This window comes from Ceratotherium simum, chromosome X, assembly GCF_057802395.1.
Source record: "Ceratotherium simum simum isolate JZ-2026a chromosome X, ASM5780239v1, whole genome shotgun sequence".
Classification (NCBI taxonomy): Eukaryota; Metazoa; Chordata; class Mammalia; order Perissodactyla; family Rhinocerotidae; genus Ceratotherium; species Ceratotherium simum.
The window spans coordinates 122072066-122193961 of NC_141940.1; the positions used below are offsets into that span (position 1 = coordinate 122072066).

At 45.0% G+C, this 121896-nt stretch overlaps 1 protein-coding gene across 4 annotated transcripts; it reads right to left on the bottom strand.

The window, feature by feature from the left end:
• Nucleotides 1-24270: 24270 nt before the first annotated feature.
• On the bottom strand, nt 24271-116610 carry CLCN4 (Cl-/H+ antiporter 4). Of its 4 annotated transcripts, none has more exons than XM_087426545.1 (14): nt 116455-116610; nt 114991-115266; nt 77903-78072; nt 63626-63780; nt 60930-61029; nt 56461-56648; nt 53234-53356; nt 46494-46700; nt 46290-46370; nt 44601-45146; nt 42827-43013; nt 41092-41490; nt 34591-34807; nt 24271-27673 (listed from the first exon to the last, which is right to left on the bottom strand). In XM_087426545.1, exons 4-14 carry the CDS (start codon nt 63767-63769, stop codon nt 27583-27585), a joined length of 2283 nt encoding a protein of 760 aa, XP_087282671.1. In that variant the 5' UTR covers nt 63770-63780; nt 77903-78072; nt 114991-115266; nt 116455-116610; the 3' UTR covers nt 24271-27582. The 4 variants fall into 4 exon arrangements, with proteins under 4 accessions (XP_087282671.1, XP_087282674.1, XP_087282672.1 ...); XM_087426548.1 differs by lacking the exon at nt 77903-78072 and adding an exon at nt 114391-114449; XM_087426546.1 differs by lacking the exon at nt 77903-78072 and adding an exon at nt 113982-114449.
• Nucleotides 116611-121896: the final 5286 nt, after the last annotated feature.

Genomic DNA, 121896 nt, shown 5'->3' on the forward strand with positions numbered 1-121896 from the left:
GGGGTGGAGGGTGGGGGCCTAGGGTTTCCTGAACTCACCCTTTATTGGTGAATTTAAAACATAAGAGTGGAAATTTAAAGCCTAGGAAGAGAAAAAAAAATAGCCCAAATGGTCAATTATTGAAATCAACCAGGATCTCTAAAATGAAGGAGCCTCAGTGAGGGGAGGCTGCCTGGCTCTTTATTTAGTCGTGTGGCTACCAATGTGTTTATCTGAGATAGCCCTCTTGAAGTGGATGCCTCTTTGAAATGGATGACTCCGCAATCAAAGCTGAAGTCAGGCACTTGCATTACAAAAAGAAAAGCCAACTGCCAGGGCTTACACTACAAGGTGAAAATTCGTTACCATGTTATCAGAAAATAGCTGCTGGGTATTTATCCAAAGAACTTGAAAACACCAATTTGTAAAGGTACATGCACCCATGTGTTCATTGCAGCGTTATTCACAATAGCCAAGACTTGGAAGCAACCTAAGTGCCCATCAAGGGACGAATGGATAAAGAAGCTGTGGTATATATACACAATGGAATACTACCCAGCCATAAGAAATGATGAAATCCAGCCATTTGTGACATCGTGGATGGACATTGAGGGTATAATGCAAAGTGAAATAAGTCAGAGGGAGAAGGTCAAATACCACATGATTTCCTTCATTAAGTAGTAGATAATAACAACAATAAACAAACACATAGGGACAGAGATTGGATTGGTGGTTACCAGAGGGGAAGGGGGGAGGGAGGAGGGTGAAAGGGATAATTCGGTACATGTGTGTGGTGATGGGTTGTAATTAGTATTTTGGTGGTGAACATGATGTAATCTATGCAGAAATAGAAGTACAATGATGTACACCTGAAATTTTTACAATGTTATAAACCAATGTTACTGCAATAAACAAAAAATTTAAAAAAAAAAAGAAAATAGAAAATAATCAACACTACTCTTGGAAGGATGCATCTGGAAATTCTTCACAAAGGCGGAAACCCTTTGTGGCAACCCTCAAACCCTTGAGCTTCAGCAGAGGTGTTTAGGGTACCTAAGGGGCTTCATACAGTGCACATTTCTTAGGGTAGAATAAACTGTGATTGGCTAAGAGGTTTGTATTAGTCAGGGTAGGCTACCTACTGCAGCAAACAACTCCCAGATCTCAGCGGCCTCACACTTTACAGGTTTATTTCTCATACATGTCACAGTTCAATGAAGCCCATCAGGTAGTCTCTGCTCCACACAGTCATCCAAGGACCCAGGTTCCATTGATCTAATGGCTCTAACGTCCCTGGAGGTCTGAAGTCCTCTATGAGATGAGGGAAAGAGAAAGTGTGGGGACTCACATGAAAACTGTTGATGGGCCAGGCCTGGAGATAGCGTACAACACATGCCCCATCTAACCATAAAGAATTCTGGGAAACATTGTCAAGCTCTGTGCTCTAGAAAGAAAGGAAAGATTTGGTGATTAACTAGTCAGGCTCTGTCACAAACTCTTACTAACTCATCCCTACCTTTACAAAATGTAATACCCTCTGTTATCAAAAAAATGCTTAGTTTGTATTTAGTGCTTGTTAGCTGCCATTTTAGAAGAATTGGATATAAAATACAATCCTGAAGAAATATCTGGGTAGTATCCTGTGAAGAGCTTTAGAGACCCCAAGCTCTGAAAGATATGACAGAAATTCCATTCATATCCAATCCCCTTTCCTAATGTCAACCTAAATAAAAACAATACTGAGCCAAAAAAATTAATGTAAGGAAGTCCAACAAATTTTCTGATTTTCCCCATCATTGTCAGTTTGTTATTTTTTCAAAATATCTAATCTCCTCCCCCGAGAATAGTGTGTGTGTGTAAGTGTGGGTGCATGTGTGTATTGCTAGTGTCCTAAGCCAATGCATTGCCTGCCTATGAGAAAATCAAATCTAGCCCAGTACCCAAAGAACAAATACCAGAAGATTTGGCGATGCACAATTTTCCACAGTCCCCTCCATCCCTGACCCACCAAGGACACTCCTCAACAGTACTTGGAGGCCGACTCTAACCCACCTTGTAAATAAATTAATATTCCTGAAGAGGTAGTGTTCTGCAGTTCTGTGTTGACAAACTACATAACTCCTGGGATCCTGGGTAGTCTTGAAGAGGAGACTATTTGAGCAGAAGACTTGGGTTTGTATCTGCTTGTTTGTTTTTGTTTACTCATTTAGAGTCCTAAAGGAGTCTAATCAGAAGGTTTCTCCACCTAACCTGTTCTGATACTTCAGATATTTGAGGCTGAGATCACTATACCTTTAAGATATTTGTAATCAGCTCATAGAGAAGACAGTGTGTATTTTTACAAGAATGTGGAAATAAAGTTTAGTCAGCATAGGAATGCCTATCCTACAGGAATAGAAATCTCAAAGGCTTAGCACAACATAAGTTTATTTCTCACTTACATGAAGCCCAATGCAAGTTGGCCAAAGCTCACCTCCATCTGGTGACTCAGGGATCCAAGCTCCCTCCATCTGGTGATGCTGCCATCATAATATGTGAATTCCCAGGTTGCCATAGTTGGGAAAGAGAGGGATGGAAAGGCACACCAGCTCTTCACTTCCCTGGCCCATACATGACACATGCCATTTGTACACATAGTTCATTCACTAGAAGTTGTCAGATGGGCCCCACTTCACTTGAAAGGAAGCCGGGAAATATAGGAGAACACATTGTTACCATCTTCGCCATATAAGGGAAATAAGATTACTTTCAGAAAGTTAAACAGGCAACATTCACATATCATGGATGCAATTAGGAAGTCGGGAGCATGTGTGTAAATAGGTGACTGAAGAGTCTGAGAGATATCCAGAACTCCATGAATACCTTGCTGCTCTGAAAAATCATTGGCTAATCTAGAGATTAACAGGCATGGGGCTTTTGGTCACTGGCAGTGTGTCAATTTTTCCTTTGCCTAGGAAAGAAGAGACTCCTAAACTGATATTGTTGTCAAGAAGGCAAGGTGCTGCAAGACTCTTGTTTCAACCCCAAATATAATTTAGACATGATGCAGAAGGAGAAGAGAATTGCAGACAGAAGCATAAAATTCCTGAGATAAAGCTTCCTCTTCCAAAATTATGACTTACTATCTTAAAGATGTTATGAGAGAAAAACAGGAGAAAGCCCGCCCTTCAGTGCTTCCAATGAGAAAAGTCAAAAGCAGGGGCCGGCCCGTGGCATAGCGGTTAAGTTCACGTGCTCCACTTCAGTGGCCCGGGGTTCACCGGTTCGGATCTTGGGTGTGGACCTATGCACCGCTCATCAAGCCATGCTGAGGCCGCGTCCCACATAGAGCAACTAGAAGGATGTACAACTATGACATACAACTATCTACTGGGGCTTTGGGAAGAAAAGGAAAAAAGGAGGAAGATTGGCAACAGAGGTTAGCTCAGGGCCAATCTTCCTCAAAAGAAAAAAAGAAAAGAAAAGTCAAAAGCAGAGAACACCAATTCTCATCATTTCTGCCCCAGGTAAAACAAAGTCACTGGGTCATGCTGGCCAAGCTTGACTGCTGGCATGCCTCCCTTCGTCCAGTCTTCCATCTTGGGATGGGCCTCCAGCTCTAACATTTGAAAGATAAAGAAAATCTCACCAACAGAGGGCTAAAAATCTCAATGTGGTTAATATGTGATTATTACTTGATACTGTCATGGAAAAAATAAAAGAAATTATTTTGAAAAAACTCTTCTTGTGTTTGCCTGCCTCCTGGTGTTTTGAAATGTCCATCCAAAAACTTTTAAAAACCAATAAGATAATTAGGCTATCAAGAAGAAGTTGTCTCTGAACTTGGAAAGATCCAAAATTACGCCAGCATCAACTTAGAGAGGCAAGTCTAGAAAGTGATTGGAAACTATTTCATTGTGTTATATTCTTTTTAAAGAAAGGCTAATTTTTAAAGGTGGGATGATACCGGTCTACCAGCAGACTAGAAAAATCTGTATAATGAAAGCAAAGTATGGTGGTGTTTACCCAGGAGAGAGGCGGGCACTGAATCTGACAAATAGAAATAGTCTCGTTCTTAGAGATAAATACTATTGAGAGACTTGGGTGGTTTATCAGAGTCAGCATGACCTCAATGGAGTAGCCCTTGGGACCATCCACCAGCCTCGATTCTAATTCCTTGTTATCCACCCAGTCTTCTCATTTCTAAGCCAACTCCCCAGATGTCTGGACACCAGGACAGAAGGCTTCAGGGTGGCTGGCACAAATACTGCACAAAGTTAGTGCTTGCATTTGTGTTCTTCATTATCCCTCAGTCTCTTAGGTGATTGGCTAGTTTGAGTCAATTCCCAAGAGCCCAATATCTCTGATGACATTGATAAAATAGATTTTCTGTTCTTGAAAACCCAGAACATGGTGACCCCCTGCCTTGCCTAAACTGTCAGCCCACTACCTCATCTCATCCATCTCATCTCTTTAACTGCACCAGTGAAGACTGCTGCCCTGGATGCACCACATTCTCTCATGGCCACAGGGCCTCAGTACAACTTTTGTATAAGTTAAAGTCATTTGCTTTTGTTGTAGGTTATGATTTAACAGGAATAGACATAAAAAGGGCTCAATTCTTTAACCTACAAAGTAGCAATCATATAACCCTTTGCTTGTTAAATTTATCCAGCTACAAACATGATTGTAATAGTGTTTGCCTTAAATTTGCCCCTTAGGACCATGGGAAAAGTTTTATGACATAGCCCATGACGCGTGCTGGAGTTCCGTGATGAAAGTACCACAGAAAACCATTATTATTTGTATTCATATAAAATCTCAGTGATTAGAAGTCAGATTGGTGAATTAGACCTTCTATTTTGTTCCCTTGAATGCAGGGCATGAGAAGTCACCATGGGAATGCATTCTGATTCTTGTACGCTCAGAAAAATAAGGATTTTGTTCATTTTGTTTGCCTGCCAGAGAAAGTAACAGCAATTTCAGCTCAGTTTCTTCATACCATATGACTTTTGGAATTTATGCCTTTTAATTGGCTGGCTTCTGGAAGATGGCCATTTATAGACCCATAATTTTACGTACCACCTTCCCATAAAATTCACTCCCAGTTTGTAAACCCAAGGTCAATGATGGGAAAACTAGGCGTTTGGAGACACATTAGACATAGTAGTCCCAGAGAAACGATAACACTCAAGTCTAGGTTGATAATATGTTTCTTACTCTTTCTTGGGCCTTGGATTTCCAGGTTAGCAAGGCGAATGCTGACCCCCAAACAAAGAAGCTCCGTAACATTCCCTAATGGGCCTGTTGGCAGAAGGCAACTCATATGGAAGGTACTCTGGAATTCATGTGACCCTACATCAGGTTCTGCCCCGGGTCAATGCCTCCATGAGGATAAGTGGCCCTGGCTGCCTATGGGCTTGCCCTGAAGAGTGTGGGTTAGCTTGCTGTCTCCCTATTTCTCTCCCTGGGCTTGATGTAGCCCACTGTCTCATGAAAGTGCACTCCAGGCCCTGCAGTTGGTAGAACATCAAAAGCTAAAGCCATAGATTTCAAATCCAGGTCTGCCTTTTATTTCTAGGGCCAGTTTCAGTGTGGTGCATGGGCCACCTTGGGAAGTGGTTCCAAGGAGGAGCATCAACGGAGCAGTGATTGGAAGCCCTTTATTGCGCCCACTCAAAGCTTGGGATTCTCTCCTTCCTCCTCCCTCCCTTCATATTTCAAGGTCTCTTACCCCCTGAGTGAACGGCACTTATTTCCTCATCTGCCCATGTGCCAGTTGAGCGCTCCAGGAAGCAGGCATTGAGATGGAGTTAGGAGTGCAAAAGGTATATTGGAGAGTAACACTTGAGGAGAAAAAAGGGAGGAAGAAGGATTGGGCAGAAGAACAGTCAGACTTTGATGCTGACCTGACAATTTCTCCATCAACCCAACAGGGAGCTCCAGAGCAAAACTTGCCCTTAAAGGAGTCCTGCATTGGGAAGAAATGGCTAATCTTTGAAGCATTGCCTTCTTCAGTCCTTGGCCAGGGACTGCCCTATGAAGAGCATGACCTTGGCTGTAAAGCTGAGGCAGTTGGCCAAACACACTCCCCACAGCTCAGCAGCAAGCTTTTTCTTGAAGCTTGAAGGAGGATCTGAGCAGCGCATCTCCATGTCTGCCACAGCCAGCCACCTTTCCAATGGGAAATAGCCCCACTCCCAACTCCATGTAATTCTAACAAGGCAAGGAGTGGAGACCCTTTGCTTTCTTGGTCACAGAGTTGAGCACATGCCCCAAGGAAGGACAATCAGAATCAGTTTTAAACATTAGGCATATGGTGGTGAGGGACTCTCTCTTTCTCTGCAGTGATGAACTCTAAGGACCATATAAGCTTGTTGCTTCTTGGGGGCATCTTGTCACCATGTGGATAAGCCTATCTGAGGATCAGGCAGATGCAAACACAATCAAGAGATGGAACAAGAGACAAGAAGATAGAGACACACTGATAGTGGATAAGACATCTCTATGAGCCACTTGAAATCTTCTCGGCCTCTGCCCTTACTCCATCCACTGCTACCAAGATCAGGTCCATGCAGGCTTTGACCAGCCTCACGCAGGTGTAACCTGACAGTATTTGCCACCCTAGGACATCTCTGAGGCTGCAACGAGTTCACTTTCTACCCGGAGGCTTCTCTCTTGTGGGACACCTATGGAACCTGCTCAGCACTCACATGTGCAACCCATAAATGTGGAAGGAGTCAACACCCATGGCCACACTGGATGAATGGGGGACAGAGCCGATGAATGCACGCTTCTTCCTTTTGTTTCCAAGATCGACAGTCCTGAGATGCACTCTATGAGTCTCTCCTGAGGATCCCACAGTATCGAGCTCCAGTTTCCCATAATGCCAGGCAACTCATTAATGCATCTTTCACTTAGTTCTCTCACATTCTCTTTCCAATGCTGCTCCCAAATAAACTGCCGGCACACAAGCCTTTGTCTCAGGTTCTTTTATGGGGAACCCAGTCTACGACTGAGTAGACCCAGTCTACCCAGTCTATTTAAACACCTAGACCCAGCTGTTCCTGAATCTACTCCCTTGGATTTCCGAATTCCTTGTAACTCCAATATAGTTACAAAGTTTCTTTTTCCTTTTACTTTCTTTGTCATGTGTGTGTGAGTATGTGTGTGTGTGTTTAAGCTAGTTTGAGTTGAGTCTTTGTGATTCGCAACCCAAAAACACTCACTCCCACAACCCCATTTTCCTCTTCTAAGTTGCTCGTTACCCCCATCACATCATCACCACTTCCACCTTCCCAACACCTCTCCACCCTCCCAGTCAGCTCCAGGAAGATGAAGTGTCATCAGTGACTCCTCCCCATCCATCTCCTCCCAATACAACCAGATGCCAAATCTTGCAACCTTTCAGTGTTTTGAATATAAATGGTGTCTCTTATAGACAGCTCATTGAGTTTGAAGTGCCTGGAGGACCTCCAGCCACATCCAAATGGGAAGTTAGAGAAGCCAATCTGGAGTTTCGGCGATAGGTCAAGGCCAGAAATTGGGGAGAGATGGTCAAAACCGAGAGAGGCTGGATGAGGTCACTCAAAGGGCTTATACAGATGACAGGCCAAGGCTGGAGCCCTGCAACCCCGTGTTTAGGGGTTGCAGGAAGACATTGCTCATTGTTACTCTTCCTAACACTCCAGGCATGTTACACAGGTCCAGAAGAAATCTCAGCAGCAAGATGTCAGGTGCTGCAGAAGGTAAAGAAGGATCCAGGAGGCAGCAGAACCCTCATTGAGTGCCCCCTCCTCACATATGGACTCCATCTGTCTGGGTATCAGTACAGATCTGGATGAGGGGGTGAAAGTGAGCCATTTTAGCATCTTCAGACATCTCTGAGTGTCAAGCCTCCCTCCAAAATAGTTGCCTTGTCAGCACCCTTCAAACCACTAAAGACTATCAACTGAGGCAGGAGCATGGTTTCGGAGGTCAACCAATTTCTGCCCTCTTTTCTAGGCTCAAATCTCTCATTTGCTATCTTCGATTTCCCATTTGTCCCTTAAAAATCTCTCAGTTTCTGGTGGTTGTTGAACACTTCCACGGTAGAGCGGCAAGCCTGAAATTTACTTAGTTCTGAATTTATGCACAATGAAGGACTCAGGAAAGGTCCCCAGGCTTTGCAGTCATGCTCAAGCTGCATCAGGAGGGATTTAAAAGGGGACAGGAAACAGTTGACGTTCCACAAACCTTAGAGAGGATTGGTAAGTGCGCATCGGAAGGAGGATACAGTATGAGGTTAGCTGAATAAAATGGGAGGTGACAGCTGATTTTTGAGACGGCATCTTAACGAAGTTTCTAAGTGAGGAAAGAATACTTGCTGACAGACAGCGGTCGCTACTGTGATAGCAGACAATTTTCTGGGGCTCTGACTAGGAAAGCATTTTGTCTTAACCAATGCGTCCATATTGCAAATGCCAGATGGTTAGCGCATGCAGCACATGGTCGACAATGACATTTGAAACTTCGGATATTGGAGTCCTCTGCTCTTTTATTCTTTCCAAACCTACTGCTTCTAATATTTACCTTTGAGGATTATATAGTAAAAGACAAGATAAATTCATTGGTCACCATTCCTAAAACATTAGTTTGCCAAAACTAAACTGTATATCACAAGAATAAATAGAATCTGATCCCTAGAGCCTGCATTTTTGCAGGATTATGTACTCCGATAAGATGATTGGGGATGTAGAAGGAGTGGAGAAGCTAGACTTCAAAATGCAAAAGGCAAAGACATTTCGTTCACCTCCCTGATTCTGGGTGTCTCCTTGGCCCGAACACTCACTTGCGAAGAGAAGCTTTGCAGCCCCCACTTTTCTGAGCCTCCATGTATTATCTACAAAAACCCATGAAATGGCTTAGCACAGGAGTGTCAGATGCTTCTTACTGCATTCAACGTCATGATTTTGCAAATGAGGTATGCAGTTTGTCAAGCCAAAAAGGACTAATCGAGTATCTGCCATCTGGTCAATGCAGGGACTGGCAAACTATGGCCCGCAGGCCAAATCCAGCCCCCCACCTGTGTTTGTGCAGCCCACAGACATCGCTGGAGCAGGCTGGCGCTGTGAACCAGGAGACCAGCCAGGGCATCACTCTTCACCTCTATTTCTCCCTCTGTGCGTAGAACCCGCCTCTGGGGCCAGTGGCTGCTGCTCAGGGCCCATAGTGGTTGCCACCTATACATTGGGACCTCTGCTATTGGCAACTGCTGGGCCCTGAGTAGCCCGGAACCCTCCAGCCAGCTGCCCAAGTTGAGATGGCTCGGCTCTTCAGGAGGAGAGAGGAGTGTGCTGGGACCTGGGGGTCACTAAGGCAGGGTGAAACTGATCAGGGTGGCCTGCCTCTCCCTACCACCACCCACCTCTCAACACTCCTACCCCACCCCTGCCCTACCCAGTGCCAGGCCCCAACCCTAGGGCCAGTCACTCTTCTTCTGGAGAAGGTCTCCAGCAGATGACAACAGGGCACAAAGTTGCCCACCGCCCAAGACCAGCCACCCCAGGCAAATGGGGCAGGGGGGTGACAGGACTTCTCTCTCTTGTTATATCAGAACCCACATAATATCCTCAATTTTGCCTCTTGGCTTGCAAAGTCTAAAATATTTACTATCTAGCCCTTCACAGAAAAAATGTTGACCCCTGGTGTAAATTCTCATAAAACACTTTCTCCAAGAGATTAATGATGAAGGTGAAGAGGGGGCTGGAGGAGGGGGAAGCCTCAAGAACTTTTGCTGGGAATTCAGAAGTCCTTAATACGCATTTAAAAAGAGATGCAAACTGTATCTTCACATACCGAATCCACACGCTTCTGAAAGTTGCATTAATTTCTTGCCTTTTGTGTCCTTTGCACATCAGCCTTAGTTATATTGGGTATTTGAATGCCATCTACTGGGCACGAATGGCCTCCACTCATTGGAAAGATCATTCACACTCCAGAGCCGGGCAGTGACAGCTGCGCTGGGTCACACTGCACATGACAGCCAGCTCAAGGACTTGAAGTACACTGAAAGGCATTCTCTGCCGCAATCAAATTTCTTACTCATGGCAGAGCAGTTTCTCAACCTTTTTGTGGTGGGGGCTGTGCTGTGCATTGCAGGATGTTTCTCAGCATCCCCGGACTCTACTCTTGTAGTGGGGTGAATTGTGTTCCCCCTTAAAAAATATGCCCAAGTCCTAACCCCAGGTACCTGTGAATGTGACCTTATTAGGAAATACTATCTTTTTTTGTTAATGAAGAAGATCAGCCCTGAGCTAACATCCATGCTAATCCTCCTCTTTTTGCTGAGGAAGACTGGCTCTGAGCTAACATCTATTGCCAATCCTCCTCCTTTTTTTTTGCTTTTTCTCCCCAAAGCCCCAGTAGACAGCTGTATGTCATAGTTGCACATCCTTCTAGTTGCTGTATGTGGGACGCCACCTCAGCATGGCCAGACAAGCGGTGCGTCGGTGCGCACCCGGGATCTGAACCCAGGCCACCAGTAGCAGTGCACGCGCACTTAACCACTAAGCCATGGGGCCGGCCCCCCAGAAATAGTATCTTTGCAGATGGAATTAAGTTAAGGGTCTTGAGATGAGATCATCCTGGATTTAGGGTAGGCCTTAAATCCAGTGACAAGTGTCCTTACAAGAGAAGGAAAGGGAGGTTTGAGGCATAGAGGGGAAACCCATGTGAAGTGGAAGGCAGAGATTGAAGTGATGCAGCCACAAGCCGTGAAATGCCAAGGATTGCTGGAAGCCACCAGAAGCTAGGAGAGAAGCAAGGAATGGATTGTCCCTCAGAGTCTCCAGAAGGAACCAACCCTGCCAACATCTTTCAGACTTATGAACTCCAGAACTGTTGGAGAAAATTTTTCTGTTGTTTTAAGCCACCCAGTTTGTGGTATTTTGGTACAGCAGCATCAGGAAACTAATACAACCCACTAGATGCCAGTAGCACCGTCCCCGAGTTGTGACAATCAAAAATGTTTCCAGATATTGCCAAATGTCCCCAGAGGAGCAAAATCGTCCCCGGTTGAGAACCACTGTGTTAGCATTACACCTTCTAAAATCTAAAGGGAAGGACTCTTCCAATCTAAAAGGAAGGAATTCCTGAGTCCATAAATGCTGCCCAGCCACCCTACAAATTGAACAGCAGGTTAAGACTGTTGACACACTAGGCAAAAGGGGACAGCAACTGAATCGAGGGAGTTGAAATGCAGAAATAACCAGTACCTTTCTTTTTTGTTGATTAGACATTCTCTCTGAATCACCATTGGGCACAAGTGGGAAACTTTTTAAATCCATTTTGATCACGAAACATTAAGAGAACTATCATCTTCACTTCTTTGTGAGGTGAGAGGTGAAGTCCAGCATCCTGGAAACAGAAAGGAGCCCAGCACCTGTCACACACCCAGGGAGTCTCTCCCTTCACAACAGCGTGTTTCCAGGAGAAAGCGCAACAGTCCACAAAGGGGCTGTTTTCGTGAACAGGGGCTCCTGACTCTTGGCCTCTTCCACTACCGGTTAAAGCGAGATGCGACTTCAGCTCTATTTCTGGGAACAAACTTGGGCCACTTCCAAAAAGAGAGTGACAGTATCATTACTGGTTAGTAGTGTGGGCTCGAGAATCAGGCTGCCAGGTTTCAGAGTAGAGCTCTGCCATGCACTAGCTGAGTCCCCAGATCTACCTCCCCAGCCCTCAAGGTCCTCATCTGTACAATGGGGGCAGCCATGGTGTACTCAGCCCCGAGTGAGTATTCAAAAACATCATGAACTGAAAAAGTACTCAGCCTGGAGTTTGACTGGCATAGTAAAGTGTTCAGGAAATCTTTGCTATTATTTTCCAGAATGGATCACATTCTTGAATAAGCCAACCAATTTGGTGAGAACATAAAAGCTATTGGCACATGGAAGGCACTACCAGAAGCACGGAGTTACGAAACCTTAGGATTCCAAGTGGCCAAAAACAGAGAGTGCTCAGACAGAGAATTTTCAATTATCTGGATGAGGGATTATCCACAAATAGGGTGGGGAATCAAAAGTAGTAGTTAATGCAGAAATAACTAGACACAATCAGCGGCCACCATCAACAGCAGATCTCCCTCGGCAATGGCGTGTGAGGTCAGGGTCTCTGCTCTGAAAAGCCACCAGCAGACCTCAGAGAGATGCCAACCCGACCTCGATTTGGTGACAGTTAATCCACAAAGCTGATTCCTGAAACTAACTGAAAATAGACTGCTAAACATCACAACTATGTTGGATCCCAAAAATGCAATTCAAAAATACATAATTAAAAAAATTTGAATATGTGAGTGTATTGTTTTCCTCTTGCTGCTGTAATAAATTACCACAAACTTAGTGACTTAACACAAATTTATTATCTTACCATGCTAGAGGACAGAAGTCTGAATGGGTCTTACAGGCTAAAGTCAAGGTGTCAGCAGAGCTGCATTCCTTCTGGGGCCTCTAGGAGAGAATCTATTCTTATCTTTTCCGGCTTCTAAAGGCCGCCCACATTCTTTGGCTCATGACCCTGCATAACTCCAATCTGCTTCCATCATCCCATCTCCTTCTCTGACTCTGACACTCCTGCCTCCTTCTGATAAGAACCCTTATAATTATATTGGGCCCACCCAGATAATCCAGGATCATCTCCACGTGTCAAGATCCCTAACTGAATCATACCTGCAAAGTCCCTTTTTCCATGTAGGGTAACATATTCATAGGTTCTGGGGGTTAGGATGTGGACATCTTTAGGGGGGCAATTTTTGTGTCTACCACAGTGCGGACATTCTGATGAAACATATATCTAATCCAAGATGATCGTAATCATGAATGCATACAGAGATCAAGGTGCATATATGATCAGAGTCATGGTCAAGGGCAGCCAAGACCATACATGTGAAGTCCAGATTGAGAGGTCAGAATAAAGGAGTCAGCTCACCTCTGGCAAAGCAGGGAAGTCTTGGTGGAATAAAGAATCAGGGGCCGGGGGCTGGCCCCGTGGCGTAGCAGTCAAGTGCGCGTTCTCCCCTGCTGGTGGCCCGGGGTTCGCCGGTTCGGAACCCAGGCGCGCACCGACGCACCGCTTGTCAGGCCATGCTGTGGCGGTGTCCCATATACAGTGGAGGAAGATCAGCATGGATGTTAGCTCAAGGCCAGTCTTCCTCAGTGAAAAGAGGAGGATTGGCACGGATGTTAGCTCAGGGCTGATCTTCCTCACAAAAAAAAAAAAAAGAATCAGGGGCCAGTTAGTGAAAGAACAGAGATAGTCTGGCTGTCAGGACAGGTTATGGGCATCCTAGATGTAGGGTGCTACATTGACCAATGGCTGAAGAGAGCTAATAGATAAACACCCAAGCCTCTTGTCCCTTTTGGGGGTGATAGCTCTGGGATGCGTGCTCTACACTGTCCCCCCGTGTCTCCAGTCGCCCACAGCAGCAACTTGCTGGATGATACACCCTTTGGTGGCTGCCTTGCCACTCTCTGCCTCCCTTCTTCCCTGATCCCTTACGCTGTTTCCCAGCATCACCTTGCAAATAAATGACTTGCACTTGAATTTTTGTCTCAGGTCTGCTGTGGGGGAATCCAGAGCCCCCTCTGTACCCGCCACAGCCTCCCTCACAGGAGCACAAAAAGAATAAAACGCTTTCCCCAGGGCCTGTCATCACGGAGTGCTCGGGCGCGAGGGCAGAATCACCGTGCCTAGGACGACGCCCACTTGCCAGGTGGACAAGTGACATCCGGGCAAGGCGGGGGGGTAAAAAGAAGTTGAAGACCTGAAATTTCTAAAGGAACCCAAGACACAAAAATGTATCCCTGGCCCCAAATATCCCTCTTTTAGAAGGACAAAGATTAGGCTGTTCTTCCCTGTTTGCCATATGCCCCGTCCAACCCTAGGTGTTAGCGTTCATCCTTTTATAATGTCTCTTCTTTTAATTTATTCAAGCCTGATCTTGATTCATAGCCACCAACACTTTCTGAGTCATACAAATATACAATGCACTGGTTTATGAGGCTTTGGCATAAGACAAAGAGGAAAAAGATATATTCCCGGTCAGTGGTGTGCTGGTAAATGTTCTCCAATGGGGCAAAGAAAGAACCTGGTTTGCAGTATCTGCCGATTTCTATGGTGCAAATATTCCCACCATGGCTGATTTCGAGCTAGGAATGTGACAACAAGCTGGCAAAACTCCTGCAACTTGAACCATCGGTCTTGTGAGTTGGTACAAGTTGGCTTCATCACACCACTGCCCACCTTTCTAGGAATCCATAATGATAATAAATTCGTAGTCTGGGTGGACTATCTGACTTATCAAATTGACCCAAAGTGGAAAATGACTCAATATCACAGAGCTTTGTTTCTTACTCACGTGACAGTAGTGGGCAGGTAAACAGAGAGCTGGGAAGTCCTGCCCCGCAGTCATTCAGAGGCTTCTAAGGTCACCCTGGGTCATCTCCATTCCAGCCTGGCAGAGCAGAAGACTGCAGAGGATTGCACATGGGAAGTTTTTGTTTGTTTGTTTTTGGTTTTTTATTTGAAAAATTTTTTTTTTTATTGGTGTCATAATAGTTTATAACATTGCGAGATTCCAGTTGTACATTATTTGTCAGTCACCACATAAATGCACCCCTTCACCCTTGTGCCCGCCCCCCAACTCCCTTCACACATGGGAAGTTTTTAATGGGCCTCACTTCTGCTCATATTCCATTGGCTAGAACTAGTACATGGCCACACCTAACTGCAAGGAATGCTGGGAAATGTAGTCTGGCTGTACGCCCAGGAAGAAAAGGAGAACACACAGATTTGGTGAGCATCTGCTATCTCTGCCGCCGTCACATTTTGAGCATTGATGTTGTGTCAGGTACTGTGCTCAACAAGTTTATATGGATAGATGAATTAACATCTCTGATAGATGAGAACTGAAACTTAGAGGGGTTAAGTGATTTGCCCAAGGTTACACAGCTAGGAGGTAGCAGAGCCTGGACCCAAAATCATGTCCATCCTATGCCAAAATTAAAGGTCTTCAATAGATAATTTTCACCAGGCTTCACCTCTATAAATATAGTGGCCGAGGATAATACGATCCTAAGTCAGATACCAGCTAACGCAATTCTCTGGCAAGACACAGTTCTCAACTGGCCCTCTCAGACACTGGCTTTTGTCTTACTGGTGACCCCTAAGTAAGAGTGGATTCTTCCAGGTGGCACTTTTGTGGCCATTCCAGGATGCAAAAGCAGACATCCGCCAACACAGTTCTGCATCGGCAGCTGCGAAGTAGGGTCCAAGAGGTTTGTTAATAATATGAAGTACTCAAGTATGCATAGTATTTTTACTTTTTATAAAATATAAGTTAGTATGTTTATTCCTCCAATAACATTCCCCAACATCTTGCCTCAGCCTCCTTGAATCCCCAAGAAAGGAGTCAAGTTGCAAACTGTCCTGGGATTTTCCCACAAACCCAGAGTTTCTCTGTGGGAGTGTTTGCACTGGTGAACTTCAGCCATCTTGGATGTCACAGCTGAAAACAACTTTTTGAACCACTTCTCTAAAAATTACGGTCCTCATTCTATATTTTTATTCCCCTTCAGACGTGACTATTAGATGCACCTTTTGATATTTTTCTATTAAGTAAACAGAATCACTTAAAGTTCTTATATTTAAAAGAGAAAGAGAATCTATTAACCAAATCCAGAAATACTGAAATTTAATCTCATTTCTATTCTCTCTCAACATTGAGCACCAAAAGAACTTTCCAGTCAGTGGGGCATTTTTCGCTTTGATGTGACATGTTCAGTAAAGTCATGGGCATGGATTTCCTGAGCCGTTAGTCTCCACGGCATTGAGAGGCTGCCACACTTCTTTGCAGGTCCAGTTTGATCAAAGATACACTAGGGCATGTAGAGTCTTCAGACTCCACTTTCATATTCATTCTTTGGAAGTTCAGGATCTCTCAACTGAGCAGCCCTTCTCAGGCCATGAAACACCAAGCCGATTACCATTTTCTTTTGACACGGAGTGTTTTATGTGACATTTTACACAACGGCAGATGGGTCTCTTTTGGGGAAACGCTCTATGTCTCCAGAAAACTCTGCCAGGATTATTCTAAAAGGTCACAACTAGAGAAGAGGTTTTCAGCACTTATCCATTCTTCAAAAATATGTGATGATTATCATCAATTTATAAGATACTAGAATGGACACTGAAGAAAGATAATGGAGACATAGCTCCTTGACCTTGAGAAACTCATAGATTTGACCAAGAAAGCCAATCCCAGTTTTTTCACCTTCACGATTCCCACTTTAGGAGTCAATACTCTATGTTAGCCCTGGGCTGAAGAAATAAAAGAGAACCACAAGTTGCCGCATCTGCTTCCGGAGACTGTGCTTTGGAACTTAAAGTTAAGCTACTACGTAAAGCGAGGCCTGCTCTTAACTCTTAGAGTCGAACTTGAATGTCAAAGTGCAGACTTGAAACCATCATGAGCTCACACAGTCCCACCCATCCTGGAAGCAGCATGTGCTTTGCAGTTAGTCTCCAGGTCCAGTAATTGCAAAAACAAAACCCGAATCAGATGATGTGGTTTCAGCCAACAACAGCCCCTTCTCCGAGTCTGTAATGGTTGTTTATACTTTCCCATGTCAGTCTGCAGGAGTCCCCCTCTCTGCTTTTCTTCTCCCATTGGCAGCTGGTGCCGTGAACGTTTGGTTGAAACAAACATTCTTTCCTGGGGTATGCCCGTCTGTCCCCTCGCTCCGGGCGACCAGTGCACAGCCTTGAATTATGTATGTCTTGGTGCGGTTTTCAGATTGGGAATGGCAATGCTTTGGAGGGGGAGGCTCTGAAAGGGACTGAGGATGAGGCTGGATTCTTTCACCCCCGTGCCACACTGAGGTGTCCCTTCCCCTTGACGATCCTTGACTGACGATGCCTCTCTGTGTTTCATCTCGGGGACAATTTGGAGCTCACGTTACAATATGACTTCTGGGGCCTTTGAAGTCCCAGCTGCGGGGGCAGAAGCACTGTGGTGATTAGGGGGCCAGCCCTCTCTGGGGAGGGGGATGGCTGCACAGTTGAATACGAAACGCAATTAAAAAGGAGCACCTGGGCTGAAATAGAAGCAAAGAATGTGACTTTGGCTCCAAGCAGAAGGGGGCTCATTTAATCACACAAGAATGTTCATCTCTACAGAGTGCTTGATTCAGAAAAACCCAAAACTTCAAAAAACAAAAGCGAAACGAAACCAAAAAACCCCTCCGACTTGCCAGCAAAGCAAAGGAATGCATGACTTCTTGCTAACATCTTCAGGGCTGCCCACGGTAAAATTAAGTTAGCAGAGGCTCATCTCAGGACGCTGGTGAAATCTTTTATTCTTTTTGCTGCCCTGGTGTCTTCATACTTCCCCAGACGCCCATGGATTCTTGCGTTTTCCATCCTTTCTCACACTCACTCTGCCCCTCTACCCCCAGGGCTAATTTCCCAGAGGCAGTGCCTGTTCCAGGTGTGTGTATGTGTGTGCATGTGCACGCGTGTGTGTACGTGTGTGTTCTGGTTTTAGCACCTTATCTCCATCAAAACTTTCCCATCACCTTGGACCAGTGGTTCTCAATCTTGAGCTGCATCTGAATCAGTTGGAAGGCTTGTTAAAACACAGATGGCTGGGCTCTGTCCCCCAACTTTCCGATTCACTAGGTCCAGGGTGGGGCAAAGGATTGGCATTTCTTATTTTTTTTTTTTTCTTTTTTCCCCCAAAGCCCCAGTAGATAGTTGTGTGTCATAGCTGCACATCCTTCTAGTTGCTGTATGTGTGACGCGGCCTCAGCATGGCCCGAGAAGTGGTAGCGCCGGTGCGCACCCGGGATCCAAACCCGGGCCGCCAGCAACGGAGCGCGCGCACTTAACCGCTAAGCCACAGGGCCGGCCCAGGATTGGCATTTCTAACAAATTGCTGGCTGATCCTGATGCTGCTGCTCCAGGGACCACACTTCAAGAACCACTGGGTTAGACCAACCAGTTGGACTCAGAGACTAATCTGAGCTGAGGTGAACTGTCATGTAGGAAAAAGTTCCTGGACTTAAAGTCACCAAGAGGAGCCACGTTTGAGATCTAGGCAGACACCAACTAGCTATACCAACTGGGGCAAGTCCCTGGAGCCCAGGGCTTCTCAATCTTGACAACACTTTAGAATCACACGGCAACTCTTTGTAAGTTGATGTCAGGCCCCACCCCGGATCAACTGAATACGAATCTCAGGGCATCGGTATGTTGTAAAAGCTCTACAGGCGATTCTCCTGTGCTTTAACCTCTCTGAGCCTCAGATTCACCTTCTGAACAACGGGTATAATAATTTTCACCTCGTGGGACCACTGAGAGGAATCAACATAAATAAATATTAAAACCCCTTCGTAAATGACAAAGTGCTAGTCAAATGTTAGGTGTTACTTTCCCTTGCAGAAAACATTTAAATTTTAACAGAGGTCACCAATACCTCTGCTATTGTCTAAGTCGGGACAGATATTTTTGGCACAAGTTAAGCTGTTGGAGAAACTTGGAGGATAGAAGTTTTTTAACACGTTCATGTTATTCCACCAACACACACAGTCACTCTGCTTCTGTTTTAAAAGCATCTCTTCGGGACCGGCCCCTAGGTGGCGTAGCAGTTAAGTGCGCGTGCTCCGCTCCTGGCGGCCCAGGTTTGGATCCCGGGAGCGCACAGGCGCACCGCCCGTCAGGCCATCTGTGGTGGCGTCCCACATAAGGTGGAGGAAGATCAGCGCGGATGTTAGCTCAGGGCCAGTCTTCCTCAGCAAAGAAAAAAGAAGAGGATTGGCATGGATGTTAGCTCAGGGCTGACCTCCCTCACACAAAAAATAAAAGCATCCCTTCATATTTTCCACCCGGTTTAAGGAAGAAAGTTAAATTACCCTTAGTGGCTATCCAGTGGTTTGGCGACCCTAATTTACTCTAAGCCAGGAGTCAGCAAACTTTTTCTGTAAAGATCCAAAAAGTAAATATTTTAAGCTTTGCAGGCTATGCAGTCTCTGCTGCAACTGCTGAACTCTGCCGTTGTCTCTTGAAAGCAGCCAGAGGCAATTCGGAAACAAATGGGCATGGCTGTGTGCCAATAAAACTTTATTTACAAACACAGGTGGCAGGCTGGATTTGGCCCACTCTGCTGTAGTTTGCCAGCCATTCCTCTAAGCTCTCAATACATACACAAAAATGATCAAAGTTGACTCAAGCAAGCAGCTGGGAATCTTCCCAATGGAGTGTACCAAGCAGAGAGGCATTTTCTATTCATGCTCGTGTGTATGGACTGGACGTGGGAGACGGCTGAGGAAGGAGCACACTGGCAGATCACACAGCCAGCTGAAAGGGAAGTCATTCACTTCGAAATCGCCAGTTGGTGGGAGATATACACCCAAGGAAGGTGACTGTAGTCTTCCGGGGTGCACCATTAGGTTCTCAGAAAGAAAGAGGCAATGTCCCCCCTCCCTTACTTAAATCGTGGCTTTCTGCTTAAAAGTGGGGGACACTCTTCCCTAGCCACCAGGACACACCAAAGCCTGTCTCCAGGCCTTGGACTCCCCACCCCATCTTTGTCTAACACTAGGGATTTTCATCTAGCTTTATGAAACACTCACCAAAACTACCCCAAAGCATGGTCCCTTTGTCCGTGCTTTGTAAATCCCAGGGCTCCCTTCTGTACAATTGGAGTGGGAGAGGGATTTGCCCCTCACACATACACACACTTGGCCATGTCAGGAGACATTTTTGGTTGTCAAAACCAGGGAGATGGGAGCTACTGACATAGAGTGGGTGGAGAGCAGGGATGCTGCTCAACATCCTACAGCGCAGAGGACAGCCCCTCCACAAGGAACGATCCAGCCCAAATGCTGCCAGTGCTGAGGTGGAGCAACCCCGCGACAGAGCATGACACGGGAAAGTTGGGGGCTGAGAAATAGGACGGAGAGACCTCAGGCCAAGTATCTCTCCACCTTGTTTCTCTGGACAGGCTCCTTCGGTGACCCAATCACTGCAGCCATCACTCCCTGCTTCCTCCGGAAGTGAGAGAATCTTGGAGAACTCTGGATCTGAGAGCTGGAAGTAAGCTCAGGAGATCATCTCCTTCAGACCCGGCACCTAAGGTAGCGCATCTCAAACTTTACGCCGCACGTACATCCCCTGGGGATCTTGTTAAAATGCAGATCTGACTCAGCAGCCCTGGGCGGGGATTGGAATTCTGCATTTCTAATCAGCTCTGGTGATGCAGACCCTGCTAGTCCCTAGACACCATTCTGGTTATCAAGCACAAGGAAAGGTCCCTGCTTCACAGATGACGTGCCTGAAGTCCACTAACGGTGATGCACTTCTCCCAGGTCACTCAGCTAGAAATTCTGAAAAGAAATCAAAAAAGAGACTTCTGGACCCTCACACTCCTGTCCCGATGGCAGCACTTCCCATGGGACTGGTCTTTGGAACCCCAGTCCCATGAGGTGGAACTTTCCAATGTATTTAATCACAGAATCTACTCTCTTCCTCGGGCACCTAGCAGCATCCGGCAGAAACACGTATCCTTGAAGCACTGGAAGCGCATCCCCACCGCAGGCAGACCTGCTAGTTCTCCCCCGCTCTTTAACAGCTAGTTGAGCCTCCTGCCCCATGGAGCAACTCAGCACCTGGCAAGCCCCCGGAGAAAGTTCCTCGTTGACCATGTAAACCATCCACAGCCATTCTTGGAAATACTCTGGTCTTTCTGGGGGCAGACTGAAGTTTGAGAAATGCCGGAAAAGGAAACCTGTTCATCAAAAGGAAGCTAGCTCCAATTTCCACTTCAGTTAGTATCAGCTGGAAACAGGTGGAAGCCCTGCGAGTGAGTGTGTGTGAAATGGACATGGAGCCCCATAGAAGGAAGGAATGTTCTACTACCAGCAAGCGTCCTCTGGACTCAACCTGTCAGGGAGCCTGTGGGACAAGAATTTATGTATGTGTTTTCAATTTCTCTGACAGAATCTGTTTGGATTGAGGACGGCTGTTTCATCTTTGAAATATGTGTTCCATAACAAACGCTGGAATCACATAGAAATTGCTCCCTTCATTCTGTGAGCCAAACTCTGACTAAAGGGGTTTAGAAATCCCCACAAGGTGCTCTCCGCTTATTGCTCATTCGCAAAGAAAAAACCATTTCTTTAATGAAATGCAATGTTGAGGAACTGCCAAAAATAGACGCTCCCTATCTGCCTTCACATATGGTAGCTTCTTTCTAGCCAATTAACTCCCAATGAACTGGGGAAGCGATGCAACAACAGGCACGCCAGACTCCCCCGTGCTCACTGGAGTACATTGTCTCCAGAGAACATGGAAGTTTCTGGTCCTGTCTCAACTCATGAAAGCCCAGGAAGAAGCCTGCCTGACCCAGACATTTATTTGCAAGGCCATTCTGGTTAGCTCTAGCTAAGCTCCCAGAATTAAAGCTGATGGTTAGTCCCCTTTCGGACAAATCCTGTTCATTCACTCTCCCCTCTGGTTTTTAGCTACATCATGTTGAAGGGAAATATCCAAGGCCCTCAAAAGCTGGTCTTTCATGAGTTTTACTAACAAGACTTATTTCTACATTAACATCATGCCAGAGAGATTTTCCTCTGTCTGGAAGTGGAGCGGGTATTGGGTTTTACATTGTCTGAAAATAAGCAAGTAACATACAGTCTTGTGTTTCATGAACTCTTGCTCCAAATTTTAAGCTAATCAATAGTTCAGAATCCAGGTGTATTGATACTTTTCTGCTCTGCAAGCCGATACAAAGCTACAGAGAAATGGAATTTCCTACCAAGTAGTTTCTTTTCTAATCATTTTCCCATGAATTTGGAGTCACAGAGAACTTTTTTTGACATCCCTTAAGAGATCTGAGTTTTTGTTTGTTTTGTTTCATTTTGGTTTTTTAGAAAAATGACTGCAGAAGAGCTACAAAAAAAGGCAATTGGTTAGCCCAATCTGTGTTTACTTTTAGGGGTCTTATAATTAAAGTGTAATACGTCCTTTAACAACACAAAATTAAAGTAATTTCCAAATACAGCTACTGGGAGGGCTTCATAACATGAGAAAATGATCATATGTACCATTTGCACGGTCTATTCCATGCTAAATGCTCTACAGTGATTATCTCGTTTAATTCTCACAGCCATGCCACTAGTTATGAGCAACAGCTCACTCTACAGAGATGGGGAAACCCAGGCTCAGAGAGGTTCAATCCCTTTGACAATGTCACACAGCCAAGAGACAATGGAGCTGGAACTCAAGCGCACTCCTATCAGTGTTGAAGTCAACGTGACTCCCTGAAAACTCAATATTGAAATTCTGTTAGACTCTTGGTTCTGTTTGCTCTTAGGATACCATTAGACCACAGAAGTTTCCAGGCATGGCTTTAACACCACTGATATGCCAATGGCTTGTCTGATATGCCAGTGGTTGTCTCTAACCCTAACAATTCCCCTGAACCCTTGACTTGAATGTCCAAGAGATCTCTCCAATGTAGCACTTCCAAAGCAGAGCTCTTCAGCTCATCCAGCCCATCTCAGTAAATGGCAACTTAGTTGTACCATTTTATATCCACTCCACCAGCAAATCTGTTGGCTATACCTTAGAAGTATATGCAGAATTCAAGAACTTCTCTGGGGCAAGCCTCCATCATAACTCACCTATTTGCAATAGCCTCCTAGGCAGATTCTTGGCTCCTAGTCTTGCTGTACAACAGCCAGAATGGTTTGTGTATAACGCAAATCAAATCATGTCATTGCCCTGAACTCCACGTCTTTATCTGGCCTATGGTCTGGCCCTACAAGGCCCTGAAGCAGCTGCTTGTGTCTACGCTCTCCCCAAAGGAAAAACAAAACCAGCTTCCAATACCTCCACTCCCTCCCCAAGCACCACACGTCCTGCAGCCACTCACCCCGGAGCAGGCTAGGCCTGTTCCACCTCAGGACATTTGCACTTGTTGTCCCATCTACTGAAGATGATCTTCCCCAAGCTGGCCCCGGAGGCTGGCTTCTTCTCCTAATCAGAGAGGACTCCTCTCACTGCCTCTTCTAGGTCAAAGGTATGTGGCATTCTCTGTGCATTTTTTTTTTCAAATTTTCTGTAAAGTTGAAAATTTCAAAATAAAAAAACTGGTGGGGAAGGACGTGATTCAAACCATTGTGGCTCCCAAATAGATAAAAAAATTTTCCGTTGAAAGAAAGAATAAATCTTAGACCACTGCCGAAGCTGTCCTCCCCAGCATCTATGAACAGGGCAGACATACAGATGGCCTGGGGACAGTGGTCCTACCCTATCCTTGGATATTTATAGCCCCAGTCTGAATTCTTATTTAACTATCGTGCACCAGGCTAAGAAGGGATTTTAAAGCTGTCCAAACTGACGTCACACTCTTGCATGACAATCGTAAGAACGGGTCTTTAACTTTACCAGATACTTCAGCAGTCACCAGAATTGGGTTTCTGGAGGTTCCATTGGATAGAAACAGGCTGTGAAATCAGTATCTCTTCCATTTACAACATGCTTCTTGAGGACTCGGCGCATGTTTTATTTTTAAAAACAGAGTTCAAAAATTTAATTTTTAATAAGGTGCCAACATTTACACAGCATGTTACAATAAAAAAAAAAAAAACAACCCCACATTGCTATGTGGTCGTTCCAACACCAAATGCAAACAAATCTCCTAACAGTCGCACGTAGGCTCATTCCCAGTGTACCTAGGACAGCAAATCAATAGTTATTACCACACCAGTGAAGATGGAGTCTGCTTCATGTTCCCCAAGTTAGATCGCAGGCTCCCCATCATGTACGTCGTTGCCAAGCTTAGAAGCTGAGTCTGATAAAACGATGCCCACGCGAAATTTAAATGTAGGCGCAATATTCCAATTATGTAATTCAATATCCCTCCTCCTTGGGTTTCTCATCTTTTCCAGCTCGGCATCTGATAATGAATACTCAGCAGAATCTGCACATGTTGATAATTGAAAGTAACCAGTTCTCACCTAAGTGAAACAAACTGCTCAAAATCTTTCAGTTTCTGAGACTTATTAGGGCCAAAAATCTATCTATTGACATGTCGTCTCCTTTGTCAGGTCTTTGGGAAGTACTGAATACAAAAATTTGAGATTACCTGGTTCTAAGTAACAGCAGACACTGACTATTGATTTGCTTCTAGCACATTCACCTTTCCCTAAAAGCCACCTGCACATCTGCATTCCCAGGGGAGGCTCTCAAAAACACTTGCAAGAAATTCACATGTCACTTTCAGGATACTCTTTATTTGGTGTCCATCCTTCTACAACACATTTCCTCAGTAATTGAGGGGGGGGAGCAAGAAACAGGTTGATACAGTTTGTCACAGAACTCTTTTTCCATTAGGTATCTATGTTTATTTACATCAAAAACTGATTCAGAAAGAATCCAGAAAGTGCTACAAATGTCTAAAGCCTGGAAAAGAAAACACATTATTCTGAGAAACGTTTATTTGACCTCCACATCCCCGTTCTCCTCATCTTGCTCATCAGCGCACCAGGCAAAGTGGATGAAGTTCTCCATCTGGACACAGCAAATACTTCCAAGAATCCCTACGCATGTACTTTTACGAGAAGGCGTGACAAAGCCCGGCAGCACGTTCCCCAGCGAGTCTGTCTGAGGCCCCGGGCCGGTGGGCGAGTGGACTGCAATGGCTGAGTTAGGGCTCCGAGGGAGGAAGGCAACTGACTCTGGCAGTCCCCACTGCAAACTCCCCCATCTTTGCCCTTAACCTGCCTGTCTGATGCTGGCCTTCTGTTGAGGAGAGCCTGAACCCCATGACAAATTAGAGCTTCAACTTGTGAAGGAAAACAAGGTTAGGTTATTTAAGTCAAGTAACACTCCCAACTGTTTCCCGTGATGTCACAGACATCTCTACGCTAAGCATTGGGGAGAAGGACACAACTCCCCTTGGTGACCTTGGCCCAGAGTAAACTGTCACCTCATCCCTCCACAGCCTCAGCTGGAGGCGGAGACAATTCTGTGGTTTCAGTGACCTTTGGCTGTCCGCTCACTGTTTGTGTTCCCTTCTGAAGCTCCTTGTTTCAGCTAAAAGGGCGTCCTGGATTATATAAATCCAGGGTATGACTAATACTCTTTTGGGAGGCCTCGTAGGAGTAAGATGGGAACTACATGAAGCAATCTTGAAGACTTTTTAGAATTTAAAGTCCAGGAGAATCCAGCTTAACTTGCACATGTTCCATGGAAACCCCAATAACAATAATATTAGGATCTGTTACTCAATACTTACGCGCTGCAAATGAGAACAAACTTCATTCTATTATAGGATCAAATATTACATTCTTTCCCATTGACTGCTATTTCCACACTGCGGTGGCTTCTTTGATATTATTTTGGAGGGGGCCAATTACAGAAACAAATTCTCCATAGTTTGTCAGCATGATCTGACAAACTTTTTTAACCCAGAGAATACTTCAGTATATTTTCTTACATCAACTAGAAGTTTCATAGAAACCCGCTTGTAGCTAGGTTTTTATCCAAAGTGAACATTTTTCTTAGGGCTAAGAAATGACAGGTTCTGATTAGGAGTTCTATATCAAATCTGAGAGAAGGACTGAGGGGCTATAAGCTTAGAAGAGAATGTTCAGAGGGGTTTGGCAAGAGAGAGAGAGTAAAGAAGATAGGAAGGACAATGACAGAGACACAGTGATGGCATCCAATACAGCAGACAATATTCCCTTCCCAAAGACCAATTCCCCTTCCTCATTAAGAGAATCTAAATTTCGCTCAGAGTAATATGCATAGCTAAAAATCTTCCTTTCCAGGCTCACGTGCAGCGGGGGGGGGCGGAGAAGGGGTGCCATGTGACCGAATTCTAGCCAATGGACGTAAGCTGAGCATCTCTGGGAAAGCTTTGCTGTCCTGATGTAGATACTGCTCCTTGTCACTTGCCTCTTCCTCCCTCTTTTTGCTTAGAAGGCAGACATGATACCTAGCAGTTCAGTAACCATCTTGTGACTATGAGGCAATAAGCCAAAGGACAAAGGGCAAGGATGGTGGGAAAAACACCAGAAGAGTGCGGATCCTTGAGGACAGTCCTGAGTGCCTGCCCCCGGGTTTCTTATTCACCTCTTCACTGTGTCGAGTTTTCTATTATTTGCAGCCAAATGCACACCTGATACATCAATATCCAACAATGAGATTGAAAAGGATGAGGACAACTCAGTGGAAAGGGAAGAACAAAGACTAAAGTGAAGGGCAAGGGGGATGAATCTTTCAGAGATCATACAGCGGACCTGAAAAACACAGCTGAATTCCTTCCCGCGGAAAAACCAGAAGTCCTGACTAAAAGAATAAATGTAACATTAAGTCCAACACAAAGATGCCCAATGCTCAAATTGGCTGTCTACGATTTAACTCTGTCCTTCTGTGCTTTGATTGCTAGTATGAAAGTGCATGCTCATACATTAAAGCTGGACGCTTTGCACCCTACAGAGAAGAGAATGGAAGAGATTTAGAATCAATTTCGTATTTCTCTTGCAATCCATTTGGAGGAGTTCCCACTGAGAACTCGTACACCTCACCCTTCTGGCAGCAGTATTTAATAAGATCTGAGCAGGAAAATAAGTAGTAACACTGAGTAGCCTGTGTTGACTCTTGCATACGCTATTTGGAAATTAAAGCACATTTACAGCAAGCTGGCAGCATACAGAATATGGCCCATGGAAAGTGCTGGACTGATCAATATTTAAGAATGCACAGGCAACAGCAATAAATAAGTAAAGCAAATGCAATGGGGATGCAAATCAATGATTGAGTGTGTATACCCTCAAAATAAGGATGAATCCCTTTTATGGGAGGAAATATAGTGCAGCACTAAACGCTCCAATAGTTCGTCGTGCAGTCCCAAGATGCTGGTCTTGCATAGAGAAATGATTTCTTCATACTCATCATAGCAGGAGACCCTGATGTTGGCTCAGAGACTGACAATAAGCAAAATAACAGGCTGAGAACAGGAGCAAGAAATGGGATGGTCACGAGTGAACCCACCGACATACTTGCAGCTTTCACTATGCTCATATTTAATTTCTTTTTCTTTTCCAACGAAGTAAGTGCAAATATCTTTAGTCTGATTCAGTAACATAGCAGCAAAACTTCAGGAACCAATAAATAAGGACGCTGACATACCAACACCCCTTTGCCTTTGGGACTCAAAGCTTCACAGGCATCAGCCTCAAGCAGAAGGGGCAAACGTTTCTTGACTCAGCCTGTGTGTTCCATGTCCTTGTACAAACCACATGGTTTACCCCCACCCCCATTCCCCCATAGCAGTTAGTAAACTCATTAAGAAACACAGCTTGAAACTCATAAGGGGTTAAAGCTATAAAATACCTACTCATTGATATATTTTTTTTAAAAAAAAAAAAGGTTTCATTCTTCTTCCCTTCCTTTCAAACAAAGCTTTTGTTTCCGCTGCCCTCAGTGCATGATCGTTCATTAGGATAACATATCATTTGTTTATTTCTTTTAAAATGACACAGTTGTTGTGTTTTTCTCAAAATAATTGCCACCTCGTTTCTAATTAAACATGATGGATTCAGGGTCCTGGTTTGCCATCTGGGCCATATGTCTCAGAACATCCTTTTTCGTGATGATGCCAAGAAGTCTCCTGGAAAAGAAACAAAATGGAGAAAGGAGGTCAACCGTGCAATACCGACCCATGCTTGTCCCTAAAGCCCAGTGCTTTCTCCACCTGGGCACACAGAGACATTTCCCAGCCTCCCCTGCGGTTGGGTGGGGCAACTGAGTGAGCTCTGGCTGGTGGCGTGTGGGTGGAGGTGACAGATGCCCCTCTCAGGTCACCTGCATTTCCTCACACTCTCTCATCTGCCAGCCAGAGGCAGGGTAGCCAGTGACGGACTCCAAGGTCACAGAGGACTGACGTAGAGGCCACCAGATTCAAAGACCTGGGTCCTTGAATGACTGTGTGGTGCAGAGCCTACGCCTGCTGCCACACACACACTGGAAGTGACAGGGGAGAAAAATCAACCTTCATTGTGTTAGGCCACTGAGACTGCAAGCTTGTTTATTATGGCAGTAAACCTACGATGACTAATACACTCTCCTAAATCTCAAGACTGTAATCAATTAAGAAAGGGCTTATGAAAGCCATTGTCAAAACTCGACCACACCACACAAATTCCAAGTATAAGGTATCTTAAGTATAACAATTGATTCTATTTTAAATCTACCTTAATGGAAGGGTAAAGTTTGACATTTATCTTTGACCATACATGTAAATTACCTCCTCTTCCAAAATTCCATTGCATTCAACTTACAAAACCACCACCACTTATCAGGGTCCCTTATATAGGGCCACCTAGACAATACACTGCACAACTCCAGGGAGCACTGTTCACAAACACTGCAATGTAAACAGTGCCCCCGGGATTATGCAAGTGTAAACACTTGCACAACCAGCTACGGCAGCCGCTGCCTCACTCTTGATTTTATTAAATATTTAAATGACCACCGGCTGGAACAAATCATTTCCCTTAGGCAGAGTGAAAGATTTGAAAGAAGGGGATGTACACAACTTCTTTGGAGAAAAGAAGTTCCATTGCCAAATTAGTTTGCAAAATGCTGCTCACCGTATCTCCATCATACCCAACAAGAGGGGAATGGAGAAGTAAAGAACTGTGGCAGTCTCACACCAGAATACTGGATTGCTATCAAAATGGCAGCTTTCTACTCTGTATCTATGTGAAATGATGATATACCAAAAAATCAGAAAACACAATTGTAATACAGTGTCATTTATTTTAATTAAAGCCAAATTAGTCAAACTCATCTCTTACTAATAGAAAGTGAATATGAAGAGGGAATGCAAGTATTCAGAGCAGTATTCAAATCAGTTATACCTGGTGAAATGGACACTGGCTAGTGAAACTATCAGGCCAGAATTCTGACTTCCCTGCCCCTGACCACACTGGACCTTACACAATCTTGGAAAGGTAATTGTTTCTTGTGCTAGTTTCCCCATTTATCACACTGGGGGAGACAGCAGGCACTACTTCTTCCCCTCCATCTCATCGGAACATCTCAGGAGAGAGGAAAATCGCAAAAGGGGCCTTTAAAATCATGCTAAACAAAAAGAATAATGACGATATGGATGACAAAACACTGAAAGAAAGAGTCATGACTCCATCATGATAATCAAAAAAAAATGGGGAAAAATGTAGAAAGCAGGATAGAATTAGAAAATCAACATGCAACTCCTAATATAATAATCAGTTTAGTCAATAATTATCAATGGATTCCAAAACCACTGGGTAAACGGTTGCTGGAAAACAGAAAATCCACATGATCTCAAAGGATCCCTCCACAGATTACGCACAAAGAGAAAAATGTCCCTTTACAATGGAGGCCTCTGGCCATCACCACCTCATCCAAGTGATGGAGCTTATCACCAATAAGGATGGAAAAGCTGACATGATGACATCGTCTATGTTGGAATGTTGCCAAAAACTACTTAAACCAAATCAGACCATGAGGAAGCAATCAAGCATTCAGAATGTGAGACTACTGGTCTGAACTCTTCAAAAAAAAATCTGTCATAACTAACAAACAAAAAAAGGCAAGGAGCTGTTCTAGACAAAAGACTAAAGAGGCAAAACAACCAAACTCAATGTGTAAACCCTGAAGGAACTCTGGATTGAAATTTGATATGAACTGGATATTGAATGATACATTGAGTTGTTAATTTTGTGTAATTACGGTTTAGGGGTTATGTAAAAGAACGTCCTTACTCTTAGAAGATGTATGCTTCATTCATAATTGCCAAAAACTGTAAGAAACCAAGATGCCCTTCAGTAGGTGAACGGATAAACTATGGTGCATCCGGACAATTCAGCACTAAGGAAATGAGCCATCAAGCCAGGAAAAGACATAGAGGAACCTGAAATGCATATTACTAAGTGAAAGAAGCCAATCTGAGAAGGCTATTTTCCGTGTGATGCCAACTCTATGACATTCTGGACAAGGCAAAACCATGGAGACAATAGACAGCTCGGTGGTTGCCAGAGATCAGAGAGGAGGGAGGGATGAATAGGCAGAGCACAGAGGATTCTTAGGGAAGTGAAACTATTCTGCAGGATACTGTAATGGTGGACACATGTCCTTCTCTATTTGTCAAAACCCATAGGATGTACAACACCAAGGGTGAACCCTAATGTAAACTAGGGACCTTAGTGAATAATAATACATTGATATTGGTTCATCAATGGCAACAAATATAACACACAAAGGCAAGATGTTAACAATAAGGGAAACTGTGAGGGGACAAGAGAGGGTAGATGGGAACTCTCTGTACTTTCTGCTCAATTTTGCTGTAAACCTAAAACTGCTCTAAAAAATAAAGTCTATTCATTAAAGAAAACAAAACCCTTTGGGGGACGGGGGGAGTGGTTGCCTGAAGGGAGAGGGGTGGTGGTGAAGAAGGATAAAGCCAGGAATTGTTTTTTGTTCTACGTGTTTAGAGCTACTTGACTTTAACCATGTTCATATATTACTTTAAATACATTTCTAAAATTTATCAAAATGCAATAAAACGAAGATGCCCCATAAAACAAGATGCTATTATAGTAAATTTGCCAAGCTGAGTCTGAGTCCTGACTTAGTCAGCTCGGGCTGCCGTAACAAAGCCCCACAGACTGGGTGGCTTATCAACAAACATCAGTCCGTTCTCAGAGTTCTGGAGACTGGTGGACCAAGATCAAGGTGCTGGCAGGGTTAGTTTCTCCAGAGGCCACTCTCTTGGTTTGCAGGCAGCCACCTCTTTACTGTGTCCTCACAGGGCCTTTTTCTCTGTGCAAGCTGCCCCGGTGTCTCTTCCTCTTCTTATAAGGACACCAGTCCTATCAGATTAGGGCCCACCCTTATGACCTCATTTAACTTTAATTATCTCCTTAAAGACCCTATCCCCAAATACAGTCACATTGGGGGTTAGGGCTTCAACATGTGAATTTGTAGGGGACACAATTCAGTCCATAACAGTCCTTCAACTCCCTTTAAAATCAAAAAGGAATGGTTATAAGGCAAGCAGCTTATACCTATAATGTGCCACTAAGAAAGCTGTGCTCACTAGAGAAAAGGAGCAGGTGTGAGCAGTTCAGGCCACAAAGGTGTGTTTGTACGCGCTGGGAAGCAGCTCCGATGCTGGCGATCGCCAACTAGTGGACAGTCCCCCAAATTAAACCGCTCTTTTGTCCTCTTGGACATTTATTTTCTACTTGAAAGCCTCAATCAGGACATTACCCTCTAGAACACCTGGATGACACCACTTAAATCGGATTATGCCCACGTTCCTTAGTAGATGACAAGCTCCTCGGCTTTTCCAGTTTTTAAAACACTTTTTGAGCCTTCTCCAGTTCTCAAATAGATGATCAGTAAGATGTTGATTAAGCCAATGTTGCTTTCAAAAAACTATGACTTGTTAGTGTTTGCAAAGTCATGAGAACTCTACTATAACACACACACACACACACACACACACACACCCCACCCCCATATCTCCAAGCCTGGTTTTTGTTTCCTTATCTTCACCCTGGAGACAGTATCAAAAGATCAGGCATTTGCCTAAAACAGTCTTGACAACCTCCTCTTAAAGCCGTATAACTACAATGTCTGAAAGTCAAGCTGGTCACAATGGTTCTGGGGAAATATGAATTCAGCAGCTGCCTTGAGTTTGGGCATAAATTGTGCCCTGCCTGCAACAATAATTACTGCAAAAGAAGAAAGCTGCACATCCACCCAGGAGGAGGCCACATCAAATCCAGCAGGGTTCCTCAGTGGCGTGAAACGTCCTCTGTGATTTAAAGCAAGCATTTGAGCTTCCAGCCCCTTGGGGTAGCAGGTATCATTCTGGTGAATGATAAACGGCTGATCTATGACCACGAACATAATTCAGATTAGAGCAACTGGGCTCTTCTGAGAAGACCACCCCGTCCAAGCCCCTGTGGCCCACCTAGCAGGGCTTGGGGAAAGCTGTCACCATCTCCCCTGCTCACTTTTCCTTTCCAGAGCCTCTACGGGACAAATCCCACCCAAATTCGCTTTTAGCCACTGGAGGCTTCCTAGACTCCAGCATTATGGGGACAATGACTTCTCTGGTTCCTGGTCTGGTTTCACGATTACCTTGGACCCCAGGCCCTGAGAAATCCTGCAGACGATGCAGGTCAACAGGACGAGCTGGGGCTCTCAGCCCCGGGCAGGGAAGGCACATGGCGACCGACGGAATACATCAAACACGCAAGCTGACTTGAGACGTGCCTGCTCTGGCTGAAAGCCTGAGGAGATGAAAGGCCCTCAGACAAGGATCCCTTGCCAGCACTAACGTATCAGCATCTGTGTTTGTTTAAAATATGTAGAGCGAGAGAGAGAGTGCGATTTTGTTTTCTCCCAGAACATTCGGAGCCAATTTCGGCACCCAGATCTTCACAGGAAAACCTCATGGGGCTCCGTGAGGTGTGAGCGGGCATTAAGGGCAGAATTTCCTGCCAGAACTGGAAATTCCAATGATAACTGACATTGGATTATTGTTTTAAAGGAAAAGAGAAACTGCTATCCACTTGAGACGACATGGCGATCACAGTGGTATTTATGTCGAGTGCTGGAAATTCAAGTACCTAAATGGGCTTCAGCGTTTTGCAAAGCCGAGTCCCCCGACCAGCAGCAGCACCTGGGAGATGGTTAGAAATGTACATTCTCAGGCCCCTCCCAGACCTGAGGGCTCAGGAACTGCGGTAGGGTCCGCCCTCCAGGTATAACCCAGAGGTTTAATCCTCTGGGGGATTCTGACGCACACTCAAGTTTGAGAACCACCAAGTTCCTTTAAAAATCACCGGCAGAAATGATCTCTAGGCCTCAAACATTTATTTGTTCCTTATTCATTGCCCCTCCCATGTGCACGACACCTCCCTAGCTGCAGTCAGAGCTAAGGAGGACACTTGTCCTATCAGCTAGTTCTCTGAGTCAATATGCGAATTCAGCCCCTTGCAAGAGCCCTGTTCCAGTGTTATCAGGACAGTAGGGACAAAGCCGAGTGATTAAGGATTGCCCACTTGGCTATTCACGGGCATCCAGTCCAGGGTCGGCTCAGGGGCAGCGCTAGTGATACTGTGGGCCGGATGATTCTTTGTTGCAATGGGGGCCGTCCTGTGCATTGTAGGGTGTTGAACAGCATCCCTGGCCTCTACCCACTAGATGCCTACTAGTAGCACTCCCTCCCTCCAGTTGTGACACCCAAAATCTCTGGGGGGCAAAACCACCCTGGTCAAGAACTACTAGGCTAAACTGGAGTGCGCTGGCTCTGGAAACGTAAACTATGTTAGAGAGTTAAGCCCCTGGATTCTCTAAAGGCCTAAACTATATTTAGGGTACCATAACCCATACCCCACCTCCTACCCCCAGCCTATAAAGGAATAAACTGGGCAGACAAACCTAGGTTCCAGGCTACCCTGACTGAGCCAATCTCTCCCTCCACCCAAGATTCTGAGGCTGTAGAATTTGGGGGGCACCTCTGAGCCCCAAGAATGGCCCTCCGAACACTGCACGTCTCACACCATCGTGAACCTTTGCTCTTTGGAGGGCTGGTTTCCTGGTTTGTGATAACACAAAGCAAAAGTAATACTGCTGTGGCAGAGACAATGCCATGGGGCCACCAAATCTCTCAGCTCTTCGATAATGTTTGTTTTGAAAACGTCAAGTTATTTCGAACAGATTGATATACTAGGAAACAATCTGAGCATAATGTGAACTTCACATTTGCTTACGGGTGATTTCATCCACGAGAAACCCCAGGTGAATGCAGAAAGCTGCACGCAGCTGAATCAGGGGCACATGCATATACCCAAAATGCTCGCAAGCTGCAGCCCTTACGACACCCACTGCCACAAGCCAACTTCAGGGCTTTTTCAAGATGAAGTGACATATTTATTGTCAAATTGATATATTTCTTAACCACTGAACATGTATAAAATGGTACAATCGTTTTTATTAGATTCCTATCTCTTGTTTTAATGTGTCACTGATGAAGTTTTTGAGTGTTGTGTGCCTAACCCTGTTTTTCTTATAAGCCCTGTGATTTTCTTTGCTCATTTTTGCATAGCGTTGTGATTTTGAAGAATGCATATGTCACGTTATAGCAGAGCAGGCTGCACGCTCTCCCTGAGCCAAGTACCACCTGGGTGGCAGAAAAGCAGCCCGAAGCACTTCTCCTTTGGCTCCTCCCCTTTTGACTCAAACTTCAGCCCTCGGGCCAGACAGCAGCCCCACCTGGAAGCAGCTCCACTTTCTCAGGCTGCACTGGCCGCTCCTGCGCTCAGTTCCCAAAGCTCCCGGTCATTTCCTTCTCAGGTCATTTCCTTCTCAGTGCGCTCGCCACAGCTTCTGACACCCCCCTACCAAGTACTGGTCCACCCCAGCCGACCGCGAGTCCCCGAAGGACTGAGACTGTGTCTCGTTCATCTTGTTCTCCCAGAGTCTGGTCACAGTACACATCCCATCAACGCCTGTGCAGCCACTCACCCACTCCGCGTCACCAGGCACTGCCGCAGCCCCAGTTTCCGGAAGATGTCCACCACCGTCTCCATGGGGGTGTGGTCCGTGACCGTGAAAGGGCTGAGGTTTAGGACGCGCCGCAGCTTCAGGGGGTGTGGGCTGTTGGCCGGCAGCTCAGGGGGCTCCTCCGTGAAGTACATGATGGAATTGCTCACGATGCCCTCCTGCCTCTGTCTGGCGTTCTCTAGGATAAGGGAGCAGGAACAATAAGCCACACAAAAATCCCTTGCTTAGCAACTCCCACGACCCCATACCCTCAGGAACACACATCTTCCCTTCACCCGCATCCTAGCATCCCACAGAAAAGGGGTTCAGAGGGCAAACTCCACATTCCTAATGAGGGGCTTCAACCAAACATCTGTGAAACTGGCATCTCTCTTAAGCTAATGCCGTGCACGAGTCCCCCTGCTGTGACCCGATCCTTCATTGCCAAAGTCTTGAGAGGCGGGCCTGAGCAGATGGCTCCTTGGGGGAAACGCACTGCTTCCCCTTGGATTGCAGGGCACCCAGAGGCCCAGAGCCTTCCGCCCTTCCTTTCCTAACACGCCTTTAGCTCCTCATCGGCTGACGTATGACACGACAAGAAACTTCACTTAGCTGCCCAATGACCTTAACACACTGTTTTCTTTGTTTTTGTTTTTGTTTTTTTTTTTACAAACTTATAACAGGCCCAAATGGCATTACGAATCCTGAAAGGACCCAATAGGGTCATCCCAGGCTCACAGCCCAGAAATGAAGCTCAATCCCAAATAAGACCCTTGGGACGAAAGAAATAACCTAGAAAAGCCACATCCCCCACCCCTTGGCTCTCCTCTCTTAAAACTGGGCCATTTTGTAGATTTCTCAAAGAAAGATAGTAAAACTGTTATGGTAACAATTAGTCTATTTCTATCTGTAGGCAAGGCCATGTGAAAGAAAGCTGAAGAAAAGAAGGCTAACAGGAACTCATTAGAAATAGAGCTTTATGCAGGACTAGAAACCCAGGCTATTTTAAGTCACACATGAAATAAATCCATCGGTCTCAAGATATTTCTCCAAGGCGATTTTCCTTCTGTTGGAATTTTAATCTTTCTTTTGGTTCATGGGAAAAGGTTAGGAAAAATGTACAGCGAGGCTTGCCTTAAAACGGATCCTGGTTTCTATAATACATTTCTTGCCTTCTCAAAGACTACTATTCACCTATATTGTTCTTTGAAAAATAAAATTCTAACTGCCTGCTCTGAGGCCATTTACTGCAATAGAGTACTCTAATGGAAAACCGGGCGCATTCGGGGTCGGGCTGAGTTTGAAAAAAGGCCTCTGTTTAAAAGAGGAGCAGAGGGCCTGCTGGGCAAATGTCTGCATATTATGTGGGTCAGGTTAAACCTAGTTACATCAAAAGGGATATGATTCAACCACAAATACCAGATGACAATGATGCACGTTTTCAAATGTAGACGCTACACGATACACACTGCACGCTTCTCTCCTAAACCAAGATGGTTCCATCACGAAGCACTAAGGCGGGGAGGCAACGGTCAACACATACTTATCTGCTCATTTTCATAGACCAATGGATTCTCCAGAAGTCCGATGTAACAGGAATCCCATCTATTTCGACAATCAAGTTGAATGTCAGGATTGGATTAAGCCACAAACCTCAATCAAGAACTGATCACATGGATTTGCTGAACCCCTCATAAAACTAAATACAACTTAGTAAACCGTCAATCAACTTGTTGAAATAAACAACAAGCTTATACTGCCTCCGAATCTACTGACTGGGTTAGAAGGCCTGATTCTAACAACAGCTAGTTCAGTGACTTCTTGCTCACCAGTGAATCCCCAGTACCTGGACAATGCCTAGTATGCGGTAGACTCAAAGCAGATATTTGCCACACGCCTGCATGAATCAATCAATCACAGTGAATGAATGGGAGAGTAGGTGTACTAAATGTCAGCGTATCTGGTTCTGCCTGCCATGTAGAACAGAGCCCACTTCACGCAGGAGGCATTAGGAAGGAGAGCCCATGAGCTATTCACTGCCGAACAAGAATTGAAAGCATCAGCTGGGGTCCGAGCCGCAGATCTGAGCTGTGCTCCTCGCAACTCCAAGAGTGGCAACTGCTGCTCTCGCCAGAAGGGCTCTGCTAGGCCACTCTGGAACTCCACTATAAAGACTTATCTTAAAGCTTCGAACTTTGGGGGTGGAGGTGCTATGTACAGGCCAAAAGCCGGTGAATGGAAGAAGAACCAGCAAGAAGGCTCTTTGCATTTCTCTACTAGGGTGAACCATCTGCTCCGAGTTTGGACAAGAAATCATCAGTCACCAAAATGCCTGCAATAAACTATACCATGTAAGTAGCAACCGGCTACTGTCATGCCTGTACTCCCAGCTCCTAGGAGAGTCCCGGCACATGGTGGATGCACCAGAAATATTTGCTGTATGAAAGGATAACCAACTCCTCACCAGGGGATGATCCAGTGCTACGAGAGTATAGACCCCCAGACCCCAGGGACTCGTGGGAGCCTGTGTTAGAAAAGAAACCAAAAAAAAAAAAAAGCTCAATGTTTACATGTGTAAAAGACCTAGAAGACAAGAATGAAATGCACCAAATATTAACCATGGCCTTCAATCATATTGAGAATGTGAGTGCCTTTTTTATTTTCTCTTTTGCTTCTGATTTCCCCAATATTCTATGAGTATGTATTACTTTTACTTTAAAAAATAAACTTTGTTTTTAAATGCTTTAAAGATCAAGTAGTTAAACTGGTTTTAAAACTGTCTTTAATGGAGGAGGCTTGTTGTATATTCTACCAGAACTGGTATCAGTGGCTGCAGCTTCTGAAAAATGATGCACATTTTATGGGTACCTGCTAAGGTTATTCAACTTGACATTCCACTATCTAACAGCAATACGATCATAACGCCAGGTGCAGAGAGCCTAATTAAGAAAGTGTTGGTAAAGTGAATTTCACAAACTATGATAGGCCAAGAAATTTAAAAGACCAGAAATAATCACAAATCTAGTAAGCTATCACAATGGCTTTAGAGCAATGGTTCTCAATTGGGAGCAATTTTGCCCGCACCCTCACCGGACATTTGGCAATATCTGAAGACATTTTTGGTTGTCATAACTGGGGGATGGGGTTGCTACTGGCACCTAGTAGGTAGAGAGCAGGCATGCTTCCAAACATCCTACAGGGCACAGGACAGCCCCCCTCAACAAAGAATGATCCAACTCCAATGTCAATAGTATTAAGGTTGAGAAAGTCTACTTTAGAGTAATTATGTTTTTACAGAGGTAATACTCTATCATCCGGTTCCTTAAAAATGCTTCCATAGGGCCGGCCCTGTGGCTTGGCGGTTGAGTGCGCCCGCTCCGCTGCTGGCGGCCCGGGTTCAGATCCCGGGCGCGCACCACTTCTCCGGCCATGCTGAGGCAACGTCCCACGTGCAGCAACTGGAAGGATGTGCAGCTATGACATACAACTATCTACTGGGGCTTTGGGGGGAAAATAAATAAATAAATAAAATCTTAAAAAAAAAATGCTTCCATAAAACAGATGTAATTAACAAGAAAGGTTAAAATGGAAAATTGGAAGCAACTATAGTGGTGGTTAGTACAGAGATGATGTGATAAAAAAAGTAAAAAATATTTAGAAGAAAAAGCAGATTATTTTATGACAAGTTATAGTTTACTAAGGCATGGAGAAGTCCCTCTATATGTGTTTTAATGCCCAGCAGAAAGAAGCAGATGACACCACTGTTCTCCATGGCCTAGCAATAATTAACAGCCCTCCCAGGAAGAAACCGCTTTATCCCTAAATAGCCCGTCCAACAGATCTGACACTTCTTGTTCAGTCCTGGACGTAGATCCTTTTCTGCAAGTAAGCATCTTCCACATGCTGGAGAATCATCATTAAATCCACCAGACGAAAAAAGGAGAGTTCCCTTAACTCTTGCCCATGACGCTAACTTTCCATCCCTTTAATCATCTTTGCGGCTTCCCACTGAGTCTCTCTGAACCCGTCCTCACCTAATTGCAGAACTCAAGACTAGAAGAGCCTGAGCCCTGCTGAGCACAGAAAGAGCCTCATATTTGCAAATAGCACCAAGAGGGAAAGTTCCATTTACCAGGAATTTGAACAAGGGTCACAAATGGCCCCATGTGTTAGTATGTGATGGTGAAGAAGGCCACGTTTCCTAGGTGGTTATAACGAATCACTAACAAAAACAACAGCTATGGTTTGGCATTCCAGAGATGGATTGAAAATAACAAAACATTTATAGCTTCACGTGAGCAGTTGCTACAATTTTAAATATGATGTATAAGAAAAATCCTTATTTGCCTCATTACCATTCTTTTCTTATGCAAACTATCTATCTATAATCTTTGTTCCTAATTCCCCTGAAGGCTGAACTGGCATGGGATGGTTACTAGCTCAATGCTAATGTCATATTTCTACATTCACGAAAGGGCATATGACTCCGCAAATACAGGTCATGAATTTCTCCACCAGAGTACAGGGACTCTTCCATTTCCACAGGTCAGGAAAACAGCTTTTCTGATTGCTCAGAGCAAAACACTCTTTGTCTTTCCACAAACCATGTAAATAGCAGCTTCTATACTATTATCGGTCTGATTGAAAGCATATAGGTATTATTTACACGGCGTGTTGCCTCTTCAGACTTCCAAACATAGCTTCTAGGAGAGCGCTCGCTGGCAAGCTTACATTTCTTCTCTAACCGGTTGATGACAATTACTGCTTCCCACTTGATTACAGTAATGGGTTTCAGCAAAATTAGTAAGCTGCCTCTTAGCAGGTGTGCCTGGAGCGACACAATAGGTAATGGGTTCCGTGACATTTATTACTTTAGTTTTTAAATTTCAACCTTTGCTTAAAAGATTTTAGGGATTGAATAAAGTTTTTAAAGGCTGCTGATTAAATGATTTTAAAACAAACCCAACCCTACTTATACAGCTTTAAAAAAATCTCATAATTTATAAGGCAATATTTATGCCTAAAGGCACCTACCTGTTAAGCGACAAGACCTATAACAAAGAGAAGCATCACTGAGCACTGAGGTACAAATGTGCTATTGTGTCTAAAACACAAAATCAATTGTTGTTTGGGGGAGGGAAATATGTTTGAGCAACAGGCTAAAATTAGAGGATATAGCTTATCTAAACTTATTTTTATAAAGCCTTTGATGAAAATACTTCAAAGATATTTTAAAAGCTATTTAATATCGCGAAGAGGTTTTAGAAATTCAAGGGGAGAGCGTTAGAAAGAGCTAACGGAGGCCAGGGACAAGCAAAGGACTGTCTGGTGAAGGTGTGCTCCCAGTGGGGCATTCTGCAATCATACCCGGGCCGAGTCCAACTGGCAAACTGCATACTCGGGAAGAAGGCACATATAGGAAAATCGTCAAGTACACACAGGAGCCGTGTCATGGCCCCGCCTACCGTGAGATGCTGGGATGGTGTGCAGATCACAAGAGCAGGGTGCTGAGCGGGATGGCATGCGTGTTTGCCATGCATGTGGATGCGCTCTGCTGGTCCCTGCCCCAGCTGCATCAGGAGGTCTACTGGGACTCCACCCAGAGGAAGCCCTCTGAGGCTCACTGCTCCTCCTTGCCTGGGCCTCCAACGACTCACACCCAGACCCTTGCCTTTGGGATCCTACCTCCTGCTCCCCTTCCAATGCAGTCCTCCCTAAGCTGACGGGGCCTGCAGGCTTGCTTCTGTGAGCTGCTTGTCTTTGGGACAGCCCACCTGGGCATCATCCCCTCTCTCCTCTCCCAACTCAACAGCCTGCCCCTCGGCCCAGCTGATTTCAGTTAGCACATGAAGGGGAGAAGCATCACACGGGACTGACCTGACATCTGCTCGTTAACCCACGTGGGCCTCTAACTGGTGGAATGGAAGATAATGTCATAAAGGGAAGTGAAAGGCTTCTGCGGAACCCAGGGAGGCATCTGAGGCAGAGAATTCACAGCCTAAGACGGTAAGCCTGCCTGACAGTCTGTCGCTGAGACTGCTCAGCCCAGGCCAGTCCAGGCCCTCCCATCTCTTCCTTCTCAGCTTCACTCAACAACTCCCTAAAAGGCAGCAGCGGCAGCAGCTTGCCTCCTAGTGGAAGTGGGGCCCAGGTGGCTGCGTGCAAACTGGCGGTCATTTTCCAGCCAAGAATGCCTCTCCCAAGACATTGCTCCTCACAGTCTGACTTGGGGACCAGCAGCATCAGCATTAATGGGGAGCTTGGGAGAAATGCAGAGTCTTGGGTCCCCCAGACCTACTGAATCACAATCTGCATTTTAACTAGATCCTCAGGTGACATGAATACACATTAATAAGTGTGAGAGCCCCTGGCTTAATGCCCTCCGACCTTTGCACATTCTCTCTAACGTCTTTGAGAATTTGGGGGGTACAAAGGCTGCCATGCGTCTCTAAGTAAAACGTGAGCTTCCCTCTCTTTACTTACTTATTGCTAGAATCAGTTCCCTCCTCTGGGCAAACCCAATGAGGCGCTCGGAGTCCCTGGAGACCACCACGGGGAAGCCGTTGTAGTCGGTCTCCTTGATGAGCGTCTCCACGTCCTCGACGGTCATGCTGTCCTGGGTGAGCACGGACAGCGGTGGCTCTCCCCGCCGCGGCCGCATGACGTCAGTGGCCAGTGTGCGGTGGGTGAACTCATCCTTCACGTCCAGAAATGGGTACCCGTTTAAGTGGATGTGGGCCTCGTAGATGCCTTCCTTCCCAAAGGCATCAGCCACCCACTTGCTGGTCACAGCTGCTGCCATCAGGGGCACAATGTACTCCAGACCACCAGTTAATTCAAACATGATGACCACCAATGACACCGTCATCCTGGTAACTCCACCTGCCACCAAAGAGAGGAATGAAATTCCAAAACTCAACTCCAGACTCTCAAGAGGGCATGAACTGTGGAAATTGACAATCTGGCTATAAATTCTCCTGACACCTGTTCTAAGGAGACAGTCCTACCTGCTGCCCATGCTCGGACCTCTGGGACAGGGACCAGGCTCTGTTCAACGCAGCCTTGCCTCAGGGAGCCATAAGTCACATCTGACTGGGGGGCTCTTCCCCAGCAAGGGACAATTGGGCTGTCTATTCACCCAGACCACACGCCCTGCTTTTTGGGGAGTGGATCCGATGTGGACTATGCAGGTTTCTGACTCAGCAAGTAAGGCTGTCTTCCAGAACCCCATAAGCTGGAAAACCGTAGAGATTCTTAGGGGCTACAGACAGGAGAGGGCCCACCCTTGCATCTCTTGATGTTCAAAGGGAGGATCCATACCAACTCCTAATCTTCCAATGAGCCAGGGTTTCTCAACCTCAGCACCAGGAACATTTGGGGCTGGATCATTCGTTGCTGTGGGGGCTGTTCTGTGCACTACAGGATGTTCAGCAGCATTCCTGGCTCCCACCCACGAGATGCTAGTAGCACCCCCGAGGTGTGACTTCCTAAGATGTCTCCTTCATTGCCCAGTGTCCCAGTTAAAAACCACTGTTCTAGATGGTACAACTGCAAGATGGTGGAGACTCCATCAGCCCAGGTTCCTGAATGACTGAGTGGAGAAAAGCCCTCTGCTAACTCACATTATACACACACACAGTTGATTCTCATTATCCACGGTAGTTATGATCTATAAAGTCGCCACAAACACTGAATTAGGAAATACTGAATCACTGCCCTAGGACAAATAAAAGGTTAGGTTTCTGCAAGCCTCTGGTCACAACATTTTTGTCAACCAATCATTGCGAAAGCTTATTTTATGTGTGTTTCTGTTTAAAGACACTGTATTTCATATAATATATATATAGTTGATTCATTAACATTGAACTCACAGCCAACAGTACTATAACTCATGTCTGAGAATGACTGTGAAAATGCCACGAGTATCACTTTAGGGGTTACAAACAAATTTTAGCAAGCAGGCAAATTCCCAAACATGGAATCCATGAATAATGAGGATGGACTGCACATCATGAGCAAGATATATAAGCCTTGGTGTGGTAAGCCACTGAGCATTAGGGGTTTACTTGTTACAGCAGCATGACCTTGCCTATCCTGAGAATGCAAACGCTCGAGTCCATGCCTTCCTTCTTGCCAGTCCCTAAACTGGATCGGCCTTTGTGGTCGGTCTCTCTCACCTTTTCTTGCACCCCCCACCCCCCATCATCTGTGGCCGTACCTAGGCAGGCTGCAGCTCCCACCATTGCATAAAGTCCCGGGGTAACACAGTCTGCTCCAGGTCTGCACCAGTTCCTGAAGATGATCCAGTCATGGTGATGGTAAGCCAGCTGCTCCACGCCAATTCCCACCATCCTACCCGCCATCGCTCCCACAGCCATGCTGGGGATGAAGAGGCCCGATGGGATCTCCAGGAAGCACAGAGGGAAAAGAAGTGTGAGGGAAGGAGTCTGAATTCCCACTTCCCCACCCCCAGTAAACACAGGCCCCCCTCGACAAGCCTGCATTTTGCTTCAGTCTTCAAAGGAGGTGCCATGCTTCAAAACAGGTCAGCTGGGAAAGGGCGGGACAAGTGATTTCACCTGCTTAGTCAGTCATATCTACTGTGACTTGGAGAGAATGCAATTTTACACTTTCATTTCCTCTCCTTCAAAAGCTGGCCTGGTTTGCCTGCTACGGATTAAAAAATGATAAGCCCCACTGCAAATAACATTCAAAGTGAGCATCTGTCACTTGAGATACTCACCACTCTCCCTCTGCCCCTGTGCGTCATTCAGATTAGCTTTTAAAATTAAATGTCAAGCCACGGCATGAAAATGGAAAAGAAGGGCCTGCAACTGTTCACAGGTAAAATAAAGAAGCTGAAAGCATCAGGGCAGCTGCCCTGCATCTTCCAAACAGCTTTTCACGTGCTTGCTGCCCCTTGAATCACGGTGGCCAAACACCTGTCAGAGAGAGCTGGGGCAGTTCCCTGTTCCTAACAAAGTACATTTTCCGAAAAGCATTCTGGATATTTTCGAGCCAGGCTAGAGGCAGCAAAGAAATGACTGTGTAAACTAAAACATCTTGGTAATAGTGTATTTTATATTTTGCTGTGTGGAAATACATCTTAACATATCTAGTGATCAGACGTGTGCTACAGAACACGCCTGACTCTCCGTGTTCATGGAGATCGCACGTGACCGAGATCCTGAGGGGGAGCTGCACTGATGCCCACCCCAGACTGTCATCAATCTGGGGATGGAAGTGGATCTTTAACCAAATTGCAGGTAAGTTTGGACCCTCGAATGTGATTTCTAGAGTTTGGGACATCCCTGAGGAAATGGTTCCTCTCTGAGCTGCCCCTTGTCCCACACTCATTTAATCCCCTGTAACTTCAAAGTAGACTTCTCCCAGCAGGCACAGAAGATGCTGCTAGAGCCTTCCTCAGACACGACAACAAATTCCTCTGCTAGGAGATGATGAATCAGAGACAGTCAGCTGTTACATAAAATCCACCCAACCTTGTTCTTAAGGCAAAAATTCGGGTTTGTGTTTGACCACTATACACTCAAGTGTAAACTCTATACACTGTTTCTTAGACTTTTTAAAGAGAAACAAATCATAGAAATACCACACAGAAAGCAATAGTAACGAACACAACGGGGGTTCAGGAGGGTTCACAATGTTCTGCTTCTGGTCCTGGGTGCTGGTTACATAAACGTGTGTGTTTTGTGAAAGTTCACCAAGCTGTACATGCCTCTATATGAATGATATACTCTGAGCCTTAGCTTCTTCACTTGTAAAATGGGATGAAAATCTCTATTTCATAGGCTTATTGTTTATCAAAAGCATAGTTTCTTGTTGATTAAAAGAATGTCAAATGCTCGGCATAAGAGAACATTGAATAAAGGCCAGGTCTCCTTTTCCTCCCATCGTAATTTTTTTTTGGTAAGTAGGGTGCCATCCTCAGAAGGACATGGGTTGCCCCCACATCCTCCTTCCCCTCCACTTACCTTCATGCCAAAGGTAAATATGGTAATGACGATTTTGAAGATCAGCGCCAGGGCCAGCTGCCACATGGCGGTGTAAACCCCGAACCCGGCCGGCCGGTCCGGGATGTCGTCCACAGGCCGCGTCATGTTGGGGTCGTTGACGTAGTCACAGAGCTGGGAGGACTCGAGGGCCCCGCAGTCATTGAACAGCTCAGAAATGAGCTCGCTCGTGCTCCGGCGCGTGTAGGGATTGGGGTAGGCGATGATGGCGGTGATGGCGGTCACCACGATGACCTCCAGCACCGGGTACTTGCCCAGCTTGGTGGTTTTGCGCCTCCTGCACCAGGCGATGTTGCAGCGGATGAAGAGGGTTCCCCACAAGCCCCCAAAGACCCCAAGCAGGATGAAGGGGAAGAGTTCGGCCATGTACCAGGGCGTGTGATATTCCACGTAAAAGAGAACAAGGCGGCTGTTCCCAAAGGGATTGATGGAGCGCAGTGTGAAGGCCGCCACCAGGGCCGCGAAAAAGGACCTCCACAAGGTCTTCAAGGGAAAGTAGTAACTGACCTGGGACGAACAAGTAGGAAATTAGTGACTGGCCAAAGAAACAGCTGCCCAGGGCCCTGACCCCACTGACCAGCAGCCACCCACGGATGCTTGGAGTGCAAGTCGCACCCAGACCAAAGATGGGCGGCACTCACCTCCTCAGTCTAGGCTTAGGTATGACAAAAATGCACCAACAAAGATACTTAAATGACTCTGGGTCTAAAGGTGCAGTGGAGACTAGTCAAGGTGTATTAGAACTATTTTTTTAAGAGAAATGAAAATATTTAATGATAATTCTGTTTACGGCATAGAGATCTCCTAAAAGCAAATAAACCTCTGGATTTGATTTGACAGACAACAGAACAGATCAAGGGTTGGAAAATCCTGGCCCAGCAAATGTATTTATATGGCACGTGAGTTAAGAATGGTTAAAAAAGCGTATTTTGTGACGTGAAATATTCAAAAGAAGAACAATTTGTGACATGTGAAAATTATAAAAAATTCAAACTTTAGCGTCCATAAGGAAAGTTCTATTGGAATGCAGCCATGCCCATTCACGTGTGCGTTGTCTGTGGGGGCTGTCCCACTACGACAGCAGAGTAGAGTAGTTGCGACAGAGGCCAAGAGACCCACAAAGCCTAAAATGTTTACTATCTGGCCCTCTACCGAAAACGTCTGCCAACCCCTGGAATGGATCCACTGGGGTTGCCAAAAACAAAAATGCTTAATTAAATTGGTTATGAGAAAGAGAGAGAAGACTGTAAACCTTTAAAAAAGTATTACAGTGGCAATTTGTGAAACAATACAGTCACGCACCCATGTCAACGACAGACTGCATATACGGCAGTGGTCCCACTAAGATTAGTGCCATATAGCCTAGGTGTGTAGTAGGCTACACCATCCAGGTTTGTGTAAGTGCACGCTATGATGTTCGCACAACAATGAGATCGCCTAACGACGCATCTCTCAGAATGCATGACTGTACTTGAAAACAGATATTTGCCAGCGAAAATTGTGGCTCCTTAATGAGCTGCAGGACTCTTGCTCAATACTCCATTGAGTCTAATCCTCAAAGGGCTGGAGACGGAGGCGCACTGCTGTGCTAACCATCCACATACTCCTCAGCCCTCCAAACCACGCATTCCCTCAGCTGCCCTTTCTCACCTCTTCTAGACTGAAGAGCACGCCCCCGATTGGAGCACCAAAGGCAACAGAGACTCCGGCAGCAGCTGCAGCCGAAAGCACCTGCAAGGCAGAGAGTCCTATGTAAGCCCCCGGGCCCTTCGTGACAACAAGCGTGTGCAGGTGAGACTGGAGAGAGGCTTCCAGAAGAGACCTGAACTGCAGATGGAAGCTCAGCCTGCTCACCTCACGCCTCTTGCCCTCGTTCTTGCTGTACTTGGAGAAGAGGCTGCTGAAGAAGTTGCCACAGCAACAAGCCACGTGCACCAGCGGCCCTTCTTTCCCAAGGCTCAGGCCCGAGGACACTACCAGCACCAGGGTGACAGTCTTGATCAGCAGGGTCCACTTCCCCAAGTAGCCCCTGATGATAAAGCCGCTCAAAATGGTCTTTATCTGAAACAGAGGACGGAGAACAAGGGGGAGTGAGCTGCTTCAACACCACGGCGAGGAAAATCACTAATGCCTCTGAGGGGCACTGTTCAAGCTGAGATTCACTAAATCCTATGGAAGAGAGGTGACTTCAGTTTTTGATTTAGCCATAACCTTACGTTAACAGAATGTATATTAACATCTAATTTTATATTAATGGAAACCTGAAACAATTCAAGGCACAGTAAATCTGAAGACTTCCTACAATAATAAGAGATCATAATGAGGACTGAATAAGTAATTAGCAGGGGCTCATTTAATTTACGGCATTTTATCCTGTTCACGTTACCCTCTGTTGTGTTGAAGAGAGACTTGTACCTATTGATTTGAACTATTAATTTCTGACTACTGAAAGATGTCCAAGATAAAGAGATGGAAAGCTGGCTACCTATGTGACAAAGCAAATAAAACAAAACGTCAACTGAACTTCAGGTCGGAGTCAGCAAACTGCGGCCCGCGGGCCAAACCCAGCAAACTGCCCATTTTCGCGTGATCCACAAGCTAAGAATGCTTTTCACATTTTTAAATGCAATATGTAAACAAGACTACTAGCCTTTTAGTGAGAATAGTTGCTCACTTTTGCCTCCTGGTTTACAAAGCCTAAAATACTGACTCTCTGCCCTTTACTAGAAAAGTTTGCCAACCTCTGCTGCAGACCATGGGTACATGGTTTACTGTCAAATTCTTTCAACTTTTCTGTATGTTTGAAAATATTCTTAATACGATGTTAGAAAAAGAAGATGCTCAACATTCTAGTAACACACCTCTGGGGGATATAAAAATGTTGGAATCCATGACAACCCCTTCCCTTCCCTGAAATTCTGCCCTCTTGTACTGAAAAGGACTTTGACTACAGGTAGAGTTGTCTTGCTCCTTTTATTTCAGATCTGCCACATTTTGTAGATGCTAAATAATGGCTTTCTTCTTAAAGGTGCACATGAGTTTGCCTAACACTTTTGGAATTCAACTGGGTGCCAATCTCAGTGATTAACTTCATATACTGGAGTCCTCTTCCCCCAAAACAATATTGTTTTGGATACAGAAACATCACCAATGGGTAAATAACTTTTTACCTTCAACCTCTCCCACAATTGGCTGAAATGGAGTGAATGTTTACTGCTGAGCTAGCAATTTACAAGTCTTTAATCATAGATTAGTTAGAGATACCAAATGAGTCAGCCAATGAAATTCGTGGTCAATTTCTGTTTTCCCATTGTACAATACATAATGGGACAATGTAAACTCTTGTCAGTGAAGGGACATTTACATAACTTCAAGGTGCCTCCTAGCAGGTGTTGCTCTGCCAAGAAATCCACTTGTCAAATAGCTATTAGTCCTTCTCAACCTTGGCGCTCATTGGAATCACCTAGGAATCAGAAACCAGTGAGGACCGGCTCTCCCCCGAGATTTGATGTGATTGGTCTGAGGTGTATCCTGGGCACAAGGATTTTTACAGCCTCCCGAGATGATTCTAAAATGCAGCCCAGGAAGAGAACGACTGCTCCATTCCTGAGAAGAGCAGTACAAGTATTCCTAATTTCTCAGTATTTAAGGGACGGTCCTGAAACACTCTTCAGCAACATGTCACCTTTGGTGACTTGGGGTGCGCTGTAAAGTGAGCAAATCCTCAAAATTTTAAAGGATTGTGAATGGACCATTTTCATCTCAGGAATTATTGATAGAGATCTGTTTCCTAATTTAAGGAAAAAGATCAAGAGCGAGTCAGCGTGAGGGCATGCATTTCCAAAGAAGTCAATGAGCTCCTTCCTATAGAATACAAGCGAGGTCTTCTAGCTATATAATCAGATGGTATTCCTTGAACTAGCCTTTAACTAATGGCAGACAAACTAGCAGTGGTTAAACCGGTCTTTAGCTCGTGGTAGTTGGCCTATTTGAGCCCGTGCTCTGGGGAGCTCAGGTGCCTTTATTTAAGGGATGTTTTACTATGCCTGCCACAATCCTGCCCTTTTGTGTTGCTTCAAATAAAATTATCTATAATTTTTGTCAGTTAGTTAATGTACATTTTGACCCTAGGGTACAGTTTAAGAGCGAAATACCATTTAGAAAATTACAAGCATTTAAATTACCCGAGCCTTTGCCAGCCATGACATGTGGTGAATTGAACAATGTAATAGGTATTTTGTAATTCTCTAAAATGATTTTATAAAATTGTCATGATCAAATTAGGGACTAAAGAAAGCAAATTCATTCCCAGTAGATACCAAAATCCAATCACTTGCTTTAATTTGAATTAACAGAGACTGAATCAAGCAGAGCTTGAACAAGCTGTATTATAGCCAATTTGTGATTTGGTGGCAGTAACTTTAAAACCTTTCTGGTAAATAAGTGTTTTTGAGAGTGTTCACGTTTTGTAACAAACTGAAACATCAACTCAAAGTAGGTTCTCTATAGTCAACAGTGGTTCTACTAAGGAAGCAAAGAGAAGTAGAAAGAGGGACATCCTTGCCCAGTTCTCTCTAAATTCCCAAGTCCAAGAACTAGTGTTCGCTTTTCAATGGGCTCTATTGAGCTTAGACAAGAGCATTTATTACACAGAAAAAATGTTCTCTAAATTTTCATTTAAAAAAGATGTTTCCAAAGGAATTTTCATTCTAAGTAACCAAAATGTTTCAGAAGCAAATGCTAGGGAGGATGAGCAATTTTTAAAATGTGCAGAAGTACACTGCATTCAAAGTTGTTCTGACACCACACACCATAGAACAGCTTACAGCAGATCACTTCAAACCATGAGAAGTTTGTTTTCTAAAGAGCTCAGTTAGTATCTTTGCTAAAATGAAGAAGGGCCTCGTATCTCAATTTGAGTGAAGTCAGTTTGCAAGTTCGTTTGGTTTTGACTGGGAGGAGGTTTCTTTTTATCCATGAACTATTAATTTACGTTGACTTTTTACTCTGCCCCTTTCCTCCAAAACTGGGGCAGGTACTGCACTCTTAGGTTAGGAATTTTAAGCTCTACTATAATAATAGTGAAAATTTTGCTACTACTGAGTCATAATAACCAAAACTTCATTATAAAACCTCCATTGGGCTCCTGATACTTTAAAAGATGATTGTGAACTCTTTCATAAATAGAGAAATGAATCTGTCACTATATATGGTTAAAACATAGTAATAGAGCGAGCCCTGATGGCCTAGTGGTTAAAGTTCCACACTCTCTGCTTCGGCAGCCTGGGTTCGCTTCCTGGTCACAGAACCGCACCACCCATCTGTCAGTTGCCATGCTGTGGCAGCAGCTCACATAGAAGAACTAGAAGGACTCACAACAAGGACATACAACCATGCCTGAGGCTTTGGGGAGAAGAAAAAAAAATTCTTAAAAGCAGTTCGTTCCCGGGCACGCACCGACGCACCGCTTCTCCGGCCATGCTGAGGCCACATCCCACATACAGCAACTAGAAGGATGTGTAGCTATGACATACAACTATCTACTGGGGCTTTGGGGGAAAAAAATAAATAAATTTAAAAAAATTTTTTAAAAAAAAGCACATTAAGGGGGCCGGCCCCATGGCTTGGCAGTTGAGTGCGTGCACTCCGCTACTGGCGGCCCAGGTTCAGATCCCGGGTGTGCACCGACGCACCGCTTGTCCAGCCATGCTGAGGTGGCATCCCACATACAGCAACCAGAAGGATGTGCAACTATGACATACAACTATCTACTGGGGCTTTCGGGAGAAAAAGGGGAAAAAAAAAAAAAAAGCATATTAATAACACGAGCACCCACGTACCCACTCCAAGCTTAAGGTAGAGGAGTGGGTGCCTTTGAAAGCCCTGTGTTTGCTTCCTCACTGGGACCTTCCTCCTCCCTTGTCCCAATCATTTCCCTGCCTTTCTTTATAGTTTTAGCACATACGTGTATCACTAAACTGTATGCAGTTTCATTTTAGCTGTTTATGGACTTTATATAAATAGAATCATACTTTATATATTCTTCTGCAACTAACTTCTTTCACTTGATATTGCTTTTTTGAGTTTTATCCACATCAACGTGTTCCTTGCATTTTTGTCACAAAGGAAACTTAATGCTCGACTCAGTATCTTAATCATTGTGAGTTCAGCTGTCACAACTAAAGATGCCCGCTTTGGATGAATGCCAAGTCCAGCCAATCCTTCACAGACAGAGCTCATATTGGAGCTCTGTCTACAAGATCGCAAGCTGAGCCACGCATCTCTGGTTCTTGGAAGGGGAAGATGGGATTGCCCATCACACCTTTTATTGCTGCTTTAAATTTTCTACCAATGCCCCACCGGCCATCTCCTTATTTTGAAAAGGTAGCTTGAGTCAAAAAACGCCTACTGTTGGGCAGTGGGATTGTAACTGTGATGCCAACAATGATGTTTTCTTTTTATTGTCCAGGGTGCCTTAGGTCTTAGATAGCAAATAAAATACAGTCAGTTCTGCCATAATGCTTGTTTTGAAAACACAAATTTGTTCCAGTGCAATTCATGCATTACGGAAGAACTTGAGTATAACACAAATTTCACGTCTATTTATGCACAATTTCATCTGGGAGAAACGTGGGGTGAAGGCAGACAACTATACCAGCTGAACTGAGCCATGCAGGGAGACACAAAACACACAGAGGCAGGTGCCTCCAACATCTACCAGTTCACACGTGCACTAGGGAGTGTTTATTTCTTAACCATTTGATGTGTGTAAAAGTGTGCTACTATTTTTATTAGGTTCCCATCTTTTTTATATGTGTCACCGATGAAGTTTTGTTTTTTGTGTGTTTTTTTGAGGAAGATTGGCCCTGAGCTAACATCTGTTGCCAAACTTCCTCTTTTTCTTTTTTTTCTGCCCAAAGCCCCAGTACATAGTTGTATATCCTAGTTGTAGGTCCTTCTAGGTCTTCTATGTGGGACACTGCCTCAGCATGGCTTGATGCGTGGTGAGTTAAGTCTGCACCCAGGATCTGCACTGGCGAACCCCAGGCCGCCAAAGTGGAACGTGCAAACTTAACTGCTATGCCACCAGGCTGGCCCCCACCGATGAAGTTTTTGAGTGTTCTGCCACTAACCCCATTTTCCCCACAAGCTTTGTGGTTTTCATTGTGCGATTTTGTAGCGCACTGTGAGTTTTAGGAATGCATATGCTGCATTATAGCAGAATGTGCTGTACTGAGGAACTAGGATGGTACTGCAGCTCGTTTTTCAGGTTCCCGCAGCAATATGTTAATATAAACCATCAAAAATTCAGCATGACATATTAAGTCTTTTTTCTATCTTTCCTGAAACAAGACAATGTTGAGCTTTTCTTTCGACAATCTTTGAATGACTTCAGCCCTTTCTATGAACTGCCTGGACCAGCAGCAGCGCTGGCGGGCACCCGCCAAGAATGTGGGTGCAGGAGAGCAGGGACCAATGTGGGTCCATTGCCATAATTGATTACATCTTTAAACTCACTCTGTCGGGCCGGCCCCGTGGCTTAGCGGTTAAGTGCGCGTGCTCCGCTGCTGGCGGCCTGGGTTCGGATCCCGGGCGCGCACCGACGCACCGCTTGTCCAGCCAGGCTGAGGCCACGTCCCACATACAGCAACTAGAAGGATGTGCAGCTATGACATACAACTGTCTACTGGGGCTTTGGGGGAAAAATAAATAAATAAATAAAAATAAACTCACTGTCTCCACTGCCTATGGGTGTTGCTGAAGCAGGAACTTGAAGGAGAACTGAACTGCACTGATAGTGATAATATGAAAACTTTTAAAATTATTTCTGGCTAAAATTTTCACTGTCTGGGCTTTTCAGGAATTAGCTCAATTATCATTATTCTACCAAGTAGATGGTCCTAGGTTTGAAGTTTAGTCCCAGGCATTCCTCTTGATCGACGAGGTCACTTCCTGCATACTTTGGTTACACGAAAGTGCTGAAAAATATTTATAAGAACTCTAAACTCACCAGGGTGCATTCACAGAGCATGTACTGAATGTGGAATTCAGTTTTTTAAAGATTGCTATTACCGTGTCACCAGAAAATCAAAATGTGGCAAAGGAGTTTACTCATGAGGGAGTTTACTCAGCAGTCAACTTTCTGAGCAAATAACCTCCACTATTGTCTTTTTTCATGTTACATCATAGATGCACTTACGAGTTACTCAAGTGCCACATTTATGTGTATGGTTAATGGACTTGGATTCCACAGGCTTTAAGAGTTATGCCTGGTTTGCAAAGACAAGAATTTAATCCTCTGAGAAGCAATAGAGCATAAATCCTGAATACAGAGCATAAATCCTGAAGTCGGACAGCCAGGTTCAACTCCCAGCTTACCAGCTTAGTGACCTTGGGCAAGTTACTTAACCTCTCTGTGCTTCAGTTTCCTCAACTATCAAATAAAGAATAACAGTACCTACCTCATAGGCTCATTCTAAGGACTAAATGAGTTAACAGACGTCAAATGCATGGAACTGTGCTTGGCACATAAATGCTACATAAGTATTTGCTATGCGCTTCATTGGCACAAAAGAAATTCGGCCACCACTCACCTCTGGTATACCAGAGCCGCAGGCGTATGGCGCAAATACGCGCACCAGGGAGACCGCCAAAAATGCAAACAGCAACGCCCACAGGATGTACATTAGGTAATTCAGAATGTAGGCACTGGCACCCTAAACAACACACAAGACAAGAAAGAACACGTAAGCCATCACAGACCCGAGCGACGCAGCCACCCACCCCTCCACTGTGAGAGCGGAAGCTTTGATGGGATGGGCTGCTTCTCTCCCTGTCCTGTGTCAACAAAAAGGCCAGCGCTGGTTTAACCAGCTGTTGCTATTGCTACAGTCAGTACACACAAACCCAGCACCGGGTGTTTCTCCAGGAGCTGTTCACACACATCTTCTACCAGGTGAAGTCTCAGCAGTCATGGAAACTGTGAATGATACTTGGTTTTAATCACCACTTGCACTAGAGTTAATGAAAGATGTGATGCAGAAAATTCTGTCTTCGAGACCCTGGAAGGTTTCTTTCGTCTTGTCTACAGTGGATCGGCCTCTCCTAGCTTTCATTAAGGCCACGTCCATGCCACAGCTGGCAGCAGCACCGCCAATGAATAATGCGGGAACTAGATTTGAGAATTACTGCTACTCAAATGTGGTCCCCGGACCAGCAGCTGCAGCAGCATCACCTGGGCGGGTGCTAGAAATGCAGAGTCTCAGGCCCCACCCAGAGCTGCTGCATCAGACGCTCCAGAGGGGGCCCAGCAAAATGTGTTTCAACAAGCACTCCAGAGGATTCCAATGCAAACTAACATTTGAGAGGCCCTTTTAGAGGGGGAAAAACTTGATCATCTCCCTTAGAATAATTCACTGAGCCATTTATTCCAAATTATCTGATGTGTGGAGAAGGGTTTCTGAACCAAACACATAGTCTGGGGTCTTTGATGCTGAGGACCTGGTCTGATGGGTGGAGAGCACATTTCTCTAGGCCCGCACATTTCTCTAGGCCTCAGCTTCGTGCCACCATCTGGAGTACTCAACTGAAGGGGGGAAGGAAAGCGAGGTCACCTACAAGTCAGGCCAAGGACACGGCCATATGTGTGCCTATTAAATGCAAAAACACGTTCCAGGAGACTGCTCTAGCCTTTACAGTCACATATATTCACACCCTATGTGGTGAGAAATCGGACTGAGGAATACATTTCACCCACTTAAAAATGTACTTTTTTGAGACTAAAAATAACTTCTCACTCTTGCTAACAGTAATTCTTTGAATCAAAGTATAAATCTTAGAAACGGTTGAAAAGCCATATTTGGGGCCATATTTCCCAAAAAAAAAACATATCACAAGTAGGAAAAAAAATAAAATATGGCGCCCAGCCAATTTTGCCTGCCTACTCCCATCAACCCAAGTAGAGAATTTATTTTTGGAAGTAATGGAGAGCGCTGAGAACGTGTGAGATTTCAAGATCCCTGTCTACTTCTGAGATTTTGAGGAATTAATTTTCAATTCCACCGAGAAAGAGGTTTAGCAAGATGGCAAAGTACATTCCAAATGTCTTCAGCTGTGGTAAGTCAATCGGGCAAAAAAAAAAGTGGGGGCCAAAGGAGATGTATAAATAGATTACATCTATCTTCCAAGAATAGTTCTAATTTGAACAGTCCTCACATTACCCCTAATGTGAATCTTGGCAACCTAGCTCCCCCTCACCTGGGGTTCTGATCTGTCAATGACCCATAGTTGTGGTAACCACTGAACTTGGTTAGAACTTAACTCTTTTCCTGTACTAAGATTTTTATACAGATCTGAAGCTCTAAGCGCCATGAAGACAAGCGCCCCAGTCTGTGGTTCACCACTACACCGCCTGCCTGGGACAGTCTCATCACAGAAGACCCAGAAACATCCTCTACAATGCACTCATAAGATGCAGTGGAAGATGATAACTTAAATCACAATGAGATACCACTTCACACCCGCTAGGATGGCTATAATCAAAAACAGACAATAACAAGTGTTGATGAGGCTGTGGACAAACTGGAATCCTCATACGCTCCTGGCGGGAATGGAAAATCGTGCAATCACTTTGGAAAACAGTCTGGCAGCTCCTCAAACAGTTAAACATAGAATTACCATATGACCCAGCAACTGTCCTACTAGGTATCTATGCAAGAAAATGAAAACATATGTCTACACAAAAACCTGTACACAAATGTTCAAAACAAAATCATTCATCATAGCGCAAAAGTGGAAGCAACCCATATCCGTCAACTGATGAATGGATAAATAAAATGTAGTCTACCCACACAATGGAAAATTACTCAGCCATGAAAAGGAATGAAGTACTGATTCATGCTGCAACATGAATGAATTTGAAAAACAGAAGGCTAAGTGAAAGAAGTCAGACACAAAAGTCCACATATTGTATAATTCCACTTAGATGAAATGTCCAGAATAGGCAAATCTGTAGAGACAGAAAGTAAATTAGGGCCGGCTCCGTGGCTTGGCGGTTAAGTGCGTGCGCTCTGATGCTGGCGGCCCGGGTTCGGATCCCGGGCACGCCCCAAGGCACCCCTTCTCCGTCCAACGCGAGGCCAGGTCCCACGTACAGCAGCTAGAAGGATGTGAACCTACGACATACAACTATCTACTGGGGCTTTGGGGGGAAAAACATGAATAAATAAAATCTTTAAAAAAAAAAAAAAAAAAGAAAGTAAATTAGTGGTTACTTAGGGCTGGTGGGTTAGGGGGAATGGGGAGTGACTACTAATGGATACAAGGTTTCTTTTGGGGTGATGAAGATGCGCTAAACTTAGACTGTGGTGATGGTTGCACAACTCTGTGAATGTTCTAAAAACCATTGCATTGTACACTTTAAATGGGCAAACTATATGGAATGTGAATTATATCTCACTAAAGCTATTATTTAAAAAAAAAAAAAATTACATCTTTTTGCCTTAATTAGAAGGTATAAAAATCAACCCTACTTCTTCAGCATGATCAACAAACCACTCTTGGTAAGAAAAATAAAGCCAACCATAAGACTTTTAAAAATATATACATATATTATGCACATGAGACAGTGGGGAAGGGTTTTCCAACTGAAGTTTGAACATTAGAGCTAGAAAAAGCTAAGTTGTACTAGTACTAAATCACAGACGATTAACAGAACAGACACTTGAAGGTGAAACCAGACATTCACAGAATGCCCAGCAGTGTTCCAAAGCGCCTACAGAGTGGCGAGCGTTCCCAGACAGGACCCTGCCCAGAAACCCACCTCTGACTGATTCACCAGCAGCTCGGACCATTTCTGCCACAGAGGACACTTGTCCCTGTCCTCAAAAGTAGTCTCGTTGGAAGTCCAGCAGCACTGCTCGTGGCTGTACCAGAAGGCAGACAGGCAGACCCCCTCCTTCAAGTCGGTCATCCAGTCGACAGCGAGATCGATGACCCCAGCCAAGGTGCCTGGAAGAAGCAGCAAGAGCCATGTAGAGGAATCGCCCTGTGATGATGCAATGGGAACATGACATGGGGCCAACGTGGGAGCACATCGGCCAGGAAGGCCACGCGCCAGAGTGCTGAGGGCTGCCACTCACATAGAAAGCTTCTTTCATTAATCGTGAAGTCCCCTTAGCATTTATGGTGTGGGCAAGGCAGTGCCCGGCCCAGTGAGATACAAAGGCCAAGGATCTATGGCCCTCGGGTGGGTGAACGCAGGCAGGAGAGAGACATGCAGGTCTTCACTCATCACAAGCCACTGGGGCCAAGCAGCTTTCAGAATCACGCCTTCCAAACTTTAGAAATGCAGTCCATCCACCCTATAAATGACCTAATGCCTTCAGCGGCTTCTAGGGCAGGATGCTGGCATCACATCCATTCATATTTCTCAAGGAACCACGACAATTCAGACAAAATGGAGGTATAACAACGACAACAGCCTCATCATTTAACTAAGGTTTTGCCACCAAATGGGAACCAAACTTGGAAAATCTCACTTATTAGAACTTTCTGGATTTGTTAAATCATGGATAAGGGATTGTGGATCTCTACAATAACTACTTTAAAGGCCGATAGAAGTGGGATAAAATAGTGTGCAGTAGGCTACAAAAGGCTACCTTGAGTCTCTTTCTAGATTAACCTATTCCAGTCTTTTATGAAGGCACGGAATACTTTCAGGCTACTGAATTTTTCAAACTTTTACTGGATCCCTATTACAATATCAATTCCCCACCTGCATCAACACCAAAGGCATCCACATACCTGCAACAGGGCTCACCCCTCCCTGCTCTTCTCCTGTTACATCAGAGGTTGCCCATTCCTCTTGGGAGAACACCTGAATCCTCAACAGGTCGCAGACTCAAACAGCTGGCCCCTCGCATCTCTCCAGCCTCATCTCTTTCCATCACTAACCCCTACACCCTGATATCATGATTAGCTATATACACATATACACATACATATGTGCATATACGTGTGTATATATATACACACACACTCCCACTAGTCTATAAGCGGGGGAAAAAGATTTTGTTGTCTGGTTTGCATGCCACAGTGGGGGTCAGGCCAGATGTCCAGACCCTGTGTCCACTCTAAGTGGGCAAGGGCCATCTGCCTTTGTCCATTGGTGTATCTGTGTCGTACCTAGTTGGAACTCTATATCCATGTTGAATGAATGAGTACAATAAATGAACGAAAAATCAGAAAACTCAGGCCCATCCACTCACGCAAGAGATAATTATTGAACACCCACTTACTATGTGCCAGTTACTATTCCGTGCCCTGGGGTTACGGCAGTGAACAAAGCAGACTCAGGTCCCTGCCTTTGTGGAATTACACCTCATGGGGGAGAAAGACACTAGACAAAATAAATAAGTAAATTGCAGGCTCCATTAAAAGGTGATAAGTGCTAGAGAGAAAAATATAGCACGTTACAATAGTGCCGCCATGTCGGAAAATAGTCTGGCAGTTCCTCAACAAGGTAAACATGGAGTTAGCATCTACCCAAATAATTCTACTCCTAGGTGTAGACCCAAGAGAAATGAAAACATTATGTCCACACAAAGACTTGCACACGAACGTTCACAACAGCACTATTCACAACAGCCAAAAAGTGGAAACAACCCATATGCCCATCAATTGCTGAATGGAGAAACAAAATGTAGTCTAGCCACGCAATGGAAAAGTATTTGGCAACACAAAGGAATGGAGTATTGACACACACTACAGCATGGATGAACCGTGAAAACAGTATGCTGAGTAAAAGAAGCCAGTCACAAAAGCCTACATATTGTATGATTCCATTTATATGGAATGTCCAGAAGAGACAAACATAGAGGGAAAGAAGGTAGATTAGTGGTTGGCTGGGGCTGAGAGGAGGCTGGGGACACTGGGGCTGGATAGCTAAAAGGTACGGAGGTTCTTTGCAGGCTGATGAAAATGTTCTAAAATTGATCGTGGTGATGGTTGCACAATTCTGTGAATATACTAAAAATCACTGAATTGTACACTTTGGGTGAATTGTATGGTGTGTGAATTATATCTCAATAAAGCTGTCACAAACATACACATGTACACACACACACACACACACATACAGTGGGCGAGGGGGATGAGGCTCAGAGGGGGAGAGATGTACTTTTAGAAAAGGTGGTCAGGCAATGCCCGAAGCACAAGATGACATTTGAACAAAGACCTAAAGAAGGGGAGGGAGGGGTCCTGCAGATATCCAGGGGTGAGACCTAATGATCACCCCAAATTCCACCACTATTCATTCATGTGCAATCACATTATCCCACACCCACTCTTCCTGGCTGAGTCTGCTTCTGACGGCGCTGGGAATCTCAGCTTCGTTCTGTGGAACAACAGCGACACCCAGTGGAGCCTTCCGATCAATGCCCTGCAGAGCAGACCCTGCTTGGGCTTCTCTATCTAGGGAGTCAGAATATAACGTCCGGGGCACCACTGAGGAGATGACAGGCCAGACAGTGAGACTCCTGAGTCCTCTCCACCATTAGACCAGCTGGGGAACGGGAAAGTGAATGGGGCACAGTCTGCTGGCTTTCCCTTCCAGGTACATCCAGGTCAAAAGAATACTTGAGCCTCCTTCACTGTCAGTATCATCCCATTCTTGCCTTCCTCCTATATTCATTTGCTGATGTGTCCATGGCACCGCCCTTCCCCAGTGGTTCTCACCCTGGGCTGCACATTGGAATCACAGGTGGGGGGTGCCGGGAGGAAGTGAGGGGGCTTTTACCCAATGCTAGGGCGTCATCTCCAGGGATACTATTTAATTGAAGCCCAGGCAGCAATATTTTTTTTAATCCCCCAGGTGATTCTTCCTGAAAGAACTGATGGAAATCAGGTTGATAGTGAAACCAAGTGGTCAATATCAGATTTGTTAAAGAGAGCCCAATGGGCTCTTAGATTAATCAACACACCTGTGCTGCACTGTTTACTCCGGCATGATACCAGAACATCTATTCCAGATTTCTTCATTTTCTCTATTTATTTCACCTTCCTAGGAGCCAAGAATAATGATACAGTGTACAGTTGTATAAATCTATTCTAAATAAAGACATCAAAATTCACAGCCAACTCCTACCCTGCCCACTTTCAAAGATCTTCATAGAAGCAGTCAAACAAACTGGAGGAAAAACACCGTATATCCATGAAATCTATACTCCTCCAACGTTACCGCCCTTATCTACTGGAAACGCCACTGGGAGAGGAAGGAGAGAAAGGGAGAAGTACACGGACAGCTGCTGTGACTAGGACTCTTCCTTACGGTCTCCTCTTGGCTCTTTGTGACATGCCAGAGCAGACGGAGCCCCTCCCCTGCAAACAAGCCCCTCCTATAATCGTATATGGACTAAATGAAAGAGTGCCCGGAAATCACAAAATCTGTATCTATGCCCTGTTATTACAGTCATTCTCTGATCAATCCTATAACCATAACTTTTATGTTATTATAGCTAGGGGATTTTTATTAAAGGAATCTCTTTAGCATGCTCAAATTTTTTATCCTTAGACATTAACCTTTGCAGACTCCTAAAACGAAATAAGTTTCAGGAAACAATTTCCAAAGAGAGCTGCTGTATTTGATATTAAAAGGGCAGGTTTCCCCTCCAGATAGTCACCCATTCACTCTGGAAACATCTACTGCTTGCAGGCATCGTGTTGGAATTATGAAAATGAAGGACGCAGAGTCCCTGAGGGTCAGGACAATGCAGGGGCTGGAGGTATCTCCCCTGGGCCTACCTCAGATCGCGCGGGTGTCTCACACTATTTTGAGTGTCTTAGGATGTTTACAATTCATTCCAGGGCCTGCCAGTATTAGTAAAGGCCACTCTCACATGGTGTTTTATTATTAGAGATCAAAAGTTTCCCATACGTTCTTGACTTCTATATTATATAACCCAGTACTACAGAATATAAAATGTGTGCTTTCGGTAAAATGCAGTATAGCACGAAACCTTTGTGCTGTGTGGACAGGGCCAACCAGCTCTGTAATTATAGCTCTCTGATGGGTGCACTTGGGCCATGCCATGGGGTCTTGCCTTATGGGGGATAGATTTTATGTTAAATGTAGGGTCATGTATTTTGCTCTTAGATATTTCAAGGAATCAATCCTCTGCGTGGGGTAAAAGAGAAGCATGCCATTTTCAGACTATCACCCCAAACAGTCAGCGCTCTGGGTTCCAGCCCCTCAAGCTTTGCCCCGGGAGGACTGCATGGCCTTCCACGTACCCGCCAGCAGGCCGATGAGCAGCATCACCACCCATCCCGACCAGGCATCCAGCAGGCTCTTGATGAACTCCCATATGGACTCCTTGCTTTTGCTGGTTATCTAGAAACAAGAAGACACAGTAGTTGATCTAGATCCATTTTCCAATTCCTGCTTCCTTCTCTGAAACTGTTTCCTCTGGAAAGAAGGTGATTGAGAAAACTAATGTAATTAAGCACTAAATTCCCACTCACATTACCTTCAGTTACCCACCGCAATGACAACATGGGCTTTCCAGTTCAGAGAGCTCTAAAGATGCCACAGCAGTCTCCAAATAATTATAATCCACAAAAATTCACTTAATTAAAAAAACTTGAGCCAGCCCTGATGGCCTAGTGGTTAAGTTCAGCACACTCCACTTCAGTGGCCTGGGTTCGGTTCCCAGGCACAGAACCACACCACTCGTCTGTCAGTAGCCATGCTGTGGCGGCAGCTCACATAGAAGAACTAGAAGGATTTACAACTAAAATATACAAGTATGTATGGGGGCTTTGGGGAGGGAAAAAAAGAGAGAGAAAAAGATTTACTAAGTGTGATTTGATCTTTGATTATTCCAAAGCCATTCTGAAAGGAGACAGATTTGGTGTCACTATTTTGAATAAGAATTACTATTTGAACTTACATTGTAAGGTCTGTTCACAAAAGAACCTCTTCAACAAAGACTTCATTTCCTGCTGTTGTTTTCGAGGGTAAATGTTAACAGGAAGAACTCTGAATTAGCCAGCATGGACCATGTTTTCCAGGCAGATGGAGATGTCTACACACATTGTAAGAATGCCCCTCCACCTCCCCGTGTTAACTGAAGCCTACATTCCTCTGAGATCGTCATTCCCCTCCTAACCCTTTACAGCAGGACTGACGAACATTTTCTGTCAAGGGACAGAAAGTAAATATCTTCGGCTCTGCAGGTCAGATGGTCTCTGTCGCAACTACTCACCTCTGCCGCTGTAGCACAAAAGGAGCCATAAAGAAGGTGTGTGTGAATGGGCGTGGCTGTGTGCCAATAAAACTTGACTTACAAGAACAGGTGCCAAGCCAAGGGCTATGGTTCACCCACCTCTGCTCCAGAGTGAATGCTGCCCCATCTCCCACATTCCTCCATGTTGGAGCCAAGGGGCTGGTCATCTTCTTGACTCTACCTCACTCCCTACACATCTCTCTTCCTCCTTTCTCTGCCAGCTACATGAAATGACGTGACACAGTCGCACTCTCAATGTCACTCCTCATCCTACTCTGAAGCTGCTCTCCCTGAGGCCACCAACAGTCCCCCACCCTGTTGGTTTGACTCCTACTTTACCCCTCCATGGAGGGGGACCTGGTTAGCAGCCCCGTCCTCGCCACTCTCTCCTCCTTTCACTTGTGGCCACTCTTTGCTGGTTCCCCTCTTTTACCTCCACCTGCTTCATCTGAATGTCCGTCACTGGCTCCCCATCTACCTCCCACTGTACCTAGCAAATCTTGGCATTGCCCAGGGTCCTGCCTGCCTCCTTACTTCTCCCTCTATATACCCAGGCCACCTTGGCCACTTCTAAAGCTTCAGCACCCACTCGCATGCCAAGGATCCCTCATTCTCCACCGCAGCCCTGACCTCGCCCAAGAACTGTGCAGAGTTCTCTCCACCTGCCAACCACCCCGGCTACAGGCTGGACCAACAGCTCAAACTCAAAGCGGCTGAAACAGAACTCATCACAGGACATCATCCCCTTCTGACCACAGCCAGGGCGTCATCCTTGACTCCAGTCCCCTCCTGACCTCAATCCCCCCTCCAATCCTCTCAGTGGCTTGTGTGAATACCTCTTGACCTGAGCCTCTCTCCATCTGCACTTCACTGCCTTTTGTCAGACCTTCTTCCTCCTTCTCCTGCACTAATTTCCAAGCTTCCTGTTTCTCACTCTGCAATGCATCTTTCTTGTATTCTGAAGCCATCAAGGTGAAATCCAAACTCCTCTTCATGGCCTACTTGGTCATTCCCAATATGGCCCCGTTCCCATGGTGCCAGACTCATCTCTATTCCTCCCCTTCATGAATCCTCCACCAGACCTCAGAGCTCCTTGAACTGTACAAATGTGCCATGTTAGTTCATGCCTCTGTGACTTAAAAAAGGGCCATTCCTGACTTTAGAATCCTTTCCCCTTTCTCTGCCTAGCAAACTTAGTCATCTTTCAAGACCCAAGTGAAATGTGACCCTCTCTAAAACACCTTTCCCTAACCATCCCTCCTAAGTGACCCCATAGTTGTAGCTTATTAAAATATGTATTAATTGCCAACTAGACGCCAGGCACTGTAATATGTGCTTTCATACGCACATAACCTCATTTATTCTTCAGGTATAATTACCTCCATCCTTACAGATGAGAAGACAGGGTCCAGAAATGGCACCCCAAAAAGTCACTCAGCCTGAAGGTGTCAAGGGCAGGATGTACCCGATTTGTCTGGTTCCAGAGTCCCCTCATTACCTTCCACACCACACCTCTGCAGGACACAGCCTCCCACTCAAAGCACCTAGTATTATAATTATCTGTCCATATCTCTGCCTCTCCCACCGGCCCTTCTCCTTAGAGCCTAGCCCAGTACACGACACGGGAACCTAAGCCCTAGCTCCAGAACAGTCCAGTGAAAGCACAGCCTAACCACTTTAGGTAGCCATGTCACCACCTACCTTTCTGTGTCTGTCGGTGTCCCGTGACTTTTCCCTCAGCCAGTCGATGGTGTGGAAGTCCTCATACGTCCCCACATCAGGGAACGGCTCATCGAGGAAATCCATCAGGTTTCCGGAGCCACTCATCGCTCCTGCATTGACCATGCTAGTTACACCTGCAGAGGAAATAACTGCGGTTACAACATAAGTAGGATATCTGACAGACACGGCAGAATGATCCACGTGCACTATTTTCCTCTATAAGAAAGAATTATTTCTGCATAGGTATCTCTCTGCTGTCATGAAACATATATATAGCATGTTTTAGTCAGTTCGGGCTGCTATGCCAAAAATACCATAGACTGGGTGGCTTATCAACAACAGAAATTTATTTCTTACTGTTCTGGAGACTAGATCCAAGCTTAAGGTGCCAGCAGATTCAACGTCTGGTGAGGGCCCGCTTCCTGGTTCATAGACGGCCATCTTATCACTGTGTCCTGACATGGTAGAAGGGGCAAGAGAGCTCTCTGGGGTCTCTTTTGTAAAGGACCTAATTCCATTCATGAGGGCTCAGCCCTCACGACCTAACCACCTCCCAAAGGCCCTCTTCCTAATACCCTCACATTGCAGATTAGGTTTCAACATATGAATTTTGGGGAGACACAAACATTTAGTCCATAGCACAGTCAATTCTTGTTATTCACAGTAGTTATGTTCTATAAAGTCACCATGAACACCAAATTAGTGAATACTGAAGCACTGTCCCTAAGAGAAATATAAGGTTAGGCTCCTGTGAGCCTCTGGTCACATTTTCATCAACTGATCAATACATAACCTTGTGTTATGTGTGTTTCTGCTTAAAGACACCTTATTGAATATATATTGTTGATTCACTAACATTGAACTCATGGCCAATAGCACTGTAACTCATGCCTGAAGGAAGCTTATCTAACACACGTATTTTCTCCATAAGGCACATTGCAGCCTTCTTGTGCTTAGCAACAGCAGAGGCCCTCCAGCACTGCATTTCAGGGCCATTGTAAACAGCAAAATTACCAATAAAGCAGCACAACAATGTGAAAAATGTGGTACTAAACAGACTGTGAACAGGACACTTGCTTACAGTCTGAGAGCTGAAACAAGATGGTGGAGTGTTGCCTCAGCTAGGAACGTGCATTTATGGTGACTCAAACTTTTGCCACTCTGCACATGCACATGTCTGTGAATGACTGGGAAAGTGCCACGTGTATTGATTTGGGGGTTACAAATATATTTTAGAAAGTGGGCAAATTCACAAATACAGAACCGCAAATAATGAGGATGAAGTATGTACATGTCTAAAAAACCTCAAGTTCTGCAAAAGCAAGGTGTCAAATGGGAGGGCTGGAGGGGCAAAGAGGGTTGAGGCATACCACTCAAAATCAAATCATTGCAACCAAACCTATAATTGGTTCTCCTGGGAGATAAAGTAGACCACGCAGGCAGGCAGCCTGTGTGGCTGTCACTGCGGATATTCAATAAGTACAGCAACAGCAGAGTAAAAACGCTGGCAAGACTTTCACTACCTGGTGTGAGCCAAGCCAATATGCAGAGGGCAGTGGCTCTCTACACCAGGGGGGCCACCATAGAGATGGACAAGGAGGCAGGACAACCTGCCACATGGGCCATGCTATGATCTGAATGTTTGTGTCTCCCCAAAATCCATGTTGAAATCCTAACCCCCAATGTGATGGCATTAGGAAGTGGGGCCTTGGGGAGGTGATTAGGTCGTGAGGGTAGAGTCCCCATGAGCAGGATCAGTGCCATTATAAGAGGAGATCCCACAGAGGTCCCTTGCCCCTTCCCCTGTGTTAGGACACAGCAACAAGAAGTCTGCGACTGGGAAGAGGGTCCTCACTCGATCATGCTGGCCCCCTGATTTTGGATGACCAGCCTCCAGAACTGTGAGAAATAAATATCTCGTTTACAAGCCATCCAGTCTGTGATATTTTGTGATAGCAGCCCAAACAGACTAATACAAGCTACAAGCCATGCCAGGCTGGCAGCACACTCCCCTGGGCAAGGAGCTCTGGGTGCAGGCACTCACTTTTAATTTTTCTTAAAATGCAGTCAAAAGGGCTCCTGCTCCCAGGGCAGTAGCACAGTTGAGGGTTTCTTCCTTTCCCGCCTAACATAACAATTCCACTCCCATTATCCTGGTTCCCCTTGTCTTGAAAACAATCGCAAAGAAACCAAGACATCTTCCATGTCATACCACCATCAGAGCCTGATTTACAGATCACAGAGGAGCTGATTTGAGATGTTGAAAATGTTCTGCAGCAGGACCGCTGCTCACCGCCAGTTAGCAGAAAAAATAATATACTCGTACAACGACAAGAGGTTGGAATATGCACTAAATAAAAATTACTTAGGCAGAGAGCATGGAAATTTGAATTGCAGGATGAGGACCACAAAAGTGCTGGAATAGATGGTTAAAGAGGTGAAGGGTAGTTATAAAAATATGTGAGAGCAGGCTTCTCTCACTGCTTTACGTATTTTTATATCTGGAGGACCCAACCAAGACCTGATGAAAGTGCATTTTAATCAAATTGAAAAGTCACTATGGGCAAAATGATTACCTTACAAGCAATAAAGTGGCCACAGTGGTTGATTTACTGACCATCTGCGCAACTCAGCTGCTTTAAAACTTTAAAACTTTGAGGTTTAAGCCATGCCAAGCTGAAAGCTATACACACTGATGAGTACCCAGGGAAGAATCATGTTGCATAAGTCAGTAGCAACCAATAATAAAAGGGAAGGAGTAAAATTGGAAAGCAAAGATTTCGTTCTCATTTCTACAAAAACAAGATGGTAATAGCCTTTTATTATATGTGGTAAAGAAAATCTTTGATGCGGGCCGGCCCCGTGGCTTAGCGGTTAAGTGCACGCCCTCCGCTGCTGGCGGCCCAGGTTCAGATCCAGGGCGCCCACCGACGCACCGCTTCTCCGGCCATGCTGAGGCCGCGTCCCACACACAGCAACTAGAAGGATGTGCAGCTATGACATACAACTATCTGCTGGGGCTTTGGGGGAAAAATAAATAAATAAAATTAAAAAAAAAAAAACAAGAATCTTTGATGGGAAAAATAAGACAGCAGGCTGTTGACCCACACTGTGGAGCCCTCATGAGAAAAACTGAGCCAGCAGATACAATTGAGGAGACTTGGACATTCTATTAAAAAGGAGTTCATGTTACCTAAAATTCAACCAAATCCCGAGTCAAGTAACAACTCTGGGTAATAATAGTTGAAACAAAAAGTCACTCTGGAGAACAATTACATCTTTAAACTTTGATGGAGCATGTCATGGTCATGACAATTAAACACATAATTGGTAAAGGAAAATAAGTACGATCTAATCTGTAGATCTAATCAGGGGCTTACTTGGGGGCCCAGAAGGAGATGGTGACATCATTTCTGAGGTTGAGATTAAGAGAGGAGGGAGGAGTGACATCAGCATCATGGTGGAGTGAGTTGTTCCCTTTGTCTCTCCCCTCTAGGTTACAACTAAACAGACATCCATTAACCAACAGAGGATTCCCTACACAGCACAACAGGTCACCTGAGAGATCCACGCAGCTACACATCTGAAGGTGGGTGGACTGGACCCCCAGGAAGCAGTGGAACTAAGGAGTGGCCCCTCCCGCTCCCTAGCGGCAGCGATCCAGGTCATGGATCCTCACACAGCACCCAGCAGAAGTGTGAGTGGAGGTGGGCACAGGGTGGCCCGTGCATGAACACTTGCAGAGTGGCGACAGCCCCACCCTCGTGAGCACAACCCACCAAGAGATGGCAGCCCAGCCTACACAAAGGAACCTCACCAAGCAACTGTGGTCAGGTACACGCAAATGCAGAGCGGCCCAAACAGCACAACTATGAGAAGATGGGGCGGGAACAGAAAAAACAGCCCCTGCCCCACCACCCCAGTGATGGCAGGTGGAATCTGCAACCAGAAGCAATAGGAACCATAGCAGAACTGGTGACCCAGCCCCCAGTGGTGGCAACCTTAACACCAGCTCCACCAGCAGTGGGGGCTATATACAAGTCCCCGGGTGCCCAGGTCCCCACCAGTGACACTGACACCCGTGAACCCAGCACCCCTGACAGCAATGCAGCCAGCACCCCAAGACAACCCAGGAACAGCAGCACAGCTGCTGCACAGGACAGCAACATCTGAGCCTATGGAGAGCCAATGGAGGAACACAAGACCCAAGTGACCAGAACCAAAGTAACCAAAGCTGTACCCAAATAAGAAAAGAGGATTACTGAGCCAGCCCTGATGGCCTAGTGGTTAAAGTTCGGTGCTCTCACCACTTCGGTGGCCCAGGTTCATTCCCCAGTCACAGAACCACACCACCCATCTGTCAGTTGCCATGCTGTGGCAGCAGCTCACACAGAAGAACTAGAAGGACATACAACTAGGATATACAACCATGCACTGGGACATTGGGGAGAAAAAAACAAGAAAAGGTAATTACTAGCACAAATGAGCCACCATAAGATCAAATCATCAAACACCATGAACTACAGTAACACTGCAGAACAAAAGGAAAATGACATCTCTCCAGAAATCAAACCTGAAGTCACAGAAGATTACAATCTAAACGACAGAGAAATCAAAATAGTTGTCATAAACTCAACAAGTTACAAGAAAACTCAGAAAGACAGTTCAATGAGCTCAGGAATAAAATTAATGAACAGAAGGAATACTTCACCAAAGAGACTGAAGCTCTAAAAAAAAAAAAAAAAAACCAGGGCCGGCCAGGTGGCACAAGCAGTTAAGTGTGCGCGCTCGCTGCGGCGGCCTGGGGTTCAGTGGTTTGGATCCCGGGCGCGCACTGACACACCACTTGTCAAGCCATGCTGTGGCAGCGTCCCATATAAAGTGGAGGAAGATGGACATGGACGTTAGCCCAGGGCCAGTCTTCCTGAGCAAAAAGGGGAGGATTGGCAGATGTTAGCTCAGGGCTGATCTTCCTCACACACACAAAAAAAAAAAACAGAAATTCTGGATATGCAGGACACAATTAATGAGATAAAAAAATAACTTAGCATAAAAAATAGGGCAGACATTATGGAGGAGAGAATTCGTGCCTCGAAGATAGAAACCTAGAAACACTTCAGGTGGAGGACGAGAGAGAACTAACATGTTTAAAAAATGAAGAAATTCTTTGAGAAATATCTGACTCAATTAGGAAAAGTAACATAAGGATTGTAAGTATCCCAGAGGGAGAAGTGAGGGAGAAAGGAGCAGAGAGCTTGTTAAAAGAAATAATTCAAAGAACTTCCCAAACCTGGGAAAGGAACTGCACATGCAAGTATACAAAGCCAATAGAACTCCTAATTACATCTATGCCAAAAGATCATCTCCAAGGCATATAAGATTAAAACTGTCAAAAGTCAATTAAGGGCTGGCCCCGTGGCTTAGCGGTTAAGTGCGCACGCTCCGCTGCTGGCGGCCCGGGGTTCGGATCCCGGGCGCGCACCGACGCACCGCTTCTCCAGCCATGCTGAGGCCACGTCCCACATACAGCAACTAGAAGGATGTGCGTCTATGACATACAACTATCTACTGGGGCTTTGGGGGAAAAATAAATAAATAAATAATTTTTAAAAAGTCAATGACATGGGCCGGCCCCATGGCTTAGCGGTTAAGTGTGTGCGCTCTGCTGCTGGTGGCCCGGGTTCGATCCCGGGCGTGCACCGACACACTGCTTCTCTGGCCATGCTGAGGCCGTGTCCCACATACAGCAACTAGAAGGAATGTGCAGCTATGACATACAACTATCTACTGGGGCTATGGGGGGAAAAATAAAATAAATAAAAATTAAAAAAAAAAAAAAAAGTCAATGACAAAGAAAAAATATTCAGGGCAGGAAGAGAGAAGAAAATAAACTACAAAGGAAGCCCCATCAGGCTTTCAACAGATTTTTAAGCAGAAACCTTACAGGCTAGGAGAGAATGGAATGATATATTCAAAATACTGAAAGACAAAAACTATCAGCCAAGAATACTCTATCCCAGCAAAATTATCCATCAGATATGACAGAGAAATAAAAGCTTTCCCAGATAAACAAAAGCTGAGAGAGTTCATCACCACTAGACCTGCCTTACAAGAGATGATGAAGGGAGCCCTCCCACCTGAAACAAAAAGGCAAAGGTTTACAAAGCTTTGCTCAAGGAGACAAATAGACAAAATCAGAAAATTGGAGCTCTCTATCAGAACAGGTTAGCAAACACAATCATAACATAAAAGATAAAGGAAAAGAAAGCATCAAAAATAACTATAAACACTTCAATTTAGTCACAAACTGACAACACAAAAAAGAATAATTTGTGGGGCTGGCCCAGTGGCACAGGGGTTAAATTTGCGTGCTCCACTTCAGCGGCCTGTGGTTTGCAGGTTCAGATCCCGGGCACAGACCTACGCACCACTTATCAAGCCATATTGTGGCAGGTGTCCCACATATAAAGTAGAGGGAGATGGGCATGGATGTTAGCTCAGGGCTAATCTTCCTCACCAAAAAAAAAAAAGAAAGAAAGAAAGAAAAGAAAGAATAATTCGTGACAACAAAAACATAGAAGGGGAAGAGGAAAGGGAGGGAACCTGCTTAGGCTAATGGAGATAAGAGGCTATCAGAAAACGGACTATCTCATTTATGAGATCTTTTATACAAGCCTCACAGTAACCACAAACAAAAAATCAGAGCAGAGTCACAAATCATAAATAAAGAGAAAATTGAGAAAACCACCAAACTGAAATGGCAGTCAGAAATACAAGGGAAAAGAAACAATGGAAACATAGAACAACTGGAAAACGAGATAAAATGGCAGTATTAAGTCCTCATATATCAATAATCACTCTAAATGCAAATGGATTGAATTCACCAATCAAAAGACACAGAGTGGCTGAATGGATTAAAAAACAACACCCACTCACCAAGAAAAAAAGAGAGAAGGCACAAATAAGTAAACTCAGAAATGAAAGAGGAGAAATTACAACAGACACCTCAGAAATACAAAAGATTATAAGAGAATACTATGAAAAGCTATATGCCAACCAATTCGACAATCTGGAAGAAATGGATAAATTCTTAGAATCATACAACCTTCCAAAACTGGATCAAGAAAAAGTAGAGAATTTGAATAGACCAATTACCAGTAAGGAGATCGAAACAGTAATCAAAAACCTCCCCAAAAATAAAAGTGCAGGACCAGATGGCTTCCCTGGTGAATTCTACCACGCATTCAAAGAAGACTTAATACCTATCCTTCTCAAACTCTTCCAAACAATTGAGGAGGGGGGGAAGCTCCCTAACTCATTCTACAAAGCCGACATTACCCTGATACCAAAACCAGACAAGGACAACACAAAAAAAGAAAATTACAGGCCAATATCACTGATGAACATCGATGCAAAAATCCTCAACAAAATACTAGCAAATCGCATACAATAATACGTTAGAAAGATTATACACCATGATCAAGTGGGATTTATTCCAGGTATGCAGGGATGGTTCAACATTCGCAAATCAATCAACGTAATACACCACATTAATAAAATGAAGGATAAAAATCACGTGATCATCTCAATAGATGCAGAGAAAGCATTTGACAAGATACAGCATCCATTTATGATAAAAACTCTGAATAAAATGGGTATAGAAGGAAAGTACCTCAACATAATAAAGGCCATATATGACAAACCCACAGCTAATATCCTCCTCCATGGTGAAAAACTGAAAGCTATCCCTCTAAGAACAGGAACCAGACAAGGATGTCCACTGTCACCACTCCTATTTAACATAGTACTGGAAGTCCTGGCCAGAGCAATCAGGCAAGAGAAAGAAATAAAAGGGATCCAAATTGGAAAGGAAGAAGTGAAACTGTCACTATTTGCAGATGACATGATTTTATATATAGAAAACCCTAAAGAATCCACCAGAAAACTTTTAGAAGTAATAAACGAATATGGTAAAGTTGCAGGATACAAAATCAACATACAAAAATCAGTTGCCTTTCTATACACTAACAACGAAGTAGCAGAAAGAGAAATTAAGAATACAATCCCATTTACAATTGCAAAAAAAAGAATAAAATACCTAGGAATAAACTTAACCAAAGAGGTGAAAGATCTGTACACCGAAAACTATAAAACACTGCTGAAAGAAATTGAAGAAGACACAAAGAAATAGAAAGATATTCCGTGCTCTTGGATTGGAAGAATTAACATAGTTAAGATGTCCATACTTCCTAAAGCAATCTATAGATTCAGTGCAATCCCCATCAAAGTTCCAACAACATTTTTCACAGAAATAGAACAAAGAATCCTAAAATTTATATGGGACAACAAAAGACCCCAAATAGCTAAAGGAATCCTGAGAAAAAAGAACAAAGCTGGAGGTATCACACTCCCTGATTTCAAAATATACTACAAAGCTATAGTAACCAAAACAGCATGGTACTGGCACAAAAACAGACACACAGATCAATGGAATAGAATTGAAAGCCCAGAAATAAACCCACACATCTATGGACAGCTATCTTTGACAAAGGAGCCAAGAACATACAATGGAGAAAAGAAAGTCTCTTCAACAAACGGTGTTGGGAAAACTGGATAGCCATATGCAAAAAAATGAAAGTAGACCCTTACCTTACACCATACACAAAAATTAACTCCAAATGGATTAAAGACTTGAATGTAAGACCTGAAACTATGAAACTTCTAGAAGAAAACATAGGCAGTACGCTCTTCGACATCAGTCTTAGCAACATATTTTCAAGCACCATGTCTGACCGGGCAAGAGAAACAATAGAAAAAATAAACAAATGGGACTACATCAAAATGAAAAGCTTCTGCACAGCAAAGGAAACCATCAACAAAACGAAAAGACAACCTAACAATTGGGAAAAGATATTTGCAAACCATACATCTGATAAGGGCTTAATCTCCAAAATATATAAAGAACTCATGCATCTCAACAACAAAAAAACTAACAACCCAATTAAAAAATGGGCAAAAGACCTGAACAGACATTTCTCCAAAGAAGATATACAGATGGCCAACAGACACATGAAAAGATGTTCAACATCATTAACTATCAGGGAAATGCAAATCAAAACTACAATGAGATATCACCTCACGCCCGTCAGAATGGCTATAATTAACAAGACAGGAAACAACATGTGTTGGAGAGGATGTGGAGAGAAGGGAACTCTCATACACTGCTGGTGGGAGTGCAAACTGGTGCAGCCACTATGGAAAACAGTATGGAGATTCCTCAAAAAATCAAGCATAGAACTACCATATGATCCAGCTATTCCACTGCTGGGTATTTATCCAAAGAACTTGAAAACACCAATGCGTAAAGATACATGCACCCCCGTGTTCATTGCAGCGTTATTCACAATAGCCAAGACTTGGAAGCAACCTAAGTGCCCATCAAGGGACGAATGGATAAAGAAGATGTGGTATATATACACAATGGAATACTACTCAGCCATAAGAAACGATGAAATCCAGCCATTTGTAACAACATGGATGGACATTGAGGGTATTATGCAAAGTGAAATAAGTCAGAGGGAGAAGGTCAAATACCGTATGATTTCCCTCATTAAGTAGTACATAATAACAACAATAAACAAACACACAGAGACAGAGATTGGATTGGTGGTTACCAGAGGGGAAGGAGGGAGGGAGGAGGGCGAAAGGGATAATTCCGCACATGCGTGTGGTGATGGGTTGTAATTAGTATTTGGGTGGTGAACATGATGTAATCTATGCAGAAATAGAAGTATAATGATGTACACCTGAAATTTATACAATGTTATAAACCAATGTTACTGCAATAAACAAAAAATTAAAAAAAAAAAAAAAAACACACTCAACAATATGCTGCCTCCAGGAAACACATCTCAGCTCTAAAGACAAACAGGCTCAGAGTGAAGGGATGGAAGATGATACTCCAAGCAAATGGCAAGCAAAAGAAAGCAGGTGTAGCCATACTTATATCAGACAAAGGGGTCTTCGAGATAAAAAAGATAATGAGAGGGCCGGCCCCGTGGCTTAGCAGTTAAGTGCGCGAGCTCTGCTGCTGGCGGCCCAGGTTCGGATCCTGGGCACGCACCGACGCACCGCTTCTCCGGCCATGCTGAGGCCGCGTCCCACACACAGCAACTAGAAGGATGTGCAACTATGACATACAACTATCTACTGGGGCTTTGGGGGAAAAATAAATAAATAAAATTATTAAAAAAAAAAAAGATAATGAGAGACAAAGATGGGCATTATATAACGACAAAAGGGACACTCCACCAAGAAGACATAACACTTATTAACATATATGCACCTAACACGGGAGCACCAAAGTATATAAAGCAACTATTAAGAGAACTAAAGGGAGAAACTGACAGCAACACAACAATAGTCGGGGACCTTAACACCCCACTTATGTCAATGGACAGACCATCCCAACAGAAAGTCAACAAAGAAAGAGTGGCCTTGTGGCCAGCCCAGTGGCATAGCAATTAAGTTCCTGCATTCCCTTCCACGGCCCGGGATTCATCGGTTCAGATCCTGGGCGCGGACCTACTCATCACCCATCAAGCCATGCTGAGGTGGCGTCCCACACAGAAGAACTACAACTCTACAACTATGATATACAACTATGTACTGGGGCTTTGGGGAGAAAAAAGAAAAAGAGGAAGATTGGCAACAGATGTTAGCGCAGGGCCAATCTTCCTCAAAAAAAAAGAGAGAGAAAGAAACAGTGGCCTTAAATGCAACACAGGACTAGATGAACTTAATAGATATATATAGAACATTCCATGCATAATACACATTCTTCTCAAGGGCACATGGAACATTCTCAAAGATAAACCATATGCTGGGAAACAAGGCAAGCCTCAATAAATTTAAGATTGAAATTGTATCAAGCATCTTTTCATCCACAATGCTATGAAACTAGAAATCAGCTACAGGAAAAAAGCTGGGAAAGCCAGAAATATGTGGAGACTAAACAACACGCTACTGAACAACCACTGGATCAATGGAGAAATCAAAAAACACCTAGAGACAAATGAAAATTAAAACACAACATATCAACTCCTATGGGAGTGGTACTAAGGTGAAAATTCATAGCACTATAGGCCTACCTGAACAAACAAGAAAAATCTCAAATAAGTTACCTTAAACTACACCTAACAGAACTAGAAAAAGAAGAACACAGTCCAAAGTCAGTAGAAGGAGGAAAATAATAAAAATCAGAGCAGAAATAAATGAAATAGAAACCAAAAAAATAGAAAAGATCAATGAAACTAAGAGCTGGTTCTTTGAGAAGATAAACAAAATTGACAAACTCTTAGCCAGACTCAATAAGAAAAAAAACACAGAAAACTCAAATAAAATGAGAAATGAAAGAGGAGAAATTACAATGAATACCACAGAAATACAAAGGATTAGAAGAGAATAATATGAAAACCTATATGCCAACAAATTGGATAACCTAGAAGAAATGGATAAATTCTTAGAATCATACAACCTCCCAAAACTGAAACAAGAAAAAATAAAGACTCTGAATAGACCAATCACAAGTAAAGAAATTAGAACAGTAATCAAAAACCTCCCAAAATACAAAAGACAAGGACCCAATGGCTTCTTTGGTGAATTCTACCAAACATTCAAAGATTTAATACCTATTCTTCTCAAACTCTTCCAAAAAATTGAAGGGGACAGGATGCTTCCTAACTCATTCTATGAGGCCAACATTACCTTGATACCAAAACCAGACAAGAACAACACAAAAAACAAAAATTTCAGGACAATATTGCTGATGAACATAGATGCAAAAATCCTCAAAAAAATTAACAAATGGAATACAACAATACATAAAAAGTATCATACACCATGATCAAGTGGGATTTATTCCAGGGATGCAGAGATGGTTGAACATCCACAAATCAATCAATGTGATACACCACATTAACAAAATGAGGAATAAAAATCACATGATCATCTCAATAGATGCAGAGAATTCATTTGACAGGATTCAACATCCATTTATGATAAAAACTCTCAATAAAATGGATATAGAAGGAAAGTACTTCAACATAATAAAGGCCATATATGACAAACCCACAGCCAACATCATACTCAATGGTGAAAAACTGAAAGCCATCCCTCTGAGAATAGGAACAAGACAAGCATGCCCACTCTCACCACTCCTATTCAACATAGTACTGGAGATTTTGGCCAGAGCAATTAGGCAAGAAAAAGAAATAAAAGGGATCCAAATTGGAAAGGAAGAAGTAAAACTTTCACTGTTTGCAGATGACATGATTCTATATATAGAAAACCCTAAAAAAATCCACCAGAAAACTATTAACAATAATCAACAACCAGAGGAAAGTTGCTGGGTACAAAATCAACTTACAAAAATCAGTTGCATTTCTATATACTAATAACAAACTAGCAGAAAGAGAACTCAAGAATACAATCCCATTTACAATCGCAACAAAAAGAATAAAATATCTAGGAGTAAATTTAACCAAAGAGGTAAAAGACCTATACAATGAAAACTATAAGACATTACTGAAAGAAATCCAAGAAGATATAAAGAAATGGAAAGATATTCCATGCTCACGGTTTAGAAGAATAAACATAGTTAAAATGTCCATACTACCGGGGCCAGCCCCGTGGCGTAGCAGTTAAGTGCGTGTACCCCGCTGCTGGCGGCCTGGGTTCGGATCCTGGGTGCACACCGAGGCAACGCTTGTCAGGCCATGCTGTGGCTGCGTCCCATATAAAGTGGAGGAAGATGGGCACAGATGTTAGCCCAGGGCCAGTCTTCCTCAGCAACAAAAAAGAGGAGGGTTGGCATGGATGTTAGCTCAGGGCTGATCTTCCTCACAAAAAAAATAAATTAAATAAAATACAACCCATTTAAAAAAAAAAAAGACGTGGTATATATAGATATACAATTGAATACTACTCAGCCATAAAAAAAAGACAAAATCGTGCCATTTGCGACACCATGGATGGACCGTGAGGGTTTTATGCTAAGGGAAATAAGTCAGACAGAGAAAGACAAACACTGCATGGTTTCATTCATATGTAGAAGATAAACAAACACATAGACAAAGAGAACAGATTAGTGGCTACCAGAGGGGAAGGGGTGGGGGAAGGGCAAGCAGGGTAAAAGGGCACATGTATGGTGACAGATAAAAACTAGACCTATTGGTGGTGAGCACAAAGCAGTCTATACAGAAACCGATACATAGTAACGTACACCTGAAATTTACATAATATTATAAGCCAATATAAACTCAATAAAATCATTTTTAAAAAAAGAAAAGAAAAACAGGAGGGCCAGAAGTGTAAGAAGGGGGCATCCAGGTCAGAAAAATGGAAGAATTCTTTTTTTTTTTTTTTTTTTAAGATTTTATTTATTTTATTTTCCCCCCAAAGCCCCAGTAGATAGTTGTATGTCATAGCTGCACATCCTTCCAGTTGCTGTATGTGGGACGCGGCCCCAGCATGGCCGGAGAAGCGGTGGGCGCCGGGGATCCGAACCCGGGCTGCCAGCAGCGGAGCGCGTGCACTTAACCGCTAAGCCATGGGGCCGGCCCGAAGAATTCTATCTGGAATCCACTTGGGAGTTGTGGATGGATAAGGAATAAGAATCCAGCCAAACACAGGAGCAACAAGGAGTGAACTCCAAGGACTTGCTAACTGAGAAATAAACTTAACCTGTGTAATTTCAATATGGTACTAGGAACAACCCCAAACGGATGCAAATAGCCATTTGCACCTTAGAGAGGGGCCCTTGCTCCTCTCACCTGTTTTTATTTCTTCTCTCCAGTAAGAGTATTTCTTCTGGCAGATCACACCTCTGCTTATGGCCTCAAGGCCACAGTTTCAAGGACAGCATCCTAAAACCTGAATCTGAGATTCCTACTTCGTCTAAATCGTCTACCTCAGGGCTCAGCAAACTGGAGCTTGTGGGCCAAATTTGGCCTGCTGCCTGGTTTTGTAAAGAAAGTTTTAGTGAAACACAGCCATGTCCATTCATTTACATATTGTCTATGACTGCTTTCACATGACAACAGCAGGTGAGTAGTTACGACAAAAACCATATGGTCCACAAAGCCTAAAATGTTCACTATTTGGCCATTTACAGAAAACATTTGCTGACTCCTGATCTATGCAGTGAACTGATTGTAAAAATGGCCCATATTCTCTACCCCTCCCTGTATCTACCACCTTTTCAATGGGACTTTGCAGCTCCTCTTCATTAAGAGGTGGAGTCTGTTTCTCTACCCCTTGACTCTGGGCTGGCCTCGTGACATGCAGTGGAAGTGACAGCAAGCATGTACTGAGTCTAGACCCCAAGAGGTGATGCAGCCTCTGCTTTTTTTCTTGGACCTCTGTCTCTGCCACAAGAAGAAGCCTAGGTTAGAGCGCTGGAAGATGAGAGACCACATGCAGTCAAGTTAGGTCATCTCAGCTGAGGCCATCCTAGATCGTCTAGGCCCAGCCAAGCACAGATTCATGAGTGAGCCCAGCCAAGATCAGCCGAGTCTGGCCCAATCAAACCAGCCAGCTAACCTGCAGACTGAGAAAAATAAATGGTTATTGTTTTAAGCCACAATAAACAATTGGGTTTCTTGAAGGGGTTGTCATGCAGCAGCATCATAACAATGTTTAACAGGTACAATTTACTTGGGCTCTGAGAGAGAGAAGAAATGTGGTTAAAAAAAAAATAACATGAGATCTACCCTCTTAACAAATTTTTAACTGTACAGTACATTATTGTTAACTATAAGCAGAATGTTGTACAGCAGATTTCTAGATATTTTTTTATCTTACACAATTGAAACTTCATACACACTGAACTGCCAACTCCCCATTTCCCCATCATCCCAGGCCCTGGCAACCATCATTCATTCTACTTTCTGCTTCTATGAATTTGACTACTTCAGATACCTCATATAAGTGGAATTATGCAGTATTTGTCTTTCTGTGATGGGCTTATTTCACTAAGCATAATGTCCTCAAGGTCCATCCACATTACGGCAAATGATAGGATTTCCATCATTTTTGAAGGCCATTGCACACATATTCACATTTTCTCTGTCCATTCATCCGTTGATGGACACTTAAGTTGCTTCCGCATCTTAGTTATTGTGAATAATGCTGCAATGAACATGGGAGTGCAAATATCTCTTCAAGATCCTGCTTTCAATTCTTTTGGATAAATACCCAGAAGTGCGATTGCTGGAGCATATGGTAGTTCTATTTTTAACTTTTTGAGATATCTCCATACTGTTTTCCACAGTGGCTGCACCACTTTACATTCTCACCAACAGTGCACAAAGGTTCCAATTCCTCCACATCTTCACCAACACTTGTTCTTTTTCGTTTTTTTGATAATGGCCATCCTAACAGGTGTGAGGTGAAATCTCACTGTGGTTTTTTTTTTTTAAAGATTTTATTTATTTATTTTTTTCCCCCCAAAGCCCCAGTAGATAGTTGTATGTCATAGCTGCACATCCTTCTAGTTGCTGTATGTGGGACGCGGCCCCAGCATGGCCGGAGAAGCAGTGTGCGCCTGGGATCTGAACCCAGGCCGCCAGCAGCGGAGCGCGCGCACTTAACCGCTAAGCCACAGGGCCGGCCCACACTGTGGTTTTGATTTGCATTTCCCTGATGGTTAGTGATGTTGAGCATCATTTCATATACGTGTTGGCCATTTGCATGTCTTCTTCAGAGAAATGTCTATTCAAGTCCTTTGCCTGTTTTTATATTGAATTATTTGTTTTTCTCCTATTGAGTTGTAGAAGTTCCTTATACATTATGGATATTAACCCCTTATCAGATACGTGGTTTGCAAATATTTTCTCCCATTTTGTAGATTGCTTTTTCACTCTGTTGATTGTTTCCTGTGCTGTGCAGAAGCTTTTTAATTTGAGGTAGTCCCATTTGTCTATTTTTGCTTTTGTTGCCTGTGCTTTTGGTATTATATCCAAGAAATCATTACCAAGACCAATGTCATAACGTTTTTCCCCTCTGTTTTCTTCTAGGAGTTTTAAGTTTCAGGTCTTACATTTAAATCTTTAATCCATTTTCAGCTGATTTTTGTGTATGGTGTAAGATAGGGGTCCAATTTCATTCTTTTGCATGTGGACATATAGTTTTCCCAACACCACTTGTTGAAGAGACTATCCTTTCCCCATTGTGTACTCTTGGTGCCCTTGCCAAAGACCAGTTGACCATATATGCAGAAGTTTATTTCTGGGCTCTCTATTCTGTTCCATTGGTCTATATGTCTGTCTTCATGACAGTACCGTACTATTTTGATTACTGTAGCTTTATAATGTTTTGAAATCAGAAACTGTGAGGCCTCCAGCTTTGTTCTTCCAAGATTGCTTTGGCTATTTGGGGTCCTTTGTGGTTCCATATGACTTTTAGGATTTTTTTTGTTTCTGTAAAAAATGACATTGGGATTTTTATAGGAATTGCAATGAATCTGTAGATTGCTTTGGATAGTATAGACATTTTAATAATATAAAGTCTTCCAATCCATGAACACAGAATGTCTTCCCATTTATTTGTGTCTAATTTCTTTCAGCAATGTTTTGTAGCTTTCAGTGTACAAATCTTTCGTCTCCTTGGTTAAGTTTATTCCTAAGTATTTTATTCTTTTCAATGCTATTGTAAATGGGATCGTCTTAATTTCATTTTTGAATTGTTATTAATATATAGAAACACAACTGATTTCTGTATATTGATTTTGTATTCTGCAACTTGACTGAATTTGTTCACGAGTTCTAACAGGTTTTTCTGTGGAGTGTTTAGGGCTTTCTATATATAAGATTATGTCATCTGTGAACAGAAATAATTTTACTTCTTCCTTTCTAATATGGATGCCTTTATTTCTTTTTCTTGCCTGATTGCTCTGGCTAGGACTTCCAGTACTATGTTCAATAGAAGTGGCAAGAGTGGGCATCCTTGCCTTGTTCCTGATATAAGAGGAAAAGCTCTCAGTTTTTCACCATACAGTATGAGGATAGCTGTGGCCTTTTCATATACAGTCATGTACCACATAACACCATTTTGGTCAAAGATGGACCGCATATATCACGGTGGTCCCATAAGATTAGTATCATATAGCCTAGGTACGTAGTAGGCTATACCATCTAGGTTTGTGTAGGTACACTCAATGATGTTTGCATGATGAGATCACCTAATGACGCATTTCTAGGTTTCATATATGTCTGTTAGGTCCATTTGGACTATACCATTGTTCAAGTCCTCTGTTTCCTTACTGATATTCTGTCTAGATGTCCTATCCATTATTGAAAGTGAGGTACTGAAATCTCCTACTATTATTGTGTGGCTGTCTATTTCTCCCTTCAGTTCTGTCAATGTTTGCTTCATATATTTAGGTGCTCTGATGTTGAGTGCATAAATATTTATAATTGTTATATCTTCCTGGTGAATTGACCCTTTTATGATTATATAATGTCCTTGTCTCTTTTTACAGTTTTTGACTTAAAGTCTATTTTGTCTGATAGAAGTATGGCCACTCTTTTGGTTGTCATTTGCATGGAATATCTCTTTCCATCCTTTCACTTTCAGCCTATGTTTGTCTTTAAGTCTAAAGTGAGTCTCTAATAGACAGCATAGAGTTGGATCTTGTTTTTTTAATCCATTCAGCCACTCTACGTCTATTGACTGGGGAGTTTAATCCATTTACATTTAAAGTAATAACTGATAGGGAAGGTCTTACTATTGTCATTTTGTTAATTGTTTTCTGTCTGTCTTGTGGCTCTTTTGTCTCTTTTTTCCCTTCTTGCTGCCTTCCTTTGTGTTTCAATGATTTTTTTCTTTTTGTAGTGACATGTTGATTCCTTTTCTTTTTTTTTTTTTTTTTTTTTTTAAAGATTTTATTTATTTTATTTTTCCCCCCAAAGCCCCAGTGGATAGTTGTATGTCGTAGCTGCACATCCTTCTAGTTGCTGTATGTGGGACTCGGCCTCAGGATGAACGGAGAAGTGGTGCCTCGATGCGCACCCGGGATCCGAACCCGGGCCACCAGCATCGCAGCGCGCGCACTTAACCACCAAGCCACAGGGCCGGCCCTTGATTCCTTTTCATTTTCTTCTGTGTATCTTCTATAATATTTTCTTGTGGTTACCATGGGGCTTACATAAAACATAGTTATAAAAATTTATTTTAAGCTGATAACAACTTAACTTCAATCACATACAAAACTCTACACTTTTGCCTCTCCCCACACATACATTTTATATTACTGATGTCACAAATTACAGACCTACCTCAGAGATGTTGTGGGTTCAGTTCCAGACCACTGCAATAAAGCTAACATCGCAATAAAGTGAGTCACATGAGTTTTTTGGTTTCTCAGTGCATATAAAAGTTATATTTACACTATAGTCTATTAAGAGTGCAAGAGCATTATTTCTTTAAAAATTTACATACTTTAATTAAAAAACACTTTATTGCTAAAATTCTAACCATCACCTGAGCCTTCAGTGAGTCAATCTTTTTGCTGGTGGAGGGTCTTATAAAAAACGCAGTACCTGCGAAGCACAATAAAACAAAGTGCAATAAAATAAGATACTCTTGTACATCTTTTTATACTGTGTATCCATCAACATATTTTTATAGGTATAGTTATTTTTTATACTTTAACTTCTATACCAGAATTAAGTGATTTATACACCACTATGACAATATAACAGTATTCCGTATTTGTCTATATAGTTATCTTTACCAGGGAGCTTTAGACCTTCATATGTTTTCATGCTGCTATTTAGCATCCTTTCATTTCAACTCAAAGGACTCCCTTTAGCATTTCCTATAATGCAGGTCTAGTGGTGATGAACTCCCTCAGCTTTTGTTTATCTGGGAGTCTCTATCTCTCCTCCATTTTTTAAGGACAGTTTTGTCAGATATAGTATTCTTGGTTAGTAGCTTTTTTTCTTTCAGCGCTTTGAATATATCATCTCACTCCCTGCCTGCCTGCAAGGTTTCTGCTGAGAAACCTGCAGATAGTCTTATGGGGGATCCCTTGTATGAGATAAGTCCATTTCTCTTACTGCTTTAAAAATTCTCTCTTTATCTTTGACTTTTGACAGTTTGATTATAATGTAATTCAGTGTGGACTTCCTTGGGTTCATCTTTTGTAGAATCTGTTGGGCTTCTTGAATCTTGATGTCCATATTCCTCCCCCGATTTGGGAAGTTTTCTGTCATTTCTTTAACTAAGCTTTCTTTCTTTCTCTTCTTCTTCTTCTTGTAGACTCCCATATGCATATATTAGTTCACTTGATGGAGTCTCCTAAGTCCCTTAGGCTTTCTTCACTCTTTTTCATTCTTTCTTCTTTTTCTCCCTCTGACCGGATAATTTCCAATGACCTGCCTTCGAGTTCACTGATTCTTTCTTCTGTTTCATCAAGTCTCCTGTTGAACACCCCTAGTGAAGTTTTCTGTTCAGTTATTGTATTCTTCAGCTCCAAAATTTCTGTCCAAAATTTCTGTTTATTTCTTTTCTACATTTTCTATCTCTGTTGAAATGCTCATTTTGTTCATGGACTGTTTTCCTGAGCTCGTTGTGCTTCTTTATGACAGTTACTTTGAATTCTTTGTCAGGTAAATTATATACCTCTGTTTCTTTGGGGTTGGTTTCTAGAGATTTCTTTGTTTGGGTCATGTTTGTCTGCCTCATGTTTGTCTGTCTCTTTGTGTTCTTTGAACTTTTGAGTTGGTATCTGTACATTTTAAAAAATAGCCACCTCTTCTAATCTTTACGAACTAGTTTCCTACAGGGAAAGACCTTCACCAATCAGCCCAGCTAAAGAGTCAGGGGGCCTCTAGGGCCAGCCCCATGGCTTAGCGGTTAAGTGCGCGTGCTCCGCTACTGATGGCCCAGGATTGCATCCTAGGCGCGCACCGATGCACCGCTTCTCCAGCCATGCTGAGGCCGCGTCCCACATACAGCAACTAGAAGGATGTGCAACTATGACATACAACTATCTACTGAGGCTTTGGGGAAAATAAAAGGAGGAGGATTGGCAATAGATGTTAGCTCAGAGCTGGTCTTCCTCAGCAAAAAGAGGATTAGCATGGATGTTAGCTCAGGGCTGATCTTCCTCACAAAAAAAAAAAAAGAGTCTGGGGGCTTCTCAAACCTTTTCTATGGATGCATTTTCTCTGGACTTGTGCATGTAGTCCTAATTAGAGGAATTTGCCAGTTTATTTTTTCAAAAGCTTCTAATCTCTTGCTCCCTCTGGTGTTTGTCTGTGGCTCTGCAAGTTCCCTGGTTCTATAGCAGCAAGCCATCCCACTCTCCTGGGTTCTCAGTGGCAACCAGGCAGCTCCTGTCAGTACGCCAAGTCAGGCCAGAGAGATATCAGTCCCTCAGGCAGCTTTCCACAAAGCCAGAGAGCTGCATGCAAACTCTACTACTTATTTCTCTCTCTTGCTCCAAGTGACAAACGAGGCAAAACAGAAACCAGTCCCTCAGGCTGCTCTCAGAAAAGCTGGGACATTGGAGGCATGCTTCACTCCTCTTCCTCCTGAGTGAGAAGTCTCAAGTTGAGTGGCTTCTCCCAATCACACAAATCCATGCCAGCTGCCGCAAGCCACCCACCACTTTCCACTGTTCTCAGCTGCCCTCAGGCCTCCAACCCATGCTGGTTCATCAGCGCTCTAAGTGGAGAGTGAAGCAAGCCCTCAGGTAGGGCTCTGACAGGTTGGACATTGGAGATACCTTCTACTCTCTTTCCCCCAAAGGAGAAGTTGCAGGCAAGGGATTTCCCTCTCAGTGCTGAGCTGCGCCATCTTGGGGGAGGGTCTGACATGGGTAAAGTGAAATTGCTCTTCTTACCTGTTTCATTGCAGCTGTTCTTGGCTTTATGCTCACCTAGGGTAGTCCAACTTCTTAACTGGAATCTAGAATTCTCATAAAGGTATTTTGATCTGATCATTGTTATTGGTGTTTCTGTGGGGGAACAAGGGCTAGGACTTTCTATTTTACCATTTTGCTGAAGTCACTCTGCCCCAAAGCATTATCAGAACTCCTAATTACATTGTGGCAGAAACATCTTCCCACTCCACCGTGACACCGTGCAGTCATCAACAATGACTTACTCATATTTGCATCCCCATCACTGTGTCAGGCACGCATCTAGTCAATATTCACTAAAGTGTTTTGAGTTCATTTAAACGTGTGCCTATCTCTGAACCACTGGAGCAACAAAGGCAAGGCCCCATTACAGAATTTTTATAGGCTCCATCTATGCACCTATCAAAAATGTCTAAGTCCCAATTTTGTCATAAACAGGATAAACAGACTCAAAAAAAATGTGTGAGTAGACAAGATAGCCTAGAAAAAAAGAGTACAAAGAGAATGAGTTTGTCAGTGTGACTCCTGCACAACTCAGGGGAATCCAGACCAGTCTCCTCTGCAGGGACATCCTCAGGATGATTTGGGGAACATCAGACTCTCAGAACAGGATGGTAGGAGCCACCAAGATCACCCCCAAGAAGTCCCCAGTTCTGTGACTACGGCCTCCAGGAGCACTCCAGGTACAAAAAGCACAAATGGCAGCTTTCCTGAAAATTCTAGCCCATGCCTTATTTTGAGTTAATAAATCAGCATTCAAGTTTACATCAAAGTATTTTAACAGTTTTTCATTGGTCCATCCCCTTAAATCTGATTGGTTCTGCTTCCCAGGAAAAACTAGACTTCTGAGCTAAGATCTAGGCCACGTGCAAGAATAAGAGCCCCAACTTATGCCCTGCCATGGGGTTCTGTCCAGGCCTTAAGTTCTCTGTGCCTCAATTTGCTCATCTGTAAAATGGGGATAGTAATAGTACATATTCCTCATAGACTCGTGAAGATTAAGCAAGTTAATATAGGAAAAACATTCAGAATAAGTACTATGTAACTATTCTTTTAACACCAGAATTCTGTGTTGTCTCTCTCACAAGGTTGCAGTCAGACAGGGGCTGGGGCTAGAATCATATGAAGGTTTGTTCACTCACACGTCTGGTGCCGAGGCTGGGAAATTCAAAAGCTGGGGACTAGAAGAACAGCTGGGGCTAGAATCATCTGAAGGCTTGTTCACTCACACGTCTGGTGCCGAGGCTGGGAAATTCAAAAGCTGGGGACTAGAAGAACAGCTGGGGCTCCCTGGGCATCTCTCTCTCCACTGGCATCTCCATGTGGTCTCTCCAGCCTGGTGGCTTTAGTGTGGGAGGACTTCTTACCTGGGGCCCTGGGCTCCGAGGCAAGAATGTCAGAGAGAGAGACAGGCAGAAATACATGTTATGGGTCACCTTGCATGACCTAGCCTCAGAAGTCATGCAGTGTCACTTTTGCCACATTCTTCTCATTGTGGCGGTCACAAAAGCCTGCCCAGGTTCAAAGGGAGGGAAGTAGACTCCATTGCTTGATGAGGAAATGGCAAGGTTCTAGAAGAGCATCCAAAAATCAGAAATATTGTTGTTGCTATTTTTAAAAAATACAACCTACCACTCAACTTATAAAAAACCTTGGAAAATACAGAAAAGTATCGAGAAGAAAATAATGATTTCCTGCCATCATGTTCTAGATAGAGAATCACTGCAAAATGTTGGTATATTTTCTTCACAGATATATTTTAAAACAAGTTGGGGGCCGGCCCCGTGGCTTAGCGGTTGGGTGCACGCACTCCGCTGCTGGCGGCGCGGGTTCGGATCCCGGGCGCGCACCGACGCACCACTTCTCCAGCCATGCTGAGGCCGAGTCCCACATACAGCAACTAGAAGGATCTGCAGCTATGACATACAACTATCTACTGGGGCTTTGCGGGGGAAAATAAATAAATAAAAGTTTAAAAAAATAAAATAAAACAAGTTGGAAGTATGATACAACTGGCTCTTTCATATTGTGCTTTTTTCCTCTCTATTTTGAACACTTACCATAAGAGAGGCCGCACTGCATAGTGGGTAATAACACAGGCTCTGGGCCTGCCCCAGTGGCCTAGTGGTTAAATTCGGCGCACTCCGCTTCGGCGGCCCAGGTTTGGTTTCCAGGCGCAGACCTACACCACTCGTCTGTCAGTGGCCATGCTGTGGCAGTGGCTCATATAAAATAAAAGAGGAAGATTGGCAACAGATGTTAGCTCAGGGCAAATCTTCCTCAGCAAAAACAAAACAAACAAAAAAAAACAGACTCTGGAACAGCACTGCCTCAGTCCAAATCTCAGCTCTGCCACTTACTGGCTGTGTGACCTTAGGCAAATTGCTTAACCTTACTGTGCCTCAGTCTCCCCATCTATAAAGTGGGGATCTAACAGCATCTACCTCAGAGTGTTGTTACAAAGACTGAAAAGAGCTGACATTTGTTTTTTTTTTTTTTTTCAAGATTTTATTTATTTATTTTTCCCCCCAAAGCCCCAGTAGATAGTTGTGTGTCATAGCTGCACATCCTTCTAGTTGCTGTATGTGGGACGCGGCCTCAGCATGGCCGGAGAAGCAGCGCGTCGGTGCGAGCCCGGGATCCGAACCCGGGTCGCCAGCAGTGGAGCGCGCTCACTTAACCACCAAGCCACGGGGCCGGCCCAAGAGCTGACATTTGTAAAGTACTTCGTACCTGGCACACGGTTGTTAGTGCTTCATAAATGCATGTTAAAATAAAAATCCATAAGTGTTTCATGAAACCACATTTTCCTCACTGCCCTGCATGTTCCCTCGTCCCTAAGGTTTATCTAATCACTCCTCTAATGTCTGTAGCTGACAGGAGGGACCCAGTGGACTCCAGTCTCCCAATCTCAGGGAGATTAAGGAGGCCAAATTGAGCTTTTGGGGGACCCTCTGCTGACTTCTGCTTACCAAGAACTAGTGAGGCCATTAAAACATGAATCCATGCCTGGCATCTCAAATATCTTTCCCTGAAAACTCCTCAAACTGTTTACGTTTATTAGAGACTATTTTCTTCCAAATGAAATACATCCATTCAGAATGGAAAGACCACTAAACGAGAAGTGTGTGTGAATCCCGTCTGGCTGTGTGACCTCAGCTGACCCTCGCTGACCCTCACCACCTTCCTCTGAAAACCCAGAGTCCTGGGATAGACGTTTCTCAGTTGCTTTCCACTCCGAGTGCATGACACAGAGACTGAAACTTAGTACCAGCCCCTTTCACCCGCACAGGGATAAGCAAACATTTTTTAATCAATCAAAACTATTTGTCTCTGCCAGATACTGGTTAAGCCTGTGGGACTTTCCAGAAATTTCAGAGCTATCTTCACTGCCAACTGTTTATATCAATCATTACAGAGCAAAAAAGCATAAAAAACGTACTCTTCACTGTTGGCGAAATTAAAACTTTCAGATAATCTGTGTGATAATCTTACACTCTCAAAAGCTATAGTGATATCTGTAACCATTATTGCCCTTAACACTTAGAAGTGGGGACCAAAATGTGTAACCCAGAAGACATCACTAAATATTTATAAAAAGCAAGGTACAGGTAAGCCATGGGATCCTGGAGTAACCAGCAGGAAGCCGGCAGTCCACGCCTATCGATGGAAATGCGCCCCAGCAGCTGCTACAAAGATTCTAATTTCTCTCCAATCAGACCAAAGGAAAATAGAGATCAGGGAAACAGGATTAAGTTGGGCAAAATCACAGGGAAAGTCCAGGAAAGGAGTTATCTATAATCTTCCAGTTTGTCTTATTTTTTGTGGAATTGCAGTTTCAGTAAACAGAAGTATCAAATCTAACGTACCCATTTTAGCTACATTCTAGAAACTGCTCTGTGCCATTCAACTGGCCTGGATCTGGGGGATGGGTGTGGATTACCTGGTGGAAAAGTCGGGCCTTCCCCCCATCAACCTTCAATTTACCTGCACTTGGAAGAGCAGCACGAAAGAGCAGGCAAGGTAGCTGTCGCCTTGGGACCTTCTCCTTCTGACTTGTATAGACACACAGGGGGCTGTAGCAGCAATCTTTTTAAGCATTTTTTTTAGATATAATTCACACACCATAAAATTCACCTTCTTCCGTTGGGTTTAACATATTCACACAATTGTGCGACCATCACCACCATCCAATTCCACTATATTTTCATCCCCCTCAAAGTAACCCCATACCCACAGTAATCACTCTCCTCCCCCAGCCCCCAGTGACCACTAATCTACTTTCCGTCTCTGTGGGTTTGCCTCTTCTGGATATTTCATATAAATGGAATTACACAATACGTGGCCTTTGCATCTGGCTTCTTTCATTTATGTTTTCAAGGTTCATCCATGTTGTAGCATCAGTTCTTCACTCCTTTTTATTGCTGACTAATATTCCACTGTGTGGATAGACCACATTTTGTTTATCCATTCTTCAGCTGATGGACCTTTGGGTTGCTTCCACTTTTTGGCTATTGTGAATAATGCTGCTGGGACCATTCGTGTTCAGGTCTTCATGTAGACATATATTTTCAGTTCTCTTGGGTATATACCTAGTAGGGGAATTGCTAAGTAATATGGTAACTCTATGTTTAACCTTTTGAGGAGCTGCCACAATGAAATCACTTTTCTTAAGTAAGCTTTTTATTACAGTAAACATCTATCCATAAAAATACAAAAATCATAAGTGTACACCTCCACAAATTTTCGCAAAGGGAACTCACCCACATAATCAGCACCCAGATCAAGGAACAGAATATGACCAGCCCCCAGAAGCCTCCTTGTGGCCCCTCCCAGGCCCTACCCCACCCCTAAAGGTAACCACTATCCTGACTCACACCACAGATTAATTTTGTTTGTTTTTAAACTTTATATAAATGGAATCTTTTGTTTCCAGCTTCTTTTGTTCTACATTATGTTGTAAGATCTATCCACATTGTTGAGTATAATTATCATTTGTTCCTTCTCTTTGCTCTATAACAGCAAACTTCTTCTATTAAGGGCTGGATAGCAAATATTTGAAACTTTGTGGGCCATGTAGCCTCTGTTGGGACTACTCAACACTGCCATTGTCACGTAAAAGCAGCCAGAGACAATATACAAATTAATGACTAGGGCTGTGTTTCAATAAAACTTAATTTATGGACACTGAAATTTGAACTTCATATAATCTTCATGTATCACAAAATATTCTTCTTCTTTCAGTTTTTTTTCAATCATTAAAAAATGTAAAAACCATTCTTAGCAGGCGGTGAACTGGACTTGGCCCACAGGGTGATGGCCTTTTCCCACTCCTGTCCTACAGTATTCGACTGCGGACTAAACCCCAATGTATGTATCTACTCCACTGTGGACGGACAGTGGGTGGTTCCCACCGGGAGCCATTACACAGCGTGCTGCCATCACTTTTCACACCCACCCTTAAGACTCTGTTGTTGAGGACCTGCCACCTGTCCTCTCCTCTCTCAGCCCAGCAGCAGCCAGGTGCCATCAGAGCCTGACAATTCTTCTGCCAGTATTCCTCTCCCAAATCAGGCCGTGGCGTCTTATTTGCCAACTTGCTCTATTAGCTAATCTCCAGACGACTTGGGCAGATGGAACGAAAAGTCATAACTCAGATTAAAAGATTAAAAGTCTCCATTAAGCAAGGAAGGCTGGTCACCACATAAGTCCCAGCAGATTCCTCTGGCAGCGTGGGCATGGCAGAAACTGCTAGCAGAATCTCCTCCCGCTCTCATGAGCCTTTCCCACAGGCTGTCCTCGCCACCGTTCTCCTTCCCGTCCCCCTGTAGTAACTTAACTGACATTCAGGGTTAGCAAATGTTTCCTGTAAAGGGTCAGATAGGAAATATTTTCAGCTTTTCAGGCCATACAGTCCCTGTTGCAATTACTCCACTCGGCCACTGTGGCATAAGAAGCCCTAGATGATGCGTAAATGAAGGCATGTGGCTGTGTGCCCAGAACATTTTATTTACAAAAACAGGCAGTGGGCTGGGGGCTGCAGTTTGCCAGCCCCTGCTTTACATCACAAGTATTTATTGGGCATCTGCTACCTGCCAGGCCCCTGTCCAAGGTACCAGAGCTACCAGCGGGCCTACAACCCTCACCTACCAAGAGAAGCCAGCAAAGAAAGCATAGTGATCCACTGGGAGAAATACAAAGATAAGTAGGCAATCGTCCCTCATAGGATTATGAAAGGGAAGGATAAGACCCCAGAAATGCAAGTAAAGGACCTCACTAGCAATGTTTCAACCTGGAAGCTTTGGGAGAATTAAAGGTAGTTCCTAACATACACACACACACACACACACACACACACACACACACTGAGGTTTCTATTATATTCTATAATCGAAAAAGTTTCTCCAACTAATTAGCTATCCCAGTGCTTCAAAATTCTAGATGCCCTTGACTCATGAATAAAAATATGGTCATACCACAGCTCTAACAAGGCCATCAGAGCTAGAGGTTACCTGTATTCACAAGACACCATAAAAGGCAAAGGATACAAGGAGGAGAGGATCCGAGAACATCGAGTTCAGAGTCAGACCTTGGTTAGATGACAGCTAAAAAAAATATCCAAAAAAACTTCATTTCTTACAGATTTTCCAGAAGCTCCAACAACGAATCACAAACAGCCTTTGCGAAGCCCCTTTTCTTGCAACCCACGTGGATCACACAAGGCTCTGAGCTCAGGGGCTGATGTCTGCTGGACACCAGCTCCTTGGTGCTGGGCGCTGCTCTAAAGGCCACCAGGCTGCGTGTCCCTGGTCTCAGAGGGAGTGTCACTGTACCACATGGCCACCAGATGGTGCTGTGCAGGCAGCCCTTCCGCCTGGGGCATCCCAGAGTCCACTGGGGAAGCTCCTGCGGGTCCAGGCAACACGGGCGGGGACTGCCTCCTCCTTTCTCCATCTGCTCCAACATGTAACCCCCACCTCCACCCAAAGAGAATGAAGGACAACTCCCCCACCTGCCTAGCCTCCCCTGCCGTCCTTCCCTCCGCCTCCTTAGGCCCTAACTCCTACCTCAGGTCACGGGAACCTCCTACCTCCACAGTTGGCCCTGAGTAACTCAAGGGTAATGCCCTCTCTGACGTGTGGCCAGTCACCTTCGGTGGCTTCTCTTCTCCTACTCACCCTCTGACTCAAGGGCTTCCCAAAATGTGCTTGCAATGGGTAAGTTCTAAACACAGCATGTTCCCCAAAAGAATTGGGACACATCAGAATACACACTGTGTGATGCCATTTACATGAGATTATATAAATGATTTTATACGTCAAGTGGCGACATAGATGTTTCTTTTACAATCTATTAAGCCACACATTTAGGTGTTATGCACTTTTTGACATGTTTGTTATATTTTACGATTTTAAGAAGTGTTTAAAAACGTGGCCTGCCCATCAGTAAATGCAGATTCTCAGGCACGGTTTTCATCTGTGCTTTTTGCCCCGGGGGAATCCATTCCTTCTGGTGTCAGTACTGTCTTTTTTCTTTGGAGCACAAGCCCTTTCCCACTCTCCACGATCCTTGAGGCTCAGGTAGAGGGAACCATGCTAGAAAGAAAACCTCTGGTTAGATGGGAAGCGACTTCAGGGCTGCCTAAAAACGCTCGCTTTCTTTCGAGGCACAAAAGTATTTTGAGAAGACCAGGATGTTCTAAAACAGCCCTCGGACAGCAATGTGGAGGGTGGCCTGGAGGGGGAAGAGAGGGAAGGCGGGGACAGGGAAGCACTGAGGCTGAAAGCAGGGCGGGGGACGGTTAGGCAGCCCTGGGCTCTGCAGTCAGAGGCTGCGCGTCACCAGCCCGGCTGAGCTGCAGTCTGCTGTCCTGTGAAATGGGCTAACAGGCCGGCACTCTTATGGGGCCCCGGGGACTGGTGCCAGCACCTGGAACCGCGCCCAGCTCTTGGTTGCCACTCATCAGGTACTTGCTAAATGAGCTTGGGACTGGATGAAAGCTCAGCAGAGCATTTAGCTCCATAGCAGGGTGCAAGAGTGGGCCGCAGTAGCCACTTCTGCCTCTCCCCAGGACTGGCCCCTCCCCCTTCACTTGGCAACAAAGCTGGCCCCTGGCTCCTAGTGTGGGCACGTAAAAGATGCTAGCCAACAGCCGGGCACAGTGCCTGGCTGTGGGGGTGAGCATGGGACCCACACAGGCCATGTATGGACAACAGGAAAAAGGAAGCCTCTTTCCGGTGGGGGCTAGCCTGGGAACCACTACCTCTACCAAATGTCTACAGCAGGGAGGAATGAGGCTGGGTGGCAGAGACCAAAGATAAACAGACCAGGGGCTCCCAACAGAGGCGATTCTGCCCTCAGGGGACATTAGGCAACGTTTGGAGACATCTGTCACACGTGACAGGGGTGCTCCTGCATCTAGTGGGTGGAGACCAGGGTTTGCTGCTCAACATCCTACAGTGCCCAGCACAGCCCCACCACAAAGGATTATGCAGCCCCAAATATCACTAGTGCTGAGGTGGAAAAATTCTGCCTTAATCCAAAAATGGATCAAATGAGCCTTTCGGGCACTTCCCTGTGGGGGATATATTTGGCAACCCCAGAGCCAACTGGTAACCTTTGAACTGTGCAGATCTGCAGGTCATTTGTCCCCAACACGGCCTTCCACTACTGGCAAGCTTTGCTCTGGAGCACCAATGCTCATGAGGGCCAACTGTGTTTGTCCCCAAGGGGACACTTGGCAATGCCTGGAGACATTCTGGGTGGTCATAATTGGGCGGGGAGGGGGTACCACTGGCATCAAGTGGGTAGAGGTCAGCGATGCTGGTAAACATCCTAAATACGCAGGATGGCCCCACAGCAACGAATGACCCTGCCCCAAACGTCAACAGTGACAGGCTGAGAAACTGCAAACAAACAAGCAAGACGTGCGGAAAGAACCTTCCAGCTCCTGAGGCCCCGGTTCCCCAGATTCCACCAATTCCCGGGCTTCTTCCCCAGCTCTGTCACCTAGACCAGTGCTTCTCACACTTTCGTGTGCACCTGGATCACTGGGCATCTTGCTAAAATGCGGCTTCCAATTCAGCAGGTCTGGGGCGGGGCCTGAGACTCTGCATTTCTCACAAGCTCCCGGTGAGGCTGACGCTGCCGGCCTGCGGACCACACTTTGAATAAAGAAAAGGGACCGGGCTGAAGTCAGAAACGTGGGGAGATGGGCAGGAGCAGGAGACAGAACCACAGTGCTGGGAGATGAAGAAGTCTGTCTGGGATGGAGGCAGAGCGGCGGAAGGGCGCGGTGCCTCGGGGGCAGGGGAAGAACTTCAGGGGGGCGCAGTTGGCAGGGCCTAGGCTGGTCCCAGCCCTGGCTGCGTGGCAGAATCACCTTTGTGAAAGCCCCCCACCCAGGCCCCAGCCCGGAATAATTAAATCAGCGGCTAGGGGCGCAGGCACCAGCATTTTTTAATGCTCCCCAGGTGCTTCCAACGTGCAGCCTCGGGTGAGGCCCTGACTCAGGCTTCATGAGCCCCAAGATCCTCTGGGGGTCTTACTAAAACGCAGATTCCGATCCTAGAGCTAGGGCAGGGCCGAGACTCTGCATTTCTAACGAGCTCCCAGGTGATGCTGGTGCTGCCGCTCCGAGGGCCACCACACAAGGCTCTGGGAAGATGGGTCTGTGGTCAGAAGCATGATCTTGGAGACAGATGCCTGAGAGGAGGGCGGGCAGGCAGACCCCCCCGGCAGCTAAGGGGAAGAGGGCAGTCCTGTAGTTCCTGGCTTTGAAGACTGTCACCTCAACACAAGGCCTGCGTTACGAAGATGATCACGATGACCGTGTACTTCCACTCCTTCCTGATCCACCCTTTCCCCCAGTCCCTCCTCCCAGGGCAGCCAGGCCAGCTCATCCACTCAGTTCTCCGACAGGGGAGGAAATCAGGAGCTTAAAGTGAATGAGAATGCCCCAGGCTGCCTTATACAGACCCTGGATCTCCGTGCGCACAACACCACAACACACTTAAGGAACGCAATTCAATACCAATTCAGAGCTAGCTTCGAATTACACAACAGAGCACAGTTCTCTTCATTTATTTGCTCATGTGGGTAGGTGAAAAAGATTTTTTTGCCATAAATGTTTGAGGCTATAGCAAACATTTGTTTATCTGCCCATTACCGCTGCTCCGAATTCAAAGATTAAAAGAGGAAGTTTAGGGGGCCGGCCAGGTGGCGCAGCGGTTAACTGCGCATGCTCCGCTTCAGCGGCCTGGAGTTTGCAGGTTTGGATCCTGGTCGCACACTGACGCACCGCTTGTCAAGCCATGCTGTGGTGGCATCCCATATAAAGTGGAGGAAGATGGGCACAAATGTTAGCCCAGGGCCGATCTTCCTCAGCAAAAAAGAGGATTGGCAGATGTTAGCACAGGGCTGATCTTCCTCACAAAAAATAAAAATAAAATAAAATAAAATAAAAGAGAAAGTTTAAAATATAACAAACGTACCGGGATTTTCTGCCCTCACAATGCTCACTCTCTCTCTCTCTCTCATACACATACACACACACACACACACACACACACATCATGTATACTTTCCCATCCAGCCAATGGGCAGACATGAGAAGGAGGTATTAACCAGTGACTAAGCATGTGTTTCGTACCTGTGCAGAAAGACTGACCACCACAGGCCTGAGACTGCTCTCAGCTCACTGTGGGAGGAATTAAGCACATCCTGTGTGACTCCACTGGGAGAGGACTCTGGAAGCTTGTGCATGTTTTTTCCCGCCTTCACCCCTGTGCCTCTTCCCTTTGCTGACTCTGCTCTGTATCTGTCCACTGTAATGAATCATAGTCATGAGTACCAGTGTATGCTGCGTCCCATGAGCCCTCCCAGTGAACCCGGAAGTGATCCTGGGAACCTGTAACACAGCAAGCATCATTTCCTAGAGTTTCCAAAACGTGGCTTTAAGCTCCAGTTGCCCATTGGGTGAGCTGCGTTAAAGCCCAGCCTCTAACGGCTGCCCCCCTTTCCCAGTCACACCTCCCACTCCCCCCCTAGAAGTCCCTGCACCTCCCAAAAAACTCCTTGCACTGGAATCATCATCTCAGGGTCCACTTCTGAGAGAATCCAAATAAAGGTGGTATCCCGGGGCATTCTGTATTTCTTCTGCCAGTGATGCCTTGGCCTATGGAAAACCCATGAGTGATTTTTATGGCCCTGTACAAATGGGCAAAATCTTCAGGATCTAGGGCTAGGCAAAGAGTTAGAAATGACACCAAAAGCATGATCCATAGAAGAAAAAAAATGGATAAGTTGTACTAATGGGCAAAAGTAAAACTTCCCATACATGTAAGAATTCAGGAAAACTCTGATACACTTTACTGACTGCAATGGATGAAGAGCTCACCAACTAAAGCATCCAAACTGTGCTGAGACCTCTGGCAATTCCGGGACGACTGAGCACCAAAATGGCCTGTCGTCCCCTCCTCAGCGGAACACTGGTGGCCGATCATTGCCTAGACCAGTGACCCACAAATTCCAGCGTGCAGCCACATTACCAGGAGGGCTGGGTCCAAGTCCCACGCCCAGACTTTCAGCTTCAGCAGTTCCGGGGTGGGGCCCGAGAATCTGCATTTCTAACAAGTTCCCAGGGAGGCTGACGCTGCTGGTCCAGGATTGTACTGTGAGAACCACTGGCCCATTATAACCTTTTGTTCCCCTCCTATTCTCCACTCTACTTCATTCCCTGCATCCTTTCTGTTGTGTTTTAATTACTAATATTTTTAATATCAATCTGATTTATGAAGTGCATTTTGTTGCAATAATTATTTACAAGCTTGCTTCTTCCTGTATTTGATGGTGAGCTCCTTGAGGGCAGAGGCCTGTGTTACTCACCCTTACCTACTACCTGGACCTTTAAGGAAGTGTCTGCTGAGCCCTGCTACATAGTAATATCCACTAAACCTAAAACGCTTAGCCAACCGCATATGCTGTCTCTATAAAGAGCGTTATTAATGCCACGCCCATGTAGAGACATAAAACTCTATGAAGCAGTCAGCTGAACGCTCTGGACGTCACTGCACAGACACGCTCAAGAACACGCAAGAGTTGGGCCGGCCCCGTGGCTTAGCGGTTAAGTGCGTGCGCTCCGCTGCCGGCGGCCCGGGTTCGGATCCCGGGTGCGCACCGAGGCACCACTCCTCCAGCCATGCTGAGGCCGCGTCCCACATACAGCAACTAGAAGGATGTGCAGCTATGACAGACAACTATGTACTGGGGCTTTGGGGGAAAAATAAATAAAATAAAAATCTTTAGAACACGCAAGAGAAAGATATTCTATCTGTGCACATACCTAGGACAAAGAGAACGCGTAAACCAAACTGAAGTCATTCGACATGTACAACACGAGTGGTTTTGAAACACTGACTACGTCATCTCACACATGCACCATCTTCCACAGTTTCACAGTTTGTAGCAATGCAAGTCTGAAGGGCATGACTACTAGGTTTGTAGGGGGTTTGTTAACTGCTCAATTCATCTTGATTCTTCCCTTATTACTTTTCACCCATGAAAAACGTTGGGCTGACAGAGAGAGAGCGAGCTCCGCCTCGGTGCAGCAGGCGCGCATCCTGGCTGATATCCGACCACAGGCGTCTGACGCAGGATCACTGGGGCCCCAGGGAGTGGACTTGGAACCCGTCACAGCGGCTAAAAGCACCACAGGCCAACAGTTCCTCCAGCGGCCCCACGAGGCAAACCCTCCTTTGCCATTCTGCTCCAACTGGAAGAAGGGAGAGCTCGACAGGGAAACTGGTTTAAAACTCCCTTTAAACTCTCTCAAGAAATTCCTCTGAAATAAATTTTGATTAGCTGACCAGAACATTTACTATAGGAAATCCTGTTCTACAGAAAGATTTAAACTATTCAACTACAACCCCACAGACACAAGAGGCTCAACAAACCCCAAGCACCAAAAAAAAGAAAAGAAAAGAAAACTGCACCAAAGCATATCATAATGAAATTGTTAAAAGCAGTGAAAAGGAGGATATCTTAAAAGCAGCAGGAGAAAAAAGACACATAGGGACAGAGAAAACTATTCAACTCTGCACAGCCATGAGCTCTACAGACAAATGGGGCAATGTACCACTACATACGCTGACAAGGAGGAAGCTGCAAACCTAACGTCATGTGAAAGCCAGACACAAAGGAATCCAGGAGTCCATTAATGTAAAGTTCCATGCGAGCAAAACAAATCTGTGGGAGCGGACAACCTTGGGCTGGTGAGTCACATGGGGGTGGCTTCTGGCGGCTGGTCATGGTCCATTTCTTGCTCTGGGCACTGGTTACCCAGGTGTGCTCACTTGGTGAAAATTCATCAAGCTGTACACTTATGGGCTGGCCCCGTGGCTTGGTGGTTAAGCGTGCGCGCTCCGATGCTGGTGGCCCGGGTTCGGATCCCGGGCGCGCACCGAGGCACCACTTCTCCGTCCATCCTGACGCCGAGTCCCACATACAGCAACTAGAGGGATGTGCAGCTATGACATACAACTATCTACTGGGGCTTTGGGGGGAAAAAATAAATAAATAAAATCTTAAAAAAAAAAAAAAAGCTGTACACTTATGATTTACGTACTTTTCTGCACATATATTTCAATAAAAGGTTTACTAAAAGCAATCCAAAAAAGCAAGCAGCTAGAATGAAATTTCACTACCTCACTTTACAAAAGTTAGATTTTTAGTTGGTATACTGCAACACTTCTCTGAGTGCCCGTGAAACACTTTCTTTCTCTTTTAAAATACCTATTGCATCATCTCTTACAAAAATGATCTTGCACCGAAATAACTCAGGTCAAAAGTCTGACTCCTCTGATAATGCAAAGGCACTGGGGTTGGCAAACCCACCGTGCAGTGGGCAGAGGACACGGGCTGCACGCTGCATTACAGGTTCCACTGTGTGGGAGGAAAGGGGGAGATGCTCCCACGGAAAGTTACATCCCATGTTTGCAAATGCTGGGTGCTGGAAGGGACAGCCGGACATCCAAACCCCACTGGCATCTGAGGGTTACTGTACTGGAGTCTCTAGACTCTGAGGATGGACACGGGGATATACATTCTCATGAAATCTAGGCAGGTGCCCATTTACTTAAAATCAATACACTCAAAATCATCACCAATATGCCCTAACTTATAATCAATACACCAAACCTTGCACGAAGCTCCTCTCCTCCCCAACCCAAGACAGAGAACATCATGGACAAATGGAGCAATCAGAGAAAAGCAGAGCTTCAGAAGGGGCAAGAGGGAGGCAGCCAAGCCTGGGGAACTGACCCAAGGAGAGGCCAGCACTAGGCCTCCCCTCCCAGAAAACTTTGGGCTCTTACCAGCTGTATCAGCTATCCAATACCATGTAACATATTACCCCAGAACTCAGCATCTTAAAACAATAAACACATACAATCTTATGCACTTTCTATGGGTCGGGAATTCAGGAGCAGTGTGGTTAGGTCTTTCTGGCTTGAGGTCTCTCAGAAGGTTGTGGTCAAGCTGTCGGCCGTGGCTGAGGTTATCTGAAGGTTTGACGGGGGCAGGAGGACCCACTTCCATGTTGGCTCCCAGATATGTTGGCAAGCTTGTGCTGGCTATTGGCAGGAGGCCTCAGTTCTGCTCCATCTTGGCATCTCCACAGGGCTGCTTGAGTATCCTCAGCACAGGGGAGGTGGCTTCCTCCAGAGCAGGTGACCCAAGGGAGCTAGGTGGAAGCAGTAGTCTCCTACCACCTAGCCTTGGAAGTCACAGACCGTCACTTCCACTGTATCCTCTTGGTGGCACAGATCAGCCCTGAGTAATTCAGGGTGGGAGGGGACTGCACATGGGCATGAACACCAGGAGGCAGGGTCACCCGGGCCCAGCTTGGAGGCCGGCTCCCATACCAGTCAAGGCTTTTCACCTTACCTTTCCACCTTGCCTGAAACCCCACCAATTTCAAGTTCATTTGAGATAACGGAGTCTCACTTTTTAAAATGCAGACATCTTTAGGATGGTGAGGGGCCATGCTTCATTCACCCCTTCCAGCTAATCCTCCAGACACCAAGCTGGGCTCACCAGAGGGGAGAAGATGGAGAGGCACCGATGGTGACAGGAGCCCCCTGGCGGCCACCTGGTGAAGAGCCGAGGGCCGCAGGACCAACGAGAGTCTCAAAGAGAGGGAAGCTCAGAGCCAAAGGACGAGAAGAAAGAGAGGAGAAATAAATTCTGCCTGTTTCAGAATTTGGCCTGGAGCAGGGAGAGCCAAGGGAGGGTCACTTCCTCCCCTCCTCCCCCTTCCTCCTTGGCCCACCTCCCAGCACCAGCACTCTCTGTGCTCATTCGGCTGCAGTCTGGCTTCCCCAGGACTGGGCAGCCGGTGTGGGGCCATGAGCCTCCCTCCGTGGCATGGTTCCTACAGCCTCAGGGCCACACAGCTATTTGTCCCATTTTGGAACACAGCCTGCGTGTCGGAAAGGGGATGAGGCCAACTGCATGTGGCCTCGGGTGACACAATGGACTCAGTGTTCTCACATCCCCACCCCAGGGGACAGGGAGAGGGGGCATGAGGTCTCTGTATTCCTGGGGCCAAGGATTCAAAATCTCCCCAGAGACTCCTTCTCACAGTACCAACAGTAACAACAACTCTGTACAGGGCTCCCAGCGTGCCGGGTGCTGGCCTAAGCACTTCATATGGATTCATTCAGCAGGGCTCCTGACACCCTCAGGAGTAAATACTGTCACCCTCAGGCCCACGTGACAGATAAGCAGACCGAGGCAGAGGAGAGGTCAGGTCACGGGCCCAAGTCTCACAGACAGTGAGTGGGGAGCTGGATTCGAGCCCAGGCCCCAAGGGCCCTTCCTCCACAACAGCCTAGCAGGCCTCGCTCCTATCAGGACCCGAGAGCCACCTGCCTCCACGGAGAGGCCCTGCTGGGCACGCTTCTCCTAAACTGTGTGGAAAGAGCTGAAGCAAAGGCCCGCTGGGTTACCCTCTGACCTCCCCTGCAAACGCTGCTGTGAGCTCACCAGGGCGGCCACACCAAAGAACCACAGACTGGATGGCTCACGTAACAGAAATGTATCGTCTCACAGTTCTGGAGGCCAGAAGTCTGAGATCAAGGTGACAGCAGCATTGGTTCCTTCTGGAGGCTATGAGGGAAGGAACTCTCTCCTTAGCTTGTAAATGGCCGTCTTCTCACTATGTTTCTTCACACCATCTTCTCTCTGTGCCTGTCCGTGTAGAAACCTCCTCTTCCTATAAGGATACCAGTCATACTGGATTAGGGACCACCCTAATGGCCTCATTTTAATTGGGTTACCTCTGTAAAGACCCTGTCTCCAAATAAGGTCACATTCTGAGGTATTGGCGGTTAGGACTTCAACATGTGAATTTTGAGGGACACAATTCAGTCCATAACAGCTGCTGAAAACAATGCTGGAGGGAAATAGCACTCTGTCCCTCCCTCTCCTGGGACCTCTTCAGACTGACCTTCCATTGACCATTTTCCTCCACAACAATCTATTTTCTGCTTATGTGGGGAATACCCACCTCAGAGATAAAAAAAATTTCAACAGACACTCACGACCAGCAACTTTGTGAAGGTTAAGTGCAAGGGAGTCATCAAATCCGGCCTGGAGGTGTTCCACCCGTGTCCTCAGAATAAGGCCACAGGCGAACACCGCCACGGGGTGGCTTAACCATTTTCTAGCTGGGTTACCAGGCGAAGGCTGAAATGACAGTTACTTCATATGTTTTAGGCAAAGGGGTGCTGGTGGAAGGCATGACGAAGCTAAGAGGAAAAATGACTCGTCTGTAGCGTGCGGTCAGCCCTCCTATCTACTAACCACAAAGCCCTTCTAACCCGCCCAGCACCTCCAAGGGTTACAGTGGAAAAGAAAAATAAGTTTCACATTGAGCCAATTAAACCCAGAAGGGAAACTAAGAAGCAAGAGGCAGGTAAGCACAGTCAGCCCTCAGAGAGACGTGGTAAAAAGTGCTGGGCAAGCACAAGGGAAGCAGTGTCAGCCACGAGAAATGAGTCAGCAGGGCCCCGGCCACCAGGGCAGGGAGCAGACTTCCGAGGGGATAAGCAGAAAGCAGCGTCTGTGTGCTATTCTCCTTCCAGCCAAAGCCCACACCCACCCCGGGCATCCGAGCTGCTGCTGACGGGAGCGAGCCCAACACTGTCCTCGGAGGGCCAAGGGCCTGCCCCTAGTCCTCCAGGACTTGCCCCTGTGTGACTTCAGGAGGGGTTACAGTCACCTCCGACAGGGAAGGCTCTGGTCTCAAACTGCCGTCAGTTCAACCCAGGGCCAGGTCCCTGCTCTGAGGCACTGCACAAACACCCATACAACAGCCAGCAAGTGCTCGGTGAGCACAAGTGCAGAGGGAACTGTGTCTGGAAGGAAGGAAACACAGCAGAGGGATGGGGGCTATGCCTGGCCCGGGCAGGGAGAGCTCGGGTCAGGTGACAAGGGAAGGCCACTTGGAGAAGGTGACAATGGACAGTGAATGACCTGCCTGGCCAGCATGTGGTGTGGGGGCCCAGCCCTCCAGACAGAGAACAGCCAATTCACAGACCCAGTGACAGGGACAAGTATACTGGGCTCGAGGGGCAGCAAGAGAGCTGTGCATGGGCAGGACTGTGACCCCAAGAATTACAGCCACCAAACAGTGGCCCAAGGACTCAGGTGACTTCATCCACAGCAGGAGAGCTTTTCTAGTATCATATGCTGAACGCACGTGCCATCTCCTTTGCTGTCCCTGCGAACCACCGCCCATCAAGGGTAATGCTGTCCCTGCCCCAGGCACAACAGGCGACGCAGGCGGCCTCCACGGCCTCCATCTTGAAGCGCTGTAATTACACATTCACAGTGTGACCCCACCGCCCGTGCTCTTCTGATAGCCAGCCCACCCCGGAGCCTGCACAACATGCTGCAAAAGTAGTCAGAGGCATGGTGCTAACTTAGAGCTCACCTGGTCCCCCAGGTCACTGCTCACCTGGCCACAGGCCCAGCCACCTCACCAGCCGCCCTGCTTTCTCCCTTACCCACCTCTGACTCTTCTTACAGCTGCCAATGTCATCCTTTCAAACACAAGTCCCTACATGTCACTCCACCGCCCAAAAGTATCCAGTGGCTTTCCATCACACGTAGAACAATCCAGGGCTGGTGCCGCTCCTGCCAAGTTCCCGTGTGGTCTGCCCCCGCTACCCCTCTGGGCACCTTTCCCACCACGTCTTCTCTGGGTTGCTCTTCTCTGGACACACAGAGCTCCGTGCTGTTCCTTAAATACAGCCGGCTCTGCCTCACCTCGGGATCTTTGCACTGGCTGTTGCCTCAGCCCTGAACACTCAGCCACCTCGATGTTCACACAGCTCTCCCTCACTTCATTCGGGTCTCCGCTCACATGTTAGCCCTCAGAGCGGCCTTCGTGACCAGTGTTCTAACTAGCATTCTGAATCCATCACCGTCCATCCTCCGCCTCCCCTTATAAAATAGAGTGATTTTCTCTTTCCTCAACTCGAATGTCAGTTCCACAGAGCATGAACCTTGTCCATTTGGTTCCACAGTGTACCCCATTGCCTAGACTAGTAGGTCTCAACCAGGGGCAATTTTGCCCACGAGGGGACATTTGGCAATGTCTGGAGTTGGCTGTCACAACCGGGGGGCAGGGCAGTGGTTGCTACTGGCATCTAGTGGATGGAGGCCACGGATGCTGCTAAACAACCTACAGTGCACAGAACAGTCCCCACCACAGAGAATCATCCAGGCCAAATGTCCCTAGTGTCAAGGTTGAGAAACCCTGGCCTAGACACAGAGAGACATAGCAGGGACCCAACAAATATCTGCTGAACAAAGAAGTAAATGAGGGAGTGAATGAATGAACGAATACTGAGGCTCATGTCTCATGCAAATGCCTTTGCAGGTCTCGTGATATTGACAGTCTTTTCTCAGGATGCTAATATATCACTGATCTTTTCATTCACCAAGTATTTACCAAGCACCTCCTCGGCCGAGGGCTCCGTGCTGTGTTCACAGTAGTGATAGGGCCAAGCAGAGCCTGGAGTGGAAAAAAGAACATTCTGTATAAGGCTTCGAGGGACCCAGATGGCTCCCCAGCTCTGTCACTATCGGTCACATGACCTTGGGCAAGTCACACTTGACTTCTCTGGACATCTGTTCCTCATACAGAAGACAGGAGGGTTGCTGTGATTCTGAAGCTCACTTCCAATATCTAAATTCTATGCATTTAATTAATCCCAGAGGATCTGTTCCTCTTTAGCATTTTTACATTCATATAATACCATTATCATTGACTACAAAAGCCTGTGTAAGCCACATGTCCCTCAATAGGGGACTGCTTAGGTAAATGACCACACCGTCCACAGCGGAACACTGTGAGTGTGCTTATAAGAGCAGTCAGAGAAATGGGGCGTATCCAGTGCTCCCACTTTTTCTCTAAAAGTGCTATTCACAAGAAAATGGAATGAATGAATTACTGCTAAATGAAACAACGTGGATGAATCTCAAAATCACGCTGAGTGAAAGAAGCCAGATATAAAAGTGTATGTATGGTAGGATTCCATGTACGTCAAGTTCAAGAACGGGCAAAAGTAAACTGTGCTGACAGAAATCAGAGTGGGGGTTGCCTCTGGCCAGAGGGTTAGGCTAAGGGGAGGCAAGATGGGGCCCTCTGGGGGTACCGGGAATGTTCTCTGCCAAAAATGGCTGAATTAAGATCCACGGGGCCGGCCCTGTGGCTTGGTGGTTAAGTGCGCGCGCTGCGATGCTGGTGGCCCGGGTTCGGATCCCGGGTGCGCATCGAGGCACCACTTCTCCGTTCATCCTGAGGCCGAGTCCCACATACAGCAACTAGAAGGATGTGCAGCTACGACATACAACTATCCACTGGGGCTTTGGGGGGAAAAATAAAATCTTTAAAAAAAAAAAAAAAAAAAAAAAGATCCACGCATTTTGCTCCACATAAATTACATCCCAATAAAGCAAAAAAAAAAAACTGCTATATACATTCTATAGATGGGTATATGTGCACAGATATTTTCGGATAAAGTTATTAGTGGTTGCCTTTGGAAGGGGATTAGGGGACTGGGGATGGGAAGAAGACTTTGTTTTCTTTGCATAACCTTGACACTGCATGAAATTCTCACTATGTGCACATAATATGAAAAACAAGTCACTCAAAAAATACTTACCATGATTTATAAAGGAAACCCAGCCCTGCCCTTCGGAAGGAGAGTTTATCTCCGGCTGTCCACTGAAAATATGGTTAAGCAAAGCTTTGCTAACAAGGCCTTCTCCACAGCCAGCACGCCAGGGTCGTGCTGGGACTGTCCCCACACACCCGCCCCCATCAGTGGTGGGAGGACAGATGAGCCAACACCACTAACTATTCGCCTCAGTCTGGTTCAGGAGGTGGAGGGGTGGAGGGCAGGGGGGTGAGCTGGGAACCTCTGGGGCAGCTGGCCTCAGGCCCACGCAATCAGGGGCACCTGGAGCTGGGTTAAAAATGCTCCTGCTGGGCCTCACCCCAGACCTACTCAATTGGAATCCCCCACACGTCTAAGAGCCTACATTTCTTTTCTTTTTTCTTAACTTTTTATTACGAACATTTTCAAATACACAGAACATTATCCAGAAGAGTCCAATGAAAAACACCAATCAGATTCAACCACGTTCCTATTTGGTCATATTGCCTCATCTCTTTCTTTCTTCATTTAATTGAACCATTTAAAACTAAATTATTGATCTAGAGCACTGGTTCTCAAACTGCGATCTGGGAACAACTTGGAGTCCCCCAGACCCTTTAGGGAGGCCCATGCTGTTAAAAAATTTTTATAATAATCTTAAATTGTTATTTGCCTTTTTCCATTCTCATTCTCTTGTGAATGTACAGTAGAACTTTCCAGAGGCTACATGACATGTGATACTGCAACACGTTGAATGTAGAAGCAGGTATGAGAATTAAATTCATCTGTCTTCTATTCAGCCTCACATTAAAGAAATCTCCAAAAATGATTTAAAAAAATTAAAAAGTAACATTGCTATCATGACACTTCATCCCTAAATACTTCAGCATGCATCTCCAAAGAAGAAGACTCTTCCATATACACACACGTGGGCCGGCCCCGTGGCTTAGCGGTTAAGTGCGCGCGCTCCGCTACTGGCGGCCCAGGTTGGGATCCCGGGCGCGCACCGACGCACCGCTTCTCCAGCCATGCTGAGGCGGCATCCCACATACAGCAACTAGAAGGATGTACAACTATAACGTACAACTATCTGCTGGGGCTTTGGGGAAAAAAAGGAGGATTGGCAATAGATGTTAGCTCAGAGCCAGTCTTCCTCAGCAAAAAGAGGAAGATTAGCACGGATGTTAGCTCAGGGCTGATCTTCCTCACAAAAAAATAAATAAATAAAATAAAAAATAAAAAGTAAAAAACATATACACACGTGTTAGCTATCTCCTGCTGGGTAACAAATTATCCCAAAACATGGCAGCAAGAAACAAATGTCTTATCTCACTGTCTCTATGTCAGGAATCCTGGAGTGGCTTCACTGGGTGCCCACCACACCACAAGATTATCACATGCAATAAAATGTACAGTAGTTTCCTCATATCATCTAATAGCCAGTCACATAAAAAAAACCCAGGTGTCCGCAAATGCCTATTAGAGATGTTTGTTCAGGCCAGGATCCAACCAAGGGTTACAAGTCACATTTGGTTATTGTCATGGACTGAATGTGTCCCCCCTAAGTTCATATGTTGAAATGTGAACCCACAATGTGATGGTATTAGGAGGTGGGGCCATTGGGAGGTGATCAGATCATGCGTGGAGCCCCCATGAGGGGACTAGTGCCCTTATAAAAGAGGCCCCACAGAGCTAACTCGCTCTCTTCCTGCCACGTGAGGACACAGGAGAAAGGCAGCCGTCTGCAGCCCAGAAGAGGGCCCTCACCAGAACCCCACCAGACTGGCACCCTGACCTTGGACTTCCAGTCCCCCGAACCGTGAGAAATAATGTCTGTTGTTGATAAGCCACCCAGCCTCTGGTACTCCGTCAGAGCAGCAGAGCTGACCAGGACAGTTATTCAGTCTCTCATGTCTCAGTTGATGGAGAATCCTCCTTTTTTATTTTTTTCACAATTTTGACTTGTTGCAGAGACAGGGCCAGATGGTCCACAAAGGGTGACAAGTCATTCTGAGCACATGGGGGTGAGGGGCCTGGTCTGGGGCACAGGCAAATTGTAGAATTGTCACCAACTAGGTGCCCTGAGAAACTCAAGGCTGGGTTTGGAAGTGATGGTGCTCAGGGCAAGCTGCCCCAGGAAGCACCACTCTGGTATGCGGATTATTTCGAGCTGAAGACAATAAGGACTCAGAGAGCTCAGGAAAAATATTTGAGTTTCCCCTCCCAAACTGCCTAAAAAATTTAAAACCAAAAAATCTGTTTTAGGAAGGGGTTATTATCATGACTGCTATAAAAGATAATTTAGGATAGAGGTTACAATAGAAAAGGCACCAACAAGCCCATCTTATCGGGAGTTCTGTCTCTCTGGCCACATTCTTTGGATGGCCCTGCGAGGAGTTGTCAGACAATCATTTACAAGGGAAGTCTCCATTTGTAAAGGTATCTCCCTCTCTGTATTGAGAAAAAGGGGGGGTGAGCTCATTTCTAGTAACTTATCAATGTGGAAGATGAGGCCTTGGGGCTGTATAATAAACCTTACTCTTGTTTACTGTGCTTTAGTGGTAATCTCCTGTAACTGACTCCCCCCACCCCCAAATCCTCCTTTGTCGTTGGCTGAACATGGTATTTAAGACGAGAATTTCTGCTATTGTGTTGAGAAACGCAGTGTCCCTGCTTTCTCCCATGTATACATGTTATTAAACTTGGTATTATTTTCTCCTGCTAACCTGTCTTGTTGATTATTTGGCCAGCCAGAAGAACCTTAAGGGAAAGGGCAGAGGGAGATTCTCCCTCTTCCCCCGACAGAAGCATTTAACTGTTTTTCCAAGTTATTTTTTCCCTTTTGTGTGTTAAGGAGATGCAACCAACAACCACCCTGAAAGTGACCAAGCCTCACCACAGGAGCTACGCCCATGACCTTTGCCTCATTTTTATTGCTAAGATCTCTCCAGGAGGAGCTTAGGCCTCATTAGCATAAACTGCAGTGTATGTAGAAACATGTTTTCCAACTGAGCCTGCGCAGGCAGGCGAATACCCACTTCTCCCTTTTGAATATTCATTCCCCATGCGAAATAAAGGTCCCTGCTTCCTTTTGTTCAGGGACGCCATGACTTTGGAAATGATTCCTCATGGCCTCCTATTTGCTACAAATACACTTTACTTTGTGAGACAACTTTCACTGGTGTAGAGTCTTATTTAACTCACCAGGAGGTGAGCACACTTGGTTTGGTAACAGAATGGGACCTGTTAAGGAGCAAGGCCGGCAATGCACCGGGACCCCTGAGGAGCAAGGCCGGCCGTGCACCGGAACCCGCAAGTGCACAAAGGCGGCTACTGGCCCGGCGTTCTGCACAGCGGCTCTGTCTCCCTGAAGACCAACCTCCCCGGAAGACCAATTATTATGAGGCCTGGAAGAGTCAGAGAGAGAGAGCTGATGGCAAAGGAAGGGAGGGAGGCACATTGCGGGCAGAGACCCAAATTTTTCTGGCCATTCTAAGCCCCCCCACTCGCCCACCTGCAAACACACGAAACATGGCCCGCACCTTGCAATGCCACACTGCCACCACTGCTTTCTGTCTCTCGGGAGTTTTCCAGCTCGCAGACCCTCTTACATCCATCTGATCCCCCCAAAAAAGCCAAGGAAGCAGGCCCAGCAAGTACAGTTGTTCCCATTTTATAGACCGGGTGGCCGCTCCGGGAGGGGGAAGTGATGCAGCCAGAGCCGCCCTCCCTTCGACACAAGTCCTGTTCCGAGGCTGAAAGCATGTGCCCACCACCGCCCTGAGGGGTGTTGCCAGCGGCATTCTGAGGGCAGTTTGCGTCGGTCTCCTCCTAGCTGCGAAGACATCAACCCCACCTTCTCCCACAGTCGGCGCCAGCACCATTCGTGATCTCAGCTCCGCCTTCAACACCCCCACGGGTACTGTGACTCCCACTTTCGCAGGGAAGGAAAGGGACACTCGGCTGTCAGGTCCGCCCCAGGTTCCGAGTCAACGTGGATATGTCGTCCTCCAGGTCTGCTGAGCCCCACGTCCCAGCAGGTTTCAGCACACACTGATCTAGTACTTGGGGTGTTTTCTTTCCCTAACACTCTCCTTTCTGCCAAGCTCGCTTCCCAGCTACAAGTGGCATACAAACAGGCCTCCCATTTGGATAGAAGCTATTTCTGGAACCACACAGCATAAAAAAAAGCCTTCACATTGTATTTTCCAACACACAGCATGCGACGTTATGAAAGGGAATCAGCTCTCTGACCAAGAGCTCAGCATCAGACAAATCACAGGACAGCGAATTCTAGAATACTGGAGCCAGAATGTTTAGAGATCATCTGAATCAGTGGTTCTCAACCGGGGGCAACGGAGCACCCCCAGGGGACACGTGGCAATGTCTGGAGACATTTTTGATTGTCACAACTTGGGAGGAGGAGTGCTACTGGCATCTAATGGGTAGAGGCCAGGGATGCTGCTAAGCATCCTACAGTGCACAGGACAGCCCTACACATCACATTTACCCAGCCTCAAATGCCAATAGTGCCGAGGTTGAGAAACCCTGATCTAAATTCCCTGTACTCTGAGGACAAGAAGACTGAGACCCAAAGAGACAAAGTGACTTGTCCAAGGTCACCCAGTCGCAAAGCCAGAAGTGGAATCCAGGTCTCTACTACATCCATCTGTCATCTGCTCTGCTCTGTCTGGCGTTAGGCTAGGGGAGAAAGGAGGGTGGCAAGCTGAGGTTTTTAGTCCTTGTAGTCAACCTGAACAAAACAAAGAAAACTGCAAAATAGATTACTGAAATACTGCAGCAACACATCAGGGCGTCCAAACTCTGAAAGAAATGCCTCTCACAAAATTACACCTTACACAAAAATTCACTCAAAATGGATTAAAGACTCAAACGTAAGACCTGAAACCATAAAACTCCTAGAAGAAAACACATGCGCTAAGCTCCTTGACATAAGTCTTGGTGATGATTTTTTGATTCTGACACCAAAAGCAAAAATAAAGAAGTGGGACCACATCATATTAAAGAGCTTCTGCACAGCAAAGGTAAGCATCAATAAAATGAAAAGGCGACCTACTGAATGGGAGAAAATATTTGCAAATCATATCTCTCTCAGATAAGGGGCTAATATCCAAAATATATAAAGAACTCATACAACTCAATAGCAAAAAAACAAACAATCTGATTAAAAAACGAGCAGAAGATCTGAATAGACATTTTTCCAAAGAAGACATATAGACGGCAAACAGGCACATGACAAGCACAGTGAGCTATCATCTCACACCTCTTAGAATAGCTATTATCAAAAAGGTGAGATAACAAGTGCTGGTGAGGATGTGGAGAAAAGGGAACTCTTGTGCACTGTTGGTGGGAATGTAAATTGGTGCAGCCACTATGGAAAACAGTATGGAGGTTCCTCAAAAAATTAAAAATAGAACTACCATATGATCCAGCAATTCCACTTCTGGGTATTTATCCGAACAAAACAAAAACACTAACTCAAAAAGATATTTGCACCCCCATGTTCATTGCAGCATTATTTACAATAGCCAAGACACGGAAACAACCTAAGTATCCATCAATGGATGAATGGATAAAGAAAATGCAGTGTGTATATATATTTTTTTATTTTATTTATTTTTTTTTGTGTGAGGAAGATCAGCCCTAACATCTGCCAATCCTCCTCTTTTTTTGCTGAGGAAGACCGGCCCTGGGCTAACATCGTGCCCATCTTCCTCCACTTTATATGGGACACCGCCCCAGCATGGCCTGACAAGCGGTGCATTGGTGCACACCCGGGATCCGAACCAGCGAACCCCAGGCCGCCACAGTGGAACGCGCGCACTTAACCACTTGCGCCACCAGGCCGGCCCCTGCAGTGTGTATATAGACAACGGAATATTATTCAACCATAAAAAAAGAATGAAACCTTGCCATTTGTGACAACATGGATGGACCTCAAGGGCATTATGCTAAGTGAAATAAGTCAGACAAAGAAAGACAAATACCATATGATCCCTCCTATATTATATGTGTGATCTAAAAATAAAAAAAAAAGCTCATAGATACAGAGAAAGATTGGTGGTTGCCAAAGGCAGGGGGTGAGGGGTGGGAAAAATGAAATTTTTTTTTTTTTTTTTTTTTTTTGTGAGGAGATCAGCCCTGTGCTAACATCCGCCAATCCTCCTCTTTTTTTGCTGAGGAAGACGGCCCTGGGCTAACATCTGTGCCCATCTTCCTCCACTTTATATGGGACGCCGCCACAGCATGGCTTGCCAAGCAGTGCGTCGGTGCGCACCCGGGATCCGAACCAGCGAACCCTGGGCTGCCGCAGCGGAGCGCGCGCACTTAACCGCTTGCGCCACCGGGCCGGCCCCAAATGAAATTTTTTAAAAAAAAGGAAACTTCAGACATGGTTGGATCCAGGGGCTTGAAAATAATTGATAAAAAATGAAAATCAGTTACTAACTAGGCAATGAAAATTGCTAGCTGTCTCCTCCTTGGTAGTGATTTCAGCTTGAAACCACATGCTGCCAAATCCAGCTCATCCCTGACCCTCCACCCATGAGAACCGTGGAGGCGCCACAGAGGGTTTGACCTCCTCTGGCATGAGCAAGGTGGCTCCTGCCAGGCCGTCGAGACTTGTTCAATAACTAAAGATTGGCTAATGTACTAAACAGTTACTCAATATGTCCAATACCATGCCCAGTGCTGGAGATTACAGGAATGAATGAGACAGACTCTAATCCCTGCCTTCATGGAGTTCATGTTCTAGCAGAGGAAACAGACCTGAAACTCAATAAATCAGTAAATTATAAAAAAATAAATTTAAAAAAATGAGAGAGAGGCCAGCCCAGTAGCACAGCAGTTAAGTGCACGCCCTCCGCTTCGGCAGCCCGGAGTTCACAGGTTCGGATCCCGGGCGCGCACCGACGCACTGCATGTCAAACCATGCTGTGGTGGCATCCCATAGAAAGTAGAGGAAGATGAGGCCGGGCCCGTGGCTTAGCGGTTAAGTGCTCGCGCTCCGCTGCTGGCGGCCCAGGTTCGGATCCTGGGCGCGCACTGACACACTGCTTCTCCAGCCACGCTGACGCTGCGTCCCACATACAGCAACTAGAAGGATGTGCAACTATGACATACAACTATCTACTGGGGCTTTGGGGGAAAATAAATAAATAAATAAAATTATAAAAAAAAAAAAAGAAAGTAGAGGAAGATGGGCACGGATGTTAGCCCAGGGCCCAGTCTTCCTCGGCAAAAAAGGGGAGGATTGGCGACAGATGTTAGCTCAGGGCTGATCGTCCTCACAAAATAAATAAATAAATAAATACGAGATACCATTACTACCCACTAGAATGGCTAAAATTTAAAAAAAACAAAACTGATAATACCAAGGTGCTGGCAGGGAATAATTTACATACAATAAGACTCATTCACTTAAAAAAATAAACACAATAGATACCACTACATACCTACTAGCATGGCTAAAATATTTTAAAATATGTAACACCAAAGTGCTGGCAAGGATGCTGAGCAACTGAAATTCTATACATTGCTGGTAGAAATGCAACATGGTACATGCACCCTGGAAAATAGCTTGGTATTTTCTTATAAAGTTAAACATACATTAAAAACAAACAAGGCTACAGTAGTAAAGACACAGATGATGGATACAGAGATACAGAGACATAGATGTGGAGATATAGATACAGATATAGATATAGGTATAGACATAGACATGGATATGGATATAGATACAGACATGGATATAGGCATAGACATGGATATGGATGTAGATATAGACAAGGAGATATAGATACGGATACAGAGATAGATATAGGCATGGATATATAGATATAGACATGGATGAATACAGACATAGACATGGATATGGAGATACAGATATAGACATGGATACAGACATAGACATGGATATGGATATAGATATAGACATGGAAATAAAGACATAGACATAAACATGGATATAGATATAGACATGGAAATAAAGATATAGACATGGATATAGACACAGACATGGGTATGGATATAGGTATATACATGGATACAAACATAGACATGGATATGGATATAGATATAGATGTGGAAATAAAGATACAGACATGGATATAGACATGGAGATAAAGATATAGACATGGATATAGACAAAGACATGTATGGATATAGATATAGACATGGAGATATAGATATAGACATGGATATAGACACAGACATGGATATGGATATAGATATAGACATGGAAATATAGATATAGACATGGATATAGACATAGACATGGATATGGATATAGGTATAGACATGGAAATAAAGATATAGACATAGGCTGGCCCAGCGGCATAGTTGTTAAGTTTGCGTGCTCCACTTCCGCAGCCCGGGGTTTGTGGGTTCGGATTCTGGGTGCAGACCTACACACCGCTCATCAAGCCATGCTGTGGTGGCGTCCCACATATAAAATGGAGGAAGGTGGGCACAGATGTTAGCTCAGGGCCAATCTTCCTCAGCAAAAAGGGGAAGATTAGCAACAGATGTTAGCTCAGGGCTAATCTTCCTCACACAAACAAAAAAAGATATAGACGTGGCTATAGACAAGGAGATACAGAAATAGACATGTAGACATAGACATGGATATGGATATAGATATAATTTTGACATTTGGCTTTCTAGGCTGAAGTATATGCAAGACTATGTCCCAATATCTTGCCAGTTCATTTTCTAACATAGCTTTAATTTCTCAGAAACATTATTTTGATTTTAGCACACGATTAGTGTTGCTGACTTCACCCCTATCCCCATCCACATTTTTCTTTAAACAGGGCTCACATCCTGTCTCTTTTTCCCCCTGATGTCTTCTGGGTGGATCTTACAAAGTTCTAAGTTGGAAGAGAGTTCTCTGTGGTTTTTCTAGCTTTGCCTTACTCCGAAATAAATGATCACAGCAAATCGATTGAAAATGAGTTAGAAAATAAAGCAGAGGGAGGCAGTATAATCCCCTTCTTAGAGCCAAAGAAGCTATTTGGTCTGCCTGAGACCATAGTAAGCCCACTGTAAAAAAAAAGAAGAAGAAGAAAAAGAAAAAAAAAGAAAGAAATCCTTCTTTATCAACTAAAATAGCATTGCTTTACAGATCCTCCAACAGTTGCCAGTGGGTCCAATTACTCACCATGTGAGTTCCAATACAGTTTACTGACACCAAGGCTTCCCGAAGGGTCATGTTTTACAAGAAAAAATGCCACATTCTCCTCCTAAGGGTGCCCACACACACACCTCTTGGCCTCCGGTTGTATTTGAACCAGAGAAAGTAACGTAATCACAGGTCAGAACTCTCAAAAGAGTCCATTAAAATCCCACCCCCTATCCTGCCAGAACCGAAAAGTCACCTGACCCCCTCCATCTGCCGCTGAGTCATCAAGCCCCTTCTTTGAGCAAGGGAATTATTCAGCAAGGGAATCAAAAAGAACCCTGGAAATTCTTGGGTTTTGGTGTTCGTCTCCACCCTCACCCTCGTCTAAAGACCATTTTGTTCTTAACAGATGTAGCTGATTCCCTCTTTCTTTCACCCGCATGGTTACCTTCGGAGGCTGCCTTTGATTTTATTGGATACTGTTATTTTTACATCTCTTTAAAACACCTGCAAGAAACAAAATACATTTCTGACATATCCCCTTTAAATGCTAGAAGCTTGCAAAATAATACAAAACGATTTAGATTGCACATCTAGCTCTTAAATCGCTAACCAAAGAGTTTCCATTCCATCAGAGCAAAGCAGCTTCTGCTTTGAAAGAAATCAGGCTAAACACTGAGGTCAAACCCCTGTAAGAATTAGTAAATGTGTCATTATTTAAGAAGCACAATGACAGGTGGAAAACATTTGATAGTTATCTTTGACAAGCCCCTCTCTCTCTTTATAATGCATGTATCGTGATCATCTGTCCAGATTTCTTCCCTCCTGAACAAGATGATCCGGTCTTTCTGTCTGGCCCCTGCCCACTTTCCCAGGATGGGCATGCCAAGACCCAAGTCACGCGTGGGCCTGCAACAGCCCTCCCCCGCCTGGCACCTGCAGCAGCTGCAGCAGCCAGAGACCCCACTTTCGCTTTCCGGGGTGCCGACCGGCAGGAGGCCCGCGGGCCGGGGCTCCGCCTGCAGAGTCGGTGCCGCACGCCCCTTACCTGCAGTGCCGCATGGCGCAGCCCGGCCGCCCACCTGCACAGCATCCTAGAGCATCCTTTCTTCAGCGCGACGGCTGCGAGCGCGGTGACGTCACCAGGAGGCAGGCCCCACGCCGGCACGTGACACCCTCGGGGCGAGACGGGGGGGGGGGGGGTAGGGGCGCGGGGTCTCGGGAGAAGACCTGGAAGTCCCTGGAGGTGAGGAGCGAGTGGCGGGGAAGCCTCGCTCCGGCCTGCCGTCTGGGCGATTTGCTTGCTGCGCGCAGCTTGCCTGGCCTTTCACGAAGTATGGGAAACAAACAGCGCACAGAAGGAGAAATCCAAATGATTACAGGCTCCAAGCATGTAATAGGATTTCAAAAGAGCTAGCAATAAGGGGATTAGTAATGAAAGGAAACAATTTAGTGTTTTATTTTAAAAAGTCTTTATCAAATGCAATGGAGAAATAAACATTTTGTGCAAATCAAAATGACGGTTTAAATTTTGAGTGCATGGACATACTTTGCATAGAGATTCAGTGTTTCAAATCATATAGCAAATATATCAAATACTTTAATTTGAAGCATATTCATTATGGATTATTATACTAATTGCACTGATGAATAATGCTTTTATTTACTCTCAGTAGCTGCACTCCAATATTAATTTGTATTTGCCAAAGAAAAAAATAGTGATACCACGTATTTATACTACTTACTCGAATATTTGATTATTTAAAATAAAGCACTATTGCATGAGCATGGCTGTACTTGGGTCTGTGTTTTGTTAAATCTTCTGGCAAGGAATTTGAACTCTCAGACATGAAAGAGTTAATTCACAATAACTCATTATTTTATGTTTTCTAATTTTTATGACATTCTGCAGAAGTGAGTCATCTTACTATTACAGAAAATATGTAGGATATCAACATTTCTCATTCACAACGGAAACAGCGTTGCCTAGAAAGCCTTAGAAAATTCCAACTGTGATCATGCCGTAAATTTGAAATGGCATATTTCAAACTTTAGCAGTGAACACATCAACTTTTCTTTTGCCACACCACATAAATGGTTTTGAAGTGGGAAGGGGCAAAAGCAGGAACTGTTTTTATATTTGTATTCCAGTTTCATATAGATTAGCTTAGTTTCGCTTGAGTTTAAATAACAATTTTAACATTCCCTTCGCTCACGCCCCTGAAAGAGATGTGAAATAGATTGTTTTACAAGCAGGCAGGAGTTACTTGCTATTTATTCCAGCAGCTTTCACGTCCTTCTATATTTAACCGGTGCCCTTTTACCACGATTCCCTCCAGATTAACCAAATTTCTGTTCAGAAGGTCAGTCTCTAATTTGGGGATAAATATGGGCCCTTGTCTCTCACAGCCATCTATTATTTTCAACATCAGATTTTAAAAATCAACATAGTGGCCGTGTAGTTTTCTAGGTCACTCCTCTCGTTTGTTTTTCTGAGTGATAAGCAACTTACCTTTGCTTTCAGGTTCCTCAGATATAAAGTTAAAATGCTATCGAATTCCCCTGCTCCTGTGGGTTGAGGGTCTGATGGAGACAGAAACTGACAAGCGTATTTTCCTGCCCGAGGCAAATGTCGATTTCAGCCTCAGGCGCCCGGGATCCACCTCCACCTCCCGGCGAGCCCGGCTGGGAGCGTCACGTGCTCGGCCCTGCCACTCAGCCCCGCCCAGCCCGCTCGGTCACCTCTTGGCTCTGGAGGCCCGCCGTGCCAATTTCTTTCGCCTCCTATACTCGGTGTTTTCGTGTCCAGAGAGAAACCAGCATCCCCGACACAGGATGCGCTGTCCTCAGAGGCTGGGTTGCACAGACTACGGTCACAGTAGTTCCAGGAATCAGTGGGAGCTGGAGGGTCTATAAAATGCCCTCCTGCGGTCTAAAATGACTTGCTTTGTGTTCCGGCTTGGCGGAAATGACTAAAGTAGAGGCACCTTCCTCATCTGGGGGCGACGTTTTTGCCAATAGGTAAATTTCACCTTCTCTTTTCCAGGTGATTGCTCAAGTGTAAAAACATTACGGCAAACAGGCGATTCAGAAAAGACTCAAAACTGGGCCGTGCAATTTTCAATAGAATGAGATAACTTCCAACATCCTCCACCCCCACCTATGAAATTGTCATTTTGGCAAAGATTAAAAAAAAAAAAAAACAGATACCACTCATGAGAATGTAAATTGAACAAGCTTCCTGGTGGGCTGTTTAATAATTCCTACCAAAAGCCTTACAAGTGTGCATAGTGTGAAAAATACAATGGGCCCATCAGCTGTTGGTGTCGTTTGCTCCAGGAATTTGCCCCAGGGGGAAGGGAGTGCAAAGAATCACCTAAGGGGGCCGGCCTGGTGGTGCAGTGGTTAACTGCGCAGTTAAGTGCGCAGGCGCTCTGCTTCGGTAGCCCCTAGGTTCGCAGGTTCGGATCCCGGGGCTCAAGGCACCGCTTCTCAAGCCATGCTGTGGCGGCATCCCATATAAAGTAGAAGAAGATGGGCACGGATGTTAGCCCAGGGCCAATCTTCCTCTGAAAAAAAGAGGAGGATTGGCATCAGATGTTAGCTCAGGGCTGATCTTCCTCACAAAAAGAAAAAAAGAATCATCTAAGGAAAGTTTGCTGCCATATTATTTATGATCTCAGAGCACCGGAAGCAAGTTAAAGCTCCCAAAACAGAGGATGGGTTAAATTATAAGACATCTGTACAATGGAAGAATTAAAACTAATGTGGTAGCAGATACTTTCTGACGTAGTATATTAAATGAAAAAAAAGCAAGCTCTGACACATTATATGCTGAACATCCATCTAATGTATGCAGGTGTTGAAGGAGAGCAGAATATGCCGCTCCAAAATATGCCACTTTGGCATATTGATGATTTTGAACTAAAGTTAGTTAAGAAACAGTCAGTGCAAGAAGGACACTCCGACCCTCCTTTGGCCCGCTGAAAGCAGGAAATAAATCTCCATGTGAAGGTCACTTCCCTGTACCAGGAGGACAAAAGGCATCCTTATGGTCACAGAGAGGGAATTCAGGGCCCAGAAGGCTATATAAACAAACTCTGTTACTTTTTCTCTAATTTGCTACCCGAAGCCCAAACCCCTCTGTTTTGTCAATACTTCACAAATTTATTGTTGCCTTGTCTAAAAGGTATAAAAGCTGCTTGCTTTTGTCACTTCGTGGAGTCTCATTTCTATGGGATCCCATATGTACGAAATTAAATTTCTCTCTCTCTTGCAAATTTGTCTTATATCAATGTAATTATTAGATCAGCCAAAGAACCTAAAAGGGAACAAGGTGTAGGGGAAGAGGGAGAATCTCCCTCTGCTCTTTCCCTTAAGGTTCTTATGGCTGGCCAAATAATTAACAAGACAGGTTACCAGGAGAAAATAATACCAAGTTTAATAACATGTATACATGGGAGAAACCAGGGACACTGCGTTTCTCAACACAATAGCAGAAATTCTCTCTTAAACACCATGTTCAGCTAAAGACAAAGGAGGATGTTGGGGGTGGGGGGAGTCAGTTACAGGAGATAACCACTAAAGCACAGTAAACAAGAGTAAGGTTATTATGCACATTTAAGGCCTCACCTTCCACATTGATAAGTTTCTACAAATGAGGTCGTCCCCCCTCTTCCCAATACAGAGGGAGATACCTTTACAAATGGAGATTTCCCTTATAAATGTAAATGTTTGGCAACTCCTTGCAGGGCAATCTAGAGAATGTGGCCAGAGAAACAGAATTTCCGATAAGATGGGCTTGTTGGTGCCTTTCCTATTGTAACATCTATTTTACATTATATTACAGATCTTCTATGTCAAATTCTTTAGGCAATTAGTGGGGGAGTTCAAATGTCCGTCAGAGAAAACAATCAAGGTAAAGAGATAGATTTCAGGGTGGCCAAATCTTTATCTCCCACAAAGGGAAAAGTCTCCTGCCCCTACAGTTTGATATATTTATATCTACACAAATACCTTTATATATGAAAATTGAAAACAGTCAGGAAGCGAATCCACTACAGTATCAACCGTGGTATTTCACTGGGTTGTGGGATTCTGGGTGTGTTACATTTTTCTTTTCTTTAGCTTAGCTACATTTTCTAATTTTCTATGAGTAACATGTATTCCTTTTGTAAGAAGAAACAGTTATTGCTTGTTTTGTTGAAAGCACCGTAGTAGACACGATCATGGAATAAACATTTTTGGCTACCTTTTAATGCAGATTTAATTAGCTGAAGATTCTCAAATCTTAACCACAAAGCCCCCAGAGAACAATTCCTAGTCAGCCGAGATTATTCTGCTCATAAAAATCTTTAGGAAAGAAGATGCCAGCCAGGAACTGGTATTAATGTTTAATCGTCTGTACATCCAGTCCCAATTTTTCTTCCATTTAAATTCACTTTTTCTTATTCTGCCCTGTGCGGGGTTAGAAAGTCAGTCCTTACCGTCCTTCGTGAAAAGATTCTTCAAATACTTATGTAATAACTTTTGAGCTTTAATTTCTCCATACTGGCGCCTTCTATTTTCTTCACAGATTTCTACTTTTTACCCCTTTGAATCTTTTACATTTTTGTCCTCTTGATTATCTGCTGCTGGGACATTTAGTAATGTCTGGGGACATTTTTGGCTGCCACAACTCGGGGAAGGAGGTGCTACTGGCATCTAGTGGGTAGAAGCCAAGGGTGCTGCTCAACATCCTACGGTGCACAGGGCAAACCCATAAGAAAGAATGTTCCAGCTCAGAATATCAGTAGTGCCAAGGTGGAGAAACCTTGGTAAGTAAAGTATAATTTGATGCGCAAAATGTTCCATTTCCCAGGCTTTTTTTTTTTTTTCCATTTCTTTGCTTTATTTGACTCTTTAATTTCCAAGATAATGGTTGTCTTCCCGGGCATTTTTAAGGGTTCACAGCTAGACACTCTGCTTCATCATAAACCCTTAAATGCAGTACCCCTGGCAGGTGAGAAGTATAATTGTCTGTGTGTTCATGTGCTATTTCGGAATCAATGCATAGGAAACTTCGAAGGGTGGTTATCTCTGGGGAGGAGAAGCCCCGGTGGCTGGAACACAGAGGTGGAAGGGAAGTGTTCATAGACATGGAAACGCGTTACATGGTTGTGGGGGAAGAGGGAGAGGCCCCCCCTGCCCTTTCCCTTAAGGTTCTTATGGCTGGCCAAATAATTAACAAGGCAGGTTAGCAGGAGAAAATAATACCAAGTTTAATAACACGTATACCTGGGAGAAAACAGGGACACTGTGTTTCTCAACACAATAGCAGAAATTCTCATCTTAAATACCATGTTCAGCCAACGACAAAGGAGGATGTTGGGGGTGGGGGGAGTCAGTTACAGGAGATTACCACTAAAGCACAGTAAACAAGAGTAAGGTTATTATGCAGATTTAAGGCCTCACTTTCCACATTGATAAGTTTCTAGAAATGAGATCATCCCCCCCTTCCCAATACAGAGAGGGAGATACCTTTACAAATGGAGATTTCCCTTATAAATGTAAATGTTTGTCTGGCAACTCCTTGCAGGGCCATCCAGAGAATGTGGCCAGAGAGACAGAACTTCCGATAAGATGGGCTTGTTGGTGCCTTTCCTATTGTAACATCTATTTTACATTATTATTACAGCCATCATGATAATAACTCCTTCCTCAAACAGATCTTTTGTTTTAAATTCTTTAGGCAGTTTGGGAGGGGAAACTCAAATGTTCTTCCTGAGTTTTCTGAGTCTTTATTGTCTTCAGCTCGAAATAATCCGCATACCAGAGTGGTGCTTCCTGGGGTAACTTGCCTTGAGCACCATCATGGTAAAAGACACAGTTTGCAACCCCTTTATATTAATGCTGCAAGTACAGTGTGGCATTACATGCACAGTGTACGGGACACATTCATCTCCAGGATGTCGTTTGATTCTCACAGCAGCCTGCTAACAAGGGCAGGGCAGGTCTGCCATGCCCACATTTTGAACACAGCCCTGACATCAGTCTCCTGCTCCCCTGGCTGGAGTGTCCTGTGGTTGGGCCAGGTCCTCTGCCAGGTGCCCCGGCTTCTCACCCTGGAGCCCTCCTAGCTCCCTGGTAGCCTCTCCAGCACTTGCCAAGTTATACCCAAATCATTTGCTCACATCACCTCCCCCTACTCTCTACCACCCCCACCACCCCCATCCCCTACCCCCCGCCCGAGCTCCTGGAGGCAGAGAGGGGAGCTGGATTGACCTGTCTTTGAAAGCCCAGTGTTTAGCACTGTCTCTGGGATACACCAGAACCGAGACTGTCTCCAAATGTTCTCAACCAAAAATCAGCACCTTCCATCATACACCGTCTTGAAGTACTATATGACCACATTACAGTATTACTGACTGTGCTGTTTGGCCAAGCCTCGATTTTCCCTTCTGTAAAGCAGAGGCAGTAGGAGTAGTAACGGCATCCACCACCTGGGGCGTTGTGAGGCTTAAGGGAGAGATCTGGAAAGAGTCAGCAGTGCCTTGCAGATCCTTATTGGAACCGGAGACACAAGAAAAAACATGTACCCCCGTATATGCTTATCAAAATATCTTCCCATACTTTGAGCCAAGTGGAAAAAGTCAATAAAGATTCTACAATCAAAAACACACACGCAGGGCCGGCCCCATGGCTTAGCGGTTAAGTGTATGTGCTCCACTGCTGGCAGCCTGGGTTTGGATCCTGGGCTCGCACCGATGCACCACTTCTCCGGCCATGCTGAGGCCGCGTCCCACATACAGCAACTAGAAGGATGTGCAGCTATGACATACAACTATCTACTGGGGCTTTGGGGGAAAAAAATAAATAAATAAAAACACACACGCAGGGGCCGGCTCCGTGGCTTAGCGGTTGGGTGCGCGCGCTCTGCTGCTGGCGGCCCAGGTTCGGATCCCGGGCGTGCACT

Coding starts and splice junctions, on each gene's coding strand:
- CLCN4 (XM_087426545.1), bottom strand. CDS start 63,769: ATGGTCAATGCAGGAGCGATGAGTGGCTCCGGAAACCTGATGGATTTC. Junction 45,147..46,289: donor TGCTCTTCAGTCTAGAAGAG/GTGAGAAAGGGC, acceptor TGTTCGTCCCAG/GTCAGTTACTACTTTCCCTT. Junction 27,674..34,590: donor TGCCTGGTGACGCGGAGTGG/GTGAGTGGCTGC, acceptor TTTCTTTTCCAG/GAGACTTCTTGGCATCATCA.